Below are 140387 nucleotides of genomic sequence, written 5' to 3' on the forward strand. Positions count from 1 at the left end.
TGATCCTACTAACGCAAGCCATCTGAAGAGAATACAGATGAGAGATGGTCCCTCTATTCTCCCACAGCCTCCCTCAACAACAGTGCATGGCAACATTCATTGACCTTGGCTGATTAAACATTCCTCTCTGGTCTGTATTCTGAAAAGGCAGCCTTCAGTATGTGTCTATAGTATGGATGTACAGAGCACCTAAAAAAGGTGCTGGGCTGTGAAAAGGGATTTGAAATGAAATATTTTAATAGTAGAGTGGGTCATACTCCTTCTGCAGGGGATTGATATGTGTGCATACATGATAGTGAGGATATGCATGTGTCGGTGTTCGCAGATCAATATGATTTCATTGCACGTGGCCTGTGGGATTTATTATCATCACTCATTTTAATGAGGTAGCAAGTTGATAGGACAACAAGATCACTAAGAGTAATGTTCCACTGGGAGAGTGCAAAGACCGCCACCAGATGGTTCAGTTGGGAATGACTGGAATACCAAACAGGCTTTACAAACAGAATCGTTTCACTTGCGAGGTTAGGTAGCATAAATTCTGCCATGTTTACAGAAATAGACTTGAAACAGCCTATTAGAGGGTTTGAGCCAAAAAACAGAAAGCAAAACGGATGATGTAGCACAGTCCAGTCCACACCACATACTCAGAAAGACTTGATTTATATACCGTATGAATAAATATAACTCTTTCATCATCACCTTCAAAAACAGGATGTTGTTTATGGGGTCCCTGTTGTGGGCATTTTAAATGTCTGCGTCATAACATTTCACATTGCAGTGCTGAATATATACACTGCCAGACTGATCCCTGGTTTAATTTCATAGCATATTGTTGGCTCTTTGAAGCCTTCAGTTACCACATGGCGACACTGGAAATGGTCTATTTAATACCTGTTATATTGTCACTAGTCCTTCAGCTGCCTCAAGACCTCTGTGAGATTGGAGAGGAACAAAGGGAATATGAATTAAGTCTGTAACTGAGCTGGCCCCTGGCATGCCGAATACTGAATTCAGCTGTGCTTTATGAGCCTTTCATCTGATTCCGGTCTGCTAATTCTTGGTCTTAATTACAACAGTAGCAGACAGACCTGGGCTACAAAAAGATGTTGAACATAGGAAGCAGAGCTATCAGGAGAGTTAAAAAACTGAGATGAGCATACCTCTCCCACATTCTCCATGTATAAAAGGGAAAGTTGGATTCAAACTGAATACTGAAAGATCAGAAAGTACTCCTTGAATTGGAAATGTCTTGAGCAGTATGTGTGAGGAGCCTGTGCAGACTCCTCAGCTCTGATTTTAAGCTATTTAACAACCTCATTCCCTGCTGAACACTGGTACCTGGAGCCAAAAACTGTCTCTCATGTCCAAGGCAAAATTCAGAGCTATTTGAAAACTGTAATAATGTGAATGAAGTTTAAATCCAGACACCGTCACATCTTATTAAAGTAGACACAGTGCATGAACTGCAAGGTCTGCAATGGCTAAATATTTAGAGCAGAGGCAGCAGTCGTTTTATTTGCTTGAAACACACAACCGCAGTGTGCTGCGCTGATGCCAAAAAGTCACAGAAAACTAAGGGGTGGGAAAACAGAACAATACAAACATTATAAACTGTCACGGATTCAGAAACGCTATTTGTAAGATTAATAGTCAATATAATACAAGGCCTTGCTAAAGATAAGAACAAGCAGCAGCTGGCACTACTGAGAATAAACACAGAGTTAAGGTTAGGTCAAAAACATACCAAAGATTAACTTGATAAAGACTAATATCATCTATGCAGTCATTTTCAATTGGACCTGTCTCTGAAAACGTGTACACAAACCAGCCAACAAACCACTTAACCTTTGGCTCGGGTTAATTGAAATGTGTGCATGCATTTAGATACCATAGAATAACACCTTGAAGAGAAAATATATTCAAGGACACTTAGGACGGCGAAATATTGCTATGAGTCACGAAGACTCAAACGCTTTTGCAAACCAAGCAATAGTGCAGCCAAAAAGAAAAGAGGGACCCCCCAAAAAAAGACTTCAAACAGATTGATGAAACATTATCAAAAGTAGAGTTTCCCCTCAGCGTGCTCATCCCTACTCTCACAGACATTATAGGCACTCCACAAGCTGCTGTCTGTGGAATTGACAAGCAGTGCCAGGTCGGGTGTTTGATCTCGGTCATAATCATTACGATGCTTTTAATTGATGCAGGTTTGTCCCCTACTGCTGCAGGTCCAGTGGAAACATTTTGATCCATGCTCCCTGAGGTAAACCTGTCCCTGGGAGGTGCTTCTATCTACCTGTCACCTCTGTCCCTGCAGGCGAAATCAAACATCTAAGACAGCTGTCTGCAGGTATTTCCACGGGAACACACCTGTGTTTTTGCACATTTGCCCATTTACTCTAAATTGTGTATATATTGCCAAACATTTCTCAAAGGACACCTCAGCTTTTTAGAATAATCAATGTGTTTGTTCATGCTTTCTAGGGAGCCACTGTTTACCCGATAATGTCACTTCAATTCAGAATTCCTTTGCAGAGATTTGAGACTTGAGTCTCAGATAGTTCATCTATTACACCACATGTTTTTAGACATTATTTATGAATTATTGAGTTAATAGTATCATGGCGAGGTGATACAACTGAAACGATGGATTGCTTTGAAGTGTACTCCAGGTGATGCATTCAAGTGCTGGTGGGAATTTCTCAATCAAAAGCCTATGAATAAAGGGAGTGAAAACTGAGCAAAAAAGCCTTGGGTTAAAAGTGTTAAAGCCAAGTGAGGGGCAGAAAGATTCACAATACAGCACTGAGATTATACCGGTTTATCATGTCGTTATGCTAACATGTTACCAAACGTGTCTGTGATAGGCAAAGCAGTTCTTTTCAGTTTACTGAATCACTAGAATCAGTTCAGTAAAAATATTTGTTGAAAGATTCGTTCAAAAGTTCAGTGCTATTAATTTCACATTTTTTAGCCCAAGACCACAGGTGAAAAACAAAGAATTCAAATTTCTATCATGCAAAAATTTCTATCACACAAAAAACAGAACTATTTACATTTTTATCAAGCTGTCATATTAAATCGTTTCAGATTCAGTTCAGTTTGTTTACCCAATTTAGCCGACTTATAAATCAAGTCAACACAGAGCAATAATGGCATCCAACTGGAGTTTCTAGAGACCTGACCAATGTGTGCTCAGTATTCAATCAGCTTTTAGCTCTGCTTTTGTCCACAGAAATATATTTGTTTTTGTAGCTTACTAGGTGCTCGAATTTCCTCTCCAGTACTAGTATCTGGTCTCTGCCATTTAATTCTGTAATCACTGTACAGCCTTTTTGTCAGGGTTTTTTGTTGTAAACAGCGGCTTATGACTTTATACAGAGGGGTCGATGAGAGCAGTGAGACGCAACCATTCAGTTCTGCTGTGGACTGAAAAACCATAACAATGAACTAAAATAGTCTACAAGCTATGAGCTGCATAGGATCCTACTCCTAAAAAGTCAATATAAAAAAATGCAGGTTTAAAGTAAGTTTATGAAAATGTGACTTTGGTAGCTTTCTGCATTAAAACAGTTAATCAGCTGACATCTGAGCAAGTCTTGGCTTCCTGTCAGCACTTGAAAAAATGTTCAAAATAATCAAAGCCTCTCAAGTGCAGCACAGCCATTAAGATAACCTTGACTAAGTATAAAGATGACTAAAAGTCCATTATGATGGATTACCTTTTTCGAGCAAGTCTCTGATGTCGATTTTCATACCATGCAGAAATGAACTGAAACCAGTAGCTGTCTGGGAGGTGGAAAAAATGCATTCATCAATCTAAAAACATGTGGGCACAAGTCAAAGGGGTCAAAAGGTCAAAGGCTGAGAAGTCAAGAAGGCTTGACTTCTGAGATGTCTGGGGAGGTGTCGTGCGATTTCTACAGCCTGCATTATAATCTATGTGAGAAAGTGGGTCAAAACTTCAACTCCGCTCTGACCGTGCGGTGCGGGAGCCCTGTGGTTACACCCTTTCATGTAAAACCATACATGAGTCATGACAAGTCGTTTGTCATGACGATCTTCTATAGCCTAAACCCAGCGCCATAAATGATTACGACCAGTGTCGTGTCTTATCAGCGCTGGCATTATGCAGGCTTTACAGCACGACAGCTCAGGTTTAATATTATCATAGGTCATTTACTGTGCTGTTTACATTGCTTTGAAGGATTTATGTCTGGTCTACTCACTGTCCAGTATTCATGCAAAAGGGGCTTATGTCGATCCCAGAAGTGGAAAGATTGGGGATGGAAACAGTTGAGTTGAGGGTAACAGTCTCGCTCAGTTGGGGCGGGGGGAGGCAGACATTTAAAAGAGCTTACTGCTGTAGCTTTCACTCTGGCTTTGATTGTCTCTGCTTTGATCTGGTTTGGGGCGGCCATGTTGTGCAGTGTTATCCTCCCATAATCTCTGCCATCTCTGAAACGCTGCAGTGGAAAAGACACTGACTGCGTTTCTCTCTGTCTCCGCACTGCCTTGGCCAATATTTTCACCCCTCGCAGAAAACATGAATCACCTTATCTATGTATAAAAACTGGGGAGAAATCTTCTGAGGGAACTCCGGATGCATCCCAAAAAACCCATGATTCAGTCTGTCGAGGAAGAAAATAACACAGTTCTTTGAAATGGAATAGACATTTATGACTCTGGCAAGGTGACCTGGACCACTTTCTTGCCACACTTTGCACTTAGACTCCTCGTGCATGCCCTGTTTTGTTAATGAATCAGCCTTCCACTTAATCAAATGCAACATTACCTTCCCTTCAGCAACTAAAACAGTGTACTACAAAGAAGCTGTTATGTACTGTTTTCTAAGGGGGGGGATTTCTGAGCACTAGCACTATAGCACAACTTCAAAGGGATATTGTATATCTATCCCAAATTAGCTGCCTGCGCAACTGTCTGAGCACTTTGAGACCATCCTCTGTTGGTAAGAATACATTATCTTGGGGTTGTGAAATTACAGGCATTTGTGTTGTAGTGCACCACTGAGCCTGCCATAGGACAAAAAACGTGGATATTCCCTGCATGCAGCCACAAAGGGCGACCTGGTACAGTGAATAGAAAAAAGCCTTTATGGTTTTCAGATCAACATTCCCAGACACACTTGCTGTATATATATGATACGTCTTGATGCCCAGAGCTCACCCTGCTTGGAGCTGCCATCAATACTTGATGGCTACAAAAGAAAAATAGGAAGTGAGGATAAGGCGTGTTCTGCATACTCATGTTTCCTCCATTTTTTTCTTTCCTGCCTCCAGTTTTGAACATCTTACTAAAGCCAATAAAAAATTGACTGCATGTTATTCACAAAATCAGACTTTAGGCCTTTGCAACAGGTCATTTGAGCCTCTTGTCCAGGATCCAATGTACATATTCAACAGAAATATATTCACTGCGAGAGCTGTCATGTGTGTTGACACACACTTGGAAGACCTTCAGCAGTTTGCACATGATTTGTATCACCTGCATGTCATTAAACCATGAGCATTTGCTGGCGGTATGAGCTACAACAAAGACAGGGCCTACATCACGCTGAAATATCTGATCGGTTTGCAGCTGAGGACAATGCAACACAGTCCTTGGTGCTTAATTACATAAACAACTGCATGATTAAAAGTTGTACCGAAGCTCCACGCCAGCTGTTTGAGGCAGGCTGACACAGCTGTATACATGTGTCTTTGCACACTAAATCAAATGTCCCATTGTGCTCATCTGGAGTGAATTAGGCTGTGGGAAGGAGGGGGACCTAGAGGCTTTGATATACAGAGGAGGAAATGGGTAATGTCCTGGAACCACATGCAACATCCTAATAGGAGCTGGTGACTGATAAGAAGGAGATAACCAGCTCATCTCTGCCTGTCTGCAAACCTGTAACCGTTCTTCCTTTAGCTCACAAACTTTGGCAAAGCTTTAATAAATCATATTTAGCAATAAAAGTCTTCATACTGGCAGTGCCAACCCCACCATGTATGCCACATCACCACAAAAAAACTTAAAATTACAGATTTGTAAGCAGAATGAGTCAAATAATCATACTCTCCGGGTCTCAGTAATCTTTAAATGATAGAAATAAGCTTGCCATTGCAATGTTGTTGGTTTGAATCCCAGCAAGAGGAAGGAAATTTAAGGATCCAGTGACAACCAGAAGCTTGAGAGCTGCAAATATCACACACCCTACTCCCTATAAATTCAGTTGATGTGCTGTGGAGGAAGGCACTCAAGCCCCAACCACTGGAGTGGAGTTGGTCAGTAGCCAACAGAGGGTTGTACGAGGCAGCTCCTGTGTGAATGGGTAGCAGGGTGTGTCTGAAATACAGCCACTCTACACAATATTTCAATTGCCTGGACAAATAAAGGCTTAAAATAGCATTTGTTCTAATATGTTTTACACTAACCATCTTTGTAAACAAGTGGCCCTAGATGTTTAGTTACAGCTTAATAGAATCATCATAAAAATGATCATTTGTGTTGTTAAAACTAGATGAACGTGACAGGCTGAAATAATGAAGCACAGGCTTATAGTTACAGCTCTAAACTGACCAAATCTGAAAACAGGAAAGATATGGCTTTTCATTCATTCATTTAAGGGCATAAATCATTCCCTTTGAAGCGCAGCCGAGCCTGTTTGCAAGGAACATAAGAAAGCCAATATGGAGAGCAGCTGGTCAGTTGGGATGAACATGACATGCTGTTTGTTTGGGAAGAAAATAGAAAGAAAAAAGAAACGAGGAGATAAAACGAGTGAAAACAGATGAGCGTCACATTCAATAACGAAAATATCTATTCACATAGCACACATTTTGTGTGAGGAACAACATGAAGCACTATTTGATGAGTGAAAAACTCTCGGACAACAAAGGATACACAAAATACTTCTTTCTTTTTTCTTTTTTTTTAAACCATCATAGAAACCACAGATCTAGCAGGACACGCTGCGCCAACACATGTTTAGTTACAAGAGAAAGCCCTGTTTGTAAATCTAAGTCTCTAATTCACACAGAAGAAAATTGTCAGACTTGTATCAACCAAATGTAATATAATTATTGGGATACTGAACAGAGAATGAAACACTGGCCACAATTAACTTAAATCAAGGAATGAAATCAAGTCCCTGTGACTGTGGTCAAAGCAAAAACATCACTGCACACAGAACTGGCACAGGTTTCCATCACAGATTATATAACAGAGATATGCTGCCCTCTTGTGTACAAAAGTAAAATTTCAACACAACTTGAAGAGAGCACGCTAACATTGGACAACAGAATTTAAAATCTAGTAGTGGAGGAAGTTCTCAGATCCTTCATACCACACGATATTCCAAGTATTCCATTACAAGTTAAAATCCTGCATTGATGTCACTTGGTTTCCAAACTTTTTCCTTAATGAACCCCTTCTATCATTGAGTAAACTGACAACCCCTGACTAAGTGACATATTTTATAGATATTTATTTCATATTATATTCAATGCATAACAATAACAGCACAAAACAACTGATAAACAGTACAGTTAACCCAAATAGTGAATGCAATACCTGCAGGAAGTTTGTGTAAAATGAGTGATTTGGATGAATTTTGAGCAGATTATTTCCTGTGAATAGTGTATCAGAGATGAGTTTTGCGATTATTTTTAGGAACTTTTAATACAATTCTCTCAATTTTTAACAATCATACATACTCAATACACTTCTTTTTTGACAAATTCAGTGTTTCTTCTCCCTGCCATTTGGCCATTGTTCTATCAGCTCTTTGGTTGTTTTAATTTCATACTTTTCTAATACAGGACGAGGCTGTTTAGCAGAGAGGGAAGGCTCTGTGAATATAGCTTGTGTTCAGGTCTTCACTGTGCCCTTATCCTGTTTATATCCTAAATAATAATCCAAACTTTAAAAATAACAATTTAAATTAGTTTTTCTTCACATAAATTAATGAAATGCTGAGATATAGACCAACTGTATATTTTTGTTTATCTTACACCCCTTAAGGGGTCGTGACCCCCAGGTTGGGAACCAGTGATAGTATTTAATTTGTAGTTTTATATAAATATGTATTAGTAATATCTGTAACAATCATATTTTAAAGATCATTATATATACAATCTTAATCTGAAAAGCAACTAAACTGTCAAATAAATGTAGTGGAGTCAAAAGTACAATAATTCCCTCTGAATTATAGTAGAGTAGAAATATAGATGAATATAGAAAATGTGTTTTAAAAAATATATACAGTACTGTATATCACAGTCTATTTGTTTTGTGGGGCAACATTTCCAAAGATTAAATTATAAAATTTAAATTAAAATATAAAAAAACCCAGCTGAAACGACAGAAAATTAATCTGCAACTATTTTAAATAATTTTTTAAAGTAAAATAATATACCAATTATTCTCTGATACGAGTTTCTCACATATGAGGATTTTCTGCTGTTTCATATCATTGTAAATTGAATATCTTTAGGTTTTTGCCTATTGGTTGGCCTAAACAAGATATCTGAAGATGTCAAATTCTGGGAACTTGTGATGGTCATTTTTCACTACTTCACTACTAACATTTTAGAGCCCTAGAAAACCAAAGTGTACTTATCACTTTCGATGGTCCCTTGTAACATATTTCAAGGGGAGGAATAAGCCTATCTGAGGAACAGGGTAATTACTAACCCACAGAGGAGATCCGGCTATGCAGTAAGGCTGCAATCAAACAGGAAACACCAATCATCAGACACCTTATCAAAATATGACAGCTGGCCGAGTGTGTCAGTGACGGAGGGAACCTCCCATCCCACATGCTGATGATAATTAGACGCATGGTATCTGCATAGGGCTGAGCAGTGAGTCCTGCCAGCACAACCACCACAGCTATAGTCACCTACACTCTACTTCACCCTGTGTCTTCTGAACTCTTAAGCCTATCCCTGTTTATCCAATCATTTCTAAACGTGCTGTTGGTCCTGTTGGGCTGATGGTACATCTGACCGCCTGGGCCTAAAACAGTCAGTAAGCAAAACTACAGCTGTCAATAGAAGTATTCAGATTCTTTACTCTACTTTAGGTATATACATTACACAATAAAATACAGTACTGCAATGTAAAAATACTCAATTAAAAATCCTGCATTCAAAAATGCTTAAATAATAGTACATAAATATTGTCATCAAAATGTACTTAAAATATCAAAATTACTCTAGGCAGAATGACCCCTTTCAGAGTGTGACATTATCATTTATTACTGGATGGTGGTGGTCGGTGGTTCGATCCCCGGCTCCTCCAGTCCGCATGTCGAAGTGTCCTTGAGCAAGATACTGAACTGTGAGTGTTTGTGAATGGGGTAAATGTTGGCATGCATTGTGATCCTGATGAGCAGTTTGGCAGCCAATACCATCAATGTATGAATGTGTGTGTGAATGGGGTAAATGTTGGCATGTATTTGTAAAGCGCTATATAAGAGTAGAGTAGAGTGCTATATAAATGCAAGTCCATTTACCATTCCATCTTTATTGGAAACATGTTTAACTCGCAGCAGAGCTGTACTCCTACATGCATAATAAGGGCAGAAGAAGAGGCATAAAATGGAAATATTCAAGTACGAACACCTCAAAATTGCACCTCATTATCTGGGTAAATTGATGTAGTTACTCTCTACCACTTAAAAGCAAAAAGGTTGTACCTATAGGCCTCATTGTGGGCTCATTGCTAAAGGGATTTATAATGCTGCAATTTAGACAGTTGCAGGGCCAAATTATTACATCATGTTGCAAACATAATTATGTAATTTTGACTGCATGCGGTTAAATGTGGTCAAATTTTGACAAAGTGAATGGTAGTGAGAGGAGATTGAGACTGTGCTTATAAATGCAGGCCAGCAAACGTTTAAGCACAATTCATAATTCCTTTAAATGGATACATTTTGGTCATGTACGCTAAGATTCTTGAATTTTACCTTGAAAGTGAAAACTTAATACATTGCATTTGAACCAGTTACATATTTTATTTATATAGTCAAGTCAAGTAATTTTTATTTATATAGCCCAAAAACACAAATTACAAATTTGCCTCAGGGGGCTTTACAATCTGTACAGGATACGACACCCTCTGTCCTTTACAGTACTATTTATATACTATAAAAGTATTTTGCATATGAGTTCAAGTTCTTTATTTATCATATGTACAATAATTATAAAGAGCAGTTCCAGGCTCCCTCCAACAATGCAAATTATATATGTATAAAAAAAAGAAAAAGATCATGCAAGTAAAAACAAAATGAGAATCTAATAGTGCAAGTTAACAACTCTAATATATCTCTATTTATTTTATTTAAAAAATGTGAAGATCTGTCTCAAATGTGAAGCATATTTTTCTCTTTTTTTAACAGCTACAATATTAAAATGCTTCATTTTGCTGATAATACTTCTGAACCTAAGTTACATTAAAGTGGCAGTAGGCAGTATATTTTTGGCATCATTGGGCAAAAATTCTATAATAAACTTTCAGCATATTGTAATTCAAGTGTTCTGAGAGATAACTAGACTTCTGCACCTCATCATGGCTCTGTTTCGGGGCTTTAAAAAATGTAGCCCGTGACGGGAGACTTTGACCAATCACAGGTCATTTTATTGAGAGAGCATTCCTATTGGCTGTGCACTGGTCATGTGACCAGAACTTGGCGTTCCTTCACCAGATTTCACAATGGCGGCGGTGTCACAAACTTTCTCATTTTACAGCTAAACAGTACACTAAAAGATGATTCTGAAAACATTTGAGGCGAGAAATAGGCATTAATGTAACATAATATTGATTCATATTTGATCAGCGCTGACTAGTTTGACCGTTTGGTTGGAGTTCGCGAGTGATTGACAGCCGGCTCTCATAGACAGTTGGACAGCAAACCTCAGATCAGCTCTTACTGCTTGTTTTCTTCCGGTCTGTGAAATTTTGCAGATGCCGTTAGGAGCACCGGAGGACACAGGAGGACACAGAGGCACATGATTTTTTTTTCCGTTACCCGTTTCATGTACTACTGTCACAATATAGCGACCGTTTTATAAAATAACTTTTTTTAATCATATTTGCTCCAATCTCGCCTACTTCAGCTATAATTCAGGACTCTCATTTGCAATGGAGTAATTTAACAATGTGATATTATTACTATTACTTAAGTAAAGGATACGAGTACTTTTTTTGCAAATTGTGATTTTGGGCTATAATAAAATTCACTGAATTCATTCTCTACTAATTCTGGCCTAATTTTTGTATTTGGATTGCTTTAAATGTATTAATACTGTATGTTTCTCTGTCAAGTCCTTCATGCTTGTCATACAATATATAATATACAATACAATATGTAAATACATAAACTTGAATTATTGTGATGTCACAATGAGTCAAAGTAATCATATATGCAGCTATAAAGAGTGACTGTAATAGTCAAAGATTAGCCCACACGTTTTTTGGGAAAGGTTCAAACTAAATCTTTCCCCCAAAAAATCCCCTTAATAGCTGGATGAACAGTGGTGGAAAGTAACAAATTAAGTTTACTCAAGTACTGTATTTAAAGCTGCAGTGGGTAGAAATGGAGCAAATATGATTAAACAAAGTTATTATTAATAATACTAATTAATCCTTAATTAATTAAAAACAATGTAGGGAATATTTGTCAACACGTTAAGTATATTTTAAGTGATACAAGACTCCCCTTAAAGCAGTAGTGGGTGGAACCACAGCAAATATGATTTAAAAAAGTTACTTTTATAAAACGGTCACTATATCCAGTAGTGACAGTAGTGCATGAGACAGGTAATCTGAAAAAAAGCATGTGCCTCTGTGTCCTCCGGTGCTCCTAATGGCATCTGCAAGATTTCACAGACCAGAGGAAAACAACCAATCTGCCATCCAGCTGCCATCTATGAACAAACTCCGACCAAGCGGTCAAACTAGGCAGCGCTGATCAAATATGAATTAATATTCTGTTACTGTAATGCCTATTTCTATCCTCAAATGTTTTCAGAAACATCTTGTAGTGTACAGTTTAGCTGTAAAATGAGAAAGTTTGTGACCCGGCAGTCATATTGAGATCAGTTGAAGAAATACCAAGCACCGCCCACCAGCCAGAGCACAGCCAATAGGAACACTCTCTCTCTGAAATGACCTGTGATTGGTCAAAGTCTCCCGTCACTCAACGATTTGACCGTTTTGAGTACAACATCCGGGTAATTTAAGTGCACTGCATTTTGCCATACTTCACAGTGTGAACGCACTCAAAATAGTAAATATTTTAATTGATTGACAGCCCTAATTTGAATATTCTTCCAACCACTGCATAGTGGCAACAGTTTATAGTCTTTGGGCCAGTTAGTCTTTAGCCCATTAACAGCTGGATTAGTAACAAAGAAGACACATTAGTGCCTGCCTTTAAGTTATATTTAGCCTCTAGTTAAAGTCACGCAAACGTGTACTCAAATGTCATCCCGTATCTGTGAATACAATCGTGATGCTCCAAAAAAAACGCAGAAGCAAAGACAGGTTTGCCTCACTGTTTTGACAGATGCTCCCTCACGTTCAGGTAGTGCGAGCAACAGGGCGTTCGCTGACTTTCGTTGACTTAACGGCCACAAGTGTCGCTGTTAACAAGCATTTCTGATTCTTACAAACAGTCCCTTTAAATACTTGACAGATCTCCCTTTAAGGGACATTTTGAACTGATAAAAAATGTGCAATTAATCATGGACAATCATGCAATTAATGGCGATTAAATATTATAATTGATTGACATGCCCCTATTGAATACTTCTTCCAACCACTGCATACTGGCAACAATTAAAGTCTTAGTTGTACCCCATTAACAGCTGGATTAGTAACAAAGAAGATGCAGTTATATTTAGCCTCTAAAATAGTCACGCAAACGTGTACTCAAATGTCATCCGGTATCTGTGAACGCAATCATGATGCTCCAAAAAAAATAAGTCGTTGAGTTAACGGCCACAGGTGTCGCCGTTAACCAATTTCTGATTCTTACAAACAGTCCCTTTAAATACCTGACAAATCTCCCTTTATAGGACATTTTGAACTAATAAACAATGTGAGATTAATTTGCGATTAATCATGGACAATCATGCAATTAATGGCGATTAAATATTTTAATTGATTGACATGCCCTAATTTGAATACTTCTTCCAACCACTGCATACTGGCAACAGTTTATAGTCTTTAGTCTATTAACAGCTGGATTAGTAACAAAGAAGACACATTTCTGGCTGCCTTTAAGTTATATTTAGCCTTTGGTAAAGTCACGCAAATGTCATCCGTATCTGTGAACGCAATGATGATGCTCCAAAAAAAATAAGTCGTTGACTTAACGGCCACAGGTGTCGCTGTAAACCAATTTCTGATTCTTACAAACAGCCCCTTTAAATACCTGACAGATCTCCCTTTAAAGGACATTTTGAACTGATAAACAATGTGAGATTAATTTGCGATTAATCATGGACAATCATGCGATTATTGGCTATTAAATATTTTAATTGATTGACATGCCCTAATTTGAATACTTCTTCCAACCACTGCATACTGGCAACAGTTTATAGTCTTTAGTCCATTAACAGCTGGATTAGTAACAAAGAAGACGCATTTCTGGCTGCCTTTAAGTTATATTTAGCCTCTAGTTAAAGTCAAGCAAACGTGTACTCAAATGTCATCCCGTATCTGAGAATGCAATCGTGATGCTCCAAAGACAAGTTTGGTATCTTGACACAGACATCACAGACGTCTCTGGTTCAGCCGTGAACGCAGCTGAGTGTTGAGGTCTGTGTGTGTGTGGACGAGCAGAGCAGAGCAGCTGAGTGACCGCTAGCTGCATGTCAACCAACACAGACGTTATACTGAGCTAGCAAAGAGCGGAAATCTCTCTCACACAGGGGCAGAAGAAGGAGAGAGGGAGAGACAGAGGGAGAGAGAGTGAAGGGGGGTCGCTGGAAGAGGGATACTTTGACTGTATTTCCTTGAACCGACTCAATATTTGTGTTTAACCTATTTTTTTACGGAGCTCGGAGAACACCAACTGTAGGACGGTTAGCTAGCCAACCGCCAACCAACCGCCATCTCCTCTCCTCTCCGTCGGAGCGACCGTTGTGTCTTCCTCACACACACACACCATGGGGAACGCTGCCACCGCCAAGAAGGGCAACGAGCTAGAGAGCGGTGAGTTCCCATTGCACCTCAACAACAACGCTGTTTTTATGAGGAATTAAACACTTATTATTATCAAAAACCCTCCGCTAAAAAGTAGGTAGCTAACCTGTTATAAACTGTCCGTTACAGTAACCGTTAAAAGCAGGGGTGAGGGCCAACTGTCATCCAACCGTCATCCAACCGTCATCTAACTGTCATCTAACCGTCACTGTTATCCCACCTAACGTTCGCCCTTTTTTTAGTTGACGATAAAATGGCCAAGCAGATTGATGATTTTTGCAGGTAAAATCAGCAGCTATGTTAGCTTAGCTGGTAGCAAAAAGACCCCGTGGATGTGTTTTTTTCTCTTGGCTGCAATGGGGGAGCATTGAGTGTTAACACAGCCTATTAAACGCTGTTACAGAGAGGCGTGAACGCAACACATATCGATAAATCCCCCCCTCATTGATGACATTAAAAGGCCTGTTTTGCAATGCCAACTGGAGCACAGGAAAGGACCAAAGCTGTGGTGGTGGTGGAGGGCTAGCCTGCTAACTTTAGCTGTGAGAGAGTAGGGGGATTAGCCCTCAGAAGGAAGGCCCCTGTCATTTCATTGCCTCTTGACGGTGGTAGTCAGGCCTGTAACACATACACACAGTTATCTAAAGCATTAGATAATGGCTCTCCAGGCCAGCATCACTTCCATCATCTGGTGTCATCCATGTGAATAACAACTAGGATCTTTACTGTATGTTTAGCAGCACAAGCTTAGCTGTATGAGACAGAAACTTTGCACTGATGATGTTGAAATCTGCAGCAAGAAACCACAAAAACCCCATGAGTAATGGATATTAAAAAAAAAGCCAATGAATTGTACTGGAAGGCAGTGTGGGACAGTTTCTGCCTCAGGCTTCCACTGCCACATTTTTATTCTTGGCTACATAAACAAAGCTTTCCCTCTTGTACAGCACCCCTGACCAAATATGGTGAAGAAATGACAAATGCCATCTTTCCATTCATAAAAACTGGGCCCTACTACTGTCTTCCCAGCATATGCACACACACACACACACATTCAGACAAACACACTTGAATTGTGGCACTTGTGTTTATTTAAAGCTCCTTTTTTCTAATCTCGCTTGTGGTAGAGGTCCATCAAGGCTCACTTCTCACATTCAGCTCGTCATTGACTGGAGCAGCTTGTCATCAGACCTTCGTCAGAGGATAAGGGGTATTACAAGCTTTGAAAGGTTTGACGTAACTAGGACTGGGCCAGTGTTACTTTGCGCTTGTATACTTTGATGTGTGCAGCTGGTCATCATTGAGCATCCTGTGTGATAAATCACAAATGTTTCCTTATACCTGGCTGCAATCATAAAAGCCGGGTTTTTTTTGCAGAATTTATTGCATTCGATGGTGTGAAATCAGTCACTTGTGCACTGAAATTATCAGCATTTTTATAACCTTAAAAACATGCAGAGTGTTCTGTGTTCAGTTACTCAGTTTGTTTAAAGCAGTGCCACTTTATGATGCAGTGAATACCTTCCTCTGAGATTTATTGACCTGTTGAGAGAGAGCAGGCACAGTGAACAGTGCCAACCAGAGCCACTCAGGCAGACAGAGATGATCAGATCAGCAGTAGTTCCCATACTGCCGAGCATTTCTTTTGAGTGTAACTATGATCCCTAGATACGTCGAACTGTTAAACCCGTTTTAGCTGACACCGTGCCCTGAGCTGCAGATTTGTCTAGAGCGTAGCTGCTCTGACAAGACGACCTGGTTACCTACCGTGCTGTATACACTAGAGTACCTGTGTTTACTGTATATAGCTGCCATTAGCTGGAACAGTTGGAGCAGCACCAAGGCAGTCACGCTTGCACAGGGAGATTAAACAGCTGCCATCATGACACCTATTTTATTTCACTGTGCCCATGTATTGTGTTTCACTCTGTAGTGTAACAGAACAGGTCGACATAACTGCACCATGTTATGCTTGTCTGGATTTTGGCATTGCTGTCAGGAAATGTTGGCCAACTGTGCTGGCTTTGGTCTCTCTAGGTACAAAATGTTGGAGAGACGTTTCTGTGCACAAAAAGACCTCATGTTTTTTTTACCTGTTTAAAGTATCTGTGATTAGATGGGGGATATGAAGTCATTGTGGATGTTATTTTGTTGGGTTCAGGGTTAAACGTTAATGGGTTTTTTTCCCACTTGACCGGTCGGGAAAGTTCGTCAGAAATCTACTTGCCCAAAGTCAATTTTGACTTGCCCCTTTCGTTTATTAGCGGTTAGGGATGCACAGATACCGGATTGGATATCTATATGTATATACTATATACATTACATACTGGAAGTTTTGATCAATTTATTGCTGCATTAAAAAGGTCTATACTTGAATTGTAGTTCCTATTAATTTTAAAGATTTTTTTTACCAAGTTGCTGGAGTACGATTTATTTTAATACAATTAAGTACATTTATATCTATTTATTTATTTGTTACAATTTGTTTTACAAAGTTAGGAAAGCAATGTTTAAGTCAGGCCTGATGTTGCCTTACACATAAAATAATGATCCCAGTCATTTCCACACAGTGAGGCATACAGCTCATTAATTAAACACTGGTATTGGATCAGTACTCGGTATCAGCCGATACCCAAAGCCCAGGTATTGTTATCAGGATCGAAGAAGTTGGATCGGTGCATCCCTATTAACGGTTATCAAATAGCAACAAAGACCAAAGTTAACTGTAATGCTTAATCTTTAAATCCATGAATCTGGAATTTCGCCCACATCCTCTAACACCACCTAACTAAACTCCTGTTTCCAGGATAATTGAAATGTTCGCTTGCACTTCAGCTTATAAACTTTACCCGGAGCCATTTTCTCGCGATTGCCGATTGGTACTGTGCATGTGCAACTCTCACCTGAGATGAGGAGGAGGCGAGACGGCTCACTCCTTAGCTACTTCCATCATCAGCTCCAGAAAAAACAATGTTTTTAGTTCTTTTGATCAGGCAAACGAGTTGCTAGATTTACTAGCCCGACGTGGCATTTAACTTGCCCCGGGCAAGCGGGCAATCCTTATTGATTAGCCCTGGGGCTGCAACTAACTTTTTTTCATTATCAATGAATCTGCAGGTTATTTTCTTGATTAATCGTGTGGGTTATGAGATGTCACACTAGAGCTACCATGCTTAGTAATGTTTGTTGCTTAATAGGTTAGTCGGTCATGAATCAACAGCTATTGCAGGATTGATAAATTAAGTAACGTTTCAAGCAATAGGTTCCAGCATCTCGAATGTGAATATTTCCTATTTTTTCTCGGATTTACATCATTGGTCGGACATCATGATCTTGGGTTTTGGAAAATTGTGATGGGCATTCTGACATTTCATAGACAGAATGAATAATCGCTTAAATAAAAGTGAGGTTAATCAATAACGAAAATAATTATTAGTTGAAGTCCAACATAAGACAAAGAAAAGTAACAAATGCTGAAACTAGGAAATGTTTTTGCGTTTTTGCTTGAAAAATGACGATGAATCAATTATCAAAATAGTTGCAGGGTTTTTTTTCTGTCGATTACTATGTGTTTTAGCTATTTTTCTCACAGCATTAATCATAATTTCAAAGCTATTATAGTGAGAGAAGTTGTCAGATTAAGGTGCAGGAATAAAACCCGTCATTATAAACTTCAAGCATGGTAGTATAAAGTAGGTTTTAAATGTTTTGTCATCCTGTATGCAGTGTTATCTTGTCAATCTGACCTAATATGCACGACTGACTTTGTGCTACATGGCATTTTGGTACACCTGTTCTTCAGATACCACAGTAGACAGTCAGTCTCCGTTTAAATTCCTCAGGTGAATGTCAACTCTGTTTTCATTCCTGTCGCTTTTATTCACTACATATCATGTTTGTTGATGTGTTATACTTGTTGTTATGTACATGAACTCTATATTTCTCTCTGTCTTCTCTTCCGTATCATCCCATCCATGTGGGTGGTTGTTCCTGCAAAACCTTGGTGATCAATAGAGACTTTTGGTATGCTCATTCCTCCCAAAAGATGACCAGAATGGCAGAACGGCATTGGTCTCATCGTGACTAATTGCTAGATGTGCTTGCTTTTATTGTGTTCTTTGATAATAAGTCAGTGTTTTTGTTATCCACATTCTCTCAATCTGGATTTCCCATACATTGGTTTGTCTTTGCTTACCATTTTTTATGCTGTGTTTAATAGCCTTCTCCCAAACTGTCTTAAGTGATGCACAAGATGCTCAGATAAACTTCCCCTGTAATTCTGAGTGTTGTGTTCCCCCGTCCCTTTTTGAATAAGGCTACTAAATAACAGAAACAAATATACTACTGAGTGTCTTGGCATGCATCACTAGTCTGCCTGTCTTGGATGTTGTTGTCTTGTGTTTGTGTTTTGTCTTATCTTTAGAGCAAAGTATGTTTTTAGTGTCCCATTTAATGTATGTCCAGATGAGAGTTGACTTTGCCCATGTTCTTCTCCATTGACTTACAGTTTAATTTCCATTCCTACATTTCTTCCTTTCCCCTTCTAGTACAATATAGCATTTAATCTAAAACCCAAATGTTTATTTTGTATGCCAATTATCCACTTTGTTTCACCAGACAAGAGCTAACTGTATCTGTATGTGCCCCCCTTTTTTAGTGAAAGAGTTTCTAGCCAAAGCCAAAGAAGATTTCCTACGGAAATGGGAAAGCCCACCACAGGTAAGAATGACAAAAACGTCAACTCAATATTTTGGGTAGCTGCATCCACAGAATAAGCTAACGTATTGTTGTTTCACAGAGCACAACGTGCCTAGATGACTTTGAAAGATTAAAGACCCTGGGTACCGGCTCATTTGGGAGAGTCATGCTGGTGAAACACAAAGCAACAGAGCAATACTTTGCCATGAAAATACTGGACAAGCAGAAGGTCAGTGGAAGCATGTGTCAAACCTCATGGAACAATTTCAAATAAATAATACTAACACTTAATACAAATACCTTCTTATCTCCCTAAAATGACATAACATTTAAACTTTGTCTTGCTGGTTACTAGGGGACACAAGTAAAATAAATAACTAAAAGCTGCCTTTCCTTTCAGTGCCTGCTATCTCTGTTGCTAGTGTAAGTGAGATTTGCCCGACAAGGTCATCTTATCTCTTTTCATCTGTCAGGTTGTGAAACTCAAACAAATAGAGCACACGCTAAATGAGAAGAGGATACTACAGGCTGTGAGCTTCCCCTTTCTCGTCAGACTCGACTATGCGTTTAAGGTACAGTGTGCTTTTTTTTATTTAGTAACTGAAATTCCTTTATTCAGTTTTGGAGCATGGTATAAGTGTCTTTTTACTTTTGTTAGGACAACTCCAATTTGTACATGGTGATGGAGTATGTTCCAGGAGGAGAGATGTTCTCACACCTAAGACGAATTGGAAGGTTCAGGTGAGTTTTATACGGTCACATTCATCAACTCATTACTTATAAATACTAGGGCTGTCAATCAATAAATCAAATTGAATATTTAATCGTGATTAATTGCAAATTAATCGCATATTTTATATCTGTTCAAAATGTAACTTAAAGACAGATTTGTCAAATATTTAATACCCTTATCAACATGGGAGTGGGCAAATATGCTATTGCTTGCCTTATGTAAATGTGTATATATATTTATTTATTTACGGAAATTAATTGACAACACAGAACAATGACACATATTGTCCAGAAACCCTTTCTGTACTCTGGTACTGCATTTGGCATAAAAAATATATGCTCAAATCTCAACATGGCAAACTGCAGCCCAACAGGCAACAACAGCTGTCAGTGTGTCAGTGTGATGATTTGACTATGACTTGCCTCAAATTGCATGTGGTTATCATAAAGTGGGCATGTTCCTTATGTTTTCTAGTTTCGTTTGATGCCAGTATCTCCACTCTAGCTTTTAAACTGAGCCCGCTACAACCTTAAAAATAGTAAGTTGCGTTAATGCGTTAAAGAAATTAGTGACGTTAAACCGAATTTGCGTTAACGCATTATTATCACGTTAACTTTGACAGCCCTAATAAATACAAAGTGTGTCATAACATACATTGATTAGTTCTTGCTACCAAGAAGTGACCACATTTCTTTCCTCCTCCTCTACAGTGAACCACATGCACGGTTTTATGCCGCCCAGATAGTGCTGACATTTGAGTACCTCCATTCACTAGATCTCATATACAGAGATCTGAAACCTGAGAACCTTCTCATTGACCACCACGGCTACATTCAGGTGAGCTAGAACAACAACAAATGAATACGTAATGCTGCTCTGTCTTACAAGTCGACTCTTTGCCCATGTATTGTATATATGCTCCTTAAAGGTGACAGACTTTGGATTTGCCAAGCGGGTAAAAGGCAGGACCTGGACATTGTGTGGGACACCGGAGTACCTGGCGCCAGAAATCATCCTCAGCAAAGTATGGAGTTGTTTTTTTTAATGTCTGAACAGATGGATTGACAGATATTTTCAATGCAAGAATGTGACAATGTAAATTTTTTTGTCTTTGTACTAAAAAAAAAATACTACTGCAATTAAACCATAACATAAATTTCTGACAAAGTTGTTAATGTAGAATTGCGAGAGAGTAATTTATAATTCAGTCATTTCCATGGTGTTTTATTCATGCCACTTTTAATTCATTATAGAAATAATTTTATTGTAGAAAAACAGGCATTTTATAATTGGGACAGCCAGCATTTACTTTGAGACGGGTTAAATTGTATTTAAAGTTAAAAGTATTAAAAAGGAAATATCGAGCTCTGCCAGTGTACCAGAAATGTATTGTATCACAGACTATTGAAGGATGGATTTTTCAATTTAGTTCGTATGAAGACATTTAGGTAGAAATTTCACTTGCATGTTTGTGTTTTTTCATTCTGTACACCATTGTAAAATTGCTCCCTTGCTCAATGAGTGTTGGATGCATTTGAAAGTTCCTTAATAAGGAAGTTGTACATCAGTTACAGCGGTATCTGTCTCAAATCCTTTTAGGGCTATAACAAAGCTGTGGACTGGTGGGCCCTCGGAGTCCTCATCTACGAAATGGCAGCTGGCTACCCTCCATTCTTCGCAGATCAGCCTATTCAGATCTATGAGAAGATCGTGTCTGGGAAGGTAATGCCTAGTTCACACTACACGACTTTCAAAATCATCAGATCGCAATAATGTTCACACTAAACAACTTGCTGTCTTGTGATCGGGAGTCTTGAAGTCGTTGTGGTTTTCACACTACATGACTGACTGGCGACAGGGGGTCACACACAACCTCAAACTATCTTTCACCGGGAGAAAATCCCGATAAGGTCTCCAAACTACGCTTTGTCACGAAAACCCGCGAGGAAATACAATCAAAATAGATAAATGACGTGATACCATACGTGAGACACATTGCTGATGTTGTTGTTTGCACATGTTTTTACAAAATAGCCCAGAGTTTCCACATTCTTTTTTACTATTTATTCCTCAAGGTGCAACGACAACTTTGCTCCGTGTTGCAAATGCAACACATACAGTAAGTTCCTATTGTTACAGGTGATCCCTCCTCCCCCAGGTTTTCCCTCAACCCGTATCTTGCGCTTTCATTAGCTGTAGCTCGTGGCTGGAATGTGTCAGTGAGGCATCGACGAGCCTCTTGGCTCTGCTCGGCTGCCGTCTTTGAGCAGTTCACACATAATGTTCAAACGCCGATGTGCGAGCAACGAGCCAACGCCGATTTGCCTCTGATCTGGGGGTTTTGTTGTGGATCTCCAAAAACTGTTGGAGAGCGGAAAATCAGGGCTTAAGTCGTGTAGTGTGAACTAGCTATAAGTGGGTGATATTTCTACATAAAGCCCTTTAATTTGTAATGTGCTTCCTCCTGTAGTTTGAGAATACGATGGGTATAGGTGTGCATGTACAAAACTCACATTTCAACTGGGAGAAAGAAATTCTAAAAACACATTTATGCTTCTTTCTAGGTACGATTCCCGTCCCACTTCAGCTCCGACTTGAAGGACCTGTTGAGAAACCTGCTGCAGGTGGATCTGACCAAACGCTACGGCAACCTGAAGAACGGAGTCAACGACATCAAGGGCCACAAATGGTTTGCCACAACAGACTGGATCGCAATCTACGAGAGAAAGGCAAGACACCATACACATTCTGTAGTGACACCAAACACTGTTACTCCTATAGAAAAAACAAGTTAATTAGATATTGATTTGTTGATATTGATTTTTTTTTTTTTGCTAGTTGTAAAATTCCCAGCTGTGATGCTCCAACAGTATTATTTTATACGATTTTTGTTTCTGAGGACTATTCATCAATTGAGTGTTTTTTTTTTTTTCCACTTGAAAATCAGTCCGCTCCACTGCTGGCTGTGAGCCATCGATGCCACATGCCATTTTGCAGGATGACAATGATAATGGAGTTCTTCGATTAATTAAAGTAGATATTTAGTTCAGGCTTGAATCTCATTGATCTGTCGATTCTGTTTAACCTCATCATTATACAATCATACTACGGTTTCATAAACGTTACACTTTCTTACTATTTATTTTCTTCCCCTGATTTATCAATGCTCCCATGTTTTACAATAGTTACTGGTTGCAAAACAGCTGCTTCCACCAGACAAAAAGTTATGGGATGCTGTGATGTGGAAACAGTATAAACAATAGTGATTTGCTGGATTTGACACAGAAATTGGAAGACCTGTTTTGTTTTTCTTGTCTATTTACAGACTCTATTGAATGAAGAAAGTAGATTTTGCGCCTTGAATATTGCTGTTTGACAGTGACAAGCTGTAATTTTGTTGCAATTATTATTGCAATCCATTTTCACTCTTTTTTTGTCTTTAAAATGATTATTTTCATTAAGGATAGTTACTTAGTCTATAAAATGTGAGATGATATTGAAAAATGTCTTGTTTTGGTCGACCAGCAGTCCCAAACCCAAAGAGATTGAATTTACTATTATGGAAGACATAGACTCTACATCTTTTATTATTATTCTTTTTTTATGAAAGAAAGCTAAAGAAAGCTAAAATGTTCACATCTATACTGATTAAGTGATCAGATTAATTTTGTTTAATTTAGTCAACTGCAGATCATTTTAAGTCCCATCTCTACCTGAAATTATATTTTCACGGTTAATGATGGCACACTTCGAGTTAGTCCTGGCTTTAAAAGCATTTCATTGTTCTGAACTTTGCGAAGGACTTTAAGGGTGTTCAGGTGGCTTGGCCTGCACACAAACACATCCATGTATGTTTTTGAATCCCAGCTAAAGCCGTATCTTTCTGTATCTTTCCACCTTCATCATCTTTTCTCTGACAGCCAAACACACTACATGTTTAGTAAATACAGAGTTGAGGGAGGTGGACTGACAACTTTGCAGAAACAGTACACTGAAGACTTATGTTTGTGGCATGTCAAGCTTTAACCTCTAAGAATATGACCATTATACTCTGTACTGGGTGCCTCCGTGAAAACATGCAGATTGCACAAATAAATAGCACAGGTGTATTGACTGAGTTTAACCTGAGAGGCTCAGTAAATGCTGTATTGTAGCATTTCAGTGAAAACAGAATCACAGCAGAGAGGCCCATATGCTGTTTGATATAGTCTTTCGGGTTTTAATTCAGTTAAATGTCAAACAGTCACAACATATTAACAGGTAATGGGTATCAGTGAATGTAGAAATGTTGCCAGCTGCCATGTTTCTACAGTAGTCCAGAACGGACAAACCAAACACTGTTTACTTTTCCTGCTTGGACCGGAGTCAATAACGTTATTCGTTCTGGAATTAACCCCCGCCGTCACTCTACTCAGCCGCCCGAAAACATGACACATGAAACCTCTGTTGGTCTTGAGGAGCTGCAGCATTTATTTCTGCACAAACTGCAACTTCCACTGTACATTCACTTGATATTTTCAGAGCTAAACTGACTCTGTCTTGTGCTCCACTAGCTCACTTTTTTGCTCACACCCTCACACACATTCGCCACAGCTCTCTCTCTTGCTTCACCACTCACTTCCCACGTACACACACACACACACTTTGACTCTGCTATTCTCCAAATTACCTACACTACTCTTACAACAGCAGGCTCTAGAGAGGGCCATTTGTGTTTCACGTCAGCCACAGTAGTTCTCCCACATGCTTGGCACATGGGTGATGTTGCAATCTGCAACCTCACCGCTAGATGCCACCAGATGTTACACACTGTACCTTTAAGGCTGAGGTATGCTTGAAATGAACTAGTTTGTACAAAGCGTCATCTGACCATGTGTAAAGTCACAAGTGTTTATAGCTGTTTTGAATGGTGACACCTGAATGTGGGATGAAAGGCCTGCAGTTAAATGGGGAGGCAGTCTCTCCTCAAAGAAATTCATGGTGTTACACTTGTTTTTACACACAAAAAAGTGATTAAGCTGGTTATGTCAACGAAAAGAAAGCTTGAGAAAGATGTTAAAATCCTGCATACTGTGTTACCTGGCAAATCGCTTCATGAATTTTTGGGTTTGATTGTCAGTTTTGGAAAGTTACAAAAATTGTTGGACCCAGCCCCCCCATCCCGACGTCGAAAAGGTGTAGAGGGAGATGGTTTCACACAAAGACCATCTGACAAGAGCTTTGTTTAAATAATACTGACCCCATTAAGCTTTACTTCAGTGTATATCAGTTTGACATTGTAAGGTACATTGCTGAAATGTATTTGAAGTTTGTTGAAATTTCTCTGAAAGACAGTTTGTCCTTCCACAGAGAAATAATTAGATTTCTTTCGCTGTGTGGTCTTGTGATTGGCAGTGTAGATATAAATATAAATTCTGCCTATTAAAATATGTTATGCTCTTGTTCTTGCAGGTGGAAGCCCCATTCATACCAAAGTGCAGAGGCCCAGGGGACACCAGCAACTTTGACGACTACGAGGAGGAGGAAGTCCGCGTTTCTTTAGCGGAAAAATGCGGGAAGGAGTTTGCAGAGTTTTAGGATGCAAGAACATGGATATATCAGGGAAATAAGGGGATCTTTGCACTCTTCTAAAGACTTGGGATGGAGCAGAGACCATCGTTTTTCAGATCTACTACATAGTCCCTTCATTCCATAAGGCTGAATGAGGTCGCCATGATCCTTGGGTGCCGATAACCTCTCACTGTCACGTACACCTGCGTATTAAAGCAGACACACCACTTTTTTCTTTCTTTTTTATTTGTACCTACCCACCGTTTTTTTTTTTTTTTTTTTTTTACTTTGAAGCAGTTAGTCTTGGATGTTGTTATCCCCTTTTTAAAATGTGGTATTTTTTCAATTTATGAGGAAAAACTGAGACAATGGCCAATAATAGTCCACACATTGTAACTGACTTGGCAGTTTGACACACATTTGTGTGGGTTGTTGGCTATTCCCTCTAGTCGTCAGCAGTGTATATTTAATGGTCTGTTCCAAGTCCACATCACATTGGCTATTGTAAAATTCTGGCCAGCTTTCAGAGGTAGCATTCGTCCTATGTGCATATCTGTCAGTTTTGTAAGAAATTTGAACACGTTGAGTGTTGAAGGCATGACCAAATAGAAAACATTGGTTGACACAAGAAGAGAGGTCCTTTCCTTTCTTTGCTTTTTGCCTAGAGAGCCAAGTCCTCAACCCCCCCACAAAAGCATCCATTCACTGTCTTCTTGGTATTCTGACCCAGGCACAGCAAGCCATCGCAGAAAATGACAAACCTTGTTACATTAGTAAAATGCAAATCGAGTTGTTTGTTTGATTCTTTTGGATATGTTAGTTACATGTAAAATTTGTCATTTGGTATCTAACTATTCTTTTGTCACTGTGTCTAACATTATAGTCATATTGTCCCTAGATTTCAGGTCTGCTTATAAAGACCCGTTGTTATAAGTCTGTGGAACAATGTGACTTCAGTAAATGGAAAAGAGTGAAGTGAAATCCTTTTTTAGGGTTTTTATTGAGTGTAATGTAAAGTTGAGAAGGTTGGTGTGAATAGTGTTGCGGCTTTGTGCCTCAACATTGTCAGTGAAACCTCAAAAAAGTACAGAATTTGTAATGTATTAAATCAAAGATGTTTTAAAATCTTAAGAAACAGGAACGCAAAACTGCATATTTAACGTATTCTCCCCCGTTACCACCCCCGAACAGATTTGTTTGTTTCATTCTTATCAAAGAATATAGATTTGCAACCTATAGGTATGCATATTTGAAGGCTTGATTTCAAGGTACAGTTTTCCTCACAATACACTGGCTAAAAGTAAAGACTGCTCCTTTGTATCACATGTAACCCTGTTATTGTTAAACTCATTACATCATACGTATATACATTGTTTCATATATGTTTTTATTTATACACATTAGAGATGCTAATAAATTTTATTTTTAAAAGTGTTGAAGTTGTGTAACTCTCCATGCATTGTGAGACTGACTATTGTGCCTATGTGCCTGACTATTCTGTTCAATAGCAACGCTTGCATAAAAATTGTATCACCAGGTCTGAATTTAACCACATAGTAGCCTAGAGTAGTTGAGAAATGTAATAAAAATACAGGGTTTGATATCATTGTTGCAGGGTAGTGGATCCTAATGCGTGGTTTTTTAGGGATTCCTAGAAAAATGAACATTTACTTTTAGTCCTTAAGAGTCAGCAAATAGCGAGTTTTCCCTTTCATCACTGCAAAGAAAGTCACATCACAGTGCATAGTTCTATAATTTGGTAGCAACACATGAAGAGGAAAAATCCTGACAAAGTGAAACCAGTTATAGTTATTACTTGGGTAATTTAGTTTCACTGGTCATTGAGCTTGTGCTTTGGAAGTTAAGTTTTTTTGATTAATTTGTACATTATTCATGATCAAATATAGCAATTACCAAAAAGTAGGTTAATACATACATTTTTCTTTAACAATTTTAGTTGCCAATTGTACAAGGATATCCCCCATCCCCTTTATTTAATGCAGAAAAGAAACGAGAACTGCACATACAAACAGGTAGCATGAAAAAAGGATGAATTGAATTAGAAAAGTAAAACAAGAGGGTCGAAAATGTACACCAGAGGACCAAATTGAAGGTACAATTGATAACATTGACAACATTCAGCCACTAAATGTTGCATTCTCCCTCCTGCATTTACTTCACAACAAGTCGTTAACAGGCACTTACTGTCAATCTCATCCCTTTATCTGTTTTTTCCACACTAACTGACGACCCAGAGATACCGCATGATGCCAACGTTGTTATACTATTATACTACTCACAAGCCTGCAAAACTGTATTCCCATTTGTAACTAATAATCCAAACTTTGCGTTTTTTGAGCCTTCTGTTTTGCCGTAGTCCTTCCAATGAGTGGGGTGTTATGGGTAATGTAGTAGAGCGGCACACACGTGGGGCGTTACGTTTGCTGTTCATTCGAAGTTGTACGGAAACATGGCGGGTCTGGAGCTGCTATCTGACCAGGGATACCGTCTAGATGGAAGAAAAGCCACCGAGCTGCGGAAGGTCCAGGCCCGCATGGGTGTGTTCGCTCAGGCAGACGGCTCTGCGTATCTAGAGCAGGGAAACACCAAAGCTCTGGCTGTAGTTTACGGACCACATGAAGTAAGTAGCAATGGATGGAGTCGGTGGGTTATAGTCAACAATAACAAGCAAGCATTCATGATAGTGGTAAAGCAGTGCAGAAGTGCTGAATGTTAGTTGTACATGTTTTATAATGTGTAAAATGTTTATTACCTTAATTTCCTTAATTTATGTACAAAATAATTGTTGTTATGAGGTGTAAGAGCTCTGCCTCCCTCATGTCCTTGTGTGTCTCATACAAAGTGCCTTAAGAAATATGTATTTTTTTCCAGTGCATCAGCCAGAAGTGGGTAAATATACTGTCCATGTGTTATAAAGGGGGTTTGCTATTTGCATGTGTCCAAAGGGGAATGTCATTCAGAGGAATAATAGGGTAATAGCAGGTTATTGTTGTTTTGGAGAGTCCGGTATGTTTTGAACATGAACAACACTTCCAACATCATAATTTACCATAGCCCAAAAATGCCTATATTATGTCTTCATATTATTTAATTTTATTAATCTTGTCTCTAGGTGAAGGCTTCAGATAAGCCCAGTGGGTTTTTTGCCTCTTCCTGCACTGTATATAATTCATTTTTTTTTTTTTTTTGTTATGTTGTATAGTCTTAAATTGTGAAAAACAATAAACAGATATTAGTCTTATTAGTCTAACTGCTTAGAATAACCACCAGCTACATCTATAGTAATGTATAGCAGTTCTATCCAGGACAATATTAATAAATTTTTTTTTTTTTTTAATAACAATATGCCATATTGTATAGCACAATATGGCATTTGTAGGCAAAATCTCATTTAAAATGCTCAAATTGATATTTAACACAATGAAGCGTGTTCCAGTTCGTAATGACCGTTTGCTTTAAATCATTAATTTGGTCTACAAAATATTTAAAAAGTCTAACATGATACACTACGATTCCCATACAGCTGATTAATGATAATATTGAATTAACAACCAGTACTACTTCAGGAACAGCACATGAAATCTTGATTGATACGTTGAATGGGGAAGGCCTAAACAGATGATGTATTTGTCACCCCTAGATACGAGGTTCACGCAGCCGAGTTCGTCATGATCGAGCTGTTATCAACTGCCAGTACAGCATGGCCACATTCAGCACAGCGGAGAGGAAGAGAAGACCGCATGGGGACCGAAAGTCTACTGAGATGAGCCTCCACCTCAAGCAGACGTTTGAAGCTGCTGTGATGACCCAGCTCTACCCACGTTCTCAAATAGACATCTATGTCAAGGTTAATGTTGAACACTGAGAGGTGGATTTGATGTGTAGGGGTTGTTGTCACGATACCAAAATTATGACTTCGATAAGATACTCTGCCTAAATATCTTGATACCGCGGCAAAAACCTAAAACATCAGGAAAAGTAAGCCGAGTGCTGTCTTCTAAAGCAGAACGCTGCACACACACACACCGCCCTGCTACCACATATCGACACAACTCACGGCTCGTATTAAAACACTGTCATTCTGTACCGGTATTAATAAAATCGGGTATCGTACAGCTTTTAACGGCAGGGTATTGCAATACCTTTCTAGTATCGGTATACCGTGCAACACTAGGGGGCTTATAGTGTTCGGATCCCATCTTGGAAACAACAATAATAATACTTATATAATAATTATACTAATAATTAATATGTGATTTTCCAACAGATTCTGCAGTCAGATGGAGGGAACTACAGTGTGTGTGTGAATGCTGCCACTCTGGCAGTGATAGACGCCGGCATCCCCATGCGGGACTACGTGTGTGCCTGCACGGTCGGGTTTGTGGATGAGACGCCCCTTGCTGACCTTTGCTATGCAGAGGAGGGTGGAGGAGTGAGCTCTTTGGCCTTAGCGCTGCTGCCCCGGGGCGGACAGATCGCTCTGCTGCAGATGGATGCCAGACTACATCAGGATCACTTGGAGACCCTGATCGAAGCCGCCATGACAGCTTGTAAAGGGGTGGGCAAGGTGCTGGATGAGGTGGTGCGACAACATCTCCAAGAAGTTTCTGTGCTCACTGGAGAGTGATGCAGGGAGGAGGGGTGAACATCTAGACTGTGGCTCTGGTTGCAGACTAGAACGTGTTATTGGACTGAATGGAGAGGAATGATGGGAGAATCTTGGAGTGAATGTTGTTTTTTTTGTGTATTCATGGCAATTATACTTTTGTACAGTATATGCGTGGTGAAGCCAACAATAAATACTTCAACCCTGCATCATTTGTGTGTTGCTTGTTCATTTGTGAGTGGTTGCATTTCAGTATGTAAAGGTACAATCCTCAGCCTTAATGCAAACATAATGGTAGCCAACATTGGGGGGAAAAAAAAAAAATACAAAATATGACTACAACAAAATATATGGAGTTATTAATGTTTTTTAGAGGCTGTTAAATGTTTGTGTACATCAGCATTGTTTGTAAACAGTAATAAAACATAGATATCCATACATTTTAGAATTAATTTTGGAAACAAAATGCTGAGTTGAGCTCTTACTGAAAATCTAAAATTATTTATGTAAAATACATAGTTTATATTATTTTAAAACGCGCTAATTTGACCTTTAATACACACAGAAACAAATGGTTTAAGGTAATTTTTAATAGCTGAGGAAGGGCAATATAATAACCTTATATTAAAAATAAATAATAAAGGAATTTGTTTATATCTCTGGGACAGTTTGAAAATTGTAATAACGAATTTTCTTCCTTTGTTTAATTTTTCTTTTTTTTTTGCTGTGATTATCTTTTTATTCTGTGGGACTGAATATGTTTATTTCATTTTTATTGTATTTGATTGTATTCCCTATTTCTTGACCGGAAGTCAGTCCGCCGCATTAATTGTCCCCGCAGGAAGAAGGAAGTTGCAAACACTTAGCAGCGGTTCGAGCCCCACCTCTTGCAGGTGGATGTGACCGGCGGGCTGAGCACTGGAAAGAGGTATGCATCTTCATATATATATATATTAGGGGAAATATTGAAAAAGATGAACCACGTAACAGTAATAATAATCACCAAAAACAGTTTTAAAACATGTTACCATGCCGTAAAGCTGTCACGCGATCTAGCAGCGCGCTAACCACAGCTGCTGCTATGATGCTATGACAACGGGAAGCTGAGGAAACACATCACGTTAATGACTTGCATATGAATGTTGAACCGTCTGATACAGACAGAACTCATAATATCCAGTTTTTCGGTTGTCTGCCTAATTAATATTTGATCTATCATCATGTGTTGCTTTCAGGGTCCAGTGTATGCAGGACAACAACATGGGACTACTGTCTGACCCAAACAGGAGACGGGCTTTGATTAGCCTCCTGACGCGCCTCAATGCCCCAATCTGGTGAGTTCTTTAAAGGTCCCATATCATGCTCATTTTCAGGTTCATACTTGTATTTTGTGTTTCTACTAGAACATGTTTACATGCTGTAATGTTAAAAAAACCTTTATTTTCCTCATACTGTCAGCCTGAATATAAATGTATTCACACTCCGTCTGAAACGCTCCGTTTTAGTGCATTTCAACGGAATTGCGTTGCTATGCAACAGTTTGGGTCCATTTTTACTTTCTTTCAGCTGATGTCATTTACATACAGGAAATAAACTGGGACGCAATTAGAATGTTTATCTTTAAAACCGTGAAATGGTCTAAATATTGTATATTTGTGACATCACAAATGGACAGAAATCCTAACGGCTTGTTTCAAAAGCTCAGTTTCCGAATACGGGCTGTGTGTATTTCCCTGTGGATTAATTGTTTCGATACTTTCACAATATTTATATAGAACTTAAACCTCCTTTATAATATAAAAGCCATGAAAATGTCACTTTTTACAATATAGGACCTTTAAGAACATTTTGCACCAGTGCTTATAATGTATATGATTTCTGTCTTTTAATTCCATCCATCTTTAGTGTGGTCTGCTACATGGCGGGTGTGGCCTGGTTCATGGGGTTGGCATTTGAGCCGTTCACTCTGCGGACATACATGTCAGAGAATGCCATGGGGTCCACCATGGTGGAGGAGCGCTTTCCAGCAGGGGAGAAGGCCCTGGCCACGGGCAGAGAGTTTTCAGCTCATAAGAAGAAAGCAGGGTAAGAAACACAAAGAAGGAAGACACACCATGAATGGAAAAAGTCAGTTTATGACACTGATTTGGACATGATAACGTAGCTACAGACAAGTCTGAGCTGTCACACTATTTATTTAAAAAAGTTTCTTAGTGTGCATTTTTTACTTAAAGCTGGAGTGGGTAGAATTGGAACAAATATGATTAAAAAAAGTTATTTTTTATGAAACGGTCACTATATCCTGACAGTAGTGCATGAGACAGGTAATCTGAAGTAAATCATGTTCCTCCGTGTCCTCCGGTGCTCCTAATGGCATCTGCAAGATTTCACAGACCGGAGGAAAACAACCAATCAGAGCCGAGCTGGAGCCTGCCGTCTCTGAGCAGCTGTCAATCACTCACTAACTCTGATCAAATGGTCAAACTAGGCAGCGCTGATCAAATATGAATCAATATTCTGTTACTGTAATGCCTATTATAAGTTTGTGACCCGGCAGCCATGTTGAGATCATTTGAGGAAATACCAAGTACCGCCCACCAGCCAGAGCAAACTTTCTCATTTTACAGCTAAGCAGTACACTACAAGATGTTTCTGAAAACATTTGAGGCGAGAAATAGGCATTACAGTAACCAAATATTGATTCATATTTGATCAGCGCTGCCTAGTTTGACCGTTGGATCGGAGTTCGCGAGTGATGACAGCTGCCTCCGTTGAATGAACAGCTCAATATATAGCTCAGCTATAGGAACGCTCTCTGTCTCTCTGAAATGACCTGTGATTGGCCAAAGTCTCCCATCACATATGCTGAAAGGTTATTATGGAATTTTTACCCAATGATGCTAAAAACATTCCACCTACTGCAAGTTTAATTTGAACATGTGAGTCTTTTCACAGTTTGATAGGATTTTAAGAGTTTCCTGGTGTGTGTTCTTTTTTTACATAAGCCTCTATGTAAGTCCAATATTGTTTGTCCGTATTCCACCAGTCTAATTTGACCATTTGTTTCTCTGCAGTGGGATGCCAGTGGACTGGCTGGTGAAGACCATGCAGTCTCGAGGGCTGGAGGTGTTTACCCAGAGTTTCACTCGCACGCTGCCTTTCCCTGATGAAAACAAAGAGAGATATGTAAGTTTGTGATTGAAGTATTAAACGCACATTTTTGCTTACATTCTCTCAACAAGAGGCTAACTTGTTTCTGTATTATTTCGATGTATATTCCATGGTTCCTCTTCATCTCACTCCCTCCTCTCAGTTGGTAAAAGGCACAAATGTATATGGGATCCTTCGAGCCCCGAGAGCTCCGCGGACTGAAGCCCTGGTGTTGAGTGCTCCCTGCACCCCAGGCGATAACAACAACCAGGCAGTGGGGCTGCTGCTTGGCTTGGCACAGTACTTCAGGAGTGAGTACAGAACCCACGGCCCTCTCCACCATTTGAATGACATTGTAGTGGCATTTCTTGTTTTAATAACTGCTGTGTTCCTCTATAGATCAGGTTTACTGGGCCAAGGACATCATCTTCCTCGTGAATGAGCATGATCTGATTGGTATGCAGGCCTGGCTGGAGGGCTACCACCACACCAACACTACAGGTAATCAACAGCATTCTCACAGTTACAAAACACATCAACAAATATCCCTTGAAAGTATTGAATTCTTCCCATACAAGACTGTATTCTTCAGTTTTCCTTTGTGTTTGTGCATCTAGGTATGGACTGGTCTCCACTTCAAGGCCGCGGTGGTTCGATCCAGGCAGCTCTGTCACTAGAGCTCAGCAGTGATGTCATCACCAGTTTGGACCTGGTACTTGAAGGCCTCAATGGCCAGCTCCCAAACCTGGATTTAGCCAACCTCTTCTATGCCTTCTGTCAGAAGATTGGAGTCCTTTGCACCACCCAGGGAAAGGTGAAGGCTTGTGATGAGATGTAGTAGAAACCGTACACTTTTAATCTTCTGCCGTGTGTTTGGTGAGCAGAATGTTTAGATAACTCAAGGTTGTCTTGGTTTTTATTTTATCTTCTCTATGGATGTTTCTATAGATGCAGAGGAATGACTGGGACAGTGTGTCTGGCTACAGCCACGCAGTCCAGACCATGATGCTGATGGTGATGAAACAGGCCAGTGGGCGGCCCTGGGGGGATCATGGTCTTTTCCTGCGATACCACATTGAGGCTGCCACCATCAAGGGCATCAACAGTTTCCGTCAGTACAAGACTGACGCCACCACCGTTGGCAGGTCAGAGCAAGTGTTTGTATTTAAGTTTAACGTCTTTTTTTTTTCAGATCTCACCTTCATAAGCTGACACTTAATTGCTGGTTTCATTGTTTCTTTTCTTTTTTTGTTCTAATTAATATCCTCTAGGCTTCTGGAAGGAATGTATCGTAAGCTCAATAACCTCCTAGAGCGCCTACACCAGTCCTACTTCTTCTACCTCATGCCGTCCCTCTCTCACTTTGTCTCCATTGGTTACTACATGCCAGCCTTTGGCCTCCTCGCCGTCATCCTGCTGCTTCGTGTATCCTTTAACAATTATTTTACTCCGTTTTGATTTTATCTGAAGATATGACGAAGAAAAGTGAATGAATCACACACAGCACGCATGTAGACCTACCCTGATGGCAGCCGGGGTTATTGATGACATCTTGTTATTGATATGTGTTTGATTGTCAGATTTGCCCTTGACTATGATACAGGCCTTAGACCTGTGGGTTCAACTTGGGACTCCACCACCAAGAACAGAAGATGGAGTTGCTGACACCGAGCAGGTTAGACACACATTACGACAAGAAATTCAACTACTTACTTATCTTGAGTCTATTAAAATCAGCACTTTTAATCAAATCTGCTTCTTCTCAGAAGTCTAGCCCAGGAGTGCTGTCAGTGCTGACTCCTCTGGTGATCAGCCATCTGACTGGAGTAGCTCTGTACACCCTGCCAATCCATTTTCAGGAGATGGCTGTGGAACACTTCCCAGTGTCTGAGACTGAGGCTGTGGTCCTGACAGCTATTGCTGTTTACACAGCAGGCCTGGCTTTGCCACATAACACCCACAGGTAGCTATTTACACCCGCAACACTCTGATTCAGATTTTTTACATATATATTTTTATTTTATATTGTATTATATATTTTCCATGCTGGTGTTAGCTGTGGCCGGAGGCATTATGCTTTTGGGTTGTCTGTCCGTTACATCCATCCGTCCCATTCTTGTGTACGAGGTTGGCACAAACGTCCACTTGGACTCAAGGATGAACAGATTAGATTTTGGTGCTCAAAGGTCAAGGTAACTGTGACCTCATGTCCATCCCGTTCTCATGAACGTGATATCTCAGGAACACCTTCAGAAAATGTTTCTCAAATTTGGCACAAACATCCACTTGAACACAAGGATGAACGGATTTGATTTTGGTGGTCAAAGGTCACTGTGACCTCACAAAACCTGTTTTTGGCCATAACTCAAGAATTCATATGCCAATTATGTCAATTTAACACAAATGTCTAATAGGATAAAAATATGAAGTGATGAAATTTTGGACAGACATGGATATGAAGTTGACAGGTTAGCAGAGGCATACAACCCGAGGCAGTAATTCTAGTTTATAACATACTACTCACTGACTTTTTTATGAGATACTATACATTAACGTTTTTGTGTCTTGTGACATACTATGGTATGACTCTTTATGACATTTTTTAGGACGTACTATACTGTGACTTTAACGTTTTTTTTGTTGTAGGCAGAATATTGGAAATGTGCCGACTGTTCTTTTTTAAATTAAGTTATTTATCTAAAAAAAAAATCTGGACCTGAAACTTGACCGTTGACCCTTATTCGGAAGTTAAGATACTCCGCCTTTGCATTGTCTACAAAATAATAAGAGTTCATGTCAAGGCAAAAGGCATCAACTTCCATTTGATCACTCACATAGTCGCTGATCACTATATAAAATCAGTATATGATAATAATGATAATAATGATAACATCTACATAAAAATATAATGATCATGGCACAATTAGGCTTAATATAATAGAAGCATAATTATAATATAATGTAAATGATAATGAATTAATATGTATTTGATGGTCACAAAGGGTGCATTACCTACTCACACATCATTAGCACCTATTTCATAACCTATTGCTTTAGAAGTTACGGCAAATACTACCCACTATTTTCTCCTAAAAACAGCACAGTTGACACAGGATATTTGTCCACATGATAGAGCAGGTCTTGATTGTTCCAAAAATCACAAAAAGACATTTCTGACAGAAAATTAAGTTAAGGTCTTTTTTGCCTTTGCACGGCAATATACTACGGAAATAGTAATAAAGCATTTAACTGATTAATAACTAATTGTAAAATAAAAATAGGCATTAATAAATGTGTTTACAAATTACAAATATGAATCTATGAATAAATGGACAAAATTACAAAGTAATTCATTATTTGACATTTTAATGGGCAATTAAGACAAATTCTAAAAAGAATTTACAAATGAAATATTAATCCATAAATAAATAGTTCAAATTAAAAAGAGATTTACAAAAATACCTTAAAACAGTCTATAAGTACATTAATTAATTCATAAATAAATAATGAAATTTAAAAATCTATTTGAAAATGTAGTTTAAAATATTTTTTTTGACATACTATACTATGACATTTTTTAAATATTTTTTGACATACTATACAATGACTTTTTTATGACATACATACATTTTATAAAACTTTAAGAGCCTTGTGATGCAGAAGCTGTTTGTCATGCTGTTTGTTGAAGGCTCCAGTCAGGTCAGGGGACGGAGCAGGGCTGGAAAGTGCTGAAGTTGGTAGCTGTGCTGTACCTGGCTGTGCTGCTGGGTTGCACTGCCCTCATCAACTTCTCCCTGGGCTTCATCCTGGCTCTCACCCTGGTGCCTGTGGCTGCTTTCGTCACACCCCACGTACCAAAGTAATACACCTACACAGACTCTTTGGACATTGTAGCTATGTACTGCTAAATGTTCGTTAAATGGAAGTAAAACCATACTCTCCTCTTCTCCCCGCAGGTTTCTGTCAGCCTTCATCCTGATCATTCTCAGCCCAGCCTGCACGCTCCTCTTTTCCGTCTTTTTCTTCCAAGAGCTGCAAGAAATGCCCGTCAGCTTCCTTGAAGGTTGGATGCTCTACCTGTCAGTCATCTCGCAGGGCATCCTGGACCACTTCCTGTACGGCTCTCTGGTTTACCCGCTCATAGCCCTGCTAGTCTATCCTTGCTGGCTGCTTTTCTGGAACATCCTCTTCTGGAAGTAAATGCCAAGTCATACAGGACTACTGAACGGGGAGAAAAAAAACCCTCTGAGGTATTCTCAGGTTTGTCGTCACTGGGGGGGGGGGACTGTGAATGACAGTTAAATCCACTGGAGGGATTGGAAAAGAAGATGATTACTATAGTTGACTTGGAAAGAAAGCAGTGACTTGGACATTTTGTTGGTATTTCACTCTTAAAACAGTGGAGACAAATCAGGCTTTCTTGATAAACAGCAGAATGGACCATTTCACAAGTAGATATAAATGTCATGGTTCGGTTGCTTTCAGTAAAATACTTTGTTTTATGGATTTCTTTGTTTGTGGTACATAAAGAAAATTACTGCATTGTTTTTTTTTTAACTTTGTCAGACAGGATGGAAATGGATGAAAGACAACAGTACAAACATGCTAACATAAAACAGGAAACCGCTGATGAAATGGAAGAAATGACTGGTTGGCTGTCTGCATCCTTTAAGATGTCTGTATCTGCGTCTGTTGAACAAGCTGTCACTGCATCTAATATTTTATACTTGTTTTGATAACTTTCTTTGAAACATGTTTATTTCATATTTATAAATGCCAAATTAAAACGCTGAAAAAGTTTCAAGCATGATACTGTACTTAATCTGACAATAAGTCATAAAACTTGGGAACGCCTTTAATACTTTAGACATGCGAGCAGTCACATGATCAAGATGGTTGTCTGATTAAAGTTGGTCATGTTAGGATTAAATTTGGGTTCAATTACACAGAACAACGAATTTTGAAATCTGTTTACATGACAAAAAAAATGATCTAGTTGACATCGTCATGACATACTACACTGACTTTTTTATGACATACTAGACTATGACATATTTATGACATTACACTATGATTTTTTTAAAAATCACTTTTTATGGCATAATATGGCTTTTTAAAACTTTTGACATACTATACTATGACTTTTTTTGACATACTATGACTTTTTTAATTTTTTCGACAAACAATACTATGACTTTTTCGACATACTATGACTTTTTTCATTTTTTAGACCTATATTATGACTTCTTTTCGGCATACTATGCTGTGATTTTTTTTCGAAATACTATACCATGCCTTTTTTATTATTTCAACATACTATACTATGACTGTTATTTTTTCGACATACTATACTATGACTTTTTAAAGTCTTTTGACATACTATACTATAACTTTTTAAAAAGTCTTTTGACATACTATACTATGACTTTTTTTGACATACTATCTAACCTTTTTTTGACATACTATACTATGACTTTTTTTCGACATACTATACTATGACTATTTTTTCGATGTACTATACTAGGACTTTTTTTAGACAAAGTATATTATGACTTGTTTTTTCGACATACTATACTGTGCCTTTTTTTTTAAACTTTCGACATACTATACTAGGACTTTTTTCAACATATACATTAACTTTTTATTTTTTCGACCTCCTACTATACTATGACTTATTTTTTCGAAATACCAAACCATAACTTCTTTTCGACATACTATACTATTACTTTTTTTCAACATACTATACTATGACTTGTTTTATTTTTTTCGACATACTATACTATGACTTTTTAATTTTTTGACATACTATACTATGACTTTAAACAATTTTTTGACATATTATACATTCACTTTTTAATTTTTTCAGCATACTATACTATGACTTTTTTATTTTTTGACATACTATACTATGACTTGTCGACATACTATGACTTTTTTCATTTTTTCGACAAACAATACTATGACTTTTTCGACATACTATGACTTTAATTTTTTCAACCTATATTATGACTTTTTTTCGACATACTATACTATGACTTTTTTCATTTTTTCAACATACTATACTATAACTTTTTAAAAAGTCTTTTGACATACTATACTATTACTTTTTTTTGACATACTATAGTATGATTTTTTTTCGACATACTATACTGTGCCTTTTTTTTTCCGATGTACTATACTATGACTTCTTTTTGACATACTATACTGTGAATTTGTTTCAACATACTCTACTATGCCTTTTTTATAATTTCAACATACTATAACTTTTTTTTATTTATTTGATGTACTATACTATAACTTTTTTAATTTTTTCGAAATCCCATACTATGACTCTTTTTTCGACATAGTATACTATGACTTGTTTTATTTTTTGTCATACTATGACTTTTACATTTTTCGACATACTATACTATGATTTTCTTTTCTTTTTTCGACATATGACTTTTTTCCGACATACTATACAATGACTTTTTAGTTTTTTTTCTCTATAAAACTATACAGTGAATTTTTTTGACATACTATACGTATATACTATGACATTTTTCATTTCATGATATTTTTTGACATACTAAACCATGACTTTCGACATTTTCCAACATAGGCTACGATAGGCCTACTATGCCATGCTGTGTGATGCTTTAATTACCCTTTTAAGTTTTATTTTTCAGTGCTCATTTAAAAACCAGCTTGGTCTGGAAGTCTATTTATTAACCAATCTTAACCTGACTTTTAACTGAGCACAAACTATCCCAGGAGAGAATAATTGTGAAACAACCAGGCCCGTCTTCTTCGGCAGGTCGACCCTGTTGCAAACGTGCTCGTTTGTCACTCTTGCATTTGCAGACTGACAACCAGTTCCACTTGGCATCAGCTCCAGTGACTTCTTCACCACAGCCACGTGTTACTGTGCCTCCCTGCACGCGAGCAGGAAAACACTCAGCTCACTTGCACAGCTCGTTAACGATTGGCCCAACCCTCCAATCAAAGCATGCAATTTACAAAGGAAACCCTGAGACGGAGAGACCTGACATTTTAGCTGCTGGCGCCTCTGTCATCAGGTTTTTAAAGCGATTGTTCAATGTCTTTCAGGAGGCAAGACAGCTGACTTTACAGAACGTATTCCTCCATTCACACTGTGATAGTGCATGTCGACACTAATGACGTCATGGCCAGGTAATCTTTCAAGCTGCACTATGGAGACCACCTAGATGGAAGCCCATTTCCACCACTGTGATGAAAAAAAAGAAAATCCTGTAAGTCAAAATATTGAGATAGTAAGTCAAAAATATTGAGATACTAAGTCAAAATAATGAGATACATATTAAGTCAAAAATATTGAGATAGTAAGTCAAAAATATTGAGAAAGTAAGTCAAAATAATGAGATACATATTAAGTCAAAATATTGAGATACTAAGTCAAAAATAATGAGATAGTAAGTAAAAAATAATGAGATACTAAGTAAAAAATATTGAGATACTAAGTCAAAAATATTGAGATACTAAGTCAAAATATTGAGATAGTAAGTCAAAAATAATGAGATACTAAGTAAAAAATATTGAGATACTAAGTCAAAATAGTAAGAAAGTAAGTCAAAATATTGAGTTGGTAAGTCAAAATATTGAGATAGTAAGTCAAAATATTGAGATAGTAAGTCAAAATATTGAGTTGGTAAGTCAAAAATATTGAGATAGTAAGTCAAAAATATTGAGAAAGTAAGTCAAAATAATGAGATACATATTAAGTCAAAATATTGAGATACTAAGTCAAAAATATTGAGAAAGTAAGTCAAAATAATGAGATACATATTAAGTCAAAATATTGAGATACTAAGTCAAAAATAATGAGATAGTAAGTAAAAAATATTGAGATACTAAGTCAAAAATATTGAGATACTAAGTCAAAATATTGAGATAGTAAGTCAAAAATAATGAGATACTAAGTAAAAAATATTGAGATACTAAGTCAAAATAGTAAGAAAGTAAGTCAAAATATTGAGTTGGTAAGTCAAAATATTGAGATAGTAAGTCAAAATATTGAGTTGGTAAGTCAAAATATTGAGATAGTAAGTCAAAATATTGAGTTGGTAAGTCAAAAATATTGAGTTGGTAAGTCAAAATATTGAGATAGTAAGTCAAAATAGTAAGAAAGTAAGTCAAAATATTGAGATAGTAAGTCAAAAATAATGAGATACTAAGTAAAGAATATTGAGCTGGTAAGTCAAAATATTTAGTTGGTAAGTCAAAAATATTGAGATAGTAAGTCAAAATATTGAGAAAGTAAGTCAAAATATTGAGATACTAAGTCAAAAATATTGAGTTGGTAAGTCAAAATATTGAGATACTAAGTCAAAAATAATGAGATAGTAAGTAAAAAATAATGAGATACTAAGTAAAGAATATTGAGCTGGTAAGTCAAAATATTTAGTTGGTAAGTCAAAAATATTGAGCTGGTAAGTCAAAATATTGAGATACTAAGTCAAAAATAATGAGATAGTAAGTAAAAAATATTGAGATACTAAGTCAAAATATTGAGATAGTAAGTCAAAAATAATGAGATACTAAGTAAAAAATATTGAGATAGTAAGTCAAAATAGTAAGAAAGTAAGTCAAAATATTGAGTTGGTAAGTCAAAATATTGAGATAGTAAGTCAAAATATTGAGATAGTAAGTCAAAATATTGAGTTAGTAAGTCAAAATATTGAGATAGTAAGTCAAAATATTGAGATAGTAAGTCAAAATATTGAGTTAGTAAGTCAAAATATTGAGTTAGTAAGTCAAAATATTGAGATAGTAAGTCAAAATATTGAGATAGTAAGTCAAAATATTGAGATAGTAAGTCAAAATATTGAGTTAGTAAGTCAAAATATTGAGATAGTAAGTCAAAATATTGAGTTAGTAAGTCAAAATATTGAGATAGATAGTAAGTCAAAATAGTAAGAAAGTAAGTCAAAATATTGAGTTGGTAAGTCAAAATATTGAGATAGTAAGTCAAAAATATTGAGATAGTAAGTCAAAATATTGAGATAGTAAGTCAAAATATTGAGTTAGTAAGTCAAAATATTGAGATAGTAAGTCAAAATATTGAGTTAGTAAGTCAAAATATTGAGATAGTAAGTCAAAATATTGAGATAGATAGTAAGTCAAAATAGTAAGAAAGTAAGTCAAAATATTGAGTTGGTAAGTCAAAATATTGAGATAGTAAGTCAAAATATTGAGATAGTAAGTCAAAATATTGAGTTAGTAAGTCAAAATATTGAGATAGTAAGTCAAAATATTGAGATAGATAGTAAGTCAAAATAGTAAGAAAGTAAGTCAAAATATTGAGTTGGTAAGTCAAAATATTGAGATAGTAAGTCAAAATATTGAGATAGTAAGTCAAAATATTGAGTTAGTAAGTCAAAATATTGAGATAGTAAGTCAAAAATAATGAGATACTAAGTAAAAAATATTGAGATACTAAGTCAAAATAGTAAGAAAGTAAGTCAAAATATTGAGATAGTAAGTCAAAAATATTGAGTTGGTAAGTCAAAATATTGAGATAGTAAGTCAAAAATATTGAGTTGGTAAGTCAAAATATTGAGATAGTAAGTCAAAATATTGAGATAGTAAGTCAAAAATATTGAGTTGGTAAGTCAAAATATTGAGATAGTAAGTCAAAAATATTGAGTTGGTAAGTCAAAATATTGAGATAGTAAGTCAAAATATTGAGTTAGTAAGTCAAAAATATTGAGTTGGTAAGTCAAAATATTGAGATAGTAAGTCAAAAATAATGAGATACTAAGTAAAAAATATTGAGATATTAAGTCAAAATAGTAAGAAAGTAAGTCAAAATATTGAGTTGGTAAGTCAAAATATTGAGAAAGTAAGTCAAAATATTGAGTTAGTAAGTCAAAAATATTGAGATAGTAAGTCAAAATATTGAGATAGTAAGTCAAAATATTGAGATAGTAAGTCAAAATATTGAGTTAGTAAGTCAAAAATATTGAGATAGTAAGTCAAAATATTGAGATAGTAAGTCAAAATATTGAGATAGATAGTAAGTCAAAATAGTAAGAAAGTAAGTCAAAATATTGAGTTGGTAAGTCAAAATATTGAGATAGTAAGTCAAAATATTGAGTTAGTAAGTCAAAATATTGAGATAGTAAGTCAAAATATTGAGATAGATAGTAAGTCAAAATAGTAAGAAAGTAAGTCAAAATATTGAGTTGGTAAGTCAAAATATTGAGATAGTAAGTCAAAATATTGAGATAGTAAGTCAAAATATTGAGTTAGTAAGTCAAAATATTGAGATAGTAAGTCAAAAATAATGAGATACTAAGTAAAAAATATTGAGATACTAAGTCAAAATAGTAAGAAAGTAAGTCAAAATATTGAGATAGTAAGTCAAAAATATTGAGTTGGTAAGTCAAAATATTGAGATAGTAAGTCAAAAATATTGAGTTGGTAAGTCAAAATATTGAGATAGTAAGTCAAAATATTGAGATAGTAAGTCAAAAATATTGAGTTGGTAAGTCAAAATATTGAGATAGTAAGTCAAAAATATTGAGTTGGTAAGTCAAAATATTGAGATAGTAAGTCAAAATATTGAGTTAGTAAGTCAAAAATATTGAGTTGGTAAGTCAAAATATTGAGATAGTAAGTCAAAAATAATGAGATACTAAGTAAAAATATTGAGATACTAAGTCAAAATAGTAAGAAAGTAAGTCAAAATATTGAGTTGGTAAGTCAAAATATTGAGAAAGTAAGTCAAAATATTGAGTTAGTAAGTCAAAAATATTGAGATAGTAAGTCAAAATATTGAGATAGTAAGTCAAAATATTGAGATAGTAAGTCAAAATATTGAGTTAGTAAGTCAAAAATATTGAGATAGTAAGTCAAAATATTGAGATAGTAAGTCAAAATATTGAGATAGATAGTAAGTCAAAATAGTAAGAAAGTAAGTCAAAATATTGAGTTGGTAAGTCAAAATATTGAGATAGTAAGTCAAAATATTGAGATAGTAAGTCAAAATATTGAGAAAGTAAGTCAAAATATTGAGATACTAAGTCAAAAATATTGAGATACTAAGTCAAAATATTGAGATAGTAAGTCAAAAATAATGAGATACTAAGTAAAAAATATTGAGATACTAAGTCAAAATAGTAAGAAAGTAAGTCAAAATATTGAGTTGGTAAGTCAAAATATTGAGATAGTAAGTCAAAATATTGAGAAAGTAAGTCAAAATATTGAGATAGTAAGTAAAAAATATTGAGATAGTAAGTCAAAATAGTAAGAAAGTAAGTCAAAATATTGAGTTGGTAAGTCAAAATATTGAGATAGTAAGTCAAAATATTGAGAAAGTAAGTCAAAATATTGAGATAGTAAGTAAAAAATATTGAGATAGTAAGTCAAAATAGTAAGAAAGTAAGTCAAAATATTGAGATACTAAGTCAAAAATATTGAGATAGTAAGTCAAAAATAATGAGATACTAAGTAAAGAATATTGAGATAGTAAGTCAAAATATTTAGTTGGTAAGTCAAAAATATTGAGATAGTAAGTCAAAATATTGAGATACTAAGTCAAAAATATTGAGATAGTAAGTCAAAATATTAAGATAGTAAGTCAAAAATATTGAGATAGTAAGTCAAAATATTGAGATAGTAAGTCAAAATATTGAGATAGTAAGTCAAAATATTGAGATAGTAAGTCAAAATATTGAGTTAGTAAGTCAAAAATATTGAGATAGTAAGTCAAAATATTGAGATAGTAAGTCAAAATATTGAGATAGATAGTAAGTCAAAATAGTAAGAAAGTAAGTCAAAATATTGAGTTGGTAAGTCAAAATATTGAGATAGTAAGTCAAAATATTGAGATAGTAAGTCAAAATATTGAGAAAGTAAGTCAAAATATTGAGATACTAAGTCAAAAATATTGAGATACTAAGTCAAAATATTGAGATAGTAAGTCAAAAATAATGAGATACTAAGTAAAAAATATTGAGATACTAAGTCAAAATAGTAAGAAAGTAAGTCAAAATATTGAGTTGGTAAGTCAAAATATTGAGATAGTAAGTCAAAATATTGAGAAAGTAAGTCAAAATATTGAGATAGTAAGTAAAAAATATTGAGATAGTAAGTCAAAATAGTAAGAAAGTAAGTCAAAATATTGAGTTGGTAAGTCAAAATATTGAGATAGTAAGTCAAAATATTGAGAAAGTAAGTCAAAATATTGAGATAGTAAGTAAAAAATATTGAGATAGTAAGTCAAAATAGTAAGAAAGTAAGTCAAAATATTGAGATACTAAGTCAAAAATATTGAGATAGTAAGTCAAAAATAATGAGATACTAAGTAAAGAATATTGAGATAGTAAGTCAAAATATTTAGTTGGTAAGTCAAAAATATTGAGATAGTAAGTCAAAATATTGAGATACTAAGTCAAAAATATTGAGATAGTAAGTCAAAATATTAAGATAGTAAGTCAAAAATATTGAGATAGTAAGTCAAAATATTGAGATAGTAAGTCAAAATATTGAGATAGTAAGTCAAAAATAATGAGATAGTAAGTCAAAATATTGAGATAGTAAGTCAAAATATTGATACTAACTCATTATTTTGAGAACGTTTTGGAAATGGGCTTCCATTCTATCCTCCACAGTTGAAAGCTTGGGAGGAGGTGTGTCCTCTCTATCTGAACCTGTGGATGCAACATTTTACAACTGCTACTGGACTTGATTTTATCAGCAACTTTAAATTGCTCTGGACCAAGTGGGACTTTTTAAACATGATGATTTGCATCCTAACTAGAAAGTAAAAGGAAAACTGACTTCCAATTTTATTATCTTCATCGCTTTTTGTCTTAACTGATGGTTTCCCAGTAAGCCCCTGCCCAGCATCCTGGCTCTGTATTTCATAGCCCAGAGTGCAGGTCATGCCGGTGCTAGTTTGGTTTCTGTTTCCCTACTAATTCACTCACTCCTGTGTGCATTACCAAAATCCACTCTCAGTCCACACAGAAACAGTCTGATCACAGTTAAAATCACTTCTTCTATCCCTGCTGTTGAATCAGCTCAATCACAGTCTTGGACTAATCCAGATGAATACATCCCTCTCATTGAGTAATCTCCCCGAGAATATTTGTTTTTCCATAAACCAAGGCCAAGGGGGCAGCTTTGCAGTAATATGTAGAAGTGATTTTAGCTGTTCCCCAGTCTCGCTTGGCTGCTTCTCCACCTTTGAGAGTCTTAGTTTTATTTTAAAGAATAAACCGCCCATTTTATGTGTTTAAATCTACCCCCTAAACTTATCTCTGGTTTTGTTCAGGACTTCTCAGAGCTCTTATCAGTCATTATGTCTCATTATAATATCCATGTTTGTTGCTCCTCTTCCTCTTCATTTACTTCTGATTTTATTAAACTTCAATTATTTTAGTTTGACCCAATATGTGAAGCAGCCCAGCAATTACAAAGGACACACACTTGACCTTATGCTCTCCTATGGTTTCTGTGTGGATGATGTGAACTTGGTTGATTTTGCTTTGTCTGATCACAACACAGTGCTCTTCCAGGTTCCACTCCTCCCTCCTGACCCCAAACCCCCCCCCTCCCCACACTGACTTGCTCCCACCCCCTAAATTCACTCTGTTCCTCGCTTCTGTCAAGCTTTTACTGCCTCAAACACGGCAGGAAACAACACGGCCTCACCATAGAGGAGCTTGTCAGAGTTTTTAACAGCTTGTGTACAAACATTTTAGACTCCGTAGCTCCAGTCAGATGTAAAAAGCTGAATCCATCCTCTCTGCCGTGGTTGAACGAAGAATCAAGGAGCTTAAAGAGGCAATGCAGAAAGGCAGAGTGGTAGAAGAAAAAGATAAAAACAGTGTCTCCCTTGACAAGCTTATACAAGTGTATCCCAGATTGAGAAGTACTCCTCCAAAGTCTGTAAAAATCAGAGGAATAATCCTGTGCACATAAAACCTGGTGTACAAACACAATTTGTTCATCAATTACCAAATACTACATATGTTATCTCAGAAGAATTATCAATATACAAACGTGATTTGTTTAATTTCCGTTATGTTTATTCAGCTAATGCAAGTTTTTACAGTATTATGTACTGAAAACAGATCATTCCATTGCTGTCACAGCTCACAGGGAATTGAGTAAAATTAGAGCAATTGGTAAAATGTACATCAATTACTCAATGCATCTTGTTAAAAATAATACACTTCATACAATGTTATAAAAAAATAAAAGCACTTGACAACCCTGTAAACGCGACACACCTACTCTTCTCAGCCATGGCTTTTTTTTTTCTTGCTTTTAAAACCGCCAACATTATTTTGGCAGGTGACACTCTAACAAACAGAACAGGGTATTGCACAAGGCTTCACCTTTCCTCTCACTTCACAGTTGGCAGAAACTGAAAGTATGACATTCCCCTCGACTTCAGCTGCGAGCAAAAGGTTAAGAACTTCCATCACATCGCTCTCACCTAAAATAAATATTAGGCCGTTTGTGTTGTTTTTGCATCACACACACACACACCCTGTAAAATAAATAACAAAGAGGTCTGGCCAAATTCAGATGTATGTCGTGGTCATGTTGAGCTGACGCTCTCTGTCTGCAGTTCATCGTCTGAGCCTCGACCAGTGCAGCTCTGTGTCATGCTACAGTGCTTCAATCGCTCCGGCCGTCAGAGGACTCTCAGTGCACTTGACAGTCTTCATGTGAGTATTTTGTTGTTTAGCATCCTCACTCTGTTTGTGTGTGTATGTGTGTGTAAGTGAGTGAGACATGGCAACCTGACAGCGACGATGGGCAGTCAGCTGCTGCTGCTTAAACCAGACTCCCCTCGATCCTCTCTCCTTCCTTTCTCCTTTGTGTGAGAATATAAGACATAAAAAGAGGCGCCCGTTACTGAGGGAAAATGTTACAAAGAGCGGTAAAAACAGGTATTGATCGCTAGACGTGATGCAGTACCTGCTGGATGTGTGCATCAGGTCTGGCTGTAGCACAGATTTCGCAGCCTGGACGGGACGGCTTGTTGATGAAAGTGCAAGAGGGACAAGCCCACTCTGTCTGCTGAGAGGTGAGTTGAAACAGATTTAAGAAAGATTTTTCTTCATCTATGTCTGCATGTATTAGCCTGGCTTAGCGTCATTTGTTTCAGCATACCATTAAAATGCACACAGATATCATAAAAAGGCATCCATGATTTTTGTATGTAGGAGCAAAAGTTGAATTTCCACTAAAATGCATTAAGTATTTTTACATTTACTCTTGTCTACAGCTTTATTAACAGTATATAGACTGCTAACATACCTGTGTTTTACTGGCTTTGTTGGTATGATCATTCAGCTGCAGGTTCTCAATGTCGAGGACATCTTTAATATCACCTGGTCTGTCACTTCCTCCACCTGTGCTCCCTGAAGTTGACAAAAACAACAAAAAAACAAGTTATAAAGCTGTACTTTCTCTGGTTTGAATGAAGTATTTACATTGAGTCAGACAGTGACAGTTGTTTGTGTGTGTTTCTGCTGCACTTGCAATATGACTACAAAGTTAAAGCGACAGTGTTTACATCCACATCAGATGAACAATGTAGGAAGGAAGGAAGGACGGAAGGAAATAAAGTTTTTGAAGTTTCAAACAATACTACAAAAGCCTTTGTGTTAACAACAAAATTCATGAGTCACTCACAAAACATGTACTGTAGAGGTACAGTTCTTACACTGCCCTTTTAAGATTAGAGAAGTTACCATAAACCTTGCGTCTTGCTTGTTTCAGGAAGTCAAACACATGACCAGATGGACTGAAGTCCAGCACAGAACATCGCAATGTTTGGCCCTAAATCGCTGCTATTTTGGGTTTGTTTAGAGCAATGGTTCTCAAATTTCATTCATCCCTCAAGAGGAAGAAAGATTTTCACGCTTCAGATGACATTAATTATATAAATAATAATTTTTTGAGAAGAAATAAGTTAACATTTTCCTATGATGGTTGTTTCTTGTAGTTTATTCAGTCGGTAGTCTAAGTATGTTTAATAAGTTGGTAGGATGAGGGTTTATCAAACAACTTTTTTTATTGACGTGACTGGGATGTAATGTTGCGAAGTGTCTTCTTCTTAATTTGTTGGGCCTCATACTGTCAGCTGCCAGAGTTTTCAGACATAAAATAAACCCTGGTGTCTCATCTCCCTGCGCCTTCATTATTATATATATTTATAAACATTTATATACAATTTACGGTGCTGTTGGATTGCTGCTAGACCGCCCCGCTACAGGTGCATGCTGCAGACTAAAGCAGAATATGTCTTTAGTTAAAAACATGTAGTGAATTTTGGACATAATTCAATTACGATCTCTCTTTTTTCCAATAAATCTTGACTTTTGGACTGAAGCAATTATCGAGACGGACGGAGCGTCGCGTTGCTCGCTTCGTGTGTGTTGGATTGAGAGGAGGGACGAGAAGGTGGAAGGTAGGCTAATGTTTGTGTTTAAGTTTAATAATAATTATAATGTCAACGTTAGGAATGAAGCTTCAAAACTGTTCGGTGCAGCCCCTACTTTGTCATATTTTCTTTTAATTATAGGTCTCACTGCGGTACTTACTGCTGCATATATTTACTGATGCATGTTGGATGTAATGAATGCATGGTTGCTTTGCAGCCAATGTGGATATAAGCACCCTCGAACACTGTTAAAAGGGCCAGTGTGTAGCATTTAGGGGATCTATTGGCAGAAATGGAATATAATATTAATAAGTATGTTTAATTTGATGTATAATCACCTGAAAATAAGTTCTGCTAATAAGATAATAATAAGATAATAATAATCGTTGTGTTTTCGTTACTTTAGAATGAGCCAGCAAGTCCTCCTCAAGGAGTCCGCTATGTTGCACTGCCATGGTTCTACAGTAGTTACGGCCATTCAAGTTTGCACATCGGCCACCGTAGTTCTCCTACACGCTTGGCACACTGAAGAAGTTTCAGTCGGTCGCTATCTACAACCTCACCGCTAGATGCCGCCAAATCCTACACACTGGCCCTTGAAAGCTGAAAGGAAGCACTTGACCTCATATTCATAGATTTACTTCTAAAGTGGGGTGGAGAATGAGAAAACAAATCACTATTGTAATACTTTCTGCCTAAACTGTGACAGAAAGGGTACATGAGTTGAACTCACCCTGGTTGTTGTGGGGTAGCCTCGAGGGCAGGGTGCTGTAACCCCTCCAGTCTTGGGAGGTGGGGCCGTTGCCTGGCGGGAGAGGTGGGGCGAGGAGGGAGCTCTCCAGGTCCTGCTGGAACAGCTGGCGGGTGATGCGGGCTTGTCGGGCGGAGATCAGGTATAGGTACGCCGTATCACCGTCCTTCTGCACCCCGTAGGAGGCCAGCGACCTCGGCTCAGTGCACAAGCACTGACCAATCACCCAGCGCTGCACGCGAGGATGGAAACCGTACTCGAGAAACACCTGAAAAACAAGAGTGGTGGGAGTTAGTCAATGAAAACCTACTTCACCTATTTAATTATTGGTTTGCTGACAGTTTTCTAACCTGTTGCTTGAGTGCAGCCACGGTCATGTAAGGAAAGACTTTTACTTTGACACAACAGGACGACGAAACATCCTCCACTACCACGGATAAACTGCAACACAGATACAGTAAGTTGATACGAAGATACAGATACATAGAAGTTGCAAAAACACATAACCTGGAAGCAATAAATCCTCATGCGGACACTTTTCATTTCTCACCTGATCTCTCCTTCTGCGTAGTTCTTTTCAGACAGCTGAATCGTCAGCGCTGCTTTTTGCCGAGCCAGAGCGGACGCGTGCTGTGAAGCGGCTTGAGTGTCACCTGCTTCAATCGCCCTGGCGAGCTCCAAGCAGAGCTCCTCTAAGAGGTAGCAATCAAAAGTGACATTTTTAGAGCAAGTTCTGAACAGAGAAAGCGAAAACACACAACGGTAAACAAAGAGATACCCACCAGTGAGCGGCAGCGAGGCTGAGCTCCACTGCTCCATTGCTGCTGCTGTGTCGTTGTGTCTGCCATCTGATTCACATGTGTTAATATTTGCAACTGTCAGAAGAGAAACAAGAAACTGTGTTAAAAAAAAGGTGCTTAAAACATGCAGATTTCAACACACACAAATATCAAAAGGATATCAATATGTATTTTAACTGCACTTGGCTGATAAAGGCCCAAGGTAGGTACCCATCAGCAAAACCCTTTAACCCTTAGAGATCCAAATAGACACATTTGTGTCTTTCTTAGGGGGGTACATGGGGTCTTTAGAAGGAGATGGCAGGTCAACAGTATATGTCATATAGAAGTGGTGTACATCAAGAATAATGTGAGATGCAGCTCAGCACTGTGTGTCAAGTTGTTCTAGTCATAAATAATAAATAATAAAAAAAAAAATTAATAAAAATAAATTGTGACAGTGTGTAAGGACTAAGAACATTATGGTGGAAATATATGATGGCCATTCCCATGCTCACTTATGTCTCATAATCTGTTCCAGCAATTTTGGGTTGATACCATTTGTGACACAGATTTGGTGCTAAATTTAATATTTTTTTTACCATCTGAGAATTCAATAATCCCTCCAAAATACCACAATAAGACACAAAGACCTTGATAAAAAGCCATGCTGTGATTTGGTATCAAAAACGTTTGACCTCTGGAGATTTATGTAAGATTTGCATCTTTCGGCGATTGGATGGCGAGCGCTTCTGTTCTAGGAGCTGATGAGAAACATCCTTATAGTCAATATACCTAGGAGAGCCATCCATCCTCTGAATGCTCTAGGTCTTTAGTTTGTGGCTGTAAAGTTTCATGAGGCTGTGATTATCCTAGAGGTCACCACAGCCTCTTAAAGACAGTAATGTCGGCCAGCGATCCTGCGGGTCTCAGAGGGTTAATAACAGAGAAAAGGTTTCAACTGTTTTCTTGTCTCAGTTGTATTCAGGTCAGACGCACTCTAGCATTTCATTAAGTGTATTTAATTCACACACATTATACTTAAACTAATAATTCCTTTATATATCCTAATGTATCCTTACAGTTGCAACAATAATCTACCTTGAAAGATTCTTGCCAAAGGAGACTTTACTTTGTCTTAATAGCACCCCTAGAGCACCCACAGCACATGTTGATGTATTATTTATCTTAATACTGTGTTACATTTTCAACATATGTCCTTTTGAACAGAAAACAAAGTTGGTCGTGGACAAAACAGGTTGGGGAAAACAGAAAATAGTTGTCAAACTGACCTCTATGCGCCTCTCTTAGTGATGACATCACCACTGTGGCCCACTCCTCGGCTTCGCGGTCGCAGCGGAAGTTGAAGCGGATGCAGTCGTGGGGCGGAGCGGCGAGACGCATCTCATGGCAGCGAGGGGATTTGACCTCGTACTGCACCGAGCGCAGATCAAACTCTGCGATAAACTGAGAGGAACAAAACAAAAACTAGTTCATCTCAAATGACTCGTCGTTTTACAGGGACAGTTTGGAGGAAAATAATTTAAATAGATAACTTTTACAAACATAAAACAAAGAAACAGACTGTTAAAAAGACTATTAATCCAAAACCTATCATATTCAAAAAAATCTCATTGTTTTGATTTCAAGCACAGTAGGCATTATGTGTAATTAATTTAAACACATTACACTTAAATTAATAGTTTCTTTAGTTCAAGTTTCTGTTTTATTTGTCATTGTTAACACAGGTTCAACGGTACAATGAAATGTAAAGGATGAGAGAAAGGGTCAGCTCAGCACTAAAAGCAATACATAAGATAAAATAAAAGAACAATAAGAGTAAGATAAAAAAAAAAATGTATGACATAAATCTAAAGAAATACAGTATTATATACTGTACATGTCAACATGAGGATTGCGTGTGAAAGTAAGTGACCGTATCTCCAACAGTATTGCATAAACGTAATGAGAAAGAGGAATGAGATATGGGTTACGAGAATGGAATGAGATACGTAGATAGATAAATAAATAAAATATATAGCACCATATACATAGATACTGCTCAGTATCAGCAGTATGGTGATGTCATGCAATGTATGTGCAATGCCCCTTTTTACAGTTGCAACAAGAATCTACCTTTAAAGATTCTTGCCGAAAGAGACTTTACCTCCTCCTAATGGCACACTTAATGCTGGTCTCTTGCAGGGAATGCAACTAACAATTATTTTCATTATTGATTAATCTGCCAATTATTTTTTTTCAATTAATTTATTATTGTTTAGTCTATGAAAAATGCCCATTACAATGTATCAGAGCCAAAGGTGATGTTTTCAAATTGATTGTTTAATCAGATCAACAGTCCAAAATCCAAAATATATTCAATTTACTTGCAAATCCTCACATTTCAAAGCTGGTACTAGCAAATGCTGGCTAAAACTATTTAACAATTATCAAAATAGTTGCAGATTAGTTTCCTGTTCATGGAGTTATTGATTAATCAACTCATCATTTTAGCTCTACAGCATTAAGGTAGCCTTGGGCATTTGCAAATACACATTGCTGATGACCTGATGACCTTTTCTTAATTATTTCTATCCCCCATTCAATTTATCATGAATATGTAAAAAAAAAAAAAAAAAAGTACACAATGTGGGTGCAAATGAACAGCAATACACTTTGCAAGCGTATTATTATGAAAAAAGGGAATAATCCCCTGAAAAACGTGAGAAAGCAACTTAGATTACACACAATCTGCCCTCTAACATTCACTGTAGCATCATTAGTATCTGTTGTTGGTAGACAAAAGCAGCAAAAGAGGGATTTTCCTGCTGCCAGAGAGTGTATTTATACTCTGATGTGACTGTGTACGAACAGTCTGCCAGCTCAGACAGATAAGCTAAAAGAAGCTGGGATCAAAGTAAAAGTATGCAAATCAAGACGCATCTCAATTGTCAGGGGGAAGTCTGTCTGACTTGAGATTCTACCAAGATGAAAAGCCAAAACTGAGCCTGTCAGATTTTTTTTAAAGATAACGGTACATAGTGAACTTGTCAAAACAAAGGACAAATTTGAGAGTAAAGTTTGGATGAGTGGTGAGACAAGCAGAGTTCAAAGTAAGGTCAACTTCACACATGATCAAGCATGTGTGTCTGCAGTTGGGACTGACGTGTCCATTGACAGTAATCACCCCTGATACTGAAAAAGAATGACTTGTCCTTGTACTGAAATGTGTGTCAGCAGTGCAGCACTGAGGTTACCTAAAGGGATAGTTCGGATTTTTTTAAAGTGGGGATGTATTACTTATCCATAGTCAGTGTATTACCTAAAGTAGACGGTGGTCGGCACACCCCCAGTTTGGAGAAGCAGACAGGAGTACCAGCATGGAAGCTAAGCAATGTACTGCTGTGGACGGGGCCTGAACGTATTTTAGCCACCTAAAAGAAAGGGCCACCTTAAAAAATCAATATCAGTTTCCACTACTTTATCTTGCCATGAGACAGCCCTTTCAGATGGGGAACTGAACCCGTTATATCCATCTATGCTCTCTTCAAAGCCACCAGACTCCATTGACAAAAACAGTAATTTTACATCGCAGAATACAAAAGTTGTTGGTCTACCGCTGCCTTGATTGGTTAGTTAGTTTGTGTTATTGTGGGACTTCAGTGAATCCGAACTAACCCTTTAAAACACCAACTAACTAATGGTGGTTTATTTACAGAAAATATGACAATATTGATAATCAATCAATCATTTAGGATATTTAAAGGGGCACTCCACCAATTTTACATATGAGGATCAGTTTATTTGTCACAAGGAGTACTACTCAACCTGTTAAAACAGTTATATAATCTCTTCTGTGTCTCTGGAGAAGATTTGTTAAGGTGGAGAATATAACCCTGATGATGTCATCAGGGGTTTCTGGCGACCCTCTCTGAGCAGGCCTGTCCCTCCAGGAGCCTGGTCCACAAACCATCCACAAATGTTGCGAATGGAAACACGAATATAACCATTCTAATGTGTAACAAAATGAAATTAACTGGACTTCTTGGTGGAAACAGGGCATTTGTTTCCTGTCAGTTGGGTATTTGATTGGGGTTTTGTGGTGGGCCTTATCTGGGGTATTTTTGCATCAGTTTAGAACATTTATCAGGCAGGGAGGGTCTATTTATTATATAATAGGAATTGTAGGACCAGGAACTAAAAGTAAGGATACATCAACCTCTGCTGCCTCAAATGTGACCACTTTTAAAAAATTTAAATCTGCCTTTTGTGAGTCCCAACTTTATGGAGGTCCAATACTAAATCGTTGGAATGCCCCTTTAACAGGTAAGACACTGGGGGCTCTCCAATGCTGTAATGCTAATTACATACCACAAAACAAAGCTGTTGGATGAATGAAACACAGAGAGAAAATGTATATCCTAATGTCCAGTGTTGGGACTAACGTGTTTTCTGTGTCTGATATAGGTCCACGGTTTTGTACTGTATTGGCAGAGTGATATTTCTTTCTGGTCACGATCAACAAGATAAAGGTCCATATTAGGACATATCAAACTGAGCTCATCAGGCTCAGCTCTGCAAGGCCAGACTTTGATTAAACTTCCTCAGTCAGTCTAGGTTTTGTCAGACTCAGGCTCAATATTTTGAGCTGAATGCTAACATTAGCATTGCTAATCAAGCTTAGTGTCTGTTGAGTTGGCTATTTCAGGCCAGAGTAAAGCAGTTTGTCCTTTTTTATTGTACCTTTATTTATTCAGGGGGAGGTTCACTGAGAGCAATGCTCTCTTTTTCAGGAACGCCCTGATCACAATCACACAGTTACACATTCACACTTGGAAGCTGCCCAGTACAACCACAGTCTGATCTGCTGGCCACTGAGCAGCTCCACTAACCTGAGGTTGAGATTGAGGTTAAGTGCCTTGCTCAAGGGCACCTCAGCGGTGGTAATGAGGAAGGGTGCTTTTCACTTTCCCCACCCAGATTTATCCTGCCGGTCCGGGGGATTGATCCGGCGACCTTCCGGTCCCGAGCACGCTTCTCTCGCTTCGCCCAATGGTCTGAATGCGGACCATTTATCACAAACTCTTTACTGTTGTTGCTTCAAACTAACTTTTAGCCTTGTGTGACCTACGTATAAGCTGGGTAAATGCTCTGAACACTCTCCACATCTCATAGAAACGCTCTACTCACCACCCCAAATATGATCGTTGTAATATGGTCATTACAAAATCCACAATTTTCACAGTCTAACCTCAGTTTTTCAGGTTTCATAGTCTCATTCTTATCTACTAAGGAGAATGATGAGTGTTTCTGGTACCAAACTTGCCAGCCTATGCTTGAATGATCCAAGTGTAGAATTTTAAGGGATGAACAGAGACACACAGAGTGACAAGTGTCATGATACGTGTATGATAAGCTTGTCTGGTAGAAAATCCCAAACTATCTTGTCATTAAGATCAGGAGAGTGACTGCAGCTGTTTATCACTGTGCAGGGTGTAAGGATTTCCCCTGATGATGTTATGATTCTAATAAAACTGAATGTGTGGTGTTTATGGGAAGAAAAAGTGAAAGTGAAACTAAAATAAATCCTCTTGATTACAGCATTGGTAACTAAAAAACAATTTATATCATACAATATATCCTTATTCGAGGAAAGTATTGGGTGGTGTTGCATCTGTTATGTGTTTACATCCAAATGCATTCAATGAATGTGATTTTTAACCCCAAATGTGAATCTGTGGAGCTGTATTGTAGTGCTCCATAAAATGGCGTGTACAGGGCCTATACTGGTATAAAATAGAAATGTGATTCAGTCAGGTGGAGTCATCACAAGCAGATCTAAAAGACAGCATACCTTTTTATTCTGCCTATGTCTGTAATGCACTTTGGTCAGCTCATGTTGTTTTAAATGTGTTATAGAAATAAATTTGACTTCACTTTATAGAGTGTAAGGATTTCCCCCTAGTGATGTTAGGTTTCTAATAAAACTGAATGTGTAGATAGATAGATAGATAGATAGATAGATAGATAGATAGTAACTTTATTGATCCCGAGGGAAATTCAAGTTTCCAGCATCACAGTTCCATAGTGCAAAACATGTTAGTAAAAAGGCAGTAAAAAAGTTAGTAGTGCAAAGTACAAAGTACAAAAAAATATACCAGATATAAAAATACAAGGAGATGAAGAAAACTGTTAAAAACTGAATATAATGCAGAGTAACAGCTACTACTACAGGACTATTAAAAAAGTGAATATAGTGTAGTGTTTATGGGAATAAAAGTGAAAGTGAAACTAAAATAAATCCTCTTGATTACAGCATTGGTAACTAAAAAACAATTTATATCATACAATATATCCTTATCATACACTTGGAGGAAAGTATTGGGTGGTGTTGCATCTGTTTACATCCAAATGCATTCAATGAATGTGATATTTTAACCCCAGATGTGACTCTGTGGAGCTGTATTGTAGTGCTCCATAAAATGGCGTGTACAGGGCCTATACTGGTATGAAATAGAAATGTGATTCAGTCAGGTGGAGTCATCACAAGCAGATCTAAAAGACAGCATACCTTTTTATTCTGCCTATGACTGTAAAGCACTTTGGTCAGCTCATGTTGTTTTAAATGTGTTATAGAAATAAATTTGACTTGACTTTACAGAGTGTAAGGATTTCCCCCTAGTGATGTTAGGTTTCTAATAAAACTGAATGTGTAGATAGATAGATAGATAGATAGTAACTTTATTGATCCCGAGGGAAATTCAAGTTTCCAGCATCACAGTTCCATAGTGCAAATCATGTTAGTAAAAAGACAGTAAAAAAGTTAGTAGTGCAAAGTACAAAGTACAAAAAAATATACCAGATATAAAAATACAAGGAGATGAAGAAAAGTGTTAAAAACTGAATATAATGCAGAGTAACAGCTACTACTACAGGACTATTAAAAAAGTGAATATAGTGTAGTGTTTATGGGAATAAAAGTGAAAGTGAAACTAAAATAAATCCTCTTGATTACAGCATTGGTAACTAAAAAACAATTTATATCATACAATATATCCTTATTCGAGGAAAGTATTGGGTGGCGTTGCATCTGTTATGTGTTTACATCCAAATGCATTCAATGAATGTGATATTTTAACCCCAGATGTGACTCTGTGGAGCTGTATTGTAGTGCTCCATAAAATGGCGTGTACAGGGCCTATACTGGTATAAAATAGAAATGTGATTCAGTCAGGTGGAGTCATCACAAGCAGATCTAAAAGACAGCATACCTTTTTATTCTGCCTATGACTGTAAAGCACTTTGGTCAGCTCATGTTGTTTTAAATGTGTTATAGAAATAAATTTGACTTGACTTTACAGAGTGTAAGGATTTCCCCCTAGTGATGTTAGGTTTCTAATAAAACTGAATGTGTAGATAGATAGATAGATAGATAGTAACTTTATTGATCCCGAGGGAAATTCAAGTTTCCAGCATCACAGTTCCATAGTGCAAATCATGTTAGTAAAAAGACAGTAAAAAAGTTAGTAGTGCAAAGTACAAAGTACAAAAAAATATACCAGATATAAAAATACAAGGAGATGAAGAAAAGTGTTAAAAACTGAATATAATGCAGAGTAACAGCTACTACTACAGGACTATTAAAAAAGTGAATATAGTGTAGTGTTTATGGGAATAAAAGTGAAAGTGAAACTAAAATAAATCCTCTTGATTACAGCATTGGTAACTAAAAAACAATTTATATCATACAATATATCCTTATTCGAGGAAAGTATTGGGTGGCGTTGCATCTGTTATGTGTTTACATCCAAATGCATTCAATGAATGTGATATTTTAACCCCAAATGTGACTCTGTGGAGCTGTATTGTAGTGCTCCATAAAATGGCGTGTACAGGGCCTATACTGGTATAAAATAGAAATGTGATTCAGTCAGGTGGAGTCATCACAAGCAGATCTAAAAGACAGCATACCTTTTTATTCTGCCTATGTCTGTAAAGCACTTTGGTCAGCTCATGTTGTTTTAAATGTGTTATAGAAATAAATTTGACTTGACTTGACTTTACTATAGAGTGTAAGGATTTCCCCCTAGTGATGTTAGGTTTCTAATAAAACTGAATGTGTAGATAGATAGATAGATAGATAGATAGATAGTAACTTTATTGATCCCGAGGGAAATTCAAGTTTCCAGCATCACAGTTCCATAGTGCAAAACATGTTGGTAAAAAGACAGTAAAAAAGTTAGTATTGCAAAGTACAAAGTACAAAAAAATACAAGGAGATGAAGAAAACTGTTAAAAACTGAATATAATGCAGAGTAACAGCTACTACTACAGGACTATTAAAAAAGTGAATATAGTGTAGTGTTTATGGGAATAAAAGTGAAAGTGAAACTAAAATAAATCCTCTTGATTACAGCATTGGTAACTAAAAAGCAATTTATATCATACAATATATCCTTATCATACACGGAGGAAAGTATTGGGTGGTGTTGCATCTGTTTACATCCAAATGCATTCAATGAATGTGATATTTTAACCCCAGATGTGACTCTGTGGAGCTGTATTGTAGTGCTCCATAAAATGGCGTGTACAGGGCCTATACTGGTATGAAATAGAAATGTGATTCAGTCAGGTGGAGTCATCACAAGCAGATCTAAAAGACAGCATACCTTTTTATTCTGCCTATGTCTGTAAAGCACTTTGGTCAGCTCATGTTGTTTTAAATGTGTTATAGAAATAAATTTGACTTGACTTTACAGAGTGTAAGGATTTCCCCCTAGTGATGTTAGGTTTCTAATAAAACTGAATGTGTAGATAGATAGATAGATAGATAGATAGATAGATAGATAGTAACTTTATTGATCCCGAGGGAAATTCAAGTTTCCGGCATCACAGTTCCATAGTGCAAAACATGTTGGTAAAAAGACAGTAAAAAAGTTAGTAGTGCAAAGTACAAAAAAATATACCAGATATAAAAATACAAGGAGATGAAGAAAACTGTTAAAAACTGAATATAATGCAGAGTAACAGCTACTACTACAGGACTATTAAAAAAGTGAATATAGTGTAGTGTTTATGGGAATAAAAGTGAAAGTGAAACTAAAATAAATCCTCTTGATTACAGCATTGGTAACTAAAAAACAATTTATATCATACAATATATCCTTATCATACACGGAGGAAAGTATTGGGTGGTGTTGCATCTGTTTACATCCAAATGCATTCAATGAATGTGATATTTTAACCCCAGATGTGACTCTGTGGAGCTGTATTGTAGTGCTCCATAAAATGGCGTGTACAGGGCCTATACTGGTATGAAATAGAAATGTGATTCAGTCAGGTGGAGTCATCACAAGCAGATCTAAAAGACAGCATACCTTTTTATTCTGCCTATGACTGTAAAGCACTTTGGTCAGCTCATGTTGTTTTAAATGTGTTATAGAAATAAATTTGACTTGACTTTACAGAGTGTAAGGATTTCCCCCTAGTGATGTTAGGTTTCTAATAAAACTGAATGTGTAGATAGATAGATAGATAGATAGTAACTTTATTGATCCCGAGGGAAATTCAAGTTTCCAGCATCACAGTTCCATAGTGCAAATCATGTTAGTAAAAAGACAGTAAAAAAGTTAGTAGTGCAAAGTACAAAGTACAAAAAAATATACCAGATATAAAAATACAAGGAGATGAAGAAAAGTGTTAAAAACTGAATATAATGCAGAGTAACAGCTACTACTACAGGACTATTAAAAAAGTGAATATAGTGTAGTGTTTATGGGAATAAAAGTGAAAGTGAAACTAAAATAAATCCTCTTGATTACAGCATTGGTAACTAAAAAACAATTTATATCATACAATATATCCTTATTCGAGGAAAGTATTGGGTGGCGTTGCATCTGTTATGTGTTTACATCCAAATGCATTCAATGAATGTGATTTTTAACCCCAAATGTGACTCTGTGGAGCTGTATTGTAGTGCTCCATAAAATGGCGTGTACAGGGCCTATACTGGTATAAAATAGAAATGTGATTCAGTCAGGTGGAGTCATCACAAGCAGATCTAAAAGACAGCATACCTTTTTATTCTGCCTATGACTGTAAAGCACTTTGGTCAGCTCATGTTGTTTTAAATGTGTTATAGAAATAAATTTGACTTGACTTTACAGAGTGTAAGGATTTCCCCCTAGTGATGTTAGGTTTCTAATAAAACTGAATGTATAGATAGATAGATAGATAGATAGATAGTAACTTTATTGATCCAGAGGGAAATTCAAGTTTCCAGCATCACAGTTCCATAGTGCAAAACATGTTAGTAAAAAGACAGTAAAAAAGTTAGTAGTACAAAGTACAAAAAAATATACCAGATATAAAAATACAAGGAGATGAAGAAAACTGTTAAAAACTGAATATAATGCAGAGTAACAGCTACTACTACAGGACTATTAAAAAAGTGAATATAGTGTAGTGTTTATGGGAATAAAAGTGAAAGTGAAACTAAAATAAATCCTCTTGATTACAGCATTGGTAACTAAAAAACAATTTATATCATACAATATATCCTTATAATGCACTTGGAGGAAAGTATTGGGTGGTGTTGCAGCTGTTTACATCCAAATGCATTCAATGAATGTGATGTTTTAACCCCAGATGTGACTCTGTGGAGCTGTATTGTGGTGCTCCATAAAATGGCGTGTACAGGGCCTATACTGGTATGAAATAGAAATGTGATTCAGGTGGAGTCATATCTTAAAGACAGCCTCTAAACACACACAGGTGTATGTATATGTGTGTGTGTGTAATCTTACCACACTGCGGTTTCCACTCGTGTCTCTCAGCGCCAGTCGGAACTCTCCGGCCCGGCTCGGGTCCATGCTGAGCTGGAGCCGCAGAGCCTCGCTGCCGGCTCCGGGGAGGCACAGCGGCCGGATCCCGGAGTGGCACACCGAAACCCGGACTGACATGAGAACAGTGCTGCAGCAAGGCGTCAGCGCAGGCCCACCACCGCCGCATGCTGCTGCAGCCTGCTGGGACGAGGCGGGCACCGGGGCTGGAGAAGAAGCCCAGCCGCCGGAGCTGAGAGCCATGTCGGCGGGGGGAACCAGAGAGAGGAGGCGGAGTGAGGGTGTCTGGAGCTCCGCGGCAGGTTGTTACTGCTGCCCGGCTGGTTCTGGCGGGTCTATAAGGTCCTCCGGTGTCTGAAGAGCGCGCGTTTCTTCACGGGGAGGTTGTGGTTGTCTCCTCGCTCCGCAAATTCTTCCATATCTACCCGACTAGAGACGAGACAGAAAAACAAAACAGGAAGAGGAGCAGTACGTGTTTTATTTATGTCCGTAGAGAAACATGGCAGTGGAACATCCGCAGAAAATAAAGCATTCTAGTATAATAAAAAAAAAATAGGCTATTTTTTATTTCTATTTTATTTCACTAACAGATGTGTAACCTTCTGCGGATAAAGGGGCATGATGTATATCAGACAGATGAACTGCATTGCTAAACACAAAGAGAGACAGAGAGAGAGAAAGAGTAGTATTTGGGTGAAATAAACCTTTAAAACTATAAGTGCTTGGACAGAAATAGTATTTTCACTGAATCAGCATTCCCACAATAATAATAAAAGAAAATAGGCTATTTTTTAATTCTATTTTATTTCACTTACAGATTTGTAACCTTCTGCTGATAAAGGGGGCAAGATAAAATTATTGAAGTAGTGACAAAATAAATATATAACGTTAAACATTAATTAGAAAAAAGAGTAATTATTTTGAATTATAATGAATCTTAATTATCCGACCATAATAAAGCACTTCTGGTTTCACGCGGAGAAAAATAATAATTAAAAACAAATTGGCTTTTTTTATTTCTATTTTATTTCACTAACAGATTTGTAACCTTCTGCGGATAAAGGGGGCAAGATAAAATTATTGAAGTAGTGACAAAATAAATATATAACATTTATTAGAAAACAGAGTCATTATTTTTGAATTATTTACGTGGAGAAAAATAATAATAAAAAAAAATAGGCTATTTTTTATTTCTATTTTATTTCACTAACAGATTTGTAACCTGCGGATAAAGGGGCAAGATCAAATTAATGAAGTAGTGACAAAATAAATATATAACATTTATTAGAAAACAGAGTAATTATTTTGAATTACAATGAATCTTAATTAGTTATTATCAGTCCATAATAAAGCACTCTGGTGCTTTAAAAAAATAAAGGCTATTTTTATTTCTATTTTATTTCAGGGGTTTTTTTAGACAACAGATTTGAAACCTTCTGCGGATAAAGGGGCAAGATACAATTATTAAAGCAGTGACAAAATAAATATATAACCTTTATTAGAAAACAGAGTAATTATTTTGAATTATAATGAATCTTAATTAGTTATTAAAACAATAGCCTACTTTAATGCCCTGCCATTAATCTATTTGACTATGAAGGCCACCCTAAAACAGACAGCTGAAATTTATTGCAAAGCATGGCTGAAAATGCAGAAATGTGAAATGACTTGCCTAAAAATGTTAAGGCTCAAATGCATTGCACTGCACTGCTGGAAACCCTAGAAGATGAAATAACTGTCAGAGTTGGAAGCTGAACTGCATTAGCTAAAGAAGCTAAGAGCTGACAGACATTGCTAGAAAAGCTGGAAGCGAAACTGTAATACTTCAAAAGTGGTAAATTTGAATTTTCCTGAATAGGCGGAAAGATCAGTGGTCCCATGTTGCCGGTCAGAAGAGGAGCCGAGAGATTCAGCAGGTTGCTTGGACTGAACAGATGGCTTTCAACTGCATGTAAACTCCACACGCATTTTATTGACAATTTTAACGTTTTTTGGGACCGCACCGATTGTTTAATGCAGTGAAAAAGGAGCTCAATTCAGTCTGATTATGAGGATTCTTTTGACCTCTAATTCTTCTCCCAAGCACCTACAAACACCAGTGCCTTTGTCATTAAACTCCTTTTTATGGAGAGCAGGAAATACCTGTCTCTGTGATATCACAGCCTGTGAGCAGCAGCAGGGCGAGTGGATGAACTGTAGAAGAGTCTCTGATGAAAACGTTCCTGTTAAATCACAAGTCCCTAACCCACCTGCAGGCATGGTATAGAATGCACACTTGACTAAACCACTCCCCCTAGGTTATATAAATCTGCCCTCCAGGCCTGAACCCTCCCTTTTCCCTCCAAACAATTCCAGGCAGAACAAAGAGAGAGTGATATACCTGAGTTTAATATGTGAAGGAGAAAAGGCAAATTCCAGATTGTGGATGCATAAAGATAAAAAATCATCCACCAACTGCCATCCAACTTCACACCTTGACTTTAATAAATTGTTGGAACGGCTCTCTGGATCCTGTGTTTAAATGTGCACCACATCAAATGTTTTATGAACCAACACCACCACAAGCAAGATAGCTTCTTCATTCATGTTGGACTAGATAGCACTGAAGAATGTCAACCAGCGACTATAGGGAGCTGTTCTTTTCCCCTACAACACAAAGAAAGACAATGAGTTTACATACGAACTATGAAAGTAAAATCCTGCCATAGGAAAGACATACTGTTGGGGCGAAAGCAACCTTTGGTCACAACGCCTTTCTTCACCTGAAAATAAAGTAAGTGTTGTAACTAAGACTTTTTTTTTTTTTTTCACTTTAGTCTTTATTGCTTTTTTTGCATACACAAATAAAACACACATATAAAAACGAAACTTGCAACAGTGCAGTGAGGGGTTCAGTTTACAACTGATGATGCAGTATTCAGGGTTATTTTCTTATTAAAACATTTTCCAATAACTTACAGTTTTTACAATACAATTATACAGTGCTTATGTCTTTATGTCTATACCTAATCTATTTTTCCCATTTTCTGTTAAACTCATCTTCTTTCACTTTTAGAGAATAAGTCATTTTCTCCATCACAAATATTCCCTGTACTATTTCTAACCATTGACTAAGTCTGGGGGTGTCCGCTACAAGCCATTTTCTTGTAATGGCCTTTCTGCCAGCTGTGAGTAGGATTTTAACCAAGTACTGATCTTCCTTCAGCACCACTGAAGTTATATTACCCAGGTACAAAATGGAACATTTCTTAATGATTATATATCCTAATACCTCCTTTAATACTGAGTTCACTCTGTCCCAAAATGGTTCTATTTTTGGGCAACTCCAGAAGATATGTGCATGATTTGCATCTGTATGGCCACATTGTCTCCAGCATGTTTGTTGCCTTAGAATTTGCTTGCTTTTTATGTTAGGCGTAATGAAGAAACAAATCAGATTTTTCCAATTAAATTCTCTCCAGAATTGTGAATTAGTGGATGTCTGTAGTGTTACACACATATCATGCCATTCTTCTTCTGAGATTTTGATGTTCAATTCCTTTTCCCACTTTAATTTCACATAGGATGTAGTCTTTGCTTGACATTCCATTAAGCCATGATAAAGTTTAGAGATAATCCTTGATGCTTTTTGATGATATGCATTGACTATAACTTCTACCACTGGATTCTTCTCTTCTGGTGCCTCCCTTTTTACTTTTTTGTTGTAATATTCTCTCAGTTGGAAATATCTAAACAAGTCTTGGTTGCGAAGTGCAAATCTGTCCTTCAAATCTTGAAAACTTCTTAGGTCTCCATTTTTAGTAACAGCACAAAACGCAGTCATTCCTTTTTTCATCCATTCTTTAAATGTTGAGTCATACATCCCTGGTTTAAATTCACCATCCAAAGCTATCCATTTTAACACTTTTTGTCGATTTTTCAATTTAAGTTGTCTGGTAAGAGTGAACCAGGTTTCCAAAGTAAATATTGTTATTGGATCGATTATACTCCTGATATGCCCTGGAAGCGCTTTTTCTCCCAAGAGTGTTTGGATGTGGAAATCAGGGATACATGTCTCAATCTCTTTCCACCTAGCTATGTAGCTAGTAACTGTTCTTAAAGGACTCCTGTGCACCTGTGTTGGGTCAGTTTGCCCTGGATCTGATGATGAACCCTCCACAACCAGGAGATCCCTCATACCCACTTTATTGTGTGGTGAGACCAAAGATATGCAGTTCAGATTACTATTTTGCAGGATGTCTAATAGAATGCTTTTCTTAAGCAATTTAAAAGTGGTATTTACTCTGATATTGTTTTTGTTCTTGCCTTTAACTTCTGCAGGAGACACAACACATCAGAACCACGCTGGTTAAGAATGTAAAGAGAGTCTTTGAGGTAGTAAACAGTCTGCCGGGTTTCTGCAGCCAGCCAGTGGAAGGAGGAGCATTTGCGTTCCCCAGACTGCATCTTCCACCTAAAGCCATTCAGAAAGCCAAGGTTACAATACTATCTCATAGAACCAAGTATTCACTGCAAAATCAGAGCAATATCATCATTAAAACAAATTTGTCACATATCTACTGTATCAGTCATAAAATATTTAACATTCACGGTTAGGTTTTTGTTTATTTTAGGAAATGGGAATGCATCCAGATGATTTCTACTGTATCAGACTACTGGAGGAGGCCGGTGTGTTTGTCAGTCCTGGTAGTCAGTACGGACAAAAGGAGGGCACGCACCACATCAGGTACAATACATAATTTAAACCAAGCATTATTATTCTGAATACAGGCTTTATTATGCAAAAAGCATGTTTTCTAGTTAAAACAAACACGGTTTAATAACGATAAGTTGAAAATTTTACCTTTAACCCTCCTTTCTTTCTGCAGATTTTGCATTATGACCCCCGAGGACACAATGGAAGAATTACTGAGGCGTCTGACCAGCTTTCAAACCCAGTTCATGAAGGATTTTTCTTAAACAAGGATACTAAGAAAAACAGAGTTTCTTTTCGCACTTCCATCTATCTGCAGTTCAATATTTCATTGAAATAATAAAAAAAAGGATGTGACTATTTTCCTCATGGTGGCAAGTGAATATTTATTGCAATAAATATGCCCAATGAATAGGATAAACAGTTACAGATAATGGATGGATGAACTTCTGCTTTTCAGAAAGCAAATCACCATAAATAATAAACCACAGTCCAAAATCCAAACCAATGGATTTCCTCACTCTACATGAGAGTTCATCATTTACCTCAACAATAACAGTAGCAGACAACAGTCCACTATGGATTTTTGCTCTTCAAGAGCCCTGATTAGTTAGGCAGAATATTGAGTCAGGTACTCAAATGGTCTTTAAAAAACAATAACACACAAACTAGCAGATCCAACATACACATGTAGAAAGAGCTTTCCATCTTAACAAGAGTTGGTGATTGCAGCAGCTCCAACGTCTCAACTCACAGCGCACCAGAGAGCATCCAGGAAATGATACTTCTACTGTGTTTCTGTTCACTGGGACATGAGAGAAAGGACAGAGAGTTTATTCATGAAGAAATGATGACTCACTGCAAGGGAATCTAAGAGGGTGATAATATTTATGCTTCGGAGGAGCACGTTTACATAATATTTTGTAGTTACAGTTTTGAGCTAAATATATTTTTTTAAATGCACAGTTCTGAAAGCATTTTACGCTAACACAGCAGACAGACCTGGGTCAATTCTTTTTTTAAGTCAGCATGAAGGGCTGAGTAGCCTAAAATCATTGCTGTACAAGTTGTTGTAAGTCAAACAACAGAAATAACTCTTGAATCAGAATATTTATTCAATGGATGTGAAAAGAGATGTTAAGGACTTGAAAAAAATGTGCCACTTTTAATGTGGAGGTCCAATCAGTGCTGATCTTAAATGTCGTCCACTGACTAAATAAACAAAATAAAATCACAAAATGTCGATGAAGGAAATATACTTTCAGACAGGACTTTGGACAACATCTCTCACAGCTTCTTGCTCTGGACAGTCCAACACTTGGGATAAGAAATATACAGCAAAATAACAGATAAAAAAAAATATAAAAAGCCATTGCTGTCATTCAGTACCTTGCAGTTAGGACTGTGGATTTTGGCTTGTACCACTGAACTCTACAGTGGGGTGTGCAGGATCTCAGGGATGGGGAAGGGAGTCATGGATTACAGCTGCTTTCATGGGAACAGGTGGTAGGATTGTCCTGGCTGATATCACCCTGCTCTCCCTTTTCTCTGAATGACATTAGAATGAGATATCCAAACTGTGTCCAGTCAAGAGACCTGAAAACCAAAATGAAATCAACTTGAATTATTCTCAGAAAATACAACAAATCACAAGCTTAGTTTTTGCAGATCTGAAATTGTTTACAATGAAACAGATACTTTGAAACTAACCTTAGTCCGTGGGTCATAATTCTGCTCTTTATGAGTTCCTGCATCCACCACATGGACGATGTCATATATGGTGATGGAGGTCTCAGCAATGTTAGTGGTGAGAACAATCTTCCTCTGGGTCACTTGGGGGCGCTGGAACACTGCCTGCTGGTCTGCTACTGATAAACTAGAGTGCACTAAAAGAAAAGGGGAAAATACATTAGAAATCCTTTCTCTATACTTGGAGGACAAAAGACCAGTCTTTGTAAATCTGTCTGTACTCTCTTACATGGCAAGATCATCTGTGAGCCTGAGGAGAAGTGGTGCCTCTCCTCCAGTTTCTCTTGAACAGCCCTGATGTCCTGCCAACCAGGGAGGAAACACAACACTGCACCTGAAGCATGAGGGGAGAGCATTTTTGACAAATATGATTCAGAGCCATCATCTTAAAGGCCGCTATAAAAGCAAAAAAGGTTGGTTAGTTACCTGGCTCACCACGTCTGTCAATGTGCTCGATAACATCAGCTACTAAATCTACATCTGGTGTAACATCCTCTCTTCCTCCCTTGAACAAGATAAAATACAAATTCATGAGACACACGACAAGAGAAAAGAAACTTGCACACCAAACATACTAAAGTGGGAATACATTACAGTCTCACCTGCTTGTCTGTCTCCACTCTCTTTTGGACTTGGGCGTCCCATCTCTCTCAGCACTTCCTCCAGGTATCTGTCCCTCACTGGGTGTATGAATTGAGGCACTTTAACAATTTGGTAGACCCCAAAGTACTGGGACAGCCTCTGCTTGTCCCCAGTAGCGCTCATAAGCACCACTCGTAGGTCAGGGTTCTCCTTTAAGCTCAAACGCAGTAGAGCCAGCAGCAGGTCTGTGTTAATAATGTCCCTCTCGTGAACCTCATCCACCACCACATGGCTGATTCCCTTCAGGGACGGGTTCAACTGCAGCTTCCTCAGCAGGACGCCAAATGTGAGGAAGAGTAAGGCTCCTCTGCTCTGCTGGTCAGCTCTCAAGTCTCACCAAATAATTAAGGGCTCGCTCTCTCCCATTGCCTCCATGTCTGAAATAAAACCATTAGGTATGTAGATTATATGCTGGAACTTTCATGCTTTAGTCATAAAATGAGTCATGAATCAGTTATCTGCCCCATAGCAGGCTGTCACTAAACTACACTGTTAATAAGTCACTTATGGCCGTAGATCTTCCATGTACATCTTTAACCAAAACTCCTACCTACAAGCAAATCATTTATGTGGCAGCAAGTTGAGAGAGACAGTTCAGTGAGACACAGCCGCTGGTCTGGAAGAAGTGAAGAGGAATTACAGAGATGTCTGTCCTGAAGGAGATGAGACCAAATGTGAGGAACATGAAGCAGTTAGAGTGTATAAGCCTGGCCAGACGAGCAAGCCAGATCAAGGAAGAGCTCAAACAGGTAAAGAAAAAAAAGTTATTGACATATTTGCAATAATGATTCAGTTTTCTGACCTGTTTATGCTTTAAATTCACTGGTCCAAACAGGGAGTGAGAAAGCCATACAAAGAGGTGATAGATGTCTTCTGGGGAGACCCACACACGGCAGGTGTGAAGCCTCTATCATTTGTCCGACAGGTAATCTGTGACCCTCAAACACTACTCATCTGCAAACTGTATTAAAACTGCATGTGCAAGTTAATGCATCTTCTTTTGGCTAAACTCTCTGTCGTATTCTATGACTTCATATTTTGCAGGTTTTTGCAGCATGTCTTTACCCTCAGCTGGTGGACAGTGACAAACTGCCAGTGGACGCCAGACAGAGGGCTCAGATGCTGCTTAAGGGATGTGCTGGAGGGAGTGTAGGTAAGGGCTGTGTATGTGATATTACAATGGAAATGTTAAAGAGTCAAATCGCTCAAATTACAAAATAATTCCTACTTTTCTACTGACTTATACTGATACCTCACCAAGCAGATAGTTTTTGTTTGATTTGTCTATGTTTTGAGATATGTGTCTCCAAGATTTCTGCCGCCATCCCAGAATAAAGGAGAATTGAATTTTGTATGATGTCCTCACTGCATACACAAAACTCAGAGTGTACTGCCATGCTAATTGTTTTAAGTGTGATATTTCAATCTCTTGAGCACCACAAATTAAATTCCATTTCCAATTCCTCAGGTTCTTATACTGCTTCAGCGGGTATGCCAGAAATAGTCCAGAGAGTCTCTGAATTCATAACGAGACGAGATGGTGGAGCTCCATCTTACCCTGAAAACATATACATAAGCCCCGGCTCACAGTGGGCACTCACGGTAACAATTACTATTACTGACTTACTGTAATAGTATATGATGTGTCTCTTCCTCCTGTAGATTATTATCATCCTCTAGTCAACACAATCTTTTCCTGTGCTTATTAGAACATTCTCAACGTCTTGGTGAACAGGAAAGCTTCACCCAGAACAGGTGTGCTGACTCCATCGCCATCCTACTCCGTTTCCACTTTGTCCATAATGGAACTGGGAGCAGCTATCGTTCCCTACGACCTCAATGAGGAGCAGGGCTGGGAGCTGCAGGTGGAGGAGCTGCATCGAGCACTGGAATCTGCAAAGGGAGTCTGCAACCCTGTAGCCCTGTATGTCATCAACCCTGGAAATCCCACAGGTAGTAAAAGCTCACCAGAATGGACATCATCTAAGTATATATTTGTGTTTCAAACTATATGTATCACATGGTTGTTTTCATACCATGTTATTTGTAGGTCATGTTCAAAGCCCGAAATCAATGCAAGAGGTGATCCGGTTCGTTTCAGAGAAGAGGCTCTTCCTTCTGGCTGATGAGGTGGATGTTTTCAAGCATTGTCATTTAACCAGAGAAAATCAAAAATATGAACAAATATGTGTAAATAAACATTTGGATTTTCTGTTTGTCTCCTCCACAGGTCTATCAGGACTGTGTTTATGGGGAAAAGAGTGAATTTGTCTCTTACAAGAGGGTTCTGTCTGAGATGGGTCCTCCTTTTTCAGACACAGTGGAGCTGGCGTCCTTCCACTCAGCATCCAAAGGCATCCTGGGAGAGTACGTTCTCAGTTGGCAAAACAATCTCACCACAAGATCGACGAGACAAGAAGTCCTAAAAGTGCTTTGAAAAATGGAAATTTGAACATCTGCAATTCCATCACAGCTGGGCAATCTCCGACTGCTGTGGAAGATCGTATGATTTGACCGAAAGCTCCAAAACAGCTACTAACTGGATTCTTCTCTCTCCCTCCAGGTGTGGTCTGCGTGGTGGGTATGTGGAGCTGGTAAATCTGGACCCTGCTGTTATGAAATACATCTACAAACTGTTCTCAAAGGACTCCTGTGCACCTGTGTTGGGTCAGTTTGCCCTGGATCTGATGATGAACCCTCCACAACCAGGAGATCCCTCATACCCACTTTATTGTGTGGTGAGACCAAAGATATGCAGTTCAGATTACTATTTTGCAGGATGTCTAATAGAATGCTTTTCTTAAGCAATTTAAAAGTGGTATTTACTCTGATATTGTTTTTGTTCTTGCCTTTAACTTCTGCAGGAGACACAACACATCAGAACCAAGCTGGTTAAGAATGTAAAGAGAGTCTTTGAGGTAGTAAACAGTCTGCCGGGTTTCTGCAGCCAGCCAGTGGAAGGAGGAGCATTTGCGTTCCCCAGACTGCATCTTCCACCTAAAGCCATTCAGAAAGCCAAGGTTACAATACTATCTCATAGAACCAAGTATTCACTGCAAAATCAGAGCAATATCATCATTAAAACAAATTTGTCACATATCTACTGTATCAGTCATAAAATATTTAACATTCACGGTTAGGTTTTTGTTTATTTTAGGAAATGGGAATGCATCCAGATGTTTTCTACTGTATCAGACTACTGGAGGAGGCCGGTGTGTTTGTCGGTCCTGGTAGTCAGTACGGACAAAAGGAGGGCACGCACCACATCAGGTACAATACATCATTTAAACCAAGCATTATTATTCTGAATACAGGCTTTATTATGCAAAAAGCATGTTTTCTAGTTAAAACAAACACGGTTTAATAACGATAAGTTGAAAATTTTACCTTTAACCCTCCTTTCTTTCTGCAGATTTTGCTTTATGACCCCCGAGGACACAATGGAAGAATTACTGAGGCGTCTGACCAGCTTTCAAACCCAGTTCATGAAGGATTTTTCTTAAACAAGGATACTAAGAAAAACAGAGTTTCTTTTCGCACTTCCATCTATCTGCAGTTCAATATTTCATTGAAATAATAAAAAAAAGGATGTGACTATTTTCCTCATGGTGGCAAGTGAATATTTATTGCAATAAATATGCCCAATGAATAGGATAAACAGTTACAGATAATGGATGGATGAACTTCTGCTTTTCAGAAAGCAAATCACCATAAATAATAAACCACAGTCCAAAATCCAAACCAATGGATTACCTCACTCTACATGAGAGTTCATCATTTACCTCAACAATAACAGTAGCAGACAACAGTCCACTACGGATTTTTGCTCTTCAAGAGCCCTGATTAGTTAGGCAGAATATTGAGTCAGGTACTCAAATGGTCTTTAAAAAACAATAACACACAAACTAGCAGATCCAACATACACATGTAGAAAGAGCTTTCCATCTTAACAAGAGTTGGTGATTGCAGCAGCTCCAACGTCTCAACTCACAGCGCACCAGAGAGCATCCAGGAAATGATACTTCTACTGTGTTTCTGTTCACTGGGACATGAGAGAAAGGACAGAGAGTTTATTCATGAAGAAATGATGACTCACTGCAAGGGAATCTAAGAGGGTGATAATATTTATGCTTCGGGGGAGCACGTTTACATAATATTTTGTAGTTACAGTTTTGAGCTAAATATATTTTTTTAAATGCACAGTTCTGAAAGCATTTTACGCTAACACAGCAGACAGACCTGGGTCAATTCTTTTTTTAAGTCAGCATGAAGGGCTGAGTAGCCTAAAATCATTGCTGTACAAGTTGTTGTAAGTCAAACAACAGAAATAACTCTTGAATCAGAATATTTATTCAATGGATGTGAAAAGAGATGTTAAGGACTTGAAAAAAATGTGCCACTTTTAATGTGGAGGTCCAATCAGTGCTGATCTTAAATGTCGTCCACTGACTAAATAAACAAAATAAAATCACAAAATGTCGATGAAGGAAATATACTTTCAGACAGGATTTTGGACAACATCTCTCACAGCTTCTTGCTCTGGACAGTCCAACACTTGGGATAAGAAATATACAGCAAAATAACAGATAAAAAAAAATATAAAAAGCCATTGCTGTCATTCAGTACCTTGCAGTTAGGACTGTGGATTTTGGCTTGTACCACTGAACTCTACAGTGGGGTGTGCAGGATCTCAGGGATGGGGAAGGGAGTCATGGATTCCAGCTGCTTTCATGGGAACAGGTGGTAGGATTGTCCTGGCTGATATCACCCTGCTCTCCCTTTTCTCTGAATGACATTAGAATGAGATATCCAAACTGTGTCCAGACAGGAGACCTGAAAACCAAAATGAAACCAACTGAATTATTCTCAGAAAATACAACAAATTGCAAGGTTTACAATAAGACAGATACTTTGAAACTAACCTTAGTCCGTGGGTCATAATTCTGCTCTTTGTGAGTTCCTGCATCCACCACATGGACGATGTCATCTATGGTGATGGAGGTCTCAGCAATGTTAGTGGTGAGAACAATCTTCCTCTGGGTCACTTGGGGGCGCTGGAACACTGCCTGCTGGTCTGCTACTGATAAACTAGAGTGCACTAAAAGAAAAGGGGAAAATACATTAGAAATCCTTTCTCTATACTTGGAGGACAAAAGACCAGTCTTTGTAAATCTGTCTGTACTCTCTTACATGGCAAGATCATCTGTGAGCCTGAGGAGAAGTGGTGCCTCTCCTCCAGTTTCTCTTGAACAGCCCTGATGTCCTGCCAACCAGGGAGGAAACACAACACTGCACCTGAAGCATGAGGGGAGAGCATTTTTGACAAATATGATTCAGAGCCATCATCTTAAAGGCCGCTATAAAAGCAAAAAAGGTTGGTTAGTTACCTGGCTCACCACGTCTGTCAATGTGCTCGATAACATCAGCTACTAAATCTACATCTGGTGTAACATCCTCTCTTCCTCCCTTGAACAAGATAAAATACAAATTCATGAGACACACGACAAGAGAAAAGAAACTTGCACACCAAACATACTAAAGTGGGAATACATTACAGTCTCACCTGCTTGTCTGTCTCCACTCTCTTTTGGACTTGGGCGTCCCATCTCTCTCAGCACTTCCTCCAGGTATCCGTCCCTCACTGGGTGTATGAATTGAGGCACTTTAACAATTTGGTAGACCCCAAAGTACTGGGACAGCCTCTGCTTGTCCCCAGTAACGCTCATAAGCACCACTCGTAGGTCAGGGTTCTCCTTTAAGCTCAAACGCAGTAGAGCCAGCAGCAGGTCTGTGTTAATAATGTCCCTCTCGTGAACCTCATCCACCACCACATGGCTGATTCCCTTCAGGGACGGGTTCAACTGCAGCTTCCTCAGCAGGACGCCAAATGTGAGGAAGAGTAAGGCTCCTCTGCTCTGCTGGTCAGCTCTCAAGTCTCACCAAATAATTAAGGGCTCGCTCTCTCCCATTGCCTCCATGTCTGAAATAAAACCATTAGGTATGTAGATTATATGCTGGAACTTTCATGCTTTAGTCATAAAATGAGTCATGAATCAGTTATCTGCCCCATAGCAGTTTGTCACTGAACTACACTGTTAATAAGTCACTTATGGCCATAGATCTTCCATGTACATCTTTAACCAAAACTCCTACCTACAAGCAAATCACTTATGTGGCAGCAAGTTGAGAGAGACAGTTCAGTGAGACACAGCCGCTGGTCTGGAAGAAGTGAAGAGGAATTACAGAGATGTCTGTCCTGAAGGAGATGAGACCAAATGTGAGGAACATGAAGCAGTTAGAGTGTACAAGCCTGGTCAGACGAGCAAGCCAGATCAAGGAAGAGCTCAAACAGGTAAAGAAAAAAAAGTTATTGACATATTTGCAATAATGATTCAGTTTTCTGACCTGTTTATGCTTTAAATTCACTGGTCCAAACAGGGAGTGAGAAAGCCATACAAAGAGGTGATAGATGTCTTCTGGGGAGACCCACACACGGCAGGTGTGAAGCCTCTATCATTTGTCCGACAGGTAATCTGTGACCCTCAAACACTACTCATCTGCAAACTGTATTAAAACTGCATGTGCAAGTTAATGCATCTTCTTTTGGCTAAACTCTCTATCTTATTCTATGACTTCATATTTTGCAGGTTTTTGCAGCATGTCTTTACCCTCAGCTGGTGGACAGTGACAAACTGCCAGTGGACGCCAGACAGAGGGCTCAGATGCTGCTTAAGGGATGTGCTGGAGGGAGTGTAGGTAAGGGCGGTGTATGTGATATTACAATGGAAATGTTAAAGAGTCAAATCGCTCAAATTACAAAATAATTCCTACTTTTCTACTGACTTATACTGATATCTCACCAAGCAGATAGTTTTTGTTTGATTTGTCTATGTTTTGAGATATGTGTCTCCAAGATTTCTGCTGCCATCCCAGAATAAAGGAGAATTGAATTTTGTATGATGTCCTCACTGCATACACAAAACTCAGAGTGTACTGCCATGCTAATTGTTTTAAGTGTGATATTTCAATCTCTTGAGCACCACAAATTAAATTCCATTTCCAATTCCTCAGGTTCCTATACTGCTTCAGCGGGTATGCCAGAAATAGTCCAGAGAGTCTCTGAATTCATAACGAGACGAGATGGTGGAGCTCCATCTTACCCTGAAAACATATACATAAGCTCCGGCTCACAGTGGGCACTCACGGTAACAATTACTATTACTGATTTACTGTAATAGTATATGATGTGTCTCTTCCTCCTGTAGATTATTATCATCCTCTAGTCAACACAATCTTTTCCTGTGCTTATTAGAACATTCTCAACGTCTTGGTGAACAGGAAAGCTTCACCCAGAACAGGTGTGCTGACTCCATCGCCATCCTACTCCGTTTCCATTTTGTCCATAATGGAACTGGGAGCAGCTATCGTTCCCTACGACCTCAATGAGGAGCAGGGCTGGGAGCTGCAGGTGGAGGAGCTGCATCGAGCACTGGAATCTGCAAAGGGAGTCTGCAACCCTGTAGCCCTGTATGTCATCAACCCTGGAAATCCCACAGGTAGTAAAAGCTCACCAGAATGGACATCATCTAAGTATATATTTGTGTTTCAAACTATATGTATCACATGGTTGTTTTCATACCATGTTATTTGTAGGTCATGTTCAAAGCCCGAAATCAATGCAAGAGGTGATCCGGTTCGTTTCAGAGAAGAGGCTCTTCCTTCTGGCTGATGAGGTGGATGTTTTCAAGCATTGTCATTTAACCAGAGAAAATCAAAAATATGAACAAATATGTGTAAATAAACATTTGGATTTTCTGTTTGTCTCCTCCACAGGTCTATCAGGACTGTGTTTATGGGGAAAAGAGTGAATTTGTCTCTTACAAGAGGGTTCTGTCTGAGATGGGTCCTCCTTTTTCAGACACAGTGGAGCTGGCGTCCTTCCACTCAGCATCCAAAGGCATCCTGGGAGAGTACGTTCTCAGTTGGCAAAACAATCTCACCACAAGATCGACGAGACAAGAAGTCCTAAAAGTGCTTTGAAAAATGGAAATTTGAACATCTGCAATTCCATCACAGCTGGGCAATCTCCGACTGCTGTGGAAGATCGTATGATTTGACCGAAAGCTCCAAAACAGCTACTAACTGGATTCTTCTCTCTCCCTCCAGGTGTGGTCTGCGTGGTGGGTATGTGGAGCTGGTAAATCTGGACCCTGCTGTTATGAAATACATCTACAAACTGTTCTCAAAGGACTCATGTGCACCTGTGTTGGGTCAGTTTGCCCTGGATCTGATGATGAACCCTCCACAACCAGGAGATCCCTCATACCCACTTTATTGTGTGGTGAGACCAAAGATATGCAGTTCAGATTACTATTTTGCAGGATGTCTAATGGAATGCTTTTCTTAAGCAATTTAAAAGTGGTATTTACTCTGATATTGTTTTTGTTCTTGCCTTTAACTTCTGCAGGAGACACAACACATCAGAACCACGCTGGTTAAGAATGTAAAGAGAGTCTTTGAGGTAGTAAACAGTCTGCCGGGTTTCTGCAGCCAGCCAGTGGAAGGAGGAGCATTTGCGTTCCCCAGACTGCATCTTCCACCTAAAGCCATTCAGAAAGCCAAGGTTACAATACTATCTCATAGAACCAAGTATTCACTGCAAAATCAGAGCAATATCATCATTAAAACAACTTCGTCACATATCTACTGTATCAGTCATAAAATATTTAACATTCACGGTTAGGTTTTTGTTTATTTTAGGAAATGGGAATGCATCCAGATGTTTTCTACTGTATCAGACTACTGGAGGAGGCCGGTGTGTTTGTCAGTCCTGGTAGTCAGTACGGACAAAAGGAGGGCACGCACCACATCAGGTACAATACATAATTTAAACCAAGCATTATTATTCTGAATACAGGCTTTATTATGCAAAAAGCATGTTTTCTAGTTAAAACAAACACGGTTTAATAACGATAAGTTGAAAATTTTACCTTTAACCCTCCTTTCTTTCTGCAGATTTTGCATTATGACCCCCGAGGACACAATGGAAGAATTACTGAGGCGCCTGACCAGCTTTCAAACCCAGTTCATGCAGGATTTTTCTTAAACAAGGGCACTAAGAAAATAAGAGCTTCTTTTCACACTTCCATCTATCTGCAGTTCAACAATTCATTCAAACAATAAAAAAGGATCTGACCATTTTCCTCATGGTGGCAAGTGAATATTTATTGCAATAAATATGCCCAATGTCAGCTGGGATCGGCTCCAGCCCCCCGCAACCCTGAATAGGATAAACAGTTACAGATAATGGATGGATGGAAATATGACATCATTTATTGCATGCAGTCTGTTTTAATAACCTTTGGCCAATGACCCTTCTGAGTAAAATTCAACTTCTGCTTTTCAGAAAGCACAAATCACCATAAATAATAAACCACAGTCCAAAATCCAAACCAATGGATTACCTCACTCTACATGAGAGTTCATCATTTACCTCAACAATAACAGTAGCAGACAACAGTCCACTACGGATTTTTGCTCTTCAAGAGTCCTGATTAGTTAAACAGAGTATAACTCATTTACTCAAACTTTCTTTAAGAAAACAACATTCAAACCATCATCCTCTTTGGTTCCTCTGTACCAGCCAGCAGATCCAACGCACACGTGTAGAAAGTTCTCAATGTCATCAATCCACCTCACTGTCACTGTTATCACTGTTGTGGTTCTGAGCAAAAGGGTTTGAGTCTGTATTGTTGAGCAGCTCTACGAGTAAAGAGATGAGCTTTCCGTCTTGAGAAGAGTTGTTGATTGCGTTGCTGGGATTGTTGAGGTTGCGGTACAGCATGGTCTGAATGGAAGTGCGGAGCTCCCACAGCAGCTCCCAGGTCTCAACTGATAACTCACAGCGCACCAGAGAGCATCCAGGAAAGGATACGTCCACTCTGTCTCCGTTCACTGGGACATGAGAGAAAGGACAGAGAAAGATTTGCTGCAAGTCTGAGAATCTAAGAGGGTGATAATGTTTAAGTGTTTCGGAGGAACACCTCGATATAATATTCTGTAGTTACTGTTTTGAGCAAAATGTTTTTTAATGCACATTTCTGAAATAAATTTAATTATGGAAGCCGAGAATGGTTGTGCTTGCAATTCATTTTTTTATGTCTTTATAGAGATAATTAACTCCTTATCCCGAGAAAACAAGCTTCGTTATGTTGAGATAACGACATTATTAACTCGTTATCACGGGAAAAAACAAATGGGCGTTTCCTCTTATTACTTAAAATGTTTGGGTCAAATCAGCTGACGGTTAATGCATTTAAACGGCTCAGATAGAGGGTAGGGCATTCACAAAATACATATATGGAAATAAGGTCAAATGTATTCTAGTCACAAGAAGTATAAAACTTGTTACCTGTTCATCACTACGAGCAAATCCTTTCACATTGTCATCCAATACATTCTTTTTAGAAAAATATAGATTATAGACGCTTCAAGGCGAAATAACAAAACCTCCCAAACAGTAAACGGCTAACATGAGCACAATATCAGGTTGATTAATGCAGTGAAATTGAATCTCAATTCAGTCTGATTAAGAGGGTTCTTTTGCCCTCTAATCCTTCTCCCAAGCACCAGTGCCTTTGTCATTAAACTCCTTTTTATGGAGAGCAGGACATACCTGTCTCTGTGATATCACAGTCTGTGAGCAGCAGCAGGGCGAGTGGATGGACTGTAGAAGAGTCTCTGATGAAAACGTTCCCGTTGGACTGGATAGCGCTGAAGAATGTCAACCAGCGACTAGGGAGCTGTTCTTTTCCCCTACAACACAAAGAAAGACAATGAGTTTACATACGCACTATGAAAGTAAAATCCTGCTGTAGGTGAATTTTGGAGCACATTCAAACCTGTTCACTGAGGCGCGGTGAAGCAGTACTGGCCCTCTGTGTGTGCGGAATGACATGCTGTTGGGGCGAAAGCGCCCTTTGGTCACAGCGCCTTTCTTCACCTGAGAATAAAATAAGTGTGAATTTTGCTGGAACATCTAATGTTGGCTTTGACCCAGACAGGTGCAAGTAGGCTTTTAGATAGACAACCATACTTTCCAACTTTAATATAATAAAATTATGCAACTTAGAAACAACACAAAAACAGATAATTAAAGACATACCTCCACTACTACAGTAAGAGTCCGTATTTAGATCTTTAATGGTGCACAGCAGGAAAATAGACTGTGTAAAGTAGTATAATAGACTTGTTTGCCATGTACCTGAATGAGGTTGGGATAGAGTCCAGCCAGCAGTACAGCTTTAAGCAGCTCATCCTGGTTGCTGTGCTCGTTGTAGAGAGAAGTGTGACGCTGGCACTCATTGGCACGAGACACCACCTCGGCTTCACGCAGGTTCTCGCTGAACTGAGAGATGAGACCTGCAGCACAGAAACAGATATCGTTAAATGCCGACAATGTACTGAGACAATGTCTAAATGAATGTGTGTGTGCTCTTCAAACTAACCATTGATGAATCGTAGGCTGAACCTTGACAGAGTGTGCTTGTGCAGATATTCATCCCTGTCCTCTCTGTCCCCGTCCTGCTGAAGTCTCCTCCAGCCCAACACACCTCTAATGAACACCAAATAGTCGCTGTAGCTGGACCTGTTCAGAGCCTCTTTCCCCTGGACAAACAGATGATAGACGACTGATTGATAACTAATTACTACAGGATTACAATTTATAACAAACAGGTGAGTGTTAAAACATCTCACCTTGCTAACAAGAGCTCTGTTCTGCATGCTGTTGTGAAAAGGGTCTCTGGTCAGACATGCAGCTACAGACAGCATGGGCAGAACACATCTGAACATGGCACTCAGGACCAGCACTTTGCCCAGTCGAGGGTCACACGACATGCATGAGACACGCTCTCCTAAAGGCGTCAGGGTTTCTGTCTTGTCCAGGACTCCTACAAAAGTCAACACAGACAGCTTAGACATTAATTTAATCTTGCATTCAGCATATAAAGTCAGACACACACGATGGCCACAGAACATCACTCACCAATGTCTTGTAGATTTCGGACAGCATCTCTCACAGCTACTTGATCCGGACTGTCCAACACTTGGGATAAGAAATCTACAGCCTGCACACACACAAAGTTACATCATTCAATACATCAGAAATACACAAACTAGCAGAAAAAAATACACAAAAACCATTGTTCGCATTCAGTACCTTGCAGTTTGGACTGTGGATTTTCGCTTGTACTACTAAACTCTCCAGCGGGGTGCGCAGGATCTCAGGGATGGGGAAGGGAGTCATGGATTCCAGCTGCTGTCGTGGGAACAGGTGGTAGGATTGTCCTGGCTGACATCGCCCTGCTCTCCCTTTTCTCTGAATGACATTAGAATGAGATATCCAAACTGTGTCCAGACAGGAGACCTGAAAAACCAAAATGAAACCAACTGAATTATTCTCAGAAAATACAACAAATTGCAAGGTTTACAATAAGACAGATACTTTGAAACTAACCTTAGTCCGTGGGTCATAATTCTGCTCTTTGTGAGTTCCTGCATCCACCACATGGACGATGTCATCTATGGTGATGGAGGTCTCAGCAATGTTAGTGGTGAGAACAATCTTCCTCTGGGTCACTTGGGGGCGCTGGAACACTGCCTGCTGGTCTGCTACTGATAAACTAGAGTGCACTAAAAGAAAAGGGGAAAATACATTAGAAATCCTTTCTCTATACTTGGAGGACAAAAGACCAGTCTTTGTAAATCTGTCTGTACTCTCTTACATGGCAAGATCATCTGTGAGCCTGAGGAGAAGTGGTGCCTCTCCTCCAGTTTCTCTTGAACAGCCCTGATGTCCTGCCAACCAGGGAGGAAACACAACACTGCACCTGAAGCATGAGGGGAGAGCATTTTTGACAAATATGATTCAGAGCCATCATCTTAAAGGCCGCTATAAAAGCAAAAAAAGGTTGGTTAGTTACCTGGCTCACCACGTCTGTCAATGTGCTCGATAACATCAGCTACTAAATCTACATCTGGTGTAACATCCTCTCTTCCTCCCTTGAACAAGATAAAATACAAATTCATGAGACACACGACAAGAGAAAAGAAACTTGCACACCAAACATACTAAAGTGGGAATACATTACAGTCTCACCTGCTTGTCTGTCTCCACTCTCTTTGGACTTGGGCGTCCCATCTCTCTCAGCACTTCCTCCAGGTATCTGTCCCTCACTGGGTGTATGAATTGAGGCACTTTAACAATTTGGTAGACCCCAAAGTACTGGGACAGCCTCTGCTTGTCCCCAGTAACGCTCATAAGCACCACTCGTAGGTCAGGGTTCTCCTTTAAGCTCAAACGCAGTAGAGCCAGCAGCAGGTCTGTGTTAATAATGTCCCTCTCGTGAACCTCATCCACCACCACATGGCTGATTCCCTTCAGGGATGGGTTCAACTGCAGCTTCCTCAGCAGGACGCCAAATGTGAGGAAGAGTAAGGCTCCTCTGCTCTGCTGGTCAGCTCTCAAGTCTCACCAAATAATTAAGGGCTCGCTCTCTCCCATTGCCTCCATGTCTGAAATAAAACCATTAGGTATGTAGATTATATGCTGGAACTTTCATGCTTTAGTCATAAAATGAGTCATGAATCAGTTATCTGCCCCATAGCAGGCTGTCACTAAACTACACTGTTAATAAGTCACTTATGGCCATAGATCTTCCATGTACATCTTTAACCAAAACTCCTACCTACAAGCAAATCACTTATGTGGCAGCAAGTTGAGAGAGACAGTTCAGTGAGACACAGCCGCTGGTCTGGAAGAAGTGAAGAGGAATTACAGAGATGTCTGTCCTGAAGGAGATGAGACCAAATGTGAGGAACATGAAGCAGTTACAGTGTATAAGCCTGGCCAGACGAGCAAGCCAGATCAAGGAAGAGCTCAAACAGGTAAAGAAAAAAAAGTTATTGACATATTTGCAATAATGATTCAGTTTTCTGACCTGTTTATGCTTTAAATTCACTGGTCCAAACAGGGAGTGAGAAAGCCATACAAAGAGGTGATAGATGTCTTCTGGGGAGACCCACACACGGCAGGTGTGAAGCCTCTATCATTTGTCCGACAGGTAATCTGTGACCCTCAAACACTACTCATCTGCAAACTGTATTAAAACTGCATGTGCAAGTTAATGCATCTTCTTTTGGCTAAACTCTCTGTCGTATTCTATGACTTCATATTTTGCAGGTTTTTGCAGCATGTCTTTACCCTCAGCTGGTGGACAGTGACAAACTGCCAGTGGACGCCAGACAGAGGGCTCAGATGCTGCTTAAGGGATGTGCTGGAGGGAGTGTAGGTAAGGGCGGTGTATGTGATATTACAATGGAAATGTTAAAGAGTCAAATCGCTCAAATTACAAAATAATTCCTACTTTTCTACTGACTTATACTGATACCTCACCAAGCAGATAGTTTTTGTTTGATTTGTCTATGTTTTGAGATATGTGTCTCCAAGATTTCTGCCGCCATCCCAGAATAAAGGAGAATTGAATTTTGTATGATGTCCTCACTGCATACACAAAACTCAGAGTGTACTGCCATGCTAATTGTTTTAAGTGTGATATTTCAATCTCTTGAGCACCACAAATTAAATTCCATTTCCAATTCCTCAGGTTCTTATACTGCTTCAGCGGGTATGCCAGAAATAGTCCAGAGAGTCTCTGAATTCATAACGAGACGAGATGGTGGAGCTCCATCTTACCCTGAAAACATATACATAAGCCCCGGCTCACAGTGGGCACTCACGGTAACAATTACTATTACTGACTTACTGTAATAGTATATGATGTGTCTCTTCCTCCTGTAGATTATTATCATCCTCTAGTTAACACAATCTTTTCCTGTGCTTATTAGAACATTCTCAACGTCTTGGTGAACAGGAAAGCTTCACCCAGAACAGGTGTGCTGACTCCATCGCCATCCTACTCCGTTTCCACTTTGTCCATAATGGAACTGGGAGCAGCTATCGTTCCCTACGACCTCAATGAGGAGCAGGGCTGGGAGCTGCAGGTGGAGGAGCTGCATCGAGCACTGGAATCTGCAAAGGGAGTCTGCAACCCTGTAGCCCTGTATGTCATCAACCCTGGAAATCCCACAGGTAGTAAAAGCTCACCAGAATGGACATCATCTAAGTATATATTTGTGTTTCAAACTATATGTATCACATGGTTGTTTTCATACCATGTTATTTGTAGGTCATGTTCAAAGCCCGAAATCAATGCAAGAGGTGATCCGGTTCGTTTCAGAGAAGAGGCTCTTCCTTCTGGCTGATGAGGTGGATGTTTTCAAGCATTGTCATTTAACCAGAGAAAATCAAAAATATGAACAAATATGTGTAAATAAACATTTGGATTTTCTGTTTGTCTCCTCCACAGGTCTATCAGGACTGTGTTTATGGGGAAAAGAGTGAATTTGTCTCTTACAAGAGGGTTCTGTCTGAGATGGGTCCTCCTTTTTCAGACACAGTGGAGCTGGCGTCCTTCCACTCAGCATCCAGAGGCATCCTGGGAGAGTACGTTCTCAGTTGGCAAAACAATCTCACCACAAGATCGACGAGACAAGAAGTCCTAAAAGTGCTTTGAAAAATGGAAATTTGAACATCTGCAATTCCATCACAGCTGGGCAATCTCCGGCTGCTGTGGAAGATCGTATGATTTGACCGAAAGCTCCAAAACAGCTACTAACTGGACTCTTCTCTCTCCCTCCAGGTGTGGTCTGCGTGGTGGGTATGTGGAGCTGGTAAATCTGGACCCTGCTGTTATGAAATACATCTACAAACTGTTCTCAAAGGACTCCTGTGCACCTGTGTTGGGTCAGTTTGCCCTGGATCTGATGATGAACCCTCCACAACCAGGAGATCCCTCATACCCACTTTATTGTGTGGTGAGACCAAAGATATGCAGTTCAGATTACTATTTTGCAGGATGTCTAATAGAATGCTTTTCTTAAGCAATTTAAAAGTGGTATTTACTCTGATATTGTTTTTGTTCTTGCCTTTAACTTCTGCAGGAGACACAACACATCAGAACCACGCTGGTTAAGAATGTAAAGAGAGTCTTTGAGGTAGTAAACAGTCTGCCGGGTTTCTGCAGCCAGCCAGTGGAAGGAGGAGCGTTTGCGTTCCCCAGACTGCATCTTCCACCTAAAGCCATTCAGAAAGCCAAGGTTACAATACTATCTCATAGAACCAAGTATTCACTGCAAAATCAGAGCAATATCATCATTAAAACAAATTTGTCACATATCTACTGTATCAGTCAAAAAATATTTTACACCTGGTTATGTTTCTGTTTATTTTAGGAAATGGGAATGCATCCAGATGTTTTCTACTGTATCAGACTACTGGAGGAGGCCGGTGTGTTTGTCGGTCCTGGTAGTCAGTACGGACAAAAGGAGGGCACGCACCACATCAGGTACAATACATCATTTAAACCAAGCATTATTATTCTGAATACAGGCTTTATTATGCAAAAAGCATGTTTTCTAGTTAAAACAAACACGGTTTAATAACGATAAGTTGAAAATTTTACCTTTAACCCTCCTTTCTTTCTGCAGATTTTGCTTTATGACCCCCGAGGACACAATGGAAGAATTACTGAGGCGTCTGACCAGCTTTCAAACCCAGTTCATGAAGGATTTTTCTTAAACAAGGATACTAAGAAAAACAGAGTTTCTTTTCGCACTTCCATCTATCTGCAGTTCAATATTTCATTGAAATAATAAAAAAAAGGATGTGACTATTTTCCTCATGGTGGCAAGTGAATATTTATTGCAATAAATATGCCCAATGAATAGGATAAACAGTTACAGATAATGGATGGATGAACTTCTGCTTTTCAGAAAGCAAATCACCATAAATAATAAACCACAGTCCAAAATCCAAACCAATGGATTACCTCACTCTACATGAGAGTTCATCATTTACCTCAACAATAACAGTAGCAGACAACAGTCCACTACGGATTTTTGCTCTTCAAGAGCCCTGATTAGTTAGGCAGAATATTGAGTCAGGTACTCAAATGGTCTTTAAAAAACAATAACACACAAACTAGCAGATCCAACATACACATGTAGAAAGAGCTTTCCATCTTAACAAGAGTTGGTGATTGCAGCAGCTCCAACGTCTCAACTCACAGCGCACCAGAGAGCATCCAGGAAATGATACTTCTACTGTGTTTCTGTTCACTGGGACATGAGAGAAAGGACAGAGAGTTTATTCATGAAGAAATGATGACTCACTGCAAGGGAATCTAAGAGGGTGATAATATTTATGCTTCGGAGGAGCACGTTTACATAATATTTTGTAGTTACAGTTTTGAGCTAAATATATTTTTTTAAATGCACAGTTCTGAAAGCATTTTACGCTAACACAGCAGACAGACCTGGGTCAATTCTTTTTTTAAGTCAGCATGAAGGGCTGAGTAGCCTAAAATCATTGCTGTACAAGTTGTTGTAAGTCAAACAACAGAAATAACTCTTGAATCAGAATATTTATTCAATGGATGTGAAAAGAGATGTTAAGGACTTGAAAAAAATGTGCCACTTTTAATGTGGAGGTCCAATCAGTGCTGATCTTAAATGTCGTCCACTGACTAAATAAACAAAATAAAATCACAAAATGTCGATGAAGGAAATATACTTTCAGACAGGACTTTGGACAACATCTCTCACAGCTTCTTGCTCTGGACAGTCCAACACTTGGGATAAGAAATATACAGCAAAATAACAGATAAAAAAAAATATAAAAAGCCATTGCTGTCATTCAGTACCTTGCAGTTAGGACTGTGGATTTTGGCTTGTACCACTGAACTCTACAGTGGGGTGTGCAGGATCTCAGGGATGGGGAAGGGAGTCATGGATTACAGCTGCTTTCATGGGAACAGGTGGTAGGATTGTCCTGGCTGATATCACCCTGCTCTCCCTTTTCTCTGAATGACATTAGAATGAGATATCCAAACTGTGTCCAGTCAAGAGACCTGAAAACCAAAATGAAATCAACTTGAATTATTCTCAGAAAATACAACAAATCACAAGCTTAGTTTTTGCAGATCTGAAATTGTTTACAATGAAACAGATACTTTGAAACTAACCTTAGTCCGTGGGTCATAATTCTGCTCTTTATGAGTTCCTGCATCCACCACATGGACGATGTCATATATGGTGATGGAGGTCTCAGCAATGTTAGTGGTGAGAACAATCTTCCTCTGGGTCACTTGGGGGCGCTGGAACACTGCCTGCTGGTCTGCTACTGATAAACTAGAGTGCACTAAAAGAAAAGGGGAAAATACATTAGAAATCCTTTCTCTATACTTGGAGGACAAAAGACCAGTCTTTGTAAATCTGTCTGTACTCTCTTACATGGCAAGATCATCTGTGAGCCTGAGGAGAAGTGGTGCCTCTCCTCCAGTTTCTCTTGAACAGCCCTGATGTCCTGCCAACCAGGGAGGAAACACAACACTGCACCTGAAGCATGAGGGGAGAGCATTTTTGACAAATATGATTCAGAGCCATCATCTTAAAGGCCGCTATAAAAGCAAAAAAGGTTGGTTAGTTACCTGGCTCACCACGTCTGTCAATGTGCTCGATAACATCAGCTACTAAATCTACATCTGGTGTAACATCCTCTCTTCCTCCCTTGAACAAGATAAAATACAAATTCATGAGACACACGACAAGAGAAAAGAAACTTGCACACCAAACATACTAAAGTGGGAATACATTACAGTCTCACCTGCTTGTCTGTCTCCACTCTCTTTTGGACTTGGGCGTCCCATCTCTCTCAGCACTTCCTCCAGGTATCTGTCCCTCACTGGGTGTATGAATTGAGGCACTTTAACAATTTGGTAGACCCCAAAGTACTGGGACAGCCTCTGCTTGTCCCCAGTAGCGCTCATAAGCACCACTCGTAGGTCAGGGTTCTCCTTTAAGCTCAAACGCAGTAGAGCCAGCAGCAGGTCTGTGTTAATAATGTCCCTCTCGTGAACCTCATCCACCACCACATGGCTGATTCCCTTCAGGGACGGGTTCAACTGCAGCTTCCTCAGCAGGACGCCAAATGTGAGGAAGAGTAAGGCTCCTCTGCTCTGCTGGTCAGCTCTCAAGTCTCACCAAATAATTAAGGGCTCGCTCTCTCCCATTGCCTCCATGTCTGAAATAAAACCATTAGGTATGTAGATTATATGCTGGAACTTTCATGCTTTAGTCATAAAATGAGTCATGAATCAGTTATCTGCCCCATAGCAGGCTGTCACTAAACTACACTGTTAATAAGTCACTTATGGCCGTAGATCTTCCATGTACATCTTTAACCAAAACTCCTACCTACAAGCAAATCATTTATGTGGCAGCAAGTTGAGAGAGACAGTTCAGTGAGACACAGCCGCTGGTCTGGAAGAAGTGAAGAGGAATTACAGAGATGTCTGTCCTGAAGGAGATGAGACCAAATGTGAGGAACATGAAGCAGTTAGAGTGTATAAGCCTGGCCAGACGAGCAAGCCAGATCAAGGAAGAGCTCAAACAGGTAAAGAAAAAAAAGTTATTGACATATTTGCAATAATGATTCAGTTTTCTGACCTGTTTATGCTTTAAATTCACTGGTCCAAACAGGGAGTGAGAAAGCCATACAAAGAGGTGATAGATGTCTTCTGGGGAGACCCACACACGGCAGGTGTGAAGCCTCTATCATTTGTCCGACAGGTAATCTGTGACCCTCAAACACTACTCATCTGCAAACTGTATTAAAACTGCATGTGCAAGTTAATGCATCTTCTTTTGGCTAAACTCTCTGTCGTATTCTATGACTTCATATTTTGCAGGTTTTTGCAGCATGTCTTTACCCTCAGCTGGTGGACAGTGACAAACTGCCAGTGGACGCCAGACAGAGGGCTCAGATGCTGCTTAAGGGATGTGCTGGAGGGAGTGTAGGTAAGGGCTGTGTATGTGATATTACAATGGAAATGTTAAAGAGTCAAATCGCTCAAATTACAAAATAATTCCTACTTTTCTACTGACTTATACTGATACCTCACCAAGCAGATAGTTTTTGTTTGATTTGTCTATGTTTTGAGATATGTGTCTCCAAGATTTCTGCCGCCATCCCAGAATAAAGGAGAATTGAATTTTGTATGATGTCCTCACTGCATACACAAAACTCAGAGTGTACTGCCATGCTAATTGTTTTAAGTGTGATATTTCAATCTCTTGAGCACCACAAATTAAATTCCATTTCCAATTCCTCAGGTTCTTATACTGCTTCAGCGGGTATGCCAGAAATAGTCCAGAGAGTCTCTGAATTCATAACGAGACGAGATGGTGGAGCTCCATCTTACCCTGAAAACATATACATAAGCTCCGGCTCACAGTGGGCACTCACGGTAACAATTACTATTACTGACTTACTGTAATAGTATATGATGTGTCTCTTCCTCCTGTAGATTATTATCATCCTCTAGTTAACACAATCTTTTCCTGTGCTTATTAGAACATTCTCAACGTCTTGGTGAACAGGAAAGCTTCACCCAGAACAGGTGTGCTGACTCCATCGCCATCCTACTCCGTTTCCACTTTGTCCATAATGGAACTGGGAGCAGCTATCGTTCCCTACGACCTCAATGAGGAGCAGGGCTGGGAGCTGCAGGTGGAGGAGCTGCATCGAGCACTGGAATCTGCAAAGGGAGTCTGCAACCCTGTAGCCCTGTATGTCATCAACCCTGGAAATCCCACAGGTAGTAAAAGCTCACCAGAATGGACATCATCTAAGTATATATTTGTGTTTCAAACTATATGTATCACATGGTTGTTTTCATACCATGTTATTTGTAGGTCATGTTCAAAGCCCGAAATCAATGCAAGAGGTGATCCGGTTCGTTTCAGAGAAGAGGCTCTTCCTTCTGGCTGATGAGGTGGATGTTTTCAAGCATTGTCATTTAACCAGAGAAAATCAAAAATATGAACAAATATGTGTAAATAAACATTTGGATTTTCTGTTTGTCTCCTCCACAGGTCTATCAGGACTGTGTTTATGGGGAAAAGAGTGAATTTGTCTCTTACAAGAGGGTTCTGTCTGAGATGGGTCCTCCTTTTTCAGACACAGTGGAGCTGGCGTCCTTCCACTCAGCATCCAGAGGCATCCTGGGAGAGTACGTTCTCAGTTGGCAAAACAATCTCACCACAAGATCGACGAGACAAGAAGTCCTAAAAGTGCTTTGAAAAATGGAAATTTGAACATCTGCAATTCCATCACAGCTGGGCAATCTCCGGCTGCTGTGGAAGATCGTATGATTTGACCGAAAGCTCCAAAACAGCTACTAACTGGACTCTTCTCTCTCCCTCCAGGTGTGGTCTGCGTGGTGGGTATGTGGAGCTGGTAAATCTGGACCCTGCTGTTATGAAATACATCTACAAACTGTTCTCAAAGGACTCCTGTGCACCTGTGTTGGGTCAGTTTGCCCTGGATCTGATGATGAACCCTCCACAACCAGGAGATCCCTCATACCCACTTTATTGTGTGGTGAGACCAAAGATATGCAGTTCAGATTACTATTTTGCAGGATGTCTAATAGAATGCTTTTCTTAAGCAATTTAAAAGTGGTATTTACTCTGATATTGTTTTTGTTCTTGCCTTTAACTTCTGCAGGAGACACAACACATCAGAACCACGCTGGTTAAGAATGTAAAGAGAGTCTTTGAGGTAGTAAACAGTCTGCCGGGTTTCTGCAGCCAGCCAGTGGAAGGAGGAGCGTTTGCGTTCCCCAGACTGCATCTTCCACCTAAAGCCATTCAGAAAGCCAAGGTTACAATACTATCTCATAGAACCAAGTATTCACTGCAAAATCAGAGCAATATCATCATTAAAACAAATTTGTCACATATCTACTGTATCAGTCATAAAATATTTAACATTCACGGTTAGGTTTTTGTTTATTTTAGGAAATGGGAATGCATCCAGATGTTTTCTACTGTATCAGACTACTGGAGGAGGCCGGTGTGTTTGTCGGTCCTGGTAGTCAGTACGGACAAAAGGAGGGCACGCACCACATCAGGTACAATACATAATTTAAACCAAGCATTATTATTCTGAATACAGGCTTTATTATGCAAAAAGCATGTTTTCTAGTTAAAACAAACACGGTTTAATAACGATAAGTTGAAAATTTTACCTTTAACCCTCCTTTCTTTCTGCAGATTTTGCATTATGACCCCCGAGGACACAATGGAAGAATTACTGAGGCGCCCTGACCAGCTTTCAAACCCAGTTCATGCAGGATTTTTCTTAAACAAGGGCACTAAGAAAATAAGAGCTTCTTTTCACACTTCCATCTATCTGCAGTTCAACAATTCATTCAAACAATAAAAAAGGATCTGACCATTTTCCTCATGGTGGCAAGTGAATATTTATTGCAATAAATATGCCCAATGTCAGCTGGGATCGGCTCCAGCCCCCCGCAACCCTGAATAGGATAAACAGTTACAGATAATGGATGGATGGAAATATGACATCATTTATTGCATGCAGTCTGTTTTAATAACCTTTGGCCAATGACCCTTCTGAGTAAAATTCAACTTCTGCTTTTCAGAAAGCACAAATCACCATAAATAATAAACCACAGTCCAAAATCCAAACCAATGGATTACCTCACTCTACATGAGAGTTCATCATTTACCTCAACAATAACAGTAGCAGACAACAGTCCACTACGGATTTTTGCTCTTCAAGAGTCCTGATTAGTTAAGCAGAGTATAACTCATTTACTCAAACTTTCTTTAAGAAAACAACATTCAAACCATCATCCTCTTTGGTTCCTCTGTACCAGCCAGCAGATCCAACGCACACGTGTAGAAAGTTCTCAATGTCATCAATCCACCTCACTGTCACTGTTATCACTGTTGTGGTTCTGAGCAAAAGGGTTTGAGTCTGTATTGTTGAGCAGCTCTACGAGTAAAGAGATGAGCTTTCCGTCTTGAGAAGAGTTGTTGATTGCGTTGCTGGGATTGTTGAGGTTGCGGTACAGCATGGTCTGAATGGAAGTGCGGAGCTCCCACAGCAGCTCCCAGGTCTCAACTGATAACTCACAGCGCACCAGAGAGCATCCAGGAAAGGATACGTCCACTCTGTCTCCGTTCACTGGGACATGAGAGAAAGGACAGAGAAAGATTTGCTGCAAGTCTGAGAATCTAAGAGGGTGATAATGTTTAAGTGTTTCGGAGGAATACCTCGATATAATATTCTGTAGTTACTGTTTTGAGCAAAATGTTTTTTAATGTACATTTCTGAAATAAATTTAATTATGGAAGCTGAGAATGGTTGTGCTTGCAATTAATTTTTTTATGTCTTTATAGAGATAATTAACTCCTTATCCCGAGAAAACAAGCTTCGTTATGTTGAGATAACGACATTATTAACTCGTTATCACGGGAAAAAAACAAATGGGCGTTTCCTCTTATTACTTAAAATGTTTGGGTCAAATCAGCTGACGGTTAATGCATTTAAACGGCTCAGATAGAGGGTAGGGCATTCACAAAATACATATATGGAAATAAGGTCAAATGTATTCTAGTCACAAGAAGTATAAAACTTGTTACCTGTTCATCACTACGAGCAAATCCTTTCACATTGTCATCCAATACATTCTTTTTAGAAAAATATAGATTATAGACGCTTCAAGGCGAAATAACAAAACCTCCCAAACAGTAAACGGCTAACATGAGCACAATATCAGGTTGATTAATGCAGTGAAATTGAATCTCAATTCAGTCTGATTAAGAGGGTTCTTTTGCCCTCTAATCCTTCTCCCAAGCACCAGTGCCTTTGTCATTAAACTCCTTTTTATGGAGAGCAGGACATACCTGTCTCTGTGATATCACAGTCTGTGAGCAGCAGCAGGGCGAGTGGATGGACTGTAGAAGAGTCTCTGATGAAAACGTTCCCGTTGGACTGGATAGCGCTGAAGAATGTCAACCAGCGACTAGGGAGCTGTTCTTTTCCCCTACAACACAAAGAAAGACAATGAGTTTACATACGCACTATGAAAGTAAAATCCTGCTGTAGGTGAATTTTGGAGCACATTCAAACCTGTTCACTGAGGCGCGGTGAAGCAGTACTGGCCCTCTGTGTGTGCGGAATGACATGCTGTTGGGGCGAAAGCGCCCTTTGGTCACAGCGCCTTTCTTCACCTGAGAATAAAATAAGTGTGAGTTTTTTTTTTTACCCATGTGATGCTGGAACATCTAATGTTGGCTTTGACCCAGACAGGTGCAAGTAGGCTTTTAGATAGACAACCATACTTTCCAACTTTAATATAATAAAATGATGCAACTTAGAAACAACACAAAAACAGATAATTAAAGACATACCTCCACTACTACAGTAAGAGTCCGTATTTAGATCTTTAATGGTGCACAGCAGGAAAATAGACTGTGTAAAGTAGTATAATAGACTTGTTTGCCATGTACCTGAATGAGGTTGGGATAGAGTCCAGCCAGCAGTACAGCTTTAAGCAGCTCATCCTGGTTGCTGTGCTCGTTGTAGAGAGAAGTGTGACGCTGGCACTCATTGGCACGAGACACCACCTCGGCTTCACGCAGGTTCTCGCTGAACTGAGAGATGAGACCTGCAGCACAGAAACAGATATCGTTAAATGCCGACAATGTACTGAGACAATGTCTAAATGAATGTGTGTGTGCTCTTCAAACTAACCATTGATGAATCGTAGGCTGAACCTTGACAGAGTGTGCTTGTGCAGATATTCATCCCTGTCCTCTCTGTCCCCGTCCTGCTGAAGTCTCCTCCAGCCCAACACACCTCTAATGAACACCAAATAGTCACTGTAGCTGGACCTGTTCAGAGCCTCTTTCCCCTGGACAAACAGAATACAGACGACTGATTGATAAATAATTACTACAGGATTACAATTTATAACAAACAGGTGAGTGTTAAAACATCTCACCTTGCTAACAAGAGCTCTGTTCTGCATGCTGTTGTGAAAAGGGTCTCTGGTCAGACATGCAGCTACAGACAGCATGGGCAGAACACATCTGAACATGGCACTCAGGACCAGCACTTTGCCCAGTCGAGGGTCACACGACATGCATGAGACACGCTCTCCTAAAGGCGTCAGGGTTTCTGTCTTGTCCAGGACTCCTACAAAAGTCAACACAGACAGCTTAGACATTAATTTAATCTTGCATTCAGCATATAAAGTCAGACACACACGATGGCCACAGAACATCACTCACCAATGTCTTGTAGATTTCGGACAGCATCTCTCACAGCTACTTGATCCGGACTGTCCAACACTTGGGATAAGAAATCTACAGCCTGCACACACACAAAGTTACATCATTCAATACATCAGAAATACACAAACTAGCAGAAAAAAATACACAAAAACCATTGTTCGCATTCAGTACCTTGCAGTTTGGACTGTGGATTTTCGCTTGTACTACTAAACTCTCCAGCGGGGTGCGCAGGATCTCAGGGATGGGGAAGGGAGTCATGGATTCCAGCTGCTGTCGTGGGAACAGGTGGTAGGATTGTCCTGGCTGACATCGCCCTGCTCTCCCTTTTCTCTGAATGACATTAGAATGAGATATCCAAACTGTGTCCAGACAGGAGACCTGAAAAACCAAAATGAAACCAACTGAATTATTCTCAGAAAATACAACAAATTGCAAGGTTTACAATAAGACAGATACTTTGAAACTAACCTTAGTCCGTGGGTCATAATTCTGCTCTTTGTGAGTTCCTGCATCCACCACATGGACGATGTCATCTATGGTGATGGAGGTCTCAGCAATGTTAGTGGTGAGAACAATCTTCCTCTGGCCCACTTGGGGGCGCTGGAACACTGCCTGCTGGTCTGCTACTGATAAACTAGAGTGCACTAAAAGAAAAGGGGAAAATACATTAGAAATCCTTTCTCTATACTTGGAGGACAAAAGACCAGTCTTTGTAAATCTGTCTGTACTCTCTTACATGGCAAGATCATCTGTGAGCCTGAGGAGAAGTGGTGCCTCTCCTCCAGTTTCTCTTGAACAGCCCTGATGTCCTGCCATCCAGGGAGGAAACACAACACTGCACCTGAAGCATGAGGGGAGAGCATTTTTGACAAATGTGATTCAGAGCCATCATCTTAAAGGCCGCTATAAAAGCAAAAAAGCAAAAAAGGTTGGTTAGTTACCTGGCTCTCCATGTCTGTCAATGTGCTCGATAACATCAGCTACTAAATCTACATCTGGTGTAACATCCTCTCTTCCTCCCTTAAACAAAATAAAATATAAATGTGTGAGACACACAACAAGAGAAAAGAAACTTATGAACACAACAAGTGGGAACACACGGGTGAATATACTGGGACAGTTTTTGTAATTATATCTTGGGATCACATTCTTGTCATCAATTAAAAAAATAACCCAACATATGATACATTTCTGAGTTCCTCAAGGTATCTACTTTCTTCATGTGAAGAAATTAAATGTGTATGATATTTTTACAACATTTTGTTGTAGTTGACACAAAACTATTTTTCAGGGATGTGTTTTGATAATATCAGACACAGTTTCATTAGAGTAGGCCCTTGCTTTAGACCCTAATGACATATTTCAATGAATATTTAAACTGATTTCTTGTTTTTCTTAACCTTAAACATATGTCTAAGGTATCCTTTTAACGCCGTCCGACTGTTAACGGCATACATGTTTGTATATCACCTATATCTACTAGGGCTGTGTATTGGCAAGAATCTGGCGATACGATACGCATCATGATACAGGGATAACGATTCAATATATTGCGATATACTGTAATGCGATACTGTAAGCAAGGCAATATATTGTGATTTTTTAAATCCAATTTTAGGAAAGCTGTCATAGTAAAAAGAACACACCAGAAATACACCATGTCAGAATAGCCAAAAATAAATCTGGAGGTCAGAGGACCCCTTCGAAAATCGGCATGCCAGTTTTTCCTCGACAAAATTTAGCTTAACTTTGGAACGTTATTTTGCCTCCTTCTCGACAAGCTAGTATGACATGGTTGGAACCAATGGTACCTTAGGTTTTGTAGTTTCCTATGATGCCAGTAACTTCACTCTAGCTTTAAAACTGAGCCAGCTACAACCTCCGAAATATTGAATAGTAGCTGGGCCCGACAGTGAGTCGGATTTTTAAGAGGTTAATTAAAAATCGATAGTGTTTTTTGAGAATCAATACAGTATCGCACAACATAATATTGCGATACTCATGTGTATCAATATTTTCTTACACCCTCAAATTTTATAACGTTATATTAAAATCAAGCTGAAGCTTATGTCATTACCTCTTGTTATTTGGGGTCAACTTCCTGTTTGATGCTGACCATACACACCCATGTGATGTCACTTCCATAGCAAGGTCTCTGCACTAACTGCTTTGACTTACACTTTCCAGGGCAGAAGTACAATGCGGTTTTCTTATGTTGTCCCAATTTACCTGAATTCACCCCTACATACTCGAGTCTCACCTGCTTGTCTGTCACCGCTCTCTTTTGGACTGGCATTGGGCGTCCCATCTCTTTCAGCACATCCTCCAAGTATCTGTCCCTTACTGGGTGCATGAATCCAGGCACTTTAACTATTGGGCAGCCCCCAAAGTACTGGGACAGCCTCTGCTTGTCCCCAGTAGCGCTCATAAGCACCACTCGTAGGTCAGGGTTCTCCTTTAAGCTGGAGCGCAGCAGAGCCAGCAGCAGGTCTGTGTTAATGTCCCTCTCGTGAACCTCATCCACCACCACATGGCTGATTCCCTTCAGGGACGGGTTTGACTGCAGCTTCCTCAGCAGGACGCCCACTGTGAGGAAGAGTAAGGCTCCTCCGCTCTGCTCTGGTGGTCGGCTCTCAAGTCTCACCTGCGCAGAGAAAATAATTATTTTTTGGACAAAAACTCCAAAATATTCAGATTTTATTTTGATATTTCTGCTTTTGCTATCTCAGTACAGAACAGAAGGTGCTCCCTCTAGAGGCTATAACTGATTATTGCAATAAAACGGGTTATATAAACATGCTGTAAATAACAACTTGTGTCTACCTGATATCCCACAGAGCCTTTTAGAGCTGGACCCATCTCATGAGCGACACGATGGGCCACGGATACGGCACTGATCCGACGAGGCTGGGTCACCAGGATGTTGCACTCTGCCCCCTTTCCACCTCTCACACTCTCCTCCAACAGGAAGCGGGGGATCCGTGTCGTTTTCCCGCATCCCGTTTCACCGGCGATCACGATCACCCTGGACGACTGCACTGCCGAGATCACACGCTCACGGTGAGCATCGACCGGGAGCTCCACACTCAGCCCAGGGTTCGCGGTCTCCCATTCCTCCTGCAGGTAGGTGTTGAGCCGCTGGGCCTCATCTTCAGACAGTGGTCTGTACTGCCTGCCTGTGATGGCGTCTGTCAAGTCCTCGTCTTCCTCTTCTTCCTCCTGGTTTACCGTCTGCTGTCCTCTCATCTCTTCCTCCTCCCAAAGCTTCTGTACTTCTGTTGCCACTGGGTACTGTTAGAAAGATGAGGCATTCGTTTTAGAAATATTTTTTTGATCCCATTTGAATTGCGCCATGAATCACATACATGTATGATGTTTGTCAATTTCAAATCTAATTTTGCAAGTCAAGAAGGTTGTACTTTGATGTAAAACTGTTGAAGTATCAGACTGTGAAAATATGTAATTAGAAAGACCAACACACCCAAAAGTCACGTAAGTAACGTCTCTCTCGCTGAAGCTATGATGCCTGTGTGTTTCGTACTGGGATGTAGTCACACGAGATAACGGGTCTCACTCGTTCTTTAGCTTCCCGGCTGATAAGAGATGTAGTTCACTGAGCAGTTTCACACTAAGACCTACGACAAACTGAGATTTTCTTGACTTGCAAAATGATCTTTTGAATTGACAAACATCATACATGTGATTCATGGCGCAATTCAAACGGGATAAAAACAAATATTTATCTCATTGACTTCCGTACATATGTTTTCCGAAATAAGGTCCCATGGGATCCATTGGAAGAAGAGGGACTTCGCCTCTCTATATGCTGCTATAACAGCATCCACACTTCTGGGAAGGATTTCTACAAGATGTTAGAACCTGGCTGCAGGAACCCTTTTAGCCACAAGAACATTAAGTTGAGGTACTGATGTTGGATGACATTATTTCCTTGTTAAAAGCATATTAAAAGACTATTAAAAACCTCAGAAACAATCATAATCTGTTATCTCAGGTGTAAATAATAGGCTGCTGGGCTAACATTATGTACAGTGCTTGTATAGGATCATTTTGTAATCAACTGAGCATGATACTTGACTAGCAACAGACTGAACGTATCCAAATAATTGCTGCTGTATTGACTTTCCAGATGTGTAAAATTCCGTCTTATAGTATTGTAAACTGTTTTGCAGTGTTTCTGCGACTGTTTTCCCTTCAAGCTCATGGATCTGTTACTCAAACTGGACTTCTTGGATTGTATTTTGTGTCTCACCTGATACCTGAAGCACCACGCACCCACTAATGCAGCCCACTTTGAACTGTTTTAAGTTAACACAGGGCTGTTTCAATTAAAATTCTTCCAGGATCAAAAGTCCACAGATTATGTGTCCATAAACTTTTGGCTATGTAGTACACACACATGATAGGAAAATCTCTTCCCCCCTTTCTCACATGAGGTGAAGACTGACCTGTGCAAGGTACTCTCTCATGTGTTCCTCCAGGTATTCTGGGACTTCCAGGGGGAGGGGGCGTTTCTCTCGCTCTCCGGCCTCCCTCACCTTCTCTCGATGGTACTTGACGTGAGACAGCGGGTTGTTGTCTTTATCCAGCAGCCCCAGCTCCTGGACCAGGTGACATGATGCATGTTTTTAACACAGCTCTAAACATGTAGGTAAAGGTATAGTAGTTTTCCCAAAAATGATCCCCACCTTCAGTTTCATGCAGGCAAGAGCTGCAGCTTTCCTCTCCGCTATCATCCGGCTGGTCGCCGTGGCGGAGAACGTCAACTCCTCTGGCCAGTGCAGCGTCAGGTCGCACTTCTTTAGCTTCCCTCCTGTTGTTCTGTACTGCATTAGCTCCTGTAAAGATAGAGAAAACAAACAGACAGTTTAGAATACACGATGAGTTAAGAGCTTAGCTTTCATTGTGCAAAGGATGAGAGCTACCGACCCTGATTCTGTTGGATGACGTGGCCACCTGGATGACCCTGGTGAGGAGAGATTTAGGTTGTGGAAACAAGGAAAGCGCTTCAGAGATATTGGAGGGGTCTTCTTTGGGAGGCAGATATTGGTTTTGTTCATCTGCTTTCCCTCTCGAAGCAAGGACGCTTTTAGCCCAAGAGTCTTCCTCGTCATTATAGAGTTGTGATTGTAGGGTTCCCTTGCCAGCTCCCCTCCTAGGTAGCTGATTATTTGGACCAATGACACCCATTTCCTGTACAGGGGAAGGGATCAAATATCACTACATACTCAAGTACAAACGTGCCTACTTTATAATAAAGTCTGAGGTCAAGGCAGCTTACTCTGAGCTTCAAACAAGCAGCAGCTGCAGCATATCTTTCTGCATCGATTTTCTTGGAGGCAAAACCCTCCTCTTCCATCTTGCAGGGCCACGACAGTGTGACAGTGGCTTTCTACAGACACACACAGTTACAAAACAAAAGCTTAAATTACATTGTGACATTAGCTCTCAGACAGTGGACATGATGTCTCCAGAAACACCCATGACTTTGTATGATATGGTTGTATCACCATATCTGAATTACTGTGTGGAAGTTTGGGGTAACACTTATAAAAGCAACTTACAACCATTATGCAGACTACAAAAAGAGAGCAATCAGGATAGTAAATAATGTGGGATATAGGGAACACATGAACACACTGTTTTTAAAGTCACATGCACTGAAATTCATGGATTTGGTCAAATTTATCCATCCATCCATCCATCTTCAACCGCTTATCCGGGATCGGGTTGCGGGGGCAACAGCTCCAGCAGGGGACCCCAAACTTCCCTTTCCCGGGCCACATTAACCAGCTCTGACTGGGGGATCCCGAGGTGTTCCCAGGCCAGAGTAGAGATATAATTTCTCCACCTAGTCCTGGGTCTTCCCCGTGGTCTCCTCCCAGCTGGTCGTGCCTGGAACACCTCCCAAGGGAGGCGCCCAGGAGGCATCCGTGCTAGATGCCCGAACCACCTCAACTGGCTCCTTTCGACGCAAAGGAGCAAGGACTCTACTCCGAGTCCCTCACGGATGACTGAGCTTCTTACCCTATCTCTAAGGGAGACGCCAGCCACCCTCCTGAGGAAACCCATTTCGGCCGCCTGCACCCGCGACCTCGTTCTTTCGGTCATGACCCAACCCTCATGACCATAGGTGAGAGTAGGAACGAAGATTGAACGGTAGATCGAGAGCTTTGCCTTCCGGCTCAGCTCTCTTTTCGTCACAATGGTGCAGTAAAGCGAATGCAATACCGCCCCTGCTGCTCCGATTCTCCGACCAATCTCACGTTCCATCGTCCCCTCACTCGCGAACAAGACCCCGAGATACTTGAACTCCTTAAATTTGGTCAAATTTAAAACCGCAATAATTATGTTCAAAGCAAGATATAATTCACTTCCAGGGGTTATAATTTAAGAGGAAAATTGAATTTTAAAAAGCATTGTGTTCTTACAACAAAGAAGAGTATGTGTATTTCAGTGGGGTGGATTTGTGGAATGGGTTAGGAGGTGATGGGTTGAAGCGGAGCACAAATATAAATCAATTTAAAAAGCTATACAAAAAAGAGATATGTGGAAGGGTTGCGTTAAAGGTTGGTTATATACTTTTTAACTCTGGATGGATTAGTGGGATGTAAATAAACTTGGGATGCTGTTCATATATTTAATTTGGGATGTAAATAAATCTGGTATAGTTTATATATATTATCATTCTATCATATATGAGTTATTAGAGGAGAAGTGAGAAAGAGGTAGGGAAATATAACTTTTACTTCTACCTACTCCTTTTCACACACTATTACTCTTGTTTTATTTGTTATTATTTTGCATCTGTTTTTATTAATTTTTTTTTTTATTATTATTTTTGGGGGCATTTTTTAAGCGTTTATTGATAGGACAGTGGATAGAGTCTTGGAAAGGGGGAGAGAGAGAGAGATGACATGCGGAAAGGTCCACAGGCCGGATTCGAACCCGGGTCCACCGCTGCCAGGTCTGAGCCTTGGCCACACATGGGCGCCCGCTCTACCGACTGAGCTAGCCAGGTCATTCATTCATTCATGTAGTTTCTGACCTTGACCCCCGCATTGTCCGTGCAGCTGTACTGGATGAGCTGCGACAGGTCGTTGACTCCCAGTGAACGAGAGATGGTGTTATTCAAGAGACATTTAGGATCCGGGAACTCCTTCAGGAGGTTTGGGTTATCTAAACAGAACAGAGGAAGGTCACAGCAAGGTCAACGAGGTTTTATTCACCACTATAAACTCAGGTTAAAACAGTAAATAGAAGCACGTTGAGGATTGTCCTTGAGGTTTAGTGCTGTTAGATAACTCTCACCTCGTCTGGTGTCCAGATGTGATGTCCCCTGCTCCTGAAGGCTCCGTGCTCTTGTCCCGTACCACCGTGTCTCTCTGCCCCAGTTGGACGCTGTTGTTTGTCCTCCAGTATGAAGACTTTTCACAACATTACACAACGATCTGAACCGCACGAGTAAAGCACCGGGCGACGCCATCGTTACTCTGAGAGCTCTTCTTCTTCTTCTTCTTCTGCGGCTGAATGAAGTAGACTCACCGGAGTGTTCACAGCGACACATCTGGCGAGGAGTGGGAATTGTTTTATTTACTGGTGGAGCTGTAAGCACTATTTAAAGTGGCAGTAGGCAACAATATTTTGGCATAATTTGGCAAAAATTCCATAATAACCTTTCAGCATATTGTAATTCAAGTGATCTGAGAGAAAACTACACCTCTGCACCTCCTCATGGCTCTGTTTACAGGCTTTAGAAAATCTTGCCCGTGACGGCAGACTTTGACCAATCACAGGGCATTTCAGAGAGAGCGTTCCTTTTGGCTGTTCCACAAAAGGAAATGCGCGTTCACGTCTGGTCTCTGCAGATAGTGAAAGCCTCGGTCAATGGCGGAACAACCTACTGAAAAGCTTGCTATTCCAGCATTGGCAGCAACTGCCTACACCTCAAAACAACCCAAAAAAAGAAAGACAGACTTTCAAAAAGACAGTCCAAACTGTTGATGTCGTTAGAAGATGATGTGTTGCTCGCTGCGGTAGCCTCCTCAGATGTAGCGAGCACATATGAAGCGCGTGCATATGCCCGTTCTCGTGTGGGGGGAGGGGCTTCGGACAGAGAGGGGAGAGCGGAGAGAGGAGAGAGAGGAGAGAGCAGCTCGAGGGGATGCAGGATTTTGCGTTTTCCGGATTTCTACGCACTGCAGCTTTAAAGCAGGGGTGCACACACTTTTTCAGCATGCGAGCTACTTATAAAATGACCAAGTCAAAATGATCTACCTACTATAAAAATGCAAAACATATATTTATTTATAAATATATTGAGTATTCTTTATATGTACAATATATGTTGGTGTACCTTGCATAACTGCATGAACCCATATTGTACAATATAACTGTACATGTGTTGTCATTACCTTACTCTGATGACTTGCACTGAATGGAATCAGCTAGGGATGCATAGTCCGGACAGTAGCTGCTGATAGCCAGCCTCAAGCACACTTCCAAATGATCATCAGTCAAAGTGGAACTGCATTTGGACTTAATAATCTTCATGTGGGAAAAGGCTGACTCGCATAAATAAGTGGAGCCGAATAATGCAGTCAAGGAGGTAGCACATTTCCTCATGTTGAGGTACTTTTCCTCTGTGAGGAAGTTCCAGAACTGTCCATGAGCCCTGGACTTAAGCTGAATGTCAGCTTGTAGTGTCAAAATCTCATCCTCCACTCCAGATGAGTTCAGGTGAAACCGTGTTGCAATTTGTTGGCTGACGTCTATTTTAAATTTATTTATTTATTTTTTTTTTTATAATGCCATGCGATCTACCCACACTACCTTTGCGATCGACCGGTAGATCGCGATCGACGTATTGGGCACCCCTGATTTAAAGGGACTATTTGTAACTTTCAGAAATGCTTGTTAACAGCGACACCTGTGGTCGTGAAATCAACGAAAGTCAGCGTCGAGCTCGCGCTTGTGCTCGCTCTAAATAGACATGGACGAGCATCGCTCAAAACAGTGAGGCGACACACGTCAGCTAAAACTAGTGATGGCGAGCTGCAGCTTCATGAAGCTTTGAAGCTTTCCAGCAAATTGGTTCGGAAAAGGGTTCATTTCTCGAGGCTTCATGTGCACACGAAACCACCTGGTGGTCAAAGAGTGTAAAACAGGCAGATATGATCTTAACCATGTGATCTGTGATATACTGTATTTTGCGCCAGTAACGGCTGTTGGGAATGACTATAAACAATGAAAAAAATATATATTGCCATGTAATCCATTTATATCTATATAATATATAATATAATGTATATTTTCTAGTCAGTATATTATGAGTATATAACATACATGTATAATAAACTGTAATTGTTTTATGAGTAATGCATCTTATGTGGGTAAACCAATCCTTTGGTCAATAATTGTATTGTTGTGTAGTGTAATATAATATAATAATGGCAGGGGGGGGGGTAATATTAGTATTCTGTGTCACTTCTGGAAAGTGGCATTGGTTCAACCAGTGAAGATCTGAACCACTTCCTGAACCAGTCAGCGGTATGGCCGGGCAGCGAGGCTTCGGACGTCATCAATGACGTCATTGGTCTAAAATGATACAAGCCTCGATACGCGCATCGCGGAGAACTTCCTGGATTACTCATCACACGCTCCGAAGCCTCAGCACAGCACGTAACATCACTAGCTAAAACCACAATATCACTCTATATTTCAGCTGCTTGGCAGTAATGTTAGCTGACCAGACGAAGGTCTCTCCATGAATCACTGCTGATCCTAGTGTTGGCTTTTCCTGCCTCAGGCAGCGGGGCTCCTCAACGAGTTACGTTATCGCCTCCCGACCGCAGCCGGCAGCCGCAGGGAGACAACGGCACCCGGTGGGTAACGAGACGACAACGTAACAGGTGGAGGAGCCCCGTCAATTCACAGAACACGGAAAACCTCTGTTGGTCTGGAGGAGCTGCAGCATTTATTTCTGCACAAACGTCCACTGTACATTCACTAGATATTCTCAGAGCTAAACTAACTCTTCTGCAGTGTGGAGTGAGCGCGCGTTCACGTCTAGTAGAGGTGGAGCGAGTACGCGAGAACGCGCGCTCTGTCTGAGTGAAGGTAAGCAGGCAGCGGAGACAAGGCTCCGGCCACACGCGAGCGCGCATATGCGAACGCGCATGTGTGGCGACCCGCTACATTTATACGCTTAAAAAGTTACAGTCCCTTTAAAACGAATCCCTTAGAAATAACATTAACATATAACATACACAGTAACATAACAATTCATCTTTAATTAATTTGCAAAAGCTTTTTGGAATAATATGGAATGTTTGTCCTGTTCCTTTATTATTAAGATATGCTTTTTTTTAAAGGTGTATCAATATATCCATTAAAGGGACTGTTTGTAACTTCTTACACGTATAAATCAATCCGGGTCGGTGTCCCATGCGTGCTCGCGTGTGGCTACGCTGTTCAGGAAAGACTCCAACACAAACTACACAGAAGAACCTAAACCGCAAAGTTATATCTAGGGAAGCCCGTCTTGCAAAACAGTGTTGGCCGCGGTCGAGCGACGCGGGGGAAACCGTAGCATTGGTCTCCAGGGCCGGAGTCTCTGCTCCTCTGCCTGCTTGCCTTCACTCAGCTCGCTTCACCTCACGTGCATGCGCGCACACTACACATTGCAGGAGAGTTAGTAGCTCTGAGAATATTTAGTGAATGTACAGTTACCGTAATTGAACAAGTTAAGTAGATCTTAAGGGGTACAACACTCCCCTTAATTGACGTATACATTTTGAATATTTGTCAAATCCATCAATTATCAATTTGCGGTTTTATTAACTCTTTATCCATATATTTATTAAGTTCTCACGGGCAAGACTCATATTTTAATATTCGTTTCATTTCATTTCATATTCATTCATTTGTCAATTTGATCAGTTTGGGTTTTCTTTTAAGTTCTTAAAAGGCAAAAAGTAAACCCCTTAAATTGCCTAATTAGATTTTATGGGTGATACATGATTTTCCCCCTTTCCTTAATTTAATCCTGAGATCCAGAGATCCCGTGAATGGTCCATCAGTGAAACCCAACTGCCTTAACCATCATTTACAAACCCCTCTTAAACTGCTGTTATAACAGACTACGTAGTTCCTCCTGCCTAAAAACCTAGAAACCAGTCTTAAAACTAGAAACATACATTTTGGGCCCCAGGTCAGAATAAAACACTAACTCTGGTCAGTAAAATCTGAAATTGTGGTGGTGCCTCAACAGCTGTGGGTCCCTATTTGGTACCAGCTGTCAATTTGTGTATTGCATAGCATTATCGGGATGTCTCAGTCTGCAAATACAGTACTGTATAAACAGTACAGTCTGATATCCAGCCGTTATCTGACTTCTTTGTTGGTACGCAGCAGTTTTGCCACATGGAAAACTCCCAGGCTGTGTCTGGACTGCTGCCCATAAATAGCTCTGCATGATAAACCAGCTCTTTACGACGAATAAGAGATGGAACTGGTACTTGTCCTCCTCCTGGTTGTTACAACGGGTGAGTTCACATTGAACACATTCATGTAGTGTTAGGAATGAATACATGAAGTGAATCTGAAGCAGTGTCTCCCTGTGTTAAAGTGTCTGGGTGTGGAGTACCCAGCTACCAGCCCAACACCAGCAGCCGTGTGGTGAATGGAGAGGAGGCCCGCCCATACAGCTGGCCATGGCAGGTCTCTTTGGAGTCTTTCTTCCCAACTTGTGGAGGAACACTTATTGCTCCTAACTGGGTCCTGACTGCTGCCCACTGCATCACGTGAGGAGAAGCTTATTTGTGTCATTTAACATCTCAGAAAAACAGCAACAACTAAAATAAATGGGGGGCTTACATTTCCACGTTGGACCATATATTTTATTTTTGAAACTTTATTTTCCAATCCAGATTCCACACATACAGGGTGGTTCTTGCTGAGCATGACATGAACAAGGAGGAGGGACCTGAACAGTCAATTATGGTGGCAAAAATGATCATCCATCCCAAATGGAACAACAACTGTGTGTCTTGTGGGTAGGTTATACCATCCCTTCTCGATATAACAACTCCAACGCTCCAGATGTGTGGTGGATTATCAATAACTATTAAATATATAGAATAGAATAGAAAATAATATATCTATATTGTCACTGTACAAGTACAACGAAATTTAAATGCAATCCTTAAAAAGTGCAAGAAACATAGACAATAACGTGCCTCTAAAACTATATATATATATATATAAAAAAATAATAATAATAAAAACACACATACCACACACAAGACATTCACATTCTGCAGGTATTGCACGACTCATATTATTGCACAGTGAATATTTACAAGATGTTCAGGTTTTTGCTTTGTTTAGTATATATATATATATATATATATATATATATAAAACCCTGGCAATTAAAAAAACAAAAAAACAACAAGAATGTTGAGCAGCATTTATTATGTCATTATATAGAGTGACTTTCTCTCAGCAACCCCAACTCTGACTGACTTCTGGGAAATGTACACTTTCTTATCACATTACATGATGCAGGGCTTTATATTGTTTTTTTTAACAAAGTATACATTAGAAATACAGATGGAATTATCATGAATAATATATATATATATATATATATATATATGTATATATGACATATATACATATATATATATTCTAAATGAATACATTCACCTGTAGAAAAAAACAACTCTACAGTTAAATAGACTCTGAGCAATTAAAAAGAATATTATTACTGACATGTTTCATTCTTCATGTTTTATCTGTTATGTAGGAATGACATTGCCCTGCTTAAGCTGGAGAAAAATGCTGTTATCAATGACAAAGTTCAGCCGGCTTGCCTGCCACAGCATGGTGCTTCTCTCGCCCACAACCAGCCCTGCTATGTCACAGGCTGGGGTCGTCTCTACTGTAAGACCTGCCACTAAGTCTGCTGACATCCAGCTTGTGTAAATCAAATATATTTCAAATATTATTCAAATGCCCAGTTGTTATCATGTAATTTTTCTCTTAAGCTGGTGGTCCTCGAGCGACTTTACTACAGCAGGCCCTACTTCCTGTGGTGGATCACACTATCTGTAGTCAAAGTGACTGGTGGGGCAGCTCAGCAAAGACAACTATGGTCTGTGCAGGAGGAGAGAGCAAGTCAGCATGCCACGTGAGGAACAACCACGCAACTCCATGCTTTGTGTGACACAGACAATACCATTTTCCATTGCTCTAATGTCTGCCATGACCTTCCAGGGTGACTCTGGAGGCCCTCTGAACTGTGAGGGCAGAGATGGTAAGTGGTACGTGCAAGGAGTGACTAGTTTTGTGAATGGACTGGGCTGTAATACCCCTCGGAAGCCCACAGTCTTTACCCGTGTGGCCACTTTCATCCCCTGGATCAGCGAGGTGAGGGAAGCCACATGAAAGTAACAATGTAATTATATGCTATTTGTGAAATGTACAAACTAAATCCTGTGTTATTTCCCTTCAGACCATGGTCCAAAACTGAAGTTTCCATAACCAAAGAAGTGACTGGACAATAAACTGTATAACATTTCAGTATTATATTTGTCTTGTATTTCATCAAATATATACAGATTATAAAAATATATAGCATTCATGAAAGAAACAAACACTTTAATCAGTTTAAACAATGTTTGACGTTACAAGGACAGGGTAAAGATAAATCAACATTATTTAACATAGTAAACTTTTCATTATCTATCATGGTAATGCAAAGACTGTATATTTACTGTATTTTATTTGATATTGTTATTTATTTAAACACATTAATGACTTTATTATGAACATATTTAGAAGTAAATGAACTGTAAATGGTTAGTATATCCTTTATAATGCATTCAAAAACAACAGACTAAAGTCAAATTGGAGAGAAATTTGAACATAATGATGGTTGACTGATGGACGGACGCTTAATTCTTCTTTTACCTTTGCAAATAATCAATTAATTAAAAGACATGTCAAAATCTTAACTGTAAATGTGAATTTGGATCAGCAGCTGCTTAAAAAAAACGGATCATTTGACAAGAGGTTTTCATTCAGCAGCCTTGTTTTGTTTTTTTAACCGATTTCAGCAAGCTGTGTCTCAGTCATTGCAACAGCTCCTCATGAAGGCGTCCAGGTGAAGAAGTCGATTCCCTGCAGCTCGTCAGGTAAGTAGTTCTGCTCTACGGGGCCGTTGAAGGCTGGGTTGTATTTGTAGCCTTTAGCGTAGCCCAGTTGTTTCATCAGCTTGGTGGGGGCGTTGCGAAGGTGCAGGGGGACAGACGGTAAGGGGCCTTTGTGGTTCCTCAAACAGGCTTTCACATTATTATAGGCCTTGTAGATATCCACAGATTTGGGTGCTCGTGCCAGATAGACAACACACTGAGCCAGGATCACCTGTTGAGCAGTAACAGAGGTGAAGACACCGGGATACAGGTATCAATCAGGTTGACATGACTCAAAACCATCACTGATTGGTCGGGTAAGCCTACCTCACATTCAGGCATCCCGATGAAGTGACAGGCCTGGAATGCTGACACAGCCTGAGGAAGAGCGGCGGGGTCTGCCAGTCCTGAGAGAGACATGGGACAAGAGACGGACGCCGTCCAGTCAGACTACATTAAAGGAGACATTCTTGCTCAAAATCTTCTCTTTCTCATTTCTGTGTAAGCATTTTATTTCCTGTAATACGTACAAGCTGTCCATGGTCCCGTATAGTGTGCCCGTATATTGGTTAGGCATATACATTTTATTAAGCAATCAGCCAGTCAGATAATATTTGAAGTCTTCAGGTTCATCAGGTTGTTTAAAGAAAGTGATTCTCTTCTCACACAACGGTACAGTGCTGTTGTGAGTAAGAAAGTGCTACAGCAATCACTATGATGTGATTTTACTGTAATTTAGAATCTGCTGTAACTAGTACAATAAAAGCACAATAAATAACTGTAATAAAATCACATAAATCTACATGCAACTGCTGCCTGACAGAATAAGATCAAAATTAATTGATAAAACAACAGAAAAAATGAAGGCTAAATGTTAAACCATAAATTAATTAAATGGAATTTAAAGCTAGGGTTGGTAATCTTAAGAAACTAGCAAGTATAAGCTTGATTTTTAAAATTATCCAACTGAAAAACCCAGCTCAGTGTTTCCAACTCTTTTCCAATGAAAACAGCACTAGCTCCAAAAGTCCCTAAATCTAGCCAGAAAGTCGACAACACTGACAGTCCGTCACTTCCCTCCAAACCCATTTTTCCAAAATTAGCAATATGAACGTAAACATATTACAACAAACATGGCTATTGTTAGAACTCACAGCTGTCAAGCTAGCAGCTTGTGGACGACGGGCAGAGTGCATGCAGGCAGACAGGGAGGTAGGTATACAGACAGGTAGGCCGTCCAATCACATTACATTATTATATTTGGGCCGAATTAAATGACTGGATGGATTTATTACCGTCCTGCGACAGCCACAGAAACTAGATTATTTTTTTCTTATTTGTCAGAGCATTTGATTTATTGATTGCTGTCGGGATGTAATGAAGATTTCAACTAAGATAATGAAAAGAAGATTACCTACTCTAGCTTGAGACTTAATAATAAGATAAATAAGATTTGGCAAGTTATAAACTGGGATTTGGGATGTCAGAAGAAGACAGTCTTCATTCTTGTATGTCATCTTAATGATGTTGTGAGCAGAGGCACAGCCATGCAAAGCCACATGATCAGTAACCTTATAGGTAACCAGTGCTGTGGACTTATTTTTAGAAGTTGACAGCTGCTTAACTGAATAATCATAATACAGTAAATGATCAAAAAATAAATACAAGCTGAGATGATACAATGAATCATTTCACGTACCCACATCCTCGCTGGCAAAGCGGACCAGTCTGCGAGCCACATAGAGAGGACCCTCACCGCCCTCCAGCATGCGGCCCAGCCAGTAGAGAGACGCGTTCTCATCGGAGCCTCTCATAGACTTGTGTAACGCTGAGATGCAGTTGTAATGCTCTTCACCTTTGAGTAACACACAAACAAATACATCACAACACGTGAAGACACATCACTCTTCAGGTGGCATCAACCGTTTTCCAAACCCTTCACAAAGATTGGAAGAAAAAGAATGAAGACTGATGAGACCATATAAAGCCACGATGATAAAAAAGGATACTGTCTCCATTAAGGTCATTAGTTGAGCTGAGGGACAGTTTCATCACCCTGTGAAGCAGGGAACAGTAAATCTCAATCTCTTGGGACAGCTGAGGGGTTGTGTAACAGGACAGCGTAGATGGGATGAAAGAGTGAGCGGCACGGTGGGAAAGTGTAAATGATTGGAGTGCTGAAACTACAGTATAGATATTGTAATTAAAGAAAGAAACATTAAATAAACATTATTACATTAGGTATTGCAGTTAAGAAAATACCAAATGATAGTACTTTCTAGTGTTATGGATGTACAGCACACCAATCTTAAGCACAGGTCATAGTTTTATATATAATTCTGTAAGGACAAAAGGCTCTACTTAAATGTGTGTATTGTGTAACACGTGTAACACTCCTAAGCAACTGTGAGCACGGCTATAAACACCCCCAGGTTATACGCATTGTTGAGGTTGCTTTTTATCTCGTATCATTCAGTGCATTTCATATGAAAGCCTCGTGACAGGAGAGCGATCACAGTTTGTGGAAAGTAATGCGATAGGGCTGTTAAACACAAAACCTTGAGTTATTTGGAGGTCATTTTAAGTGAAGTCATTGGCGGCAGGTGTTGTACTGAAACTGCAGACAGGATTTAAATACGTGGATTTGTGAAATATGTAGCAATGTTAATGTGCAGGAAATACTTGTGTGACACACCCCTTTCATAATCCTAAAACATGCTTCTTGCTTCTGTCCCAGGCCTACTATTACATACAGTACATGGATCCTTTTTAAATGGGCCGTGTCAGTGCTTCAAAATTAGACGGATGTTCTCTAACCTGAAGCACATTTTCCAAATTACAGATTCATTTTATACATTCAGGTGTATTCTGAATGTATAAAGTGATTATAGTCATTACACATTTTTTTAAATAAAAAGGAAACTATAAAAAGTTAAAGAAAAAATGGATTTTGAGGACACCAGGCTTCTTTGATGTAAAAAATTTTAAATTTCTATTAGAGATGAAAATTTCAAGATATTCCCTTAATTGTTTAAAAAAAATAAACCCTGATTTTAAACTACTGCCGTGGCCCATAATCGCCACAATATTCAAGTAAATTTGGTTTTTGAGCAACAGATTTCAATATGAAGTCAGATTTTTCACATGGGTTACCTTTGGTTAGTAATAACTACATAACATTGATAAAACAAGTACATCTGGGCTTACCAGCTTTATCATAGAGAATATGGGACCTCTGAAGACCTTCCTTGACGTGATCCTCCTTCACTAGTATTTCCTGAGAACCATCTCGTCCTGACGGGTCGGGCCGGGTCGAGTTCATCCGAGCCTGAACGGCCAGCTGCAGACCATTAAGTCCTACTCTCGCGTCACCGTCACAAAGGTAGGCGATGGTGTCCAGAGCTTTTTGTTCAATGAAAATCTTTGGCCTAGGAAAGCAGTAATATATATCAGATATAGTGTATCAGTATTTACACTTTCTGTTTTTTTATAAGGAAGCAATACATAAGAAATTAAAATTCCCTGAATGATTAATGATAACATGTATTTCATTGCAATATTAATGTTAATTATTTCTACTCATTTAACTAGTCTGACAATAAAATCACTGCAGAATTATCATGTTACAGATGAGAAAGAAGGAATTCAAGGACGCAGATAAACACCAAGGAAATCAGACATTTACATCAGATGTCCGTGCTGAAGACTTCTTATCATCCTCATCTCAAACTGTCTTCGCTGATGAGCCCCTCTGGAGGGCGCCACTGTTTTTAGCTCCTCAGAGGCCCAAGTGCCTCGAATGGTGACAAAATTTGACCCCTGGGCTGCTCTCTTTAAGTATGCACAGGAAGCATCATTAATACTCCTGGTGCCTTCCTTAATGCGTGCACAATTTTCAGTCTGCTCTGATAACTGCCCAATAATAGCTCTTCTCCAAGTACTACAACAACAACAACAACAACAACACTATAGTGTGTAGGAGATGGTAAATTAAACTTGGAGCATACAGTATTACGTGATTGCCCAGAGATCCTGAGTATAAGAGTTATCAAATTCAAAAATATGTATGAAGAATATACACTCAGTTTCCAGTTTCTCTATTGGGTCATACAGAGAGGTGTTTCTGTTAGTTACCCTACCCTAATTGATAAATAGGCTGGACAAAATAATAGCTGTTAGTATAACGCAAAACAATTCAACAGCACCGACACAAACTACAGCCTTCAAAATGATCATAAAGTTGAGTCAACACCTCTCTAAAAGAGTTTCAATAAAAACATTATAACCTTCATGAAGGTCAGATGTATTGCAGGACTGTTGAATTAGCATTAATTTTAGCGTAGAGTGCCTAATAAACTGCTAATTGAGTGTATTTTCTAATTGTATTCTAAGCTGTGTAGTATCGGTTACCATGGTGATTTATCCCAAATAAAAGTGAGCCAGCTTCATTCTGGTTTAAACCCCAAGTTAGCCGGCTAACCCTTTAATCTCGCAGCATGTTACAGGCCCAGATTTCAGTGCATCCAAAACAAACAAAAATTGGACAAAACTATTTGATTACATCTCTGGAGTTCATCATCTTCATCATCATCACATACCATCTGCAGCCAGCAGTTAACAGCTGTCTTATTGTCCACAACTCATAAGCAAATTCTTTTCTGTCAACATATCAGACCAGACCAGAGTGGAGGGGATTGCTGTGGCTCCAACAGCTACTAGTACACGCCTCCCATATGTTATCTAACTGAACCCACTAAGCCAGGAACAGAAGAAGACAACAGGCCTCCCACTCAAACAAAGTTGTCCGGTGACACCCGGTCATGATTTGTGACACCACTTACTCATGGCCATCTGATTGGTCTTGATCTTCAGGATTTGCTGGATCTTGTCCCAGGACTCTGATCCCCAGCGTGGCCACGGCCCTGTCCAGGATCGAGCCCATCGCCTCCACAGAGAGCTTCTCCAGAACCAGCACCCTGCACCTGCTCAGCAGCGCAGCATTCACCTGGAAGGACGGATTTTCTGTGGTCGCCCCGATCAGAGTCACCGTCCCGCACTCCACGTGAGGAAGGAAGGTGTCCTACAGGTACACACAAATATTGAGAAGGAGAGAGCAAAGCAAACATGGGAGGAAAAAAAACAACAATGACCATCTCTGACGTGACAAGATATCAGGAGTGAGTATTTGTTTCACTACTATTGACTGAGCCTCTTTGCTAGCTAGCATTGGGATTTACTGTCATGTAACAAAAGGCTACACAAAAAAAATTAAAGGTTGAAGAATAGGAAGCAAGCAGAGCCCTGAATGAGTTACTATAAGCTGGCAATTTAACAGAAAAAAAGAGGCTAAACCTCAAATCTAACCCATTTGAAATTTAGTGAATAAGTTATATTACATTAGTGCTACTCATGATTCATGTTCTAAAATTAAATAAAAACAATTAATTATCTGCAAAATCACATGCTATGTATCAATATATTTTTGTGTGAATAAACAGCAGTATGTATCTTTTCGGACGCACTAAGCAGTAATTTATGTCGTCACTTCCTGAGAGCCTCCTTGCCGGTTGGAGACGTGTAACCATGGTAACCCGTGCCAACCTCATGTGACTGAAACACGAAATATATGTTACGCCTAGAAAAGTGAAATCGTATACTTACACTTAAATTGAAGCGTTATTGATGTTACAGAGCTGACCGTCAACAATGTTATGAACGTCACTACCGCATTGCATTGTGGGATATTGATGACCCCGGAGTGTCCAGCATTTGCATACTGTAATATTTCACCTGAAATAGTATGTAATTTGTGTACTATTGGTTTTGTAATAAGGTTTCGGACACTACTAAAAAATTTCACATACTGTTTTAGTACTAAATAGCATGTTAGTGGGGAATTTTGGACGCAGCCTCAGTTTTAGAAGCAAAATACAATCTATTTCTTCTTCTTCTACTGACTCACAAACAATAATATACTTTTCCAAGAATCAAACAAAGGATTTGGTTGGTATCGTTTTAGAGGGGATCTAGTGTGAGTGTTTATTTTGAGTGAGCACATTCTCATAACGGAGCAGTTAAGACAGACTGTAAACAGTATTTTTATCTTTGGACAGAGCCAGGCTAGCTGGTTCCCCTGCTTCCTGTTGTAGGAGCCATGAACGATTTCAGAAAGGAGTAATGTTTGTAGTTATGATAATTAGGGTTATGATGGTTTATATTTTTTGGCATTGGTATTCGTTAGAGTTTGTGATATTGTCATTTATTATTATGTAATCACGATTATTTTCTTTTGATCGTTGTTGATTATTCTGATTTCGTGCACGTTATGTTGATAAAAAAGTTCGAAGATAAAGGAAGATTGAACGAAGTTGATCATTTTCATTAAATATGATTTTGTACAACGTATTTTTTTAATCTCAGTGTATCATTTTAGTAGCACGTCGGACAAGCAAACCGGGCCCGACCTCAGCCTCTCAGCGGCTTTTAGTTTGTTTCCTGAAGTCGCTGCACCAGTCTTTATGCTAAGCTAAGCTAACCATCTCCAGGTTGTAGCTTCAGATCTGACTGACAGACATGAGAGCAGTATCAATCTTCTTATCCAACTCTTAGCAAGAAAGTGAATAAGTATATTTCCCAAAAATGGCAAACTATTCCTTTGACCTATTTGACTCATTTGACAATACAAACACTGGCTGGATTTTGGAGTTGCAGCTTCTAATATAAACACAAACACATCTTTCTGGCTCAATACTCCACCTGTTGGGATTTGTTGAAGCGGTGAATTTCATCAATGAACATGATGGTCTTCCTCTTGCACAGTCGGAGCTCATTCTGCGCCTGCTTGATCACCTCTCGGACATCGCTGGTGGACGCGCTGGTGGCAGACAGATTGACAAAACGAGCTGTTCCCTTCTTTTTACTGCCGCTGGCAATTATGTGAGCCAGAGTGGTCTGAAAGACAACAAAACACATAGAAGGTAATTTGATTAAAACACTTGCAATGTACTTTGGAATCTAAATGGGACAAATTATTAGCACCAGCATGGCATCTTTAATCTCCAGTTTTTGAGTCATTCATTTTTAATTTTCCAGGGGCATATAATGCACCTTCCTTTGAGGGCCTCGTAAATCTCGTCTTCGCTGTAAATCCTCATAACAAGCTCCAAAAATAACCTTTCAATTGTGAAACCTGACCGCTGCAAGACAACTGACAGAGGGAGTTAAAGTGTTACTAAAAGCATGTTGACGACGTCTAAGTATGGCGAGCTGCTGTACAACAATCCAGCATAGTAGCTTGGCATACCTAGGAAGTCATTAACATGCTGTATTCAGCTCTGACAAAGAACAGTTGCAAGCACCAACCTGGCAGCCAGAGAGGGAATAACGTACTCTTTCAACACGCTGTAAAAGTTTCCACTCTCTTTTCATCAAGTGCAAGAGAGGGAAGATCAATGCAAATCTATGCTACTACTAACCTGAGTTATTAATACTTAACTGCTTGTTATAGCTACATAGTGATGAAGTGATGCAAAAATTGACAGACATTTTTAATCATTAATCCTTGGAGTAATTTATCAAGCAAAAAATGCCAAATGTTCACTAGTTCCTTTTTCATATAATTGTAAAATTAAATATCTTATGGCCTTAGAACTGTTGGATGGACCATCATCATTTATGATGTCACCATGGGCTATGGGGAATTGTGATGGACATGTATTTTCTAACATTTTATAGATTAAACAATTAATCAAAAAAATATAGCCTACTGCAATTGCGATATGATTTGCAATAGTAGAGGGAATGATAATTTGTATATCATTATTCTCATTTTCGCTGAAAAACACATTATATTAGTTATTAGTTATCTAGTGAAGCCCGTCTTGCAAAACAGTGTTGGCCGCGATCGGAGGACGCGGGGGAGACCGTAGCTTTGGTCTCCAGGGCCGGAGTCTCTGCTGTACTCTGCTCCGCTGCCTGCTTGCCTTCACTCAGCTCGCTCAACCTCACGTGCATGCGCGCACACTACACACTGCAGGAGAGTTAGTAGCTCTGAGAATATCTAGTGAATGTACAGTGGACGTTTGTGCAGAAATAAATGCTGCAGCTCCTTCAGACCAACAGAGGTTTCCCGTGTCTTGTGAAGTGACGGGGCTCTGCAGCGAGTAACGTTATCATCTCTGACCAAAACTCATTACTTTTAACATTACTGCCAAGCAGGTGAAATATAGAGTGATATTGTGGTTTCAGCTGACGTGTGTCGCCTCACTGTTTTGAGCGATGCTCGTTCATGTCTATGTAGCGCGAGCCCGACGTTGACTTTCGCCACAGGTGTCGCTGTTAACAAGCAATTCTGATTCTTACAAACAGTCCCTTTAAAAACTACTCAAACTAATTAATCGATTATCAAAATAGTTGGCGATTAATTAAATAGTTGACAACTAATTGATTAATCGTTGCAGTTATAGTGTCTGGTAGTTAAACTGTTGAAATGAAAAACATTTGCATTAATAGATTATTGACAGAAGGGCAAGGAATTATGGGTAGGGGATGCTGCGTCATCACTAGTCATCATCACCTTTCCGCATCCAGGTGGTCCCCAGAGGATGAGAGATGGGATCTCCTGGGAGTCCAGAAGTGACCTGAGGAGTGTTTGCTGGCCGACAACTTTACTTTGACCAAAGTATTCCTCCAGTGTGTTTGGTCTCAGCCTCTCCGCCAGAGGCTTGTTTGTGGTCAGCAGAGTCCGGGCTGATAAATCAGTGAAAGTCTGTGTGTTTGATCCAGACGGTTTCAGATCATCTGTACCTGCTGCTGGTCCTGGTTCTTCCTCCTCCTCGCACACCAGACTACGTTTAACTCCCTTGTTGTTGACAGCAGATTGTTGACTTGAACATAAACCATTCCGTTCACTTAGAACTTTACTTTTGTTGGTCTGAAAGAGAGAAAACACCGGAGATGACGGCGCTCCTGCTGTCACCATGGAGATGGAGGAGAACGAGCTGCTGGCCGCGCTGTTGTTGTTGTTGTTGTTGACAACGGGGCTGCTCGGTGGTCCACTAATGCGAGATCTCTTCAGAGGAGGTTCACTTTCCTCTGTTGTCGAAAGACTGCTGCTGTCAGTGTCGCTTTTCAGCAGACACAGGTCGAGGTGTCCGTTAATTGTGGCGGACGTGAAGTCTTTAAAACAAAGGGGACATTGCATTTTGTCCAGTGCTGCTGACATCTCGGCCGCCATGCTGGTTCCCACTAGTGATGGGAATTCCAGCTCTTTTTAGTGAGTCAGATCATTTGGCTCAGCTCAACTAAGAAGAGCCGGCTCTTTCGGCTCCCAAACGGCTCTTCATTTTACCACTTTTGCCTTTTATAATTCAGCCAAATTTAGCTTTAGCTGTTTTGATCTATGATTAGTATATGTGCACATATATCACTTAAAGGGACTGTTTGTAAGAATCAGAAATGCTTGTGAACAGCGACACCTGTGGCCGTTAAGTCAACGAACGCCAACGTCGGGCTCGCGCTTGCTTGCTCTAAATAGACATGAACGAGCATTGCTTAAAACAGTGAGGCAACACACTTCAGCTAAAACCACAATATCACTCTATATTAGCTGACCAGATGAAGGTCTCTCCATGAATCAATGCTGATCCTAGTGTTGGCTTTTCCTGCTTCAGCCTCCGAGGCTGAAGCAGGAAAAGCGGGTCGGTGCCGGGGCTGAAGCAGGAAGAGAAACGTTATCGTCTCCCAACTGCGCCCGCAGGGAGACACCGGCACCCGGTCGGAGACAATAACGTAATTCGCTGCGGAGCCCCGTCACTTCACAAGAAACGGGAAACCTCTGTTGGTCTGGAGGAGCTGCAGCATTTATTTCTGCACAAACGTCCACCGTACATTCACTAGATATTCTCAGAGCTACGAAGTCTTCTGCAGTGTGTAGTGTGCCTGCATGCACGTGTAGAGGTGGAGCAAGACAGCGAGAATGCGCGCGGTGTGTGAGTGAAGGCAAGCAGGCAGCGGAGCAGAGACTTGGGCCACACGCGAGCGCGCATATGTGAACGCGCATGGGAAACCGACCAGGTAGATTTATACGTGTAAAAAGTTACAAACAGTCCCTTTAATATATTCAATATAATTATACTAAACCTTATAATTTCCAGAATACCATAATTTGACATGCTGCTTCGTTTCTGACTGTCACTCATTTTGTCTGCTATTCGCGCACCACACTCCTCTCTTTCTTTCTCTCCTCCTCTCCTTCCTGCTTTGTACTGTACCTGTAGACCATCAGCGCACCGCGCACCCCCGCTCCTCTCTACTTGATGGTATGATCCTTGTCTGTCATCACCTGATGGGTCGCACGGACGTCATTAACATAACATTCAGTCACAGTCAGTGCATGAAGTGCCCGTGGCGCGGAGAAGATCGGACGGGCTCTCGGACGGGAGCCGGCTCTTATCGTTCACTTAAAAGAGCCGGCTCTTTGAACCGGTTCGTTCGCTACCGACACATCACTAGTTGCCGGCAAAACTTTTGACCTCTTAATCACGTGACCAAACACGGTTTTGATTTAACGTTGGAAACAGTTGTTTTTTGCCTAAATAACGTTACACCCAGATGTGACTTTACTCTTTAACTATCTGATTAATATGCAGTTTATTCGGAGATTGTGATAATTCAATTTATTTAGTCGACTTCCTCTCATTTCTCTCGCTGTCTGTGCTGCATTCACGTGCTGATGGGACGGTCCGACATCAGGGGATTTCCTGACTGCCTTTTGTGTTTTTTCGAGACAAACGCTACAAAGGCTACATCAAGATGGACATTGTGAAACTGGAGTTGGGTTGTTTTCTTGTTTAACCGTTAGGATTACGTTTGGCTAACGTTGCAAAAATAAATGTGAAGGAACAGTTTTCTTTAATGGGTTGAAGGAAAAACGTATTTTCCTATAGTACGTGAACGCAGCCTCGGGGTTCTTTGCAAATGATAAGGCACTTTTTTTTAATTTTTTAGAATATTTTATTTTCAAATTTTTTAGTTAACCAAATATACAAAACACAAACTCCCACAAACATGGCTCCAAATTCCCTCCCTATCCCACCCACATACAAACTGAAAAAGAACCATACTCAAGAGGAGTAGGCTAGTTAACTTTCAATTGAATTAAAAAGGATATAGAAAAAAACAAATTAAATACACACATAAAGAAATCATAAATAACGAGATGCAGTGTTCTGACTTATTCAGATGACTAATGATGCATCAAGTCTGATAATTTTGTTATATCAAATCTGATATAGGTATTGGTAAGGAGTCTATATAGGTTAAATAGGGTTGCCAAATCTTCAGAAAGGTGTTGTATTAATTTCTGAGGGCATAATGTGATCTTTTCAAGTGGAATGATGATAAGGCAAAGTTGATGATGAATGATAAAGGCTAGATTTTTGGGCAATCTGTCCCCAGGGCTCCAACGCTCCATGCTTACTGTGTGTCAGCTGGTTTATACTAGCTTTAATTTATTGGAAAATATGTTTTGTAATATTTTTTTTTTCAACATATTTTTATTATTTTCAGAACAGAAGGCTCACAGCAATGTTATGTTCAACAGTTATTAGATACAGTCAGACCCCCCCCCCCCCCAAGACAAATACATAAAAATAACTAAATTATGAAAACAGATAAAAAAGGACATTTGACATAAAATAACATAGAGTGGTTAAATGTGACTGTAAAAATAAATATAAAAGAAAAGACAACAATAGGAATAGCAGATAATATCTCATAGAGTAAAGTATATTGTCCTCGGACTCTCATGAATGGTAAAGGGTGATCATAGAAATATATTTTATGTTTTACGTGGCACTAGGTATAATTTGCTTCCACCCTGAAGGTTTATTGGCCCTTCAACAGAGTGTGTTTGAGCTCTGATGGTAAATAATCTAGGACGGGGTTCCAGATCTTAATAAATGAGCCCTCGTTACCCCGAAGGATTGCACTCATATCTTCATGAGGCTGTTTTGTAATATTGATTGAAATGATAAGGTCCTTATTATGGATGCTCCTCCATTACCTAATCTTGAGGCTCTGTCGTGTCAAAAAATGTAGTTTCAAAGCATTAATTGTGTCAGTTTTGTGCTTATATATTGCATATTTCTACATTAATGTGTAATCAAATTACTACATAGCAAAGCTAGAAAAACTGTAGCCTACCTATTGCACTTTAAGTGTGAGGAAGGGGGTAAAAGTAGGTTAAAGTTGCCCTTGGTAATTGAACAATAAAACAGGATTGATCGACTTTACAATTTAACAATTTAATTTAATTGAAAAATAGGTCACATTAACAAGGGATGTATAATCGATGTTAAACAATAAATAGATCGATACACAAATACATTATGAAATTACAACACAGATCAATGGAGAAATAAATGACTTAACAATAACAAATAGGAAGTTTCGTTTGCATTTCCATTAGATTTTCCTTTAACTTAGCTATTTACCAACTCTATTATCATTTGCATGAACCATCTGAAGCCTGTTCATCAGCCCCACCAACCTTGAGTTGTTTCAATGGCCACTTAGGTTTTAAAATGGGCTATGGCTACAAATATGTTGGCTTCACTTAATGGATGCAAGACCTTAACACTCTCAATATTATGGTACTTTACTGTAAGTGTTTTAGCAATTAGGAAAGAAAAAAATGAAGAAGAAAAACTGAAATGATTTTTTGCTGCTGTTTTCTTACAAACTTTCTGATTCTTTACTCTCCTCTGCTCAGATAAAAGACCCAGCCAACATAAACACACCAGAGAGGTCAACCAGGGCCAGGAAGACGGAGAGAGAGCTCATAAGGAGACGGCTGGCAGCCAAGTGTCCCCCTCAGGGAAAATGGCCAAGCTGAGGTCAGTACCTCAGCGTGCTGACAGCCGAAACATGACCAAGCTGGCCTTCGTCCCCTACTTAGAGAAGGTGGAAACCATGCGCTGCTTCTGGGAGATGAAGTTTGAACCAGAGGTATCCATGCAGCTCATAAATTCCATATGAAAGATACTCAGACTATGTCAAGGAGTGCTGATATACAGTATTTTGTCCTTTTAATCAGATTTTTGAGTGTGCCGGAGCACCAGCAGAGGGTGGTAAAAGTCGCATTTTTTAAATAACAGGAATGTAGTATGCACACTAATCTACTTAATTTTCAGCAGAAACTTCACTGCTGTTGCTCTTTTATAGTAAAAATAACAAGTTTAGACAACTTTGACAGGTATTTCTTTTAGCAATGGTGTTGAATGACTCAGAACACATAAGTGCCAATTAAATATGCAGTAGGCAGAATATTTTTTTGCATCATTGGGCAAAAATTCCATAATAACCTTTCAGCATATTGTAATTCAAGTTCTCTGTGAGAAAACTAGACTTCTGCACCTCCTCATGGCTCTGTTTTCAGGCTTTAAAAAATCTAGCCTCTGACGGGAGACTATGGCCAATCACAGGTCATGATGACAAGATGTTTCTGAAAACATTTGAGGAGAGAAATTGGCATTACAGTAACAGAATATTGATTCGTATTTGATCAGCGCTGCCTAGTTTGACCGTGTGATCGGAGTTCGCGAGTGATTGACAGCTGCTCAGATACGGCAGGCTCCAGCTCGGCTCTTATCGGTTGTTTTCCTCTGGTATGTGAAATCTTGCAGATGCCATTGGGAGCACCGGAGGACACAGAGGCACATGATTTTTTACAGATTACTTGTCTCATGCACTACTGTCAGGATATAGTGACCGTTTTATAAAAATAACTTTTTAAAATTTTCTTTTTCTACCCACTGCAGCTTGAAGGGAAATTGATAGCTTTGAATATATATATAGTTTTATCAATGAAAATAGCGTAAAACATGTAGTCTGGGATTCAATCAACCACATGCTGCAGTTGTAATTTAAGTAGTCTACTATAAAGCAAACTGAGACTTTGTGAGTAATCAAAGACCAGTTTGGCTTTTTTTTCTCATGGCAGCCAAAAGTTTCATTTGGGCAGCGAGAGCCCAGCTCCCATCCAGAAGTGAGCTCATTATTGTATTTGGCAGAGCCGGCGGTGAAGCCAGAGGAGGCCGGGGAGATTTCCAGACATGCCGTACATAGCTGTGACTGGCCACTGTCAGCCAGATGATGCATTATTGGACTTGTGGCCATATGGCTTTCACAGCCAAAGTGTTGTTGTTGCACAATACAGAGATTATATGGTTGAGATTAAAAATCCTCAGAGATCCCTCGTTTATTAAACAATCTATGCCTTAATTGTTCATTTGGATTGACATTTAGTAACTTTATTTTTGTATTTGCACAATAATTTAGGTTTAAAACCATATGAGTTGACATAAAATTGCCTAAGTTGAGAGCGTTGAGTGTAAGCTCATGTGATAGTGTGTGTGACATTTGGAACAGTAATCCAATAGCACAGGCTATTTATTTACACCACATCCAAGTGTATGTGTTGACAGGGAGACTGGACCCCCTATCACAATTCTCTCACTTTTTAATGTCAGTACTGTGTTGAGGATTAATTTCGGTGGACTGTGTCTCATTTATTCAGATTCTGAGATTTCTGAGAGGAGAATCAAAGTCTTGCTTTGTAGTGAAGATGGAAGGATTGAGGGGGTCTGAATGAGCTTTGCTTTGCTGGCACCTGTCACTCTTTTGTCATGAGGACAAACTACCCGTCCTCTGGCTCTGAGTGCTGATGGGAGAGGGGTGTTGACTGAATTATCAGAGGCCGTGGAGGATAGTTATGTTTGGGCGGTCCGTACCCGGAGAAGGAGCTGTCATCTCTTCTTACTCCCCACTTGAGACTCTTCTCCTTAAGCTTCAAGAGCTGCTTTGTAGTTATAGATAGGAAAAGCAAGAAGGATGAAAAATAAAGTCAAAGTCATGGAGAACTTTGTCACAGGCTTGGACATTTGGCTAGTCAGCAGCATGTGTCTGGTGGCCTCCTACCTCTGGAGCAGGCTGTGCGATTTACTCTGCTACAGGAGGGTGCACAGAGCATCCACTTCCCCTGCCATTCAGGTATATACAAGGCTGTTTGACTTGTTGAATAACACTCACAAATTAGTGGAGGAACACTCACACATTTTTGTTTTCTAAAAGGAACATAACATTAACCTTGTAGTAATGGTAATTGTTGATTTAGTGGGGCTATGAATATTTTACATTTTCACTTGAGTATTGTGCAGTTAATGGTCTAAGAATTCCCCAAACTATTGTGTGTTTTAATGACTGGACAAGACAATTTTCCACCTTTGCATATGATTATGTAGGATGCTAGGTCTACCATAGGCCATAGGGCTGCACAAGTTTGAGAAAATATTTAATTGCAATTATTTTGACTGATAGTGCAAATGCGATATGATTTTCGATATTATTATTTTGCGGGGATCTGTACCAAACAAAAACATTTTCTTAAGTCTGTAGAATATGATCTGCAGGCCAGGACATCTCTGCAGCACCACATTATTTAATTTAAAATGATATTTTGACACACATTTCACCTTTAACAAATATTGCACCTCCTGCGATTTGAAAAATGCAGTAGGCCATATTGCGATTTCTATAAAATTTAGATTAATTGTGCAGCCCTACATGGCAATGCTGCAAGATATTAATTACAATTTAATCATTATTAATTAACATTATTAATATGACTGTTTCAAATAGCAAGCATCAGGAATATACTGCAGAAAATCACATCATTTATTGTTTTCAGCAATGAATAGTTGTGTGATTGCTTCTCGGTGGCCTTTAAAGCCTTGATCAGTTACTAATACTATAGATCCTTTCAACAATTTTTGGACTGTCTTCAGAGGAGATGGCAGCAGCTGGTGGATCACCAACATTTAATAAACTCCCTTACTTGATAATCTCACTGTCCTTGTGGTAATCACCTATTAGGCTGGAGAAATAGTCATTTCAAAAAGTGTTTAATAGTAGAGAAACATATATGTTAAAGGTGACGCTTGGCAGAAGAATGAGGTTGTTGATTAAACATAAAGTTATTTAAATGGACACCAGATACAACAGTGTCCTTGTTTGCACTTTATTTGCTCTGTTTATTCTATGTTCACTATGATGCAGTTGGCATCAAATACGTGATTTATCACTGATGCAATATAAGACTTTGAATTCTGTGGCAAAGATCAGGTCGACAAGTTATTTAATAGAACTTGTGATACGTTGCCAGCAGGCAGCAGAGGCATGGTGCTGCTGTGTTGTAGTGTAGCATCAGATTTCATGTGTAGTTCTTATGACAGGGACAATGCTGGCGACTGATGAAAATGAGTTTCCTCTTTAATCATAGTGTTATAATTACTTTAAGTTCAGACAACAAACACCACAGATGCATGCTTTATAAATATCAATGTGATAACTTGTCTGTTTATTTTGTATTATACTTAAATATATTATGGTCTGAAATGTTTGCACTATATAATAGATATGTACATCATTCATTCTTATTTCTTGTCTACTTATAATATTACTTTATATATTTCAGTTTTGTCTAGAAACCTGTAAGCACTTACATTTATTACCTGCATATTAAGACATGTTTGTGTTATCTTTAAAGTACATTTTATTTGTGCATTATCTGCTCACCTTTGCACTCACTTTTCCCACGTTATCCTCCAGCTAAATGTCACATCTAATTTAATTAGTTAGCTGAACATATGGTGGGTAATCCTTTCAGCAGCAATGTGATGCTCAGTATCTGAGTGAAAGGAGAGACTGGTTGTTATGATGTGTGTTATGTTACGGATATCAGATGAAAGGATAAAATATGAGATAAGGAGTTGCTGGTGTTAATGAGTTTAGAGAATCTGCTGTGAAGGTAGAGTGAGCTCTAGCGGTAGAGCCTGCCAGCCACACTGTGGTGTTTCACAGTGATGAAACACAGGCTGTAAATCCTCCTTTTGCTGCCATCTAGTGAGTTTCACATTGCATCTGTGATGTAGCATTGTTTCATTAGTAGTGCAATGGTGACGTTGCAAGTTTTGGGAAAAGCAACAGACTTGAAACCTTTAAAGATCAGTGCAAGAGAGCTTTTCTGCTCAATAATATTTTGCATTTCATTACTCTTTAATATCTGGTGCTCGCTACGTCTGATATTTACTTTAAAATATCTGTTCCAGTTATTTCTTTTCATCAAAACCATATGGCTTAATGTCACTTTACCTGTTTCACATTATAGAATATTAATTATGCTAAGAGAATACTGCCTTGTAAATATACATTACACATCTAAATGTATGTATATATACATACTGTGTCTTAATACCTCAGACAAGCCGCAGCCCACCCTCTCTTGTTTCCACTCCTCTCTTGGCATTTAGGAGATCCACACTGACATTTGCTGTGTTAGATCCACGAGTATGTGACTAAGCTTTCTTTGCATTCTGTCACTAACTTTTAATACCCTTTGACATCCTCAATGTAAAACGCTTCTTATGTTTCCACACTGATAATAATAGCGCATCATGGAATATCTTCTTCAAGTACAGGCACTGTACGTGACTGAAATTATTTCTCAAGAACAAAAAAGATTAACTGTGCTGAATAGAAATAAAAGTTGTACAGTTGCTCTTTTTGAAATGACTCTGCGTAGTGCTCAGTTACATGAGTGTGTCATCCTCACTTAAACCACTTTAATATGAAACTCAGTGATGCACCATAGAGCTGAAATGATAAGTTGATTAATCACTTAGGTGAATATTGTGAATATTATGTGAATATTTACTGGTTTCTTATGAGTCAACTGAGTACCTTTGGGGTTTCAACTGTTGGTCTGACAAAAGGGGAAATTTAAACACGTTAACTTTGGCTCTAAGAAATTATTATAGACACTATTTTTATAGCTACCGTACAAGTCAAGGTGTTGGTTGTTTCAAACTCAAAAGATTTTGGTTGTAGTATCATTTTATATCTGACTTGTATCTGAGCTCCGGAGTCTCACTGTCCATCCTTTACACAGATGAGCAATGCCACCTGCTGTTCAAAATAAAAGCTGAGTTGGTGAGTTAATTTGACGAGGCAGTTCTTGTGTCTGGTTGTTTCGACGTACTGTGCTCTGTAGCGCCTTCCAGAGGGGAGAAGTTTGAACAGGTTGTGTCCAGGGTATGATGGATCTGCAGTGATGCTTCCTGCCCATTTCCTGACTCTGGAGGTGTATAAGTCCTGGATGGAGGGCAGGCTGGCACCAATGATTGTCCGTTGTCCAAACCACACAGTGATGGACATGCAGAGAACAGACTGGATCATTGTAGTGTAGAAATAGCGCAGGAAGTACATCCTCTGCTGGGCATTTTTTCCTGATGTTGTCAATGTTGGAAGTCCACTTGAGGTCTTGGGAGATGGTAACCTTGCAGGGCAGCTGGATTCTCGCGATTTCACGACATCACGCGAGAATCAAGGGATCAAATGTCACACGAAAATCCATCTTATCAGGCTCCGAGTAATGCGTTTGTGTCCGGCCCACCAGACAATCAGAGTCCTGTGAGGAGTTACTACAGCTATGGGCGTGGTTTAGGTGTGTGTGACCCAGCGAGACTATTGGTGCCTTCAAATGGGGGTCGTGTTTACACCACTTGAACGCCAAGCATATTGTGTACACGACTTCCCATGTTGTAAACACGAGCTTGCGCGTTTCATTTGAAGGCACCGTTTTATCATGAGACGACACGGAGCAACTGAACTTTCTAAACAACAATGGCGGCTCCTGAAGCGGTTAGCATAGATGTTGCAATAGCATCAGTTATATAAGAACTGGAGAGTATTTCTTCACTGAAAGAAGCTTAAGAATGACACTGAATGTGTAAAGTACGGCCATGTTTTCGCCTTCAGTTAGTTTCGCTTTTGTTAGTTTGATTGACAGATAATTCATCCAATCACCTGCCAAGTTTTTTTTGAAAGTGCCCTTTGCCAAACAGTTTCCAATGACGGCTTTTCAGATGGTTCTGTGAAACAAACCATCTGATAGGGTTCAGGTTAGGGAGATGTTGGATCCCAGAAACTTTAAGGCTTCCAAAGCACACTGTGCTGTTCGGTATGGTGATGGGGGGCAGTATAGGGGGGGCTCCTCCTGAAGTCCACAGTCATCTCCACAGTTTTCCACAGCGATGATCGTCTGCAAACTTCAGGAGTTTAACAGACGGGTCTCCTGAGGTGCAGTCATTGGTGTAGAGGGAGAAGAGCAGTGGACAGAGCACACATGCCTGGGGGGCGCCAGTGCTGATGGTCCGGGTGCTGGATGTGATTTTCCCAAGCCTCACCTGTTGCCTCCGGTCCGTCAGGAAGTCTGTGATCCACTGACAGGTGGAGGCTGGCACAGTGAGCTGGGTGAGTTTGGAGCGGAGGATGTTTGTGATGATGGTGTTGAATGCTGAGCTGAAGTCCACAAACAAGAACCTTGCGTATGTCCCTGGGGAGTCGAGGTGTTGCAGGATGTAGAGCAGTTCTTTGTTGAATGCATCATCCACTGACCTGCTTGCCCAGTAGGCAAGGTCCTGTGATGTCCTTCAGGTGGGACAACACCAGTCTTTCAAAGGATTTCATGCACAGACATCAGGGAGACGGGTCTATTGTCATTTAATCATGTGATAGAGGGATTCTGGACCAACTGCAAGCGTGAAAGGGAGGCCTGGCTAACGTCTACATAAACAGCCTTATAAGTCGGGTTGAGATAAAAGCATGTATAACATTTTTATAACAGTTTCACATAATTTAGTTCTTCTGAGCCTGTCCAATCCCAAAAGGCATCAGAGCATATCCCATGAAATCTCTCAACATTTGGTTACTTTAGCTTGGATGCGATAACATGTACATTTATCACGTTTCACAAGGCAAACAGACATGTACAGTATGAATGTATGTAGTGGGGAGTCAATGTATTGAATCAGCATAATGTAGTTTTAATGACCTTGTATAAACAAATCCAAATAGTCTGTCAAAGTGCAGCAGCAGAATGTGTTTACATGCCAAGAGAAAACATGAGAGGGAAAGAACAGAAGAGACGTCTAAGACATTAGCACGAGGAGTTAAGTTTCACCGCTGCCACACACATTTAAGCCCACAAGTTTCCAAGAGAAAGTATAGCCAGAACTAGCCGGCTGTGCAATGTGTGAGTGGAGACTGGTGAGGTGACTGGACAGTAGCCACAGCACACAGCCCCACTGCCTCCCAGGACATTGTGTTCTCTGTTAGGGAGGTCGTGCTCCATTTTTAACAGTTCACCTTGTCCCGGTGCCAAACAATTAATCTAATACAGGGAGTCATGCAGGTCACATTATTCAACCAGACAGTATAACGTCCCACAACTGTTCAGAAAAATAAGATAAAATAAAAACTTTTATATGCATTGTTTTTGCCTTTTTACTCACAGGAGGTTAGGTAATACCATCTGGCTCAACTACTTTATTGGACAATATACATTTATTTTGCCATAACCATGCATTTTTTAATCAGGTGCCCTATTGACCTATAACAATTAACAATTTATTAAAGCTGCAATGATTAGTCTATCTATTTTCATATTCACTTAATTGATTTGAAATATTTTTGTAAGCATAAATGCAGAATATTCTCTGGTCCCAGCTTCTCAGATGTTAAGATATGCTGCTTTTCTCTGTCCTATATCATTGTAGATTGAATTGAATTGGATTTTGTGGTTGGTCAGACAAAAGTAAGATTTTTAAAGACGTCAGCTTGGGCTCTGGGAAACTGACTAGAATTTTTTAGACCAATTAGACCAACAACAGATAGAAACTGGTTTCATAATTATTAGGGTTACAATGGATGCATGTTGATCTAAAAGTTTGAAATTCTTTATATAAAGACCCAGTGAAAAAATACATTTTCTCCATTTTAATCCTGTGCCTCCGTGTTAATTGTTCATTTATCTTTTGTTATATGCCAAATATATGTAAAAAACAAAAAGAAAATCTGTATTAGAGTATTTTACATCAATATCCCTCTCAAATCCCTCTTTCCTCTTATGTAAAACGGTTTCATTTGTTTGATCAATTATCCTTCACTTAGGGGCGTAAACAATAAAATCATTCAATCAAGTGAGACTTTGGGTGACTAGCCAGCCACACCAGTCATATAAGGGCGTTTTCATATTAAGTACGATTGATTCCTACCATGCCCGAGTATGATTCCCCCCCCCTCTCCACTCTCCCGCTGCTCAGCTTTCACATTAGTAATGTTGTTCTATACCCAAGTACACTTTCATCACCATCTAGGTGACATTTGTTTATATCGTCGAAAAGCGCTACCTAATTGCAAGATCCCAAGCCCATACGAGTCGACCTCTGCATTATGCTTACTATTGTTTATATTTCGCAGACAAGAACAATCTTCTCACCTGCCTGCATACTTTTAACCCATGGCCGTGCAGTTCCGAGAAGGCACTGGTAGCCTGGAGGGGGGCCGGGCTGCAGTGACATAGAGCTAGTTAAAAATCTGCAAAGTGTCCGCGGCATCTTTCCCTCATCCTCCTCCTGATCTAACAACAGGTGAGGGAGGTATATGTATGACGCCAACAATTTGATTTAAATCCCTCTTGTAACTGTACACTGCTCAAATATTCCGTTTCACTGTTTCACAGCTAAAGATGCTGTAACTTCTGTTTCACTGGGACTTAAAAGGAGCTAAGCCCTCTGCTGTATATCATTTTACCTTTAAATGTTTCCACTCTTGACGTCTGTAAATCAGTAGGTGTTCAAACTGCAAGGTCAACCATCATCGTCGGCGGCCACTTGAGGAGAGTATGACTGTCTTCTCTTAAAGGAGGACGTCTGAGTGTGAATTTGTTTAACTTCTGGAGACTGATGCATGGACAGCCACCACATGGGCCTTGACAGATCTGGGTCAGGATCCAGTGGCATGGAGTCCACGACGACTGGGGGCCTTTTTTGTTGCAGCCTTCATTTGCCTTCCCAGCCATTGTGATGCTCCCCTAAAGTCAGCCATCATCCTCCGCCTGTTCCACCATTGAGGTCTTGGTTGGATTGCTGTTTGTCTGGGTCCTCCCCTTTGACCTTACCGCCATGGGTGACCACCACGACAAGGTGACAATTAGGGCTGCACGATATATCGTTTCAGCATCGACATTGCGATGTGAGCATGTACAATAGTCACTTGCAAGGGCGTGCGATGTCGGCTTTTGCTGCTTGATACGAAAGGAAAACTGCCACGGTTCTCATTTTCCATGACTAATTCAGTGTTTCCCATTAATTACCTACAGTCTAGGTAGACCAGCCACAGTTTCATAATGAAATGTGTATATTTTTACACTTCTCAATGGGTGGGGTCCGTTCGGACGGTTCTGCTCGGTGTGGGAGGATCCTCTCCCTGGTACTGGCTGGCCCTCGCTGGGTGCATTTCCTCCATTTGCATGGCAACTGGCTATAGTTGGTCAGCTTGGAAAGGCCGGGGGTGAAGGTGGCTAGTGTATCCAACCGTGAGCATTACAGAACCCCTCGCCCGTATCTTGCCACTTCCCAGGACCATGGACTTAAAGGTGCAGAGTGTAGAATCTGGTATCATCTAGCGGTGAGGTTGCAGATTGCAACCAACCAAAACTTCTCCCATGTGCCAGGCGTGTAGGAGAATTACAGTGGCTGATGCAAAAACGTGAAAACACTAATTGCCCTATCAATAGCCAGTGTTTGGTTTGTCCGTTCTGGGCTACTGTAGAAACATACAGGCCGGCTCCGTGAAGAAGGCCCGCTCCCTTTGTAGATATAAACAGCTCATTCTAAGGTAACAAAGACACAATGTTTAGTATTTTCAGGTGATTTTACACAAAAGAAAAATATTAATATTATATTCCATTTTGGCCAATAGATCCCCCTAAATGTTACACGTTGGACAGGGCTCCTGGCGCGACTGTCAACTGGAGCATACTGTCGTCAGTGCGAGCTGCGGGGATGTCGGCAACCCACCCGACCCATCTTAAAACACGGAGCGAGTCTCGTTTACCATGTCTTGTGGGTGTGGATTTTTCCCGTGTCATCACCATTCACTATTCCATCTATATAACCAGTGTGTTTATGATTACATTTTTTTACTACAGCACAAAACTGTTTATGTAGCCTCTTAATTTTGCTCTCAAAGTATAACAGATTGATGCATTTAATTTTAGAATGTAGCCTACAAAACTTAGGATGAATTTTCCTGTATTTTTTCATATTGCAATGTCAGTTTATTTCCAATATTGTGCAGCCCTAGTGACAAACCACGGAGAAGGTCAACCAGGACACACACACAAACATGAAATTGTTTGTTACATATTATAGAAACTTTCTGAACATTCATGCAGTTGGCAATGCCTCCAAACATCCTAATAATTTTGCTGTCACATTAACTAAACAACATTTTAATCATGCACCAGTAGACAGGGCAGTGATTTCTCGCCTGCCACCTTGTGTGTGCTCAGTCTGTGTGTACACATACTTGTGCTTGGCAAAGAGGGCGAGAGAGGACTTTGAGCACAGGTCATGATACTTTCTTTGGCGTTAGCTTCACTGTAAAGTGTAATTGATATAAACACGATATTTTCTTTATGTAATAAGCCTCAGAGGTCAAGGGGTCCCTGCAGAGTTTAATAACCTTAAAGTACCCCCTACCTCTAAGCAATGAAACAACGTAGTCATGCATGCTAACCTTTTTAACAGGCAGATAAATAACAGTTCCAAATCTGTTTTTTTGTAAAGTAATACTTTACATTTTTGTTTTATGCGTGTGTGGAAAAAGAAATCCAGTCTGTCTGTTCCATGCACACCACTGCATAAGAAAGTTGACACAACATGCTGCAAATGACCTACGCTGTCTGTCATCTGTTGGCATCCAAGGACAGGTGCGAGTGTCCCGGTCTCTCCCTGAGTGATGGATGGTTGATTTCACTCCAATCTGCTTCTGCCCCATCAGAGCCACTTGTTGTTTCCGCTGTAGCCAGCTTGAGTGGAAGAGAGTAATATGCAAGCTGGTGCGGTGACTTGTCATTAAACACGAGCTGACAGGTAAACTCCTTCTCTCCTTCTCTCCTTCTCCCCCTCACCCAAACTCAACTCCACGTTATTGGCCAAGTTCACACCCCTTCCTAGCGAGGCGCTCAGTTTGCCGTCTGTGCCCCCGTTGTCAAAAGTATTTCATGGTGGCTTGAGCAAAGCTGGAATCCTCCTGAACTCATCATCCATGAATTTATGGGGACAAAATGAGTATGGCAAAATTGCCAGGAAATAATTTGCGTAACCAACCGTTAAATCATTTTAACTATGGCATGTTCAAGTTCAAGTTCAGTGGGGATTTTATGTCTGTATAACCCTGACTGTTGACATGAACACATGTTGTTGTTAGAATAAATCATACATATTTTGTTTAATAGAGAACATGGATTACGGTCATATTACATGAGCTAAGTTAAAATGGATCCCATACTCTCTTAAGGGAGGTTATTGGTGGATGTTTTTGTCAGTCATCCATCTCTCCTTTCAGTAGAAGGGCTAAACATTTAACTGTAGGTCGCCTTCGCCCGGAGCCACATGCTTCTCCACGTTTCCCCGGACACTGAGTGCAAGTTACAGGCATTCGGGAGATAAGGGGGGAATTTGAATTGCAACATAGTTCTCATTCACAAGTGTAATACGCAGACAGACTCACGTACAGTCGTGCCAAATAACCAGCTGCATTTCAGACCTTTCAATGCCATGGATATTATTTGAATATCACTATTGTAATATATTATTGTGTCCATCTGTCACAAGGTGTTAATGCCATTGCCATTTGAATAGGAAAAAAAATAAAAAATTAATGAGCATTGTTGCTTACACACTGAAGAAGTTCTGTGTACAGTGACCATTTTGACACCTAGCAGGGGCGTGACGTGGTGGGCTTAACACTTAAAGGCTCTCAAATGTCTCATAGCCCAAGCAGTGCCAAGCCCCCACCCCAAACACTTGACCCCTGCTGACGTAGGCTGTCCATTTACATTTAGGGACACCGGCTCACTCCATTCTTAATACCATTTCTAGTGTGGAGAGAGGCAGGCGCCAGGGATAAAGTGTGAGAGAAACAGAGAAGTTCTTTTGGCTTAATACTAGTCAGAGCTCAGAGTTTTAGAGATTTATCATCTTTATCTACATTGCTGGTGATTGGTGATCTTTTAAAACAAATCTTGAATCACTTCTGTTCCACTTTTCTGTATCGTAATTAGTTTGCACACCAACGGGGAACACCGAAGAGTAGAGCTGGCTGAGATTTTTGAAAAAGTATTTTTGTCTGTTTCACGGACATTATTAGTCCTATTTTTGTCTGAGGTCGGTGTCTTAACGTGATTTTTATATCACCGGAAGCCATGAGTTCCTTGGTAATGAACACAGTAGGAGATGGCAGCGGTGCAGGCTTTGACCTCATCCAGAACCGGATCGAGTCACTCAGCAGCAAGATGGACAAGCTCATCAACATTCAAGAAAAGGTCCTCAACCGATTAGATGGGATGTCTCAGGACATTGACGGCATTGAAAAGGATATGGAGAATCTGAAGGTTGACAAGGAGGAGATCCATCTTCCGCCAAAGATGGTGAACCAGACCCAGGTCGTGGGGCGAGAGGTGAGGGAGATATGCCAAGAGATGAGCACCATAATGTCGGTGGTGAACCAGCGGTCCGAGCAGCAGGCTCAGAAGCTGGAAGGGATGGAAAAGCTGGTCCTCAGCATGCAGCAGGTGATCAGCTTCATTGGGGAGACGGTGAAGAGTTCCAGGGTTATGGAGCTGATTTTCAAAGGCCCTGCGGCTCGGAAGGGCTCCAAACCCAAAGACAATAAAGGCAAGCAAGCCACAAAGAGAAAATCATCTACAGACGCAATAAACAAGAAGCTTGACAAGGTGAGACTAAGAGCCTGAAATAGTATGCCGAAACTGAAAAATACCTTTTTTTCAAGTGATGTGAAAAGGCTGCATTATTTAACCCAAATTTTGATATGAAAAGGTTTAATATTTTTCCCAGTTTGGGCTCTAAAGTGTACATTTGTAAGTTTGTATCGCCAGGTATCGCAGCCCATCCATCACTAAGGACATCTAGTCTTGTTTTGCAAAAGATGCTATATATTTTCATTGCTGACTTTGATTTCTTAGATCTCACAAAGATGTTGTTGTACTTGTAGTTCTTGGCAGAACATGTGAAATAGATCATAGCAGCAAAGCTGACCACTCCAACAGTTCTCCGGCCTATGAATGTGACTTGGCTTGTGTGTGTTAAATGCCCCATATAATGGAGCTGGGTTAAAAAGGTAGTGTCTGGGATTTGGCATGTTAACACTTGCCAACTGCTGATTGAAGGTAAAGTAATTAAGAACGCTCATTTTATAGTGTTATGTAAGCTGCTGCACCATAAATATGTCACTTGTAGTTCATATGAAACCCCGATTTAACTCACATTTATACTTGTTGGCTCTCTACCCATGCTGAGTACAACATGGCCTCCTTGGCATGAGGCTCAGTCTGGAACCCCCCTGCAGGGCACGATAGGTGAGGCCAGGGGTGAAATGTGAGTGGCCCGGTTTAGATATGCTGTTTTGGGATCGGGGCTGCAGTGTCTGTGGTCTAAAAGTGCTTTAACCTCTTCAGCTCTCCAGGAATCAGGTGTCAACCAATTGTGATGAGTCAGTATTTCTCCCCTTCTCTCTCTCACACCAACCCTGACTCACTTACTGTAAACAAGGCATATTTCTGCTTTGTATATGAACATTGTTGGTCTACCTTGTATCCAATTCAATGCTGTGCCAGTTGGGACATAGTGTGTTTTACATCACTGTTTTCCAGTAGTGGGTATTGCCTAAAGCCTATGCCATGCTATTCTTTGCAAATGGCTTAACTTCCTGCAGTGCAAAATAGCTCTTCATAACATTTTATTGGGAATCCTGTTGATGGTGCTGTCAAAGCACCTTTGATTTAGAGGTTCCAGTAAATGTCTGTATTTAGCACTGCGTGCAGTGTTTCAGGAATTGCCGGTACAGGTTCAGAAAAGTAAATATGTACTTAAATATAATCTCAGTGAGGTCACTGTTGCTCCTCTTGTATGTAAGAATTTGTTTTAGTTTCAACTTTAGCCTGGCTGAATCAAACACTTTTTAATCCCTGTGGCCCTGAAGTCACCTCCAAATCAAACCTGAGGTTTTTTTTTTTTTACAATGCAAGCATATGACTCTATATAAAGGTCACTAAGTGCTGCTTGGCATCAGAAGCATAAGCTGCACTTATATACACCCTGAGGCACGTTATCACTGCACTTCTATCACTTGCGTAGTTGCAGAGGTTAGAGTCATATCTCTTTTCCTCTATGACCTGGTTGTGACGTTAGGTTATAAGGAATATTTATGTCATAGTGCACAGTGTACAACATTGCAGTCAGTTTTGTATTCATATTTGTGTTAACTTAAAATATTACAAATTCAGGCCAATTTAAATTTGGATCATCCGTTTTTGGCTAGATATCCTGATGATTAATGACTGCATACCAATCTGATGGCTTCTACGTAACCAAGCAGCAACCTCCGGTTCTAAGAAATGAAGCCAATGCAGAAGTGCCAAAAACTGGAGTTTGTCGAATGGCCACTTGAGGCTGGCTCCAAAAGAGAGTCAATCCCCATAGAGCCCCATAGGCACAACTTTACAGCAGAAATGACATGTAAAACATGTTTACAGCTTGGTACAAAAAATGGTTTTGGATAGCTAATTTTCTCGCTCATAACAACTGTATGGGGGTGCATTTTTATATAACATTAACTTTGAATGGTTAAGGTTCGGATAGGCCGTTGGGCAGTGAGTCTCGCAAGTTTTTGCACGTTTTCGCACATTTTCGCACATTTTCACAACTTGGGGGTTACCTTCTAGACACGACCCTTCACAACCGCTCTTCCAACACGTTCTCATCCCAACTCATCACATACTAACGCTTTGTCAGACCCCTCTGCGTCACTTTACGGTCGCTGTAAACAAGTTCTTAACGTTGTTAATTAAACAAAAACACTTGCTTAGGTTAAGGCAACAAAACCACCTAGTTAGGTTTAGGAAAAAATGACATGGTTGGGCTAAAAACGCTTGTACAGTGAAAATGTGACTTGACGTTGTGAACATGGGACATGGACAAACAGCTGATGTGATGTGAAAGTGAAACGTAACGCACGGGACACGAAAAGCGGTCTCCTGGATGAAAGTCCTGTGTTGTTGGACCCTTGTGTGTTGGTATCATATGTCGATGGCCGTGACAAGGTGGCGGTAATTTCCGCTCTGGGCTGACTCTTCAGAAACCTATGAGTGACGTCACGGAGACTATATTCATATTTTGTGTATGTGACTCACATTTCAGGGAATTTCTATGGTCGTCAGAGCTTGTGAGGTGGTTGCTCTGACTTCCTCCACCTCCAGAGGTGTGAGATATCTTACAAGTAACTGCTGTTACCATGGCCTCCTCACGCTTCTCCTATCACACAATCAGGGTTCTGAACTCCAGAAAACACTGCTGTCACCGGGGAAACACTGCACTGGAAATAAACCACTCTGCTGTCTACCTCGCAACAGCATTCGGAGAACAAATGTTAGACACCCCGGGTTTGAGACAGGATTTTCCATGCTAACCTGATCAGAGAGTGTTTACCGAGTTTCCTCAGCTGAGAAATATGAACAACAGCCAACGGTCGCATGTAATATTTTCCGCTCAGGGTCGGCAGCATTGCATTCCATCGCTGAGTGCGACAAGTGATAAGCTATAAATTCACCGCCCTGCTGCTGTCTATCCATCTGCTAGGAATAATCAAAGGCATGCCATTATACAAGTCAGTCTGCGCATGGAGGCGTGCAATAAATGTGCTAATCTGTAAGATGAAAACAGAGGAAGTGTTGCATATATTTTTCCTTTTGTCATTCTTTTATCTGTCATGTCATTGAATTATTAATTTGATTTGTGATTCATTTGTTGTGTGTTTTACATGTGACACTAACTTCATCAAATCAACCTGTCGCTGTCATTTCATTGAATTATTTATTGGATTTTTGATTAATGTTGTGTACATTACATGTGACCCTAACTTCATCATATCAACATCCTGTCTCTCTTATTGACGCTCATTCTTAACATGTGATATTTCTTCCATTTTGTGTGCATTTATATAACACATACTAAGCATTGCCATCTTGTCTGTCTCTTTACTAGAAACCTACCTTTAATAAAGCCAGTAAAGGGAATCAAGCGATAACTCCTGCATGTGAATCCAGTTCTCCACAGACTTCTCACAAGAAAAAGCTCCATGGACCAAAGCATTTCCTCGCCTCTCGCAAATGTGGAAAATTTGTAGGTTTATTGTGCTCACAGTCTGTATGTATACAGGAACTTCTCTTTTTTGTTTATAATATGCAAGTATGTGCTTTTGCTTTTCTGGCTTCAGGCTGGCTCCTTGTTCTTCATGTTTTAGTTAAAAGGGATGCCTCCATACTGTGAATAGTAGAGTTCAGATTTTTTTGACAAGAAGAGAAATATGCATTTATTGTATCCTCATACAACGGTTCATATGATATCCTACGAAAAGTTATTCCTCATTTCGAGCATTTTCGAGCCTACAAATGTCCAACAACACTTGACGCATGTGTCAATTTTTGCTTGTTATATGCATATAGTCTTTTCAAAATAAACTTGCGTTTTCACAGGAAAGAACTCCCTTAAGTTTAGGCAACAAAACTACTTAGTTAGGTTTAGGAAAATATTGACTTGGTTAAGTTTAGGCAACAAAACTACTTAGTAAGGTTTAGGAAAATATTGACTTGGTTAGGTTTAGGCAGCAAAACTACTTAGTTAGGTTTAGAAAAAAAGATCGACATGGTTAGGTTTAGGCAACAAAACTACTTGGTTAGGTTTAGGAAAATATTGACTTGGTTAGGTTTAGGCAGCAAAACTACTTAGGTTTACGCAACAAAACTACTTAGTTAAGTTTAGGAAAATATCGACATGGTTAGGTTTAGGCAACAAAACTACTTAGGTTTAGGAAAAGAATGTGGTCTTAGTTAAAATAACTCCAGAATTGGTGTTACTTAAGTACGGATGTTACATGACAAATAAATCAATGTTGACTTCTGGTTTCACACGGAGTATGAACACCGGTCTCCTGGGCGAAAGTCTGGTGTTTTCTGACCCACCCATCCACCCAGACCTCCTCCCTACGCGGTGTTTGTCGCTCTTTATACTTCCTGTTCACGATTCTGTAAATTGATTTTGTGGGATACTAATTACTTTTTGTAGGTATAGATATATGAACGGTGTATGAGAACAGCCTGATGCATTAGATTTAGCAAAGAAAAAAAAACATTGTGGCCTTTGGGACAGTAAATAGTACCTGTGTGACCTAGCTGAATTGTTTATTTTAAACAGGAGTAATAAAGCAAAGTTGTGGTGAAGAAGAAAAACCTTCTTAAAATTCTAAAAGTCAAACTATTCCTTTAATATAACATTTTAACTGAGATCATTTCTTTGAGAATGTAAAACTTTTATGTCGAGACACTGTATTTTCCAGATTTCTCTTTTGACTGTTTTTTATTTGTATTTCACAGTTGAAGGACCACAAAGGTAAAGATGGGACAGATAAGCCCTCAGTGAGCCCGAAGGGTCTGAAAGCTCAAAAGAAGATGAAGCCTCCAGACACAACAGGTGCCGAGATCAGCATGCTGTTAATTCTACAGAAATATGTCAGTGCTTAAACTCTGAAATAATCAGTGAGACACAGCAGCGGCAGAATGTAAATACAAATGTGCCCTCGGAGTGATATTCTGTTACATGTACAGCTGTGGCCTTCTATAGCATTTACCCTGTGACACAGAAACCAAGCTCAGAAGGTCAGAGTGAAATATTGGGCAGCCTTGTGATGCATCCTTTAACCTTTTTGAACAGGTTGTGAGAGATTAAAATCCAAATCCTGTTTCTCCTTGTAGAAAATATCTCCTCGAAGGATCAGGTGTTGTTTCTCGAAGAGGTGCAGAAACTCAACAGGGAGAATGTGGAGAAGTCAGGTCACCAGCTCACCTCTGGATGTCTGGATCTGGAGGCCGGAGGGTCCCCTAAAGATCAACAACCTGACGCCCCTGCATCCAACTTGCTGGACTACCTGCGTGAAGATGAGAAACACAAGGTTGTTGAGGCGGTTAGTGAGGAGGGGGTTGTGGCAGAGGCGGCAGTTACAGAGAAGGAAACCAAGCACGATGTGGAGGATGTAGTGGAAGAGAAAGAAAAGCTCCCAGAGGAAGAGAGGGGAGAGGTCACTTCTCCAGATGGAGAAGCCAAAGCCCCAGAGTTGCCTGCTGCCCAAGAGGACGAAAAAGAGCAGACTGCTACAAGGTAGTTTATGTTTATCCCCAATAAGAACTGCAATGATTTGTCAATAAATCAATTAATCCATTAGTTGATCAACAGAAAATTAGTCTATTTTGATAATTATCGAATAATTTAAGTATATTTTAAAGCAAAAATAACAAACGTTTGATGTGAGGATTAGCTGCCTGTCTTTATTATAGTAAATTGAATTTTTGGACAAACAAGAGAAATATTTGATGATGTCACCTTGTACTCAAGTTTGATGTTTCATAGATAAATAAACAACTAATCAAGACAAAAATGGTAGATTACATGTGAAAATACAGAAATATTGAGCTTATTCCCTCATTATTTTTCTTTCTTAATCTTTTCAATTCAGTGGTTCAGGGGAATAGAGTCTCATTTATCTGTTATTGATACAGTTATATTTTAGAGATCCTACAAATAAACCATAGCAAGATAATTTGGGCTATACATAGCTAATGTATGCATGGTTTTAATTTGTCGTTAGCAATGGCCTATTATATATACTGTATGTATTTCAATCATACCAGACATTACATTGATATTATGACTTAATTCTTAATGGTGTTGGATAAATCAATTATATTGTTTTTTTCCCCCA

General features: G+C 39.5%; 14 protein-coding genes, 1 long non-coding RNA gene and 2 pseudogenes across 20 annotated transcripts in view; 10 read left to right on the top strand and 7 right to left on the bottom strand.

The window, feature by feature from the left end:
* The first annotated feature begins 13756 nt into the window (after positions 1-13756).
* Positions 13757-26640, top strand: prkacbb (protein kinase, cAMP-dependent, catalytic, beta b). Of its 2 annotated transcripts, XM_037787843.1 has the most exons (11): positions 13757-14232; positions 18238-18246; positions 18881-18942; positions 19022-19150; positions 19395-19493; positions 19580-19662; positions 20365-20491; positions 20583-20678; positions 21254-21376; positions 22219-22383; positions 25106-26640. In XM_037787843.1, exons 1-11 carry the CDS (start codon positions 14187-14189, stop codon positions 25229-25231), a joined length of 1065 nt encoding a protein of 354 aa, XP_037643771.1. In that variant the 5' UTR covers positions 13757-14186; the 3' UTR covers positions 25232-26640. The 2 variants fall into 2 exon arrangements, with proteins under 2 accessions (XP_037643771.1, XP_037643772.1); XM_037787844.1 differs by lacking the exon at positions 18238-18246 and having other exon boundaries at positions 13763-14232.
* Positions 26641-27611: 971 nt separating this feature from the next.
* exosc4 (exosome component 4) lies at positions 27612-30040 on the top strand. Its single transcript, XM_037788767.1, has 3 exons — positions 27612-27845; positions 28866-29072; positions 29493-30040. Exons 1-3 carry the CDS (start codon positions 27675-27677, stop codon positions 29850-29852), a joined length of 738 nt encoding a protein of 245 aa, XP_037644695.1. The 5' UTR covers positions 27612-27674; the 3' UTR covers positions 29853-30040.
* Positions 30041-30625: 585 nt separating this feature from the next.
* gpaa1 (glycosylphosphatidylinositol anchor attachment 1) lies at positions 30626-37788 on the top strand. Of its 2 annotated transcripts, none has more exons than XM_037788414.1 (13): positions 30626-30759; positions 31067-31165; positions 31737-31916; positions 32906-33017; positions 33145-33292; positions 33381-33482; positions 33599-33795; positions 33930-34126; positions 34253-34406; positions 34585-34656; positions 34748-34944; positions 36670-36840; positions 36938-37788. In XM_037788414.1, exons 2-13 carry the CDS (start codon positions 31077-31079, stop codon positions 37179-37181), a joined length of 1863 nt encoding a protein of 620 aa, XP_037644342.1. In that variant the 5' UTR covers positions 30626-30759; positions 31067-31076; the 3' UTR covers positions 37182-37788. The 2 variants fall into 2 exon arrangements, with proteins under 2 accessions (XP_037644342.1, XP_037644343.1); XM_037788415.1 differs by having other exon boundaries at positions 34751-34944.
* Positions 37789-47015: 9227 nt separating this feature from the next.
* LOC119498929 (ranBP-type and C3HC4-type zinc finger-containing protein 1-like) lies at positions 47016-62258 on the bottom strand. Of its 2 annotated transcripts, none has more exons than XM_037788051.1 (9): positions 61746-62258; positions 52233-52407; positions 50944-51036; positions 50712-50853; positions 50512-50602; positions 50144-50429; positions 48282-48385; positions 47940-48038; positions 47016-47835 (listed from the first exon to the last, which is right to left on the bottom strand). In XM_037788051.1, the coding sequence occupies exons 1-9, from the start codon at positions 62022-62024 to the stop codon at positions 47782-47784; spliced, it is 1323 nt and encodes a 440-aa protein (XP_037643979.1). In that variant the 5' UTR covers positions 62025-62258; the 3' UTR covers positions 47016-47781. The 2 variants fall into 2 exon arrangements, with proteins under 2 accessions (XP_037643979.1, XP_037643978.1); XM_037788050.1 differs by having other exon boundaries at positions 47940-48041.
* Positions 62259-65884: 3626 nt separating this feature from the next.
* LOC119498931 (alanine aminotransferase 2-like) lies at positions 65885-66761 on the top strand. Its single transcript, XM_037788052.1, has 4 exons — positions 65885-65975; positions 66102-66257; positions 66395-66507; positions 66650-66761. The coding sequence occupies exons 1-4, from the start codon at positions 65925-65927 to the stop codon at positions 66738-66740; spliced, it is 411 nt and encodes a 136-aa protein (XP_037643980.1). The 5' UTR covers positions 65885-65924; the 3' UTR covers positions 66741-66761.
* Positions 66762-67761: 1000 nt separating this feature from the next.
* Positions 67762-69240, bottom strand: LOC119499088 (annotated as a pseudogene).
* Positions 69241-69476: 236 nt separating this feature from the next.
* On the top strand, positions 69477-72380 carry LOC119498928 (alanine aminotransferase 2-like). The gene is made up of 11 exons (XM_037788049.1): positions 69477-69614; positions 69701-69790; positions 69910-70018; positions 70334-70467; positions 70575-70818; positions 70916-70995; positions 71096-71232; positions 71429-71603; positions 71730-71885; positions 72023-72135; positions 72278-72380. The coding sequence occupies exons 1-11, from the start codon at positions 69510-69512 to the stop codon at positions 72366-72368; spliced, it is 1434 nt and encodes a 477-aa protein (XP_037643977.1). The 5' UTR covers positions 69477-69509; the 3' UTR covers positions 72369-72380.
* A 1009-nt stretch (positions 72381-73389) lies between these two features.
* On the bottom strand, positions 73390-74843 carry LOC119499090 (annotated as a pseudogene).
* Positions 74844-75049: 206 nt separating this feature from the next.
* On the top strand, positions 75050-78057 carry LOC119499348 (alanine aminotransferase 2-like). Its single transcript, XM_037788628.1, has 11 exons — positions 75050-75217; positions 75304-75393; positions 75513-75621; positions 75937-76070; positions 76178-76421; positions 76519-76598; positions 76699-76835; positions 77032-77206; positions 77333-77488; positions 77626-77738; positions 77881-78057. The coding sequence occupies exons 1-11, from the start codon at positions 75113-75115 to the stop codon at positions 77969-77971; spliced, it is 1434 nt and encodes a 477-aa protein (XP_037644556.1). The 5' UTR covers positions 75050-75112; the 3' UTR covers positions 77972-78057.
* An 11-nt stretch (positions 78058-78068) lies between these two features.
* LOC119499092 (ATP-dependent RNA helicase DHX30-like) lies at positions 78069-82530 on the bottom strand. Its single transcript, XM_037788275.1, is given in 14 exon segments — positions 78069-78819; positions 79541-79680; positions 79767-79867; positions 80129-80286; positions 80373-80532; positions 80623-80816; positions 80912-80993; positions 81086-81292; positions 81383-81558; positions 81651-81755; positions 81849-81927; positions 82025-82370; positions 82372-82440; positions 82526-82530. Coding segments are annotated over 14 exon segments (2091 nt in total). The 3' UTR covers positions 78069-78550.
* Positions 82531-82707: 177 nt separating this feature from the next.
* Positions 82708-85576, top strand: LOC119499096 (alanine aminotransferase 2-like). The gene is made up of 11 exons (XM_037788281.1): positions 82708-82812; positions 82899-82988; positions 83108-83216; positions 83532-83665; positions 83773-84016; positions 84114-84193; positions 84294-84430; positions 84627-84801; positions 84928-85083; positions 85219-85331; positions 85474-85576. Exons 1-11 carry the CDS (start codon positions 82708-82710, stop codon positions 85562-85564), a joined length of 1434 nt encoding a protein of 477 aa, XP_037644209.1. The 3' UTR covers positions 85565-85576.
* A 1253-nt stretch (positions 85577-86829) lies between these two features.
* LOC119499349 lies at positions 86830-88043 on the bottom strand. Its single transcript, XR_005209382.1, has 5 exons — positions 87650-88043; positions 87474-87552; positions 87277-87381; positions 87009-87184; positions 86830-86894 (listed from the first exon to the last, which is right to left on the bottom strand). It is a non-coding gene; the product is annotated as an uncharacterized LOC119499349 (long non-coding RNA).
* Positions 88044-88300: 257 nt separating this feature from the next.
* LOC119499113 (alanine aminotransferase 1-like) lies at positions 88301-91270 on the top strand. The gene is made up of 11 exons (XM_037788349.1): positions 88301-88438; positions 88525-88614; positions 88734-88857; positions 89158-89291; positions 89399-89642; positions 89740-89819; positions 89920-90056; positions 90253-90427; positions 90554-90709; positions 90847-90959; positions 91102-91270. Exons 1-11 carry the CDS (start codon positions 88334-88336, stop codon positions 91268-91270), a joined length of 1527 nt encoding a protein of 508 aa, XP_037644277.1. The 5' UTR covers positions 88301-88333.
* A 20-nt stretch (positions 91271-91290) lies between these two features.
* On the bottom strand, positions 91291-101743 carry LOC119499178 (ATP-dependent RNA helicase DHX30-like). Its single transcript, XM_037788432.1, has 19 exons — positions 101485-101743; positions 101222-101352; positions 99455-99565; positions 99103-99366; positions 98862-99011; positions 98622-98774; positions 96979-97446; positions 96416-96799; positions 95097-95175; positions 94892-94996; positions 94624-94799; positions 94327-94533; positions 94153-94234; positions 93864-94057; positions 93614-93773; positions 93370-93527; positions 92990-93090; positions 92764-92903; positions 91291-92041 (listed from the first exon to the last, which is right to left on the bottom strand). The coding sequence occupies exons 1-19, from the start codon at positions 101738-101740 to the stop codon at positions 91773-91775; spliced, it is 3588 nt and encodes a 1195-aa protein (XP_037644360.1). The 5' UTR covers positions 101741-101743; the 3' UTR covers positions 91291-91772.
* A 3858-nt stretch (positions 101744-105601) lies between these two features.
* LOC119499256 (chymotrypsin-like elastase family member 3B) lies at positions 105602-107760 on the top strand. Its single transcript, XM_037788525.1, has 7 exons — positions 105602-105719; positions 105803-105977; positions 106104-106229; positions 106985-107121; positions 107226-107368; positions 107455-107607; positions 107693-107760. The coding sequence occupies exons 1-7, from the start codon at positions 105680-105682 to the stop codon at positions 107708-107710; spliced, it is 792 nt and encodes a 263-aa protein (XP_037644453.1). The 5' UTR covers positions 105602-105679; the 3' UTR covers positions 107711-107760.
* On the bottom strand, positions 107754-117633 carry wrnip1 (WRN helicase interacting protein 1). The gene is made up of 7 exons (XM_037788524.1): positions 116947-117633; positions 115128-115322; positions 113213-113451; positions 111579-111799; positions 110071-110226; positions 108699-108778; positions 107754-108603 (listed from the first exon to the last, which is right to left on the bottom strand). Exons 1-7 carry the CDS (start codon positions 117604-117606, stop codon positions 108328-108330), a joined length of 1827 nt encoding a protein of 608 aa, XP_037644452.1. The 5' UTR covers positions 117607-117633; the 3' UTR covers positions 107754-108327.
* Positions 117634-133416: 15783 nt separating this feature from the next.
* The window catches only part of mylk4a (myosin light chain kinase family, member 4a), a 13619-nt gene continuing 6648 nt past the window's right edge, over positions 133417-140387 (top strand). For 2 of the 3 annotated variants that reach the window (XM_037788376.1, XM_037788377.1), the window contains exons 1-4: positions 133417-134292; positions 137618-137755; positions 139006-139102; positions 139384-139786. In XM_037788376.1, coding sequence (XP_037644304.1) covers positions 133762-134292; positions 137618-137755; positions 139006-139102; positions 139384-139786 — 1169 coding nt within the window. In that variant the 5' untranslated portion in view covers positions 133417-133761. The remainder of the gene's footprint in view (positions 134293-137617; positions 137756-139005; positions 139103-139383; positions 139787-140387) is intronic. The other variant, XM_037788378.1, reaches the window with a different exon arrangement.

Source organism: Sebastes umbrosus, chromosome 12 (assembly GCF_015220745.1).
Source record: "Sebastes umbrosus isolate fSebUmb1 chromosome 12, fSebUmb1.pri, whole genome shotgun sequence".
In the NCBI taxonomy this organism is placed as follows: Eukaryota; Metazoa; Chordata; class Actinopteri; order Perciformes; family Sebastidae; genus Sebastes; species Sebastes umbrosus.

Coding starts and splice junctions, on each gene's coding strand:
- exosc4 (XM_037788767.1), top strand. CDS start 27,675: ATGGCGGGTCTGGAGCTGCTATCTGACCAGGGATACCGTCTAGATGGA. Junction 27,846..28,865: donor TAGTTTACGGACCACATGAA/GTAAGTAGCAAT, acceptor TGTCACCCCTAG/ATACGAGGTTCACGCAGCCG. Junction 29,073..29,492: donor AAATAGACATCTATGTCAAG/GTTAATGTTGAA, acceptor ATTTTCCAACAG/ATTCTGCAGTCAGATGGAGG.
- LOC119499256 (XM_037788525.1), top strand. CDS start 105,680: ATGGAACTGGTACTTGTCCTCCTCCTGGTTGTTACAACGG. Junction 105,978..106,103: donor ACTGCTGCCCACTGCATCAC/GTGAGGAGAAGC, acceptor TTTCCAATCCAG/ATTCCACACATACAGGGTGG. Junction 107,369..107,454: donor AGAGCAAGTCAGCATGCCAC/GTGAGGAACAAC, acceptor ATGACCTTCCAG/GGTGACTCTGGAGGCCCTCT.
- LOC119499113 (XM_037788349.1), top strand. CDS start 88,334: ATGTCTGTCCTGAAGGAGATGAGACCAAATGTGAGGAACATGAAGCAG. Junction 88,858..89,157: donor TGTAGGTAAGGGCTGTGTAT/GTGATATTACAA, acceptor CCAATTCCTCAG/GTTCTTATACTGCTTCAGCG. Junction 90,057..90,252: donor TCCAGAGGCATCCTGGGAGA/GTACGTTCTCAG, acceptor CTCTCCCTCCAG/GTGTGGTCTGCGTGGTGGGT.
- LOC119498929 (XM_037788050.1), bottom strand. CDS start 62,024: ATGGCTCTCAGCTCCGGCGGCTGGGCTTCTTCTCCAGCCCCGGTGCCC. Junction 50,603..50,711: donor TACGCAGAAGGAGAGATCAG/GTGAGAAATGAA, acceptor TCTGTGTTGCAG/TTTATCCGTGGTAGTGGAGG. Junction 48,386..50,143: donor GCTACCCCACAACAACCAGG/GTGAGTTCAACT, acceptor TGTCAACTTCAG/GGAGCACAGGTGGAGGAAGT.
- wrnip1 (XM_037788524.1), bottom strand. CDS start 117,606: ATGGCGGCCGAGATGTCAGCAGCACTGGACAAAATGCAATGTCCCCTT. Junction 111,800..113,212: donor GACCAATCAGATGGCCATGA/GTAAGTGGTGTC, acceptor CTGCTTTCCTAG/GCCAAAGATTTTCATTGAAC. Junction 110,227..111,578: donor TATTCTCTATGATAAAGCTG/GTAAGCCCAGAT, acceptor TGTTACTCAAAG/GTGAAGAGCATTACAACTGC.
- LOC119498931 (XM_037788052.1), top strand. CDS start 65,925: ATGATGAACCCTCCACAACCAGGAGATCCCTCATACCCACTTTATTGT. Junction 65,976..66,101: donor CATACCCACTTTATTGTGTG/GTGAGACCAAAG, acceptor TAACTTCTGCAG/GAGACACAACACATCAGAAC. Junction 66,258..66,394: donor AAGCCATTCAGAAAGCCAAG/GTTACAATACTA, acceptor TGTTTATTTTAG/GAAATGGGAATGCATCCAGA.
- gpaa1 (XM_037788414.1), top strand. CDS start 31,077: ATGCAGGACAACAACATGGGACTACTGTCTGACCCAAACAGGAGACGG. Junction 31,917..32,905: donor GCTCATAAGAAGAAAGCAGG/GTAAGAAACACA, acceptor GTTTCTCTGCAG/TGGGATGCCAGTGGACTGGC. Junction 36,841..36,937: donor GTCACACCCCACGTACCAAA/GTAATACACCTA, acceptor TTCTCCCCGCAG/GTTTCTGTCAGCCTTCATCC.
- prkacbb (XM_037787843.1), top strand. CDS start 14,187: ATGGGGAACGCTGCCACCGCCAAGAAGGGCAACGAGCTAGAGAGCG. Junction 18,943..19,021: donor AATGGGAAAGCCCACCACAG/GTAAGAATGACA, acceptor GTTGTTTCACAG/AGCACAACGTGCCTAGATGA. Junction 19,151..19,394: donor AAATACTGGACAAGCAGAAG/GTCAGTGGAAGC, acceptor TTCATCTGTCAG/GTTGTGAAACTCAAACAAAT.
- LOC119499096 (XM_037788281.1), top strand. CDS start 82,708: ATGTCTGTCCTGAAGGAGATGAGACCAAATGTGAGGAACATGAAGCAG. Junction 84,017..84,113: donor CAACCCTGGAAATCCCACAG/GTAGTAAAAGCT, acceptor TGTTATTTGTAG/GTCATGTTCAAAGCCCGAAA. Junction 85,332..85,473: donor GAGGGCACGCACCACATCAG/GTACAATACATC, acceptor TTCTTTCTGCAG/ATTTTGCTTTATGACCCCCG.
- LOC119499178 (XM_037788432.1), bottom strand. CDS start 101,740: ATGTGTCGCTGTGAACACTCCGGTGAGTCTACTTCATTCAGCCGCAGA. Junction 99,566..101,221: donor CGGACAATGCGGGGGTCAAG/GTCAGAAACTAC, acceptor GTGTGTCTGTAG/AAAGCCACTGTCACACTGTC. Junction 97,447..98,621: donor TGAGAGAGTACCTTGCACAG/GTCAGTCTTCAC, acceptor TCTTTCTAACAG/TACCCAGTGGCAACAGAAGT.
- LOC119499348 (XM_037788628.1), top strand. CDS start 75,113: ATGTCTGTCCTGAAGGAGATGAGACCAAATGTGAGGAACATGAAGCAG. Junction 75,218..75,303: donor TCAAGGAAGAGCTCAAACAG/GTAAAGAAAAAA, acceptor TGGTCCAAACAG/GGAGTGAGAAAGCCATACAA. Junction 77,489..77,625: donor AAGCCATTCAGAAAGCCAAG/GTTACAATACTA, acceptor TGTTTATTTTAG/GAAATGGGAATGCATCCAGA.
- LOC119498928 (XM_037788049.1), top strand. CDS start 69,510: ATGTCTGTCCTGAAGGAGATGAGACCAAATGTGAGGAACATGAAGCAG. Junction 69,615..69,700: donor TCAAGGAAGAGCTCAAACAG/GTAAAGAAAAAA, acceptor TGGTCCAAACAG/GGAGTGAGAAAGCCATACAA. Junction 70,996..71,095: donor TCTTCCTTCTGGCTGATGAG/GTGGATGTTTTC, acceptor TCTCCTCCACAG/GTCTATCAGGACTGTGTTTA.